The sequence below is a fragment of the Muntiacus reevesi genome, chromosome 1, assembly GCF_963930625.1.
Source record: "Muntiacus reevesi chromosome 1, mMunRee1.1, whole genome shotgun sequence".
NCBI lineage: Eukaryota > Metazoa > Chordata > Mammalia > Artiodactyla > Cervidae > Muntiacus > Muntiacus reevesi.
The window spans coordinates 53,548,369-53,688,211 of record NC_089249.1 but is presented as its reverse complement, the minus strand read 5'-3'; the positions used below and the strand labels follow the sequence as shown (position 1 = coordinate 53,688,211).

Genomic DNA, 139,843 nt, shown 5'->3' with positions numbered 1-139,843 from the left:
GTTCCTATGAGGTAGGGGTTTCATCCCCATTTTACAGATGAGGAAACTGAGGCTCAGAGAGGAGAAATGAGTTGTCTGCACTTACATACATAGCTAGATAGTAGTAGTATGTCTGCCTCCTGCCTCCCCCCACCCAGGCCCAGGTCTCCGCACAGTGAACTCAGTGATACTGACAGCACCTGGGGGCTAAGAGTTAGACACTCCTGGATTTGGACCCACTGACCCGCTGTGTGGCCTTGGATAGATCACTTTCCCTCTCTAAGCCCCCATTCCCTCACCTGTGATAGGAAATAGGGATGCTGACCTGGGAGTCAAAACTCAGAGCTCCCCTTCCCTCCATCTTGACTGCCACTCTGGAGTCTTCATCCACTGCAGCTCCCGACAAGTCTGGGGACAGGACAGGAACTGAGGTGGGGCTGTGGATCCCAGTGCTGCCCAACAGAACCTTCTGCCATGAGGGGACTGTCCTGAATCTGCTCTGTCCGGCATGATAGCCATTAGCCACATGTAGCTACTGAGCCCTTGAAATGTGGCTAGTGCAACTGGGGAACTGAAGCTGATGTTTTATTTAATTTTAACTGAACACAAGAGGCACAGGTGGCCAGTGGCTGCTGAACTGGACAGCACAGGGAATGTCCAGCCCTCGAGAGACCCAAAGGGCAGAGGCTGAACACAGGGAGGGGAGCGGGGCCCAGAGCATTCACAACAGCCTCTGTTCAGGGCCAGTGGGATGATCGGTGGGGCCGGTGCTGAGATGGGCATCAGGAAGCTTCTGGAAGGGAAGGGAAGAGCAATCAAAGGAGGTTCTGGTGGGGGGATGATGGGCAGAGGGGCTGGACTCGGACCTGAATCCCAGTGGCCTCAGCTCCTGGTCTGGCAGGCCCCAACCCTGGAGCTGGGCTGGCCACAGAGGCACTTCCTTGCTGTTGTCAGAACCATCTTCACATTCTGCCCGAGGGGTGGAGGAAGCCTTGGGTCCTAGTCCAGGCTTTTCCCCTCCTGGGCATCTTTGGGCAGGTTCCTTGCCACCCTGGAACCTGGGTCCCTGGGGGCAATTGGAGCGCCGTCCCCCACAGTACCCACTCGCTCCCTGGCACCTCACGTGTCTGGCTTCTCCCCCGCAGGCCCTGCGTCTTCCCAGGTGACCACGCCGGCTTCAGGACATGCACGGGCACAGCCGAAACGGGCAGGCCCACGTGCCCCGGCGGAAGCGCCGCAACCGCTTTGTCAAGAAGAACGGCCAATGCAACGTCTACTTCGCCAACCTGAGCAACAAGTCGCAGCGCTACATGGCAGACATCTTCACCACCTGCGTGGACACGCGCTGGCGCTACATGCTCATGATCTTCTCCGCGGCCTTCCTCGTCTCCTGGCTCTTTTTTGGCCTCCTCTTCTGGTGCATCGCCTTCTTCCATGGTGACCTGGAGGCCGGCCCGGCAGGGGCTGCGGCGGGGGCCCCGGCAGGAGGAGGCGGTGGGGCGGCACCGGTGGCCCCCAAGCCCTGCATCATGCACGTGAACGGCTTCCTGGGCGCCTTCCTCTTCTCGGTGGAGACGCAGACGACCATCGGCTACGGGTTCCGGTGCGTGACGGAGGAGTGCCCGCTGGCGGTCATCGCCGTGGTGGTCCAGTCCATCGTGGGCTGCGTCATCGACTCCTTCATGATTGGCACCATCATGGCCAAGATGGCCCGGCCCAAGAAGCGGGCGCAGACGTTGCTGTTCAGTCACCACGCCGTCATCTCGGTGCGCGACGGCAAGCTCTGCCTCATGTGGCGCGTGGGCAACCTACGCAAGAGCCACATCGTGGAGGCCCACGTGCGGGCCCAGCTCATCAAGCCCTACATGACCCAGGAGGGTGAGTACCTGCCGCTGGATCAGCGGGACCTCAACGTGGGCTACGACATCGGCCTGGACCGCATCTTCCTGGTCTCGCCCATCATCATTGTCCACGAGATCGACGAGGACAGCCCGCTCTACGGCATGGGCAAGGAGGAGCTGGAGTCGGAGGACTTCGAGATCGTGGTCATCCTGGAGGGTATGGTGGAGGCCACGGCCATGACCACCCAGGCCCGCAGCTCCTACCTGGCCAGCGAGATCCTGTGGGGCCACCGCTTCGAGCCCGTGGTCTTCGAGGAGAAGAGCCACTACAAGGTGGACTACTCGCGCTTCCACAAGACCTACGAGGTGGCCGGTACACCCTGCTGCTCCGCCCGGGAGCTGCAGGAAAGCAAGATCACCGTGCTGCCCGCCCCGCCGCCCCCGCCCAGTGCCTTCTGCTACGAGAACGAGCTGGCCCTCATGAGCCAGGAGGAAGAGGAGATGGAGGAGGAGGCTGCGGCCGCTGCTGCCGTGGCCGCGGGCCTGGGCCTGGAGGCGGGCTCCAAGGAGGAGGCGGGCATCATCCGGATGCTGGAGTTTGGCAGCCACCTGGATCTGGAGCGCATGCAAGCCACCCTCCCGCTGGACAACATCTCCTACCGCAGGGAGTCCGCCATCTGACCTCCGTGCCCGCCCTCTCGCTTCCCACAGGAGCCTCGCTGGGGGGTGGGCTGCCAGGACACCCCCCTCCACACTCAGGACAGAACTCACCCTGGCTCCGGACCTTCTGGAGGGACGTGGGGGCTTCAAAGACTGGGAGAGCCCTTCCTACTGACTCCAGAACCCAGGCCTGGGACAGGGCCAGGACACCCTTGGTCCGGTCGGCCCAATTCCCCAGCACCTACCCACTGGCGGGCTCAGGAACCTCAGACCCCCCACCCTTTCCCCACCGACCCTTCAAGGACATTCCCCCTTTGCTCTCAGAACCTTGGGGAAGGTGCCTGGACTGTTGGGGGGGTGGGCATCTCAGGGGTTCTGGGGTGGGCCGGTGGCTAGTTTGGGAGGGTGGGAGGGGGGTGCGTTTCTTCTGCATGACTGTGGTCTGTTGCTCATGACTTTCTTTTGTAAATATCTATAAATGGAAAGATGGAGGCACCGAATCCACCTTCTGCCACGTGTACCTGCAGGACCAGGCGGTGCAGGCCCTGTCCGGGCGCCCTGCCCCCTCCCCACCCAGCCGGCTGGTCCCTCGAGGCCCTTGGAGCCAGCTATCTTGGCCCTTGGATAGTGTTGGGTTTGGGTGCAGAAGTGGGACCCCAAGGAGCAGGATAAGGGCCATTCCTCCCTGTGGTCCCTCTGGGCCCGTCGGCCCAGCCCAGATTGACAATGGAGATTGTAACTATATATTTTTAATAAAGTATATGGTCCGTTAGGGGTGGGCTGGTTGAAGATGGAGGGTTGGGGAGAAGAGACAGAGAAAAAGAGGGACAGAGAGAGACCAACATGATGTGTGTCTGTGTGTGGTATGTATGTGCGTATGGGGTGTGTGTATGTATGTGTCATATATGTGTGTGTATTGTATATGTGTGTATGTAACCGTGGTATGTATGTGTGCATGTGGTGTGTGTGTATTTATGTGTCATATGTTAGTGTGTATGAAGTGTATGTAAGTGTGGTATGTATGTGTGTGCTGTATATGTGTGCACGTGTGTGTGATATGTATGTGTGTATGGTGTATATGTATGTGTGTTGTATACATGTGTGGTATGTGTGTGCGTATAGGTGTGTGCATGTATGTGTCATGTGTGTGAGTGGTGCGTGTGTTATGTATGTGTATATGGGGCCTATGTATGTGTGTGTTCTATGTATCTGTGTATTGTGTATGTGTGATACGTATGTGTGTATGGTGTGTATGTATGTGTGTGGTATGTATGTGTATATTATATATGTGTGGTATGTATGTGTATATGGGGTGTATGATTGTGTGTGTGTATGTGTGTATGTATGTGTGTCTGGTATGTATGTGTATATTATGTATGTGTGGTATGTATGTGTGTATTGTATATGTGTGGTATATATGCGTGTATGGTGTGTATGTATGTGTATATTACATATGTGTGGCATGTATGTGTATATGGTGTGTGTGTGTTGTATATGTGTGGTATGTATGTATGTATGGCGTGTATGTGTATATTATATATGTGTGGTATGTGTGTGTGTATTGTATATGTGCGGTATGTATGTATGTATGGTGTGTGTGTATATGTGTGGTATGTATGTGTGTATGGTGTACATGTATGTGTATATTATATATGTGTGGCATGTATGTGTATATGGTGTGTGTGTGTGTGTTGTATGTGTGTGGTGTGTATGTATATGTGTGTATGGTGTGTGTGTGTGTGTTGTATGTGTGTGGTGTGTATGTATGTATGTACGGTGTGTGTGTGTGTGTGTGTGGTATGTGTGTGCATATTGTATAGTTGTGCATGTGTGTGCCCTTCTCTGAGAGACTCACCCTTGGGAAGAACTCTTTACCCGCTGGTCTCCTTTCTGGGTCAGTGGAAAGGACCCTGAATGCGCGCAGGAGGCCTGAGTGGGTCCGAGTCAGACTTCTGCTGTTAACAGGCTGTGTGGCTGTCAGCCAGCCGCCCATCAACTCCCGGCCTCAGTTTCACTCTCTGTAGAATGGGATGAAGTTTACCTTCTTTCAAGGGACGATGACATCCTGTGTGGAGGTCAGCCAATCCTTTGTAACTCAGGGAGAATTGGCAAGGGCCTGCTTGGTTTACACACACACCACACACACGTACACACACACGGGGCCGGGGGATGAACTCGCCTGCAGGACCCCGCAGTGGGAAGGGATCTGGGGCAACTGGGAAACGCGGTCACAGCTGGACTTGGTCTCTGCCTCACTGTGGGTCCTTGGATGGGTCTCTTCCCTTCTGCCGGCTTCAGTTAGCTTGTGCTGTGTACCAGGCCACCCTAAACGTAGACAACACTGGTTTATTCTTTCTAGGGTTGTGTGGGTGGGCTGGCGGGAGCTCCCCGCCCGTTTCTCCGGGCTCACTCCAGCAGCCTTGCTAGCAGGGAGGTCAGCCAGGCCATAAGGGCCTACTCACTCACACGTCGGGCAGTAGGGCTCACTGCCGGCCCGGGGGCCTCAATTCTCTTCCACTGGGCTCTCTTCCTCCGACAGGCTGCACCAGGTCACTTCACGGTGTCTTGGGGCAGCAGTCGAAGAGGGTGAAGGCAGAAGCTGCAAGGTCTCTTGAGCCTAACCTTGAACTTGTATAATGTCACCTCCATGGCATTTTATTCGCTAATCCAGGTCACGATTCAAAGGGCAGGAAGTTGACTCCGTCCTCTGGGAGCATGGTCAAGTCCCTTGGCAAAGGGTAAACACACCAGGTGAGCCTGTGGCCATCCTTACTAGTCTGTCCCAGAGTCTTTGAGTTGGGATTTCCTTCCAGCTCTAAGTCTATTGTATGGGCCAACAGTGTACCCAACATTCAGGGTACAAGGAAGCAGAGGGCACCCTCCTTTTTCCCAGGAATCTGTTACACAGATGCCCATCCTCTCAGGAAACACAGGGAACCTGGAGGCAGGCTCAGCTGCTGTGAAGTGCCGTGGGCTGCTTTCTGAAGGTTCACAGTTCATATTGGCCTTTGGGTAAATCATGGTGCATCCCACATGCTCTAACAGTTTAAGAAAATAACCCAAGGCCTCTTTCCTGGAGAAAGGGGGCCAAGCGCCCAAGAACTCATCACAATGTCTCTTATTTGCATAACAGCTTTCAAGGTAGGTGGACAAGGATTTGGTCTCAGAGAGGAAATGGAGGCCCAGAGAACTAAGGGGTTGGCCTGAACCAAGGTGAGAACAGTCAGAGGTCCAGGGGCTGGCTTCCCCTTCACTCCATTCTCCCTGAGGTTGGGGCTAAGAAAGGGCGGAAGGGGCTTCCTCTCTTCCTCCTTTGTCCCTATCCAGATTTCCCAGAGTGCACCTGTGACCTTTGGGGGCCTTGAAGGGGCCTACAGGGGCCACTCAGCCAGACACAGTGCGGCTGCTCACCTGCCCATGTTCTCAGAAGGGCCTTGGGATGGGTGCACCCCAGGGTCTCATTCCCCCACCCCAGTGACATCCCTCCATCCAGCCCTGCAGGCCCCTGGGAGGACTCACTGACCTCATCCCCTCCTGCCTGCTTCATCTCAATGATGCTCTGGTACCCAGGGCAGCCAGCAGTAGCTAAAGAGGACCTCAGACTCGGGTACCTTCCACCTGGAACATATGGTAGAGGTTGTCTGGCCCTCCACCCGTAAGGACCAGGGGAACAGAGTGTGCAGTCCACCCTAAGTGGGCCTGCCATCCAGAGTGATACGGGGGCACTTCAAGATCCCTCCTAAACACCTTCCTCGTCACTGGTTGGCCACTTTGCTCAGACACTCGTGACAGTGGCTCCTTAAGAAAGGTCCCTGTCACTGTTGAGATGTGCATGTGATACAGGGTAGGTAAGTTTTGACAAGAGCCCTCAGCAAGGACTTTCTGGGGTGTCAGAGTGGAGGACACTGGGGTGGGGAGCACAGGGACTTGGCAGGGGGGGTGCACAGCGGAGCCAGCCCAGAGCTCAGAGGCGAGCACACAGCTGCAGGGAGGCTCCAAGGCTGCAAGCCTGCTGCTCCATCGCTGCTGACTCACCTTGGCTCTCCCACCTGCTCCCTTCACAGCCCTCCCACCTGCCTTCCCCTCCCCTGCTCCCCAGCAGGCAGCTCCTCTGATCTCTCACTTCACTCCTTCACTCCCGGCTCCTGGCGGCCCTGAAATGGGGGTGGGGGGTAGATCACTGAAACTGGGGGTGTAAGAACATTAGATATCACGAGCTTGTAGTCACAGAAGGGGCCTTGGAGGAACCGTCAAGCCCTTCCTCGGCTCCCACCCCTCTCTCTCTCTTGTGGGGCCAGGGAGTGGGGACCCTGCCTCTCCCCTCTCTACCCTCTTTCAGTCACAGCCCCGGCCGGACATCAAGTGGGAGAAAGGGGGACCAAGGTGGGGGCCGAGGTGTAAGGGGGTGCCACTCACGCAGCTGACGGCCGCCCGCATCCCAAATAAAAGCTCCAGCACTGGGGCCTTATTCTTGTAGGTTCATCTTTGCTTGCTTCCTTCCTGCCAGCTTCCAAAAAAAAAAAAAAACCCCAACTCATTTTCCTTATGAACTCACACTGCCTAAAGAGAAATAGAAAAGAATGTAGAAGGCATTCAGCTCAGCTGTTTCAACCCATCAAATCCTCACCCTATCTGTGTTAGGCCTTAGTGTGCTCCCGTGGCTGTGACCCTGGCCCCTTCTTCTTGGATCTGGCTTTTCTCACTGTAGCTTTTTGTGGTTTTTATTGGTATTGATGGATTCTACACATTTTCCTTCTTTTTTTTTTTTTTTAAATACAGAGTCCCTGTGGCCCAGCACTGCTGAGAAAACCCCTAACAGGGATGAGGGGGTAGCTGATGATACTGGTGGTTTTATTTCTTTATCTATTTATTTATTATTTTGACTGAGATATGCAATCTACAGGATCTTGGTTCCCTGACCAGGGATTGAACACTGGGCCTCAGCAACAAAAGTGCAGAATCCTAACCACAGGTTCTGTTGTTGTTCAGCCGCTCAGTCGTGTCCAAACCTTGGTGACCCCATGGACTGCAGCACACCAGGCCTCCCTGTCCATCACCAGCTCATGGAGCTTGCTCAAAGTCATGTCCATCGAGTTGGTGATGCCATCCAACCACCTCATCCTCTGTCGTCCCTATCTTCTGTCTTCAATCTTTCCCAGTCTCAGGGTCTTTTCCAATGAGTCAATTCTTCCCGTCAGGTAGCCAAAGTATTGGAGCTTCAGCTTCAGCATCAGTCCTTCCAATGTATATACAGGGTTGATTTCCTTTAGGAGTGACTGGTTTGATCTCCTTGCTGTCCAAGGGACTCTCAAGAATCTTCTCCAACACTGCAGTTCAAAAGCATCAATTCTTTGGTTCTCAGCCTTCTTTATGGTCCAACCCTCACATTCATACATGACTACCGGAAAAACCAGCTTTAACTATATGGACCTTTGTTGGCAAAGTGATGTCTCTGCTTTTTAATACTCTGTCTAGGTTTGTCAACAGCTTTTCTACCAAGGCTCCCTTTCCCTCCTGTACGTGGGTGAATTCCAGTATTTCTCCAAGATACACAATGCTGTGATCAACATCTTTCTGCCTTTTTTTGTTTGTTTTTTAACTTTTTTTCCCTTCTTTTGGCTGTTTGCTTAGGCTAAGCACTAACAGAATTCTGGACTGTGTTTGCCAGACTTTCTAAAAATGCAAACCCCCAGCACCTGAATCTTTCCACAAGGATAGAGTAGGGCTGGGGCTCCCAGGATTGGAAAGGGGAGAAGTTTCAAAACCAAGCCCCACCTCCACAAGCTCCTCAAGGGGCTCCCTGTGGACAGGCTGGGAGTAGATGAGGAAGACTGACAGGCAATGCATGCAGCGCTGGCACCAGGGCACAGAGCCAAGAGCAATGGCATTTATGCCAATATTTATGAAGACTGTGAGTATGAGGACTAGGGGGTCCTAGCTTCGAATTCTGTCTCTACCAGTTACCAGCTGTGTGACTTTGGTCAAGTTGATCTGTGTGTCTGAACCTGTTTCCTCATCTGTTAAAAAGGGCCATTCGTATCTATGTCACATGCTTTGCTGTTTGAATTAAATGAGATCTCATATGTGACCAGGCCCAGCGTGGTCTTGGGCATATTGTTGGATCCAAATCATGTGAATTACCTTCCAGTCAGGATTTTGATGGGCTGACCACACGAGACACAGTTTGCAAAACTGACCTCTGAGCTTCCTGGCAGCCATGACAAAAGGGAAGCCTGGAAGTTCACTTAGCTCTCAGTATATGAGGACTGGGAGGCTAGAGAAGGTATTTGGATTCTGAATTACTGTGTGAATCTGGCTCATCTCTTCCATTTTCTGAAACTCATTCCCCTCATCTTCACAGTTAAACACTGGACTTAATGGCCTCCAGGGCCCTGACACGTCTGACAACCTAGGGCTCTGTTCCGACATCCTTCAGAGCATCTGAAGTTCTTGGGGACACGGTGGGGAAGGACAGAACTGACACGTGGCAAAATTGGGAGGATGCCCAAGTCTAGCTTGGCCCCCTCCTCCAATGACTGGTAACCGCCAACGCCCCCCGCCCCCAAACTCACTCCACTCACTGCCTCAAATCTGTTATAAGATCCCTACATAAGTCCTCTGGGATCCCAACCAGAGGCATTTGCCCAGGTCCTGGCCATCAGCCCCACCCATTGCAGATTTCAGAGGGCTTCTGTGTCATTCATCCGTTTCTTCATGGAACAAACATTTGTTGAGCACCTGCTGCGAGAATGGAAGAGCCTGGTCTAGGAGAAGGGATTTAGCACTGAACCAAACAGGAAAGGTGGAGCTGGGGCCCGGGCCCGCTGCCCTTCAGCCTTGGGCTGTGGCACTTGAAAAGAGCTCCGGGCTGGGAATCCTGAGGCCCCTAGCCTTGGCCCTGCCACCAATGCCAAATGGGACTTTGGACAATTCCTGACACTCCATGCTCAAGCTTGGGACACCGGCCAGGGATGCTTGGTTACAGTCGCCATAGCTGTCCACTGCGCTGCAGGTACCATAGCAACAGGGCAGGTAGGCCAGAGCCCCTGCTGGCTGAGAGCTGGCTTCAGCTCTAACAGTGCCCACAATGGGGAGGAAGCCAAGAGGGACCCCTGGTCCCCAGGACGGGGGAAGACAGGCCCCGGGGGCGGGGGTTGAGATGTCATACAGAGAGGCAGGTGCAGAGCCCCAAATCCAGAATCAGACCCCTGACCCCCCACCTGTCACTAGGATTACCTCCTCCTGGGATGTGGCCTCCCTGGAATGAGGGTCTGGAGGCCAGCACCTGTGCCTCGTGCTTCCGGGACCTTCCTTGCCTGGCAGAGCAGAGATTCAGCTGGCTGTCTCCCCCCCTCAACTCTTTCCAGGCTGGACCTCCCTGCCAACACCTGGGCCAAGGGGCTAAAGGAGGGATCCAGGAACGTGGGAGAGGGCTCAGGGCGTGTGGACAGTTTGGAGGGCATATTATACAGAAATGTGGGAGCAGGTGACGCAGTCAGAGTGGCTCTGACAGCGGTGGGGGAGGTGGAGAGACAGACAGAGCCAGTGACAGTCAGAGACGGAGAAACACGGGGATGGCGGGCGAGGGAGGTGGCCTGCAGGAGGATGGGGGTTCTGAGCAAGCCCGAGGGAGGCAGAGGGCAACTCAGACAACCAAGCGGAGAGCCGCACGGAGTCCAGCTTGGCAGAGAGACCCTCACTCAGTCAGAGTGGAGGGCAGGGATGTGTTGGGGGTGGGGGGTACAGATATTGGGGGGGGGCGCAGACGGTGGCCTCCCCCACACATGAGGCCTGGTGTGTCTTCGGGGAAGGAGCTGGATGCTCTGGGGCCCCCAGATGGAGAAACCCCAGGCCTGCATCCAGCGAGGCAGAGAGGCCAGCGGAGACCCCCTCCCCGAGGGGCGTTCTCAAGGAGAATCCTCGGAGGGGCAGCTTCGTGGAAAAGACCGAGGCAGCCTGACCGACAGAGCAGCTGTTGAAGGGCCCTGTGCGCCGGTGAGGGGGCAGTTTGGGGTCCCCTGTATTGCTGGACTCCCTGATGAGGGCCTGCAGGGGCTGGACTATGAGGCCACTAAAACCCAAGCTGGAGATGAGAAGGCCAGGGGGGACAAAGAAACCCACTCCCAGCTGCTGTGCTGGGGACAGGCCTGGTGCCAACCCCCGCTTAGCAGCTGTGTGACCCCAGCCCCTTCCCTGACCGTCAAGACGGGGAACACAGATGCTGGTCCCTGAAGCCTGTGGGTAGGGTTGGGGCAACTCCGTTCCCAGCCGTGAATCTGCCCCTCATGCCCAGCACACACACCCCCTTCACAACTTGAAGTTAATCTCAACAACCTCTCACCATGAAATGCCTGTGCTTTATAGGTTACAGAGCCTCTTAACCTCTGATTTCTCATTTGACCGACACCACCCCCCATCAGCCCTGGAAGGGCAATGCTATTATTATCCCCATTTTACAGATAAAGAGGCTCAGGGAGGCCCCGTGTCTTACCCACGGTCACGCAGCAACTCAGGGCTCCACCCCAGGCTTTCTGGCCTTGCAGTTGACGGTATTTCAGGCCCTGAGCCGCACACGGTGAACATGGGCTGAGAGGAGGGCGAGATGGGGCAGGGGCGTGCACGTGGGGGGAGTCAGCTACTTTGGGGTTGGGGGGGCAGCTGGGCCAGGCGAGGAGGAGAGTTCAGCAGATGAAGGGGTCTCTCCCTACAGGAAATGGGGAGACCTGGGTGGTCCAGCAGCAGAGGAGTGAAAAAGATGGGAGAGGCCTTCGGAGGGCTGAACATGGATGCCAGTGGGCCCGGGGTGGGAAGTGGGCAGAGAGACGGCACCGCAGGCCAAGTCGGGCGGGCGGCAGCCCTGAGGGGATCCAGCCTCGGTGCAGCCTGTCAGCTTCTCCTCGGGCTGGCGAAGGAAGCTGGCCAGGGCACTGGGACCCGATGCAGCAGCTTTCTGGGCTCAGCAACGAGATGGGCAGGGACCCCGGGTGCTGCCGGAGAAGCATCAGCAAAGGATGGGGGGGTGGGGGTGGCAGGACAGGTGACTGATGGGGAGATGGGAGACACGGCGTGCGTGGCTCCGGCCCTCTCCCCGACAGGTGAGAGGGGAGAGGATACGCGCAATTGAGCACGGCAGGCGGCCAAGGTGGGAACCCGTGGCGAGGATGGACAGGGCTATTTCTGGCCGGGTCTCTGCAGGGGAGGTGGGGGTGAGAAGGGGCCCGCAAATGGCCTGGTTGCCACCCCCCTCCCCGGCAACCAAGAACCCTGGCTGGGGGCAGGCGGGGGCACAGCCTTTGGCTCAGGAAGGCCCTGGCTCTCAGTGGCATCATAAAGGAGCGGCAGAGAGGGCAGGGATGGGAGCCGGCAGGCTTGGCGAGGGGCCAGCGGTGCCCCTTCCTCTCTGGGTTGTCCTGGCCCATCTGCTCGCCCTCCCTGGGCTTCATCTGTAAGAGCGACCTGATAAAAACCATTCCGTGCATTCCTCTCTCCTCAGAGACAGGTGGGCCTGACTTGAAGGGCCGGAATTGGGTTTACGGGAAGTGGCAGAGGCTAGCAGAGGCTAGGCTTGGAAAACTCCCTCCAGCCCCCCAGCCCTGCTCCCTGTCAGCCTCCCTGGGAGACACAGACCTTGAGCCCATCTCTTCAAATGAACAGATGGGGAGACTGAGGCCAGGACAGGAGAGGGGATTGCCTGTGTTGTGTCGTGTCATGCAGTCATTCAGAGGCCCCAGCTGCGGCCGGGGCAGCCCAGGCCTGCTCCTGCTCCTCAGGTCTATCTGTGAAATGGGGGGTCACAGGCGCTTCCTTCCCAGGGGTGGCTCAGGGGGTCACCGAGCTAGCATGCGAAAGGGGTTGACGCCCAGTTGGTGCTCAGGACACGGTTTAGCCTTCTGCGTGTTGAGGTCATGCTCGGGCACACCGCTGAGGTTAGCACACAGCGTCGGGTGGCATCCGGGCCCCTGGCACTGCCGCTGAGTGACCTGGCACAAGCTACATGGCCTCTTTGAACCTCAGTCTGTTCTTCAGAGAAATGGGGAGCTCCCCAGCTCCCTCTCCCAAGCCAGCCAGGAGGACAGAGAGAGAAAATGAATGCTTCAGGCTCCGGAGCAGCACTGCCTTCTCCCTCTTCTCAGCCTGAGCCCCCCACCACCACCTTGCCACTCCTGCTGGGCAGAGAGCCTGGCCTCGGAGAGACTGCGGCAACCTCTCCCGTCTGGCAGGGAAGTGATTCCAGCTTGCCTCGGGCCCCCAAAATAGAGTCCTATTTTAGCTTCCAGCTCCTCCGTGGAGAGGCCCAGAGCGCCATGCGAGGGTGCTTGGCTGCCGAGGGCATGCACCAACCTCCCACCCCTCCCCCATCCTGCCAGACACAGCCAAGCTGTGCCCTTGGGCCTCTCCTGCCTCCTACTAACTTCCCCCTGTCCCAGGCACCCAAAGCCCTCCCCTGAGGCTGGGCTGCCTGCTCCCCCTGGCTCAGTTCCAATTATTCCAGTTCTAATTGAGGGTCTCAGTGCCACCTAGATGCCATTTCTCCCGGAGGCGCATCATGCAAATCAGGACCTCTCTGTTCTCCATTGCATTTTTCAAATGAGGCCCCCCAGGGCCCTCAGGCCGGTCCCTGTGTCCACAGTCCTAGGGGGATCAGAAGTTCTCATGCAGGCAAACGAGGGAGACGGGATGCTGGGTCAGCCATGCAGACACACAGCTTACTCTTGTGTGGGGCTGATATCCTGTGGGGCCACAGTTTCCTACCTCAGGGCCTTTGCGCCTGCAGTTCCCCTGACCAGAATGCCTTTCTCCTTCATCTTCAGATGGGACTGGGTGCCAGTTGGCCTGTGCCCAGAAGACACACTTTTAGCCCCACCATGGTCACTCTGGAAGGAGATCTAAGCAGAGGGATGACAGGAGCAAAGCATGGTCTCGTGAAAGAGGGGACTGTGGCCAACGGGCAAGGGTTTCTGGAGGCATGAAGGACCTTCACTGTTTCCGTCGTTTGGCAGACAACAGGCACAAAGAAGTGAATTGATTTGCTCAGGATCATTTTTAAGTGAGGAAGCTGGAATCTGAGCCTGGGGTGGGGGCGTGTGTGTGTGGAGTCTGTCCCCAGTGCCATACCCTGAACCCTCTTAACTGGCCTCTGAGCAGAGGCTCAGGAGGTTTGTTAGACCGGAAGAGAATGGAAGCCTTGATGGGATTCCAGCCCATGGCCCCCCTGCTCACCCCCTGTGCATCTTCGCATATCTCGCTCAGCACACCTGCCTCTCCTGTCAGTGTGGCCCTGAGAGCTTTCCCTGTGGAGGTTGGGGGTTGAGGGACCCACACCTCAGGTCCCAGGTCTGGTGAGTCGGTGGTGGGGAGGCGGTGGAGATAAGTGGGAGGTGGGGCGGGGTGGGGCGGGCAGAAGGCTGGAGACGGTGCAGCTGCATCCCAGTGCACGAGCCCACAGGTCAGTCGGCTCCTCGGGGTTAAAAGTAACATCAGAGGCTCAAGCAACTTCCAGAAGCCCAGGCTCACAACTGCCCAGCAGGCAAAGCATAGAGTCCCTCTTCCAATAGTTCCAGTCCTCCCAGAATCCAGCCTCACAGGCCAGGCTTGAGACACATGCCCACCTCTGAGCCCACCGCTGCGGCCAGGAGCATGGACCACTCTGATTGTGGACGTGAGCTGTGGGCACAGAGGGGCTCCTTGTTTTAGTCATGGGACTGGCAACCTGGGGCGGGGGAGGGGTAAGGCAAGGCCAGAGGCTGAGAAGGGAGGAAGGAAGCCAGGAGCCAGAGATGGAGGACAATAGCTGGGCAGGAAGAGGTCCCCCCTCTCCAGCCTCAGCTAATGTCTGGTCAGATGTGAGCCCAGAACCCAGGAGTCAGGGAACAGGTTCTGCTGGCTGTGTGACCCCAGACAAATCACACCTTGTCTCTGAGACTCAACTTTCTCATCTGTAACATGGGTACATAGTGGTACCGACCTCATGGGCTGTTACGAGAAAGGAAAGATTAAGCACTTCGCTCATGGCAGTTCTTTTTACCCTCATCCTTTGAAGTTCACCTTTTAATCCCTGTGTAGGTGTTGACCCTGGATCCCTACCAGAGAGTTGGCAGAGCCCCTTTCTAGCCATCACCTGCGGTGCCCCTGCTCCTCCGCTGGGAGGTACTGGCTTCACACCTGTATTGTCTTACAGGTGTTAAAACAGTCCTGGCAGCTCGAACAGCCGGCGATTCAAGGTTCCTCGAGGAGTCAGAGCCGGGACGTCGGCTTGAGACTGATACTCTCAAGCCCAAGTTCCTTCCATCACAGCAGCTGCTGGTTGACTTCCAAAGGTGAGGGAAGGAACTGGTCCTCGCCTCAGTTTCCCCTCCTGCTGCAGAGGGAACCAGAATGATCCCATCCTCCCCTCCCCGGGGAAGTGATTACTAATAACTTAGTTCTCGCCTCCTCTTCGCTGGCCGCATGCCAGCCCCAGGGGTCCCTGCGCCACCCCCAGGGTCCCTGTCCCACAGCGCCGCCCCGTGGTGGCCTCAGGGACTGCAGTCTGAGTGCACCCGACGAACTTGAACCCTCATTCCAATCCCCAGGGTGGGGGGGTCCCCGCCCATCGCTCCCTGGGTCTCTCCCTGGAGTCCTGCTCCGCCCTTTCTCCATCCCCAAACCTGTCCACATCCTTCACGCCTCCCTTTCACCAACACTGAGAGGGCGCCGCACACCGGCTGCTTACGCCCTCCTCCACCACCGCGAGGAAGGACTATTCGCCCATTCTGGGCTCAGAGATCTAAGCCCAGGGGGTGAAGCCACTGTCAAGGTCAAGCAGCGAGGAAGGGGCAGAAGGTTGGAGGCGGGATCTGAGCTCAGGTGTCTTTGTCCGCATATTTTGTTTGGGGCACCAGAATCTGCTAAGAGCTCTTCGCAGACACTATCCAGTCCAGCGTTGCTCCCCCTGTGGCCCCAGGCATCCAGCTTAGGTCACGACCGCCCTGTCCGGTGTAGTGGACGAGATCCACAGCGAGCCCTTGACACTTGGAGCTGAGAAGCGCTGTGAATGTGAAACATACACCCGCTTTCGAGGACTTAGTACCTAGAAAAAGAAAACAAAATATCTCATTTATAATTTTTTATGGTTGATTACATGTTAAGAATTATACTTTGGCTATATTGAGTTAGATAAAATATGTAATTAAAGTATTTTATTTCGATATTAAATATATTTTATGTATTAAAATAATTAAAATTTTCTGTAAGGAACATTTCACCTGTTTCTTTTCACCTTATTATATGATTAGTACTAGAAAATTTAAATTGACAAATGGGCTTGTATTTGTGGCTCCCATATACCCACTCCAGTATTCTTGCCTGGAGAGTTCCACGGACAGGGAAGCCTGGCGTGCTGCAGCCCATGGGGTCACAAAGAGTTGGACAGGACTGAGCAACGAATACTTTCACTTATTTCCATAGGATAGCACTTGACAAAAAGTGCCCATTCCTGTGTCCCATGTTAGGCCCCTGACACCCTGTCTGGGATGGGACCCAGGGACCTGCATGTTAACAAAGTCTCTTCAGGGGTTCTGCAGACCACCAAAGTTTTAGTTTAAGCTCCAGGCTTAGTTTCTGGCTTGTCCGTGGTTATATTTCTCAGAATCTGGCATAGGGCATGACATGGAGTTCAGTCAGTCCAGTCGCTCAGTCATGTCCCACTCTTTGTGACCCCATGGACTGCAGCACGCCAGGCTTCCCTGTCCATCGCCAACTCCCAGAGCTTGCTCAAACTCATGTCCATTGAGTTGGTGATGCCATTCAACCATCTCATCCCGCCGTCCTCTTCTCCTCTCGCCTTCAATCTTTCCCAGCATCAGGGTCTTTTCCAATGAGTAAGTTCTTCGCATCAGGTGGCCAAAGTATAGGAGTTTCAGCTTCAACATCAGTCCCTCCAATGAATATTCAGGACTGATTTTCTTTAGGGTTGACTGGTTTGATCTCCTCGCAGTCCAAGGGACTCTCAAGAGTCTTCTCCAACACCACAGTTCTAAAGCATCAGTTCTTCAGTGCTCAGCTTTCTTCATAGTCCAACTCTCACATCCATACATGACCACTGGAAAAACCATAGCTTTGACTAGACAGACCTTTGTTTGCAAAGTAATGTCTCTGCATTTTAATATGCTGTCTAGATTGGTCATAGCTTTTCTTCCAAGGAGGAAGTGTCTTTTAAGTCCATGGCTGCAGTCACCATCTGCAGTGATTTTGGAGCCCCAAAAATAAAGTTTGTCACTGTTTTCATTGTTTTCCCATCTATTTGCCATGAATTGATGGGACCAGATGCCATGATCTTAGTTTTCTGAATGTTGAGTTTTAAGCCAAGTTTTTCACTCTCATCAAGAGGCTCTTTAGTTCCTTTTCACTTTCTGCCATAAGGGTGGTATCATATGCATGTCTGAAGTTATTGATATTTCTCCTGGCAATCTTGATTCCAGCTTCTGCTTCATCCAGCCTGGTATTTCTCTTGATCTACTCTGCATATAAGTTAAATAAGAATGGTGACAATATACAGCCTTGACATACTCCTTTCCCGATTTGGGACCAGCCTGTTGTTCCACGTCCACTTCTAACTGTTGCTTCTTGACCTGCATACAGACTTCTCAGGAGGCAGGCCAGGTGGCCTGGTATTCCCATGTAGCAGGTGCTCATAAAATGTTTGTCATGTGCATTATCTCATCCGGTACACACAGTAGGTAAGGAGAGGAGATAAGACATTTTCAAAAAACAGTAACTATGGAGTTCTAAATATCAGTTAAAAACTCAAAATTGACTTACATAGTCTGAGAAAAAATACGGCCAATATATATTGCTAAAGAACATTATCCATATAACCCCATCAAACAAAATATTTTTATATAAAGGGTAGGTGGCCTGATTTCTTCAACAAACAAGTTGCAAGGAAAATAAAAGACAGTGGGAACCTGTACATTGAATGAGAGTTAGAGACATTGACCAATGACACACTCTCACAGTCCTTATTTAGGTCTTGACTGAAACAAGCTAAAAAATCATATTTGATGATTTTAGGAAATTATTGTTACAGGATGATAATGGGACTTGGGTTTTTTAAGGTCCTTTTCTTTTAAAGATATATATACAAATATTTAAGCACTAATTTATATGACATATGAGACTTGCTTCAAAATAACATGGGATGACAGAGCTGGTGGGGATAAATATTTATGTTGACTTGGTACATGTCTAAACCTATTGATGGCTACAGGAGAGGTCATTTTATAAATTCTGTGCTTTTGTATAAATATGTCAAATAGTTTCCGTAATACAAATATTTTCAAAATAAGAAGTCAAATCACCTCTCACTAAGAAGAAGTGATCTGACCCAGGTAAGAAGAAAAAGGGAAGTGACTAGGCCTTCTTTACCTGTAAAAAGATCAAAATCAAAAGATTTATTATTATTTAGACAGTTAAGACGAAAGCATTATTAGAAACAAGGAATATTTAACTCCAAGAAGATGTAACAATTCTAAATTCTTATGTACCTGATAACACACCTCAAAACGTATAAAACAAGGCAAAGAGAATTAAATGAATCCATTATCAAAATTAGAGATTTTTATCACAATTCTTTCAATGGCTGATATTTCAAGGAAATAAACACTAAGGATATGGAAGACATCTAAGAAGATATTAAATATCATTAGCAAACAGGGGTATTAAAGCCATAACAAGGTGGAATTTTACTCCCACTAGCTTGGCAAAAATTACAAAGTTGAACAGTTCCACATTTGGCAAGGATATGGCTCAGTGGGGACTCTCTTTCCCTCTGGGTGGGAGTAAAAATTGGTTCAGTCTCCTTGGAAAATAGTTTAGCCTTGCCTGATAAAGTTGAACATGTTGCACACACAATAATTGAACAGTTCTCATCCTAATTTTGTTATATAAGAGAACATATATATGTGACCAACCTGTAAGGAGAGTCAGAGGAGGAAGGCGTGTGCACCTGTAAGGAAGGGCACTGAGATGTGTTTCTAAGGTGCCGGAAATTTTTATGGGTGGTGAGTACATGGGTGTCTGGGCTTCCCTCATAGCTCAGTTGATAAAGAACTCGCCTGCAATGCAGGAGACCCAGTTCGATTCCTGGGTTGGGAAGATCCACTGGAGTAGGGATAGGCCACCCACTCCAGTAATCTGGCCTGGGGGATTCCATGGACTATACAGTCCATGGGCTCGCAAAGAGACGGACACGACTGACCGACTTTCGCTTTCACATGGGTGTCTGCATTGTTTTTCTTTAATTGTATGTCTTTCACACGTATATGTTACAATAAGAATGCACATCTGTGTGGAAATACATGAGAGTTGGAAGGAGATACCAGACTGTTCACAGCAGCTCAGTGTCATGCTGGGGTGGGGTAGGGGCGGATTCACACTTTATACAAATATTGCTTGGTTGTCTGCGTGGTTTTACACGTGTGTATGTATGACCCAGGTGATATTAAAGACCCAACGAAAAGCAACGGAAACAAGACAACACCCAAATGCAATTAACATGTGTGCTTAGTCACTCAGTTGTGTCCGACTCTTTGAGACCCCATGGATTGTAGCCTCACAGGCTCCTCTGTCCTCGGGGTTTCTCCAGGCTAGAATACTGGAGTGGGTTGCCATGCCATGAGAAGAGTGAATATGCCACAAGGGCATGTCAGGAGGCAGGTCCATGGAATGGGAGGAGTGGTCCCTTTCTGGTGGGTCATTCGATTTCCCTAAGGCTCAATTTCCTCATCTGTAAGATGGGCCTCATGGGGTCTGGTCTCATAGGATCTCAGGAGGACTGGGTGGGGATGAGACGGGTGAAGGGCCTGACCCAGGCCCGGGCCCACCATGAATGTTCGGTATGCAGAAACGCACATAAGGGAGGGATGAGTCTTTTGGATTCCAGAGGAGAGGGATAGAGAGTGTGGGGCTGGGAACACTCAGCTGGGGACGGGGAGGGCTCCTGGGGAATGTGTGTGTGCCAGGCCTTGGGGGACGGGGAGAATGTGGGGATGGGGTAAAAGAAGGACATATTTGACTAGTGAATAGGGGATGAAGAGGAAGGTGCCTGTCCAGGCTGGCCAGGTCTGAGGATGGGGGCAGCGAGGGGGGAACGAGGTGGGAAGGGAAGAGGCGTCCCTCAGAATGAAGGCTGACACAGGTTTCATTTGGAACCAGAGACATCATGCAAATAAATGCAAAAGACCATGCAAATTTTCCTGGCTGGTGGCCAGTGGAAGAAGACCCAGCTGGTGATTTTGTTCCCGTGGTGTGGCCCAGGGCCACCTGTAACAGAATCACCTGGGGAACTTATCCTAGTCCTCCATCACCCCCAGACCCACCACTTCAATCCTTTGGAGTTGCAGCCCAGGCGTCTAACATGTTTAAGGGGCTTCCCTGGTGATTATTTACTTCTGAACTCATGTATTAAACATGTGCATAGTGCATTATAATTATAACACATTATAATAGAGAAGATAAACATTCAAACAGAAAAGTAAATCTCCTTTCCTCATTCTCCACCCCCTTACCCAGAGGTAAGCACCAGAACCAGTTCCTCTGTGTCATTCTGGAAGCCAGTCCACACATTCTCAGGTGATTCCCTCTGACCTTTCAGATCCGCAGCATCTTGGAGTCTTAAGGTGATGTCTCTGGGTCATTCACAGACCAAACTGTCACTCATTCGCGTCTCTGTTCATGCACTCAAACTTCACTAAGAACCTGCAGGGCCCATGCCAGGCACCGCCCTGCCCCCAGGAGCTCAGACAAGATGGGGAGCCATTTGCCAAGGCAGCACTGCCCAATGGTTAGCTCCCATCTCGGGAGTTAAGATGTCTGTTTCAACAAGATCCTCCCTCCCTGAGCCTCCATATCCCCAACTGTATCAGATAGTAACGGTACCTGGCACTCAGGGCAGCAATGCTGTGTGTCAAGAGTAATGATGGGAGGGACTTCCCTGGTGGTCCAGGCATGAAGACACCACGCTTCCAATGCAGGGATGCGGGTTTGATTCCTGGTCGGGGAAATAGGATTCTATGTGCCATGTGGTGTGGCCAAAAGATTTAAAAAGGGGAAGAAAAAAAGAGTAATGATGGGGACAGAGCAGCCTCTTTAATAAATGCTCTTTTCCTTCCAGAAGACAAGTCCTTGCCGGGAGCAGACACAACGGGAACAGGGAGATTTTTCCAACATAGACAGACCGGGCTCCAGACCAATAGGAAGGAATTGAGGGTGCGAAGGGGGCTTTCTTATCTCTCTTCTGTCTCAGGCAGAGATCTCTCCAGGCTGGGGTTTGGGGTGCTCTGGGGCCTGGGAGAGCAGCTGTAAGTACAGCATTTTATGGTCTTGTGCTCAGGGACCCCTGGTGGTAAGGGAGCCAAGCAATTCACTCTGGATCTCTCTGAATCAGTCCTTACCTTCAAGATATGCCTCCTCCAGGCTGTTCCAATCAGAAGGGGAAAGGGAGGGGGTGCTCATTTCCTGCCAGGCTTACAAGCTGCCTGCCGCTTGGTCTGGCACTTTCATACCTCTTAAAATCTAAATCTTCCCAACCCTTCTAAAGGGAGCTATTTCATATCATTTCACAGATGAGCAGCTGAGATTGGGGCTTCCCAGGTGCACTAGTGGTCACGAAGTGACAGTGAAGATCGCTCAGCCATGTCCGACTCTTTGCGACCCCATGGACTATACAGTCCATGGAATTCTCCAGGCCAGAATACTAGAGTGGGTAGCCTTTACCTTCTCCAGGGGATCTTCCCAACCCCGGGATCCAACCCAGGTCTCCCACATTGCAGGTGGATGCTTTACCAGCTGAGCCACAAGGGAAGCCCAATACTGGAGTGGGTAGCCTATCCCTTCTCCAGTGGATCTTCCCGACCCAGGAATCAAACCGGGATCTCCTGCATTGCAGGCAGACTCTTTACCAACTGAGCTATGAGGGAAGCCCTACCCATCTGCAAGTGCAGGAGAAGTATGAGACACAGGTTTGATCCCTGGGTCGGGAAGATTCCCTGGAGGAGGGCATGGCAACCCACTCCAGTATTCTTACCTGGAGAGTCCCATGGACAGAGGAGCCTGGCAGGCCACAGTCCATGGGGTCACAGAGTCGGACACAACTGAGACACAGTTGAGACTTGGGGAGGTGAAGAGACATACTCAAGGCCACACAGGGAATCAGCAGCCGACTATTTGTCTCCATGGGGGCTCTTAGCCTCCCCTGTCCTCTCCCTGGGACTCTTCCCCAAGATCCTGAACCTCCTGAAAGTAAAGATCCAGGGACTATGGAGGGGCTGGGATGGCTGAGTGCCTGTAGCTCAGACAATCAGCATCCAGCAACCCTGGCTGATCTGACCTCTCTCCTCCTCACTCTAGGCCTCAGTGATCTCATCTGTCAAATGGGTAGATTACCTCACCTGTTACAGGAAGGATGTCTGTGATTACAGTCCATCCTGGGCTCCTCCCCCTGCCTTCCCAACTCCTCCAGCTCAGAAGGCCCCAACAAGCTCAGCACCCTCATCTGGCCTTCTCTCAGGCACCCAGTCCCACAACCCCCATCTCCTGGACCAGAATCCTGAGCTGCCCCTGGACGTTGCCCCTTCCTTGCCCTCAAACACAGTCACTAAATGCTATAGCTTCTCCCAGGAAACAGCTCAGGTGGCTTCCACTCTTGCAAAGTTGTAAGCTCTTCAAGAGTGTGCCCGCAGCCAGAGCCTTAGTCTGAGCCACTGAGCTCCGGGAACCCTCTCTTTCAGGTTGCAAAGCCTCACGATTTTCAGGCCAGCACATCATTCAGGCAGATTCTTGGTGGACCCCTCCAAGGCAGAGAAATGAGTCACCGGCCCTCGGCCACCGGTTCAAATGACATCGCCTCCCAGAAGCATCCCTAATTTCCCAGTTGTACGTGAACGCGTTCAGGGCACTTCTCGGGGTCGCAGTCTCAGGCCTGGGAGTTTCAGGGCGGTCAGGGCCTGATTGCTCTCTGCCCGTGGCCCTCGCGTCGCCCCAGGCTTGGCCCCAACGAGCACCTGCTCTCGGCCTGACCCAGACCCAGCGGCACCACCGCAACCCGCCTGCAGCGCCCGTGGTGGCCACTTGGGGGCAGCAGGTGAGCGCCCTCTGTACCGCGCTCCTACCCGCCGCCCGAGTTCTAGCGCGGGGAGGCAGCCTGGGATGAGGCGGGAGGAAAAGCTTCCGGGGGTGGGCGGGGGGAAAGGCGGGTCGCGGGGTGGAGGGGACCTGGACCTGGGTCTGGCCTGGCCCTAACTCCCCCCGCGGACCTAGGCGATCTACGGAGCCTCACTTTTCCCATCAAGCTAATGGACTATGCCATCTGCAAGGGCCTTAAAAAAAATGTGACTATATATTGTCTATTTATTTACTTATTTGCCCTGGGTCTTAGCTGCAGCATGAGGGCTTCTTAGTTGGTTTTCATTCAGGATCTAGTTCCCCGACCAGGGATCGGGGATCCCAGACCCCTGTACTGGGAGCAGAGTCTTACACCTTGTGCCACCTGGAAGTCCCTGCAAGGGCGCTTTTGACCCTGGTAATCCCTGAGCTCAGGGCTCCCCTGGTAGCTCAGCTGGTCAAGAATCCGCCTGCAATGCAGGAGACCTCGGTTTGATCCCTGGGTTGGGAAGATCCGCTGGAGAAGGGAAAGGCTACCCACTCCAGTATTCTTGGGCTTGCCTGATGGCTCAGCCGGTAAAGAATCTGCCCGCGATGTGGTAAACCTGGGTTGGATCAATGCGGTAGACCTGGGTTGGATCCCTGGGTTGGGACGATCCCCTGGAGAAGGGAAAGGCTACCCACTCCAGTATTCTGGAATTCTGTATTCTGGCCCAGGGGGTCGCAGAGTCAGACTGGACTGAGAGACTTTCACTTTCAATCCCTGAGCAAGGTTTAGTAACAAATGGAGAGTGACTTGTGCCTGGCATCCCTGCTCACAGAGCAGAGTCTTGCCTTGGTCCGACTGAAACTCCTCAGGCCCAGGTGGGGAAAAGGAGCCAGGAGAGGGAGGCGAGGGTCCTGAGGTCCCTCCTGACTCCAGGCGCGGCCCCCCCGCCCGTGGGGTCCCCGTGTGTGGTCAGTCCCCAGAGGGGAGGGGACCTGCCTGCTTTTTCGCCAGGACAGCGCAGCGCTGAGCCCCCCTCTCTGCCCAGAGCTCGCACCGCTGACTCCCTGGAGGCTTAAGAACTTAGAGGCCCCACTCCTACCCCTCACCTTGACTTGAAAAACATTAAACAGAACAAGAACCGGCAGCTCACTCCGTGTGTACGGCCAGAGAAGGGGAGGCTCCGTGGGAGATCCCGGACTCAGCGAACAGCCCCCACTCACTGCCTCCTGAGGGTCTGCCACCTAACCTGGCTGCCAGGACTTGTTTCCACTTGACCCTCTTCGAAATGTCGCTTCAGGGCCAACCCCACATAGCCCCTTCCATCTCCCTCAAGAGGGAGGAGGAAGCCAGGGGTGGTCTTCGCAGCCCCCAAGCATGGCCCTTCTCACGAGCACAGATAGCAGCCCGAACAGGCTGAAGAAGATACTGATGTTCAGAGTGGGTCAGAGGTGGGGCCAGGACTTGAACCTCCCTCTCTCTGGGCTGGCTATACCTCTGAGCTGCCCCCTGCCCCCCTCAGAATAGGAAAGGAGGACAGAGGGATATCTGCTGAGACTGCCTGGAGCCTGTCCTGGATCTTGCATCACTGGGTGTTCCAGCTGCTCTGAGAAATGGCGCCATAGCACCTCCTGGCTCACACAGGAGCCCAGAGCCCCGGACACCAGCAGGGAACACAGGCTGGGGTTTGAAGCCACTCAGCTTGGCTCCCACCCCTAGCGTGGAGGCTAGGGGCTGACCTGTCTCCTGCACAGGGGCCCTGCAAGCTGCTTCCGCATGTGACCCCAGAAACCAGCAAGGGGAACAGCTTCTTTTTTTTTTTTTAATTTTCATTTAAAAAAAAAAAAAGTGTAACTGAACTCAAGGAATCCTAGCATCTTATGGACCTCCCACCTCAGCTATCATACACAGCCATGCCCAGGTCGGTCTTCTTCTAAAAACCTCCTGGGACCCCCACAATCTGCAATATACTATCCAGAAGCTTTGGTCTGGCACTCGAGGCTCCCGGCTCCAGGAGACCTCTGCCATCACTCCTCGGGGTGATGCACCAGACCCTGTACCCACCCTGTGGGCCCCAGTGCCCACCTCCCGGAGTGGCCCCATAGGAGCCCCTGCTTCTGGAAGTCCTGCTCCATCCCTCATCCCGTGCCCTGGCACTCCTCCCCTGGGAACATCCTCCACTCATCCACCCGGGGTGACCTGGCTTCATCTTCCGAGTGCCTCCTGTCTGGCTCGCTGGGGAACCTTCCCTGGAGAGCCACAGGGCAGTGTTGAGTCTCCACCGACTCCAGGTCCTTCCTGGAGCCAGCGCACAGAAGTGGCTCAGGTGAAATGCGCTGAAGGATTGGTTTGAAGCAGCTCTCCTGTCCACCCTCTTAATTCAGTGGGAGCAAGCGGGACTGGTAGAGAGTCAAGTGTCAGGAGCCTTGGGTTCCTACCCTGAGATTTGTTTTGTGACTGCCAGGCAAGTGTGTCTCCTCTCTGGACTTTGGTTACAGCCTTTTAGGAAGTGTGGCCTCCTGGGAAGTCAGTCCCATGGAACTCGTTCCATCTAGAGCCATAAGGGCGGCGCAGGCAGAATCATCAAGGGCCATGACCTTATTGACAGGGCCAAGGCCATCACCCCCATGGCGGAGTTTTCTAGGTGCTCACACACCCCACCCCCGCCTGAGCTATGCCCAGCACTTAGCTGAACCCGCCCTGGGCTGTTAGAATGCCAGGGAGGGGCCAGAGCTCCATCACTGCCGCCATCATGCTCTTCATCACTACCGTCATCTTCATTACCACCATCATCCCCGTCATCATCAAGAAGTTGAAAGAATTTCCTCCTCTGGAGGGCCCATCTCTGGCTGGAGACAAGCCCGCTCTCTGTACACACAATGGGGTGGACCAGAAGGTCTCTTCAGACCCCTGGGAGGGGGGCTGGGGGGAAGTCCCCATGACTCTTTGTCCCTGACCTCCTCAGGGGTGCAAGGGAGGGAGGGGACCCCACTTTACTGAGGACCCGGTGTGTGCTCGGCACAGGGCTCTAGCTCCGTGAGCGTCAGGGTGGAATTCTTTCCCCGTCTGAAGCGGCGGCTCAGAGGTTGCACAGATGTGAGTGCACGAGGCGGGGTGTGCTCAGACTCGAGTCTTCTCACCTGCAGTTTGCTCATCCCCCGGCCCGGCGATCCCACGTGCTGCAAGGCCATGCACTGTGTTGGGAGCCAGGCTCAGGAGCCGTCCTGCCCCCGTTCAAAGCCAGCTCTGGCTCTTTCCAACCATGTGCCCTTAAGCAAGTCACTGCCCTCAACTCAATCAGAGTTCTCCAGCCATTAACCAGGGATGCTAATAGCGCCCGCTCCCAGGTTGGCATGAGGGCCGGGTCAGAGCCCGAGCTGGGTACTGATAAGCCAGGCCGGCTCCTCTTCCTCCTCCTCGCCAACTACCCTCCCAGGCCAAGCTGCTCTCTCCCTCCTTGGGAGCTTTCCTCACCCTCCAAGGTGAGGGACAGCTACCCCCCTGCACCTCCTCACGGCAGCCCGTGCCCCTCATGAGCTTGGTGGGGGGCAGTGACCTGCCAGGGCCCTCCCCGCCTCCCAGGCCCAGCCCAGAGCTAGCCTGGCAGGTCTGATGATAGAACGGGTGAGTCCACATCCATTTCCTCCTCCCACGACCGCCAGCCACCTCCTCACCTCCCAGGACTTTGTGGAATCTTCCCTGACCTTCTGCTGCCTCATCTCACAGCTCAGGCCTTGGGCTCTGCAGACCTCCCCAACCCTCCTCCCTCCACCCTTCAAGCACAGGAGGGGGACTGTCCCTACAGTCTCTCCTCTGCCCTGCACGCCTCCCAACCTCAGCACCGCCCTCCAGGGGCCTGGAGTCCTGACATCCCCTACCCGCTGGCTGTGTGATCTTAGGCAAGGCCCTGCCCCTCTCTGAGCCCCTGGGATGGCAGGTCTAAAGGGAGGAGAAGAACCCACATCTCCGTGCATTCCTCTGAGATTGAAAAGAGGGGGTGGGGAGCTCTTTGTAAACTGGAAAGGGTGGTGCACTTTAGAGATCTGTGTTAGCGGACATTAGATGCTGGCTGGAATGGGATTGGAGTGGTGGGGGGCTTTGGGATAGAACCCCATCGTAGGTTGGGTTAGAAAGCCCCCCCTTCTCTCAGGAGGCCTAAGTGGGAGGGAGGCTTGTGTCCCGTGGCCTTAAAGTCAGAAGACCTGGGGTCCCTTCCCTTGAGTCATCCATTCCTGATTGGCCTGAGGCCCTGCTTTGGGCAAAGACCGGTGCCAAGTACTGGGACCAGGTGAATCCACAGACTCTGTCCGCGAAGAGCTGAGAGCCTGATGGGCTAACAGTTCTAGAAACCCTTCCCCATCACCAGTGTGAACCAGGGAGCCAAACAAGGAGACATGACTGCTGTCAAGCGGGAGGGGGATGTAGAGGGGGTCCTAGGGGGGGTCTCAGAGTGAACCTGAAGTGGTCAGAGTCTCCATCTCCCCCAGAACTCCCTGCTAAGGTCTCAAAAAGCCGCAGAGAGGAGGCAAACCAAGTCTTGAAAGAAACTGCCATAATTCAATCAGAAAAAAGAATCCCATTAATTGAGTCAGAGAACCACTTAATTGAATTTCTTTCCAAATGCAGGCCTATTCAAAAAGTCAGTGAATCCAAATGCTGCTAAATTTAAAGTAAACTCTCAAATAATTTAATAAACAGGCCAGTCCAGTCAAATCCCTGATAAATCTAGCCCGGAGTCATTCCAGTCCTATGACTGCTCATGCAACCAGCTTATCCTTTTCTTTCTTTCCTTTTTTTTTTTTTTTTTCTTAAATAAAGTGTAATTCAGGCAAACAATAGTCCACTTTGGTCAAATAACCAGAAAGTTCAGGATGAAGATGGCCGGCGCCAGTTAAATGAGAGATTTGTCACGCCTACTGGCCAGCTGGGGTCAACATGGTGTTGGGACAGTCAGGGGGAGGGCAGGAGTCATAGATGTGAGCGGGATGTTGGCTGCCCCATGCACCCCAGCCTTCTGCTCTTAGGGAGTCTTTCTCCAGCTCTGAGCCTCAGTATTCACATCTGAAAAATGGGGAGGTAGCTGTGAGGATTCAAATAGGAAACCAAGACAAGAGCACCCTTCTTCCCTCATTCCCTTCTTCACCCGGGGCATCGTAGGAGAGGAACCTGCAAACTCTGTTGACCCATGGAGTTTCCCTTTCTGTAAAATGGACTCTTTAAGTTTTTAATTTAATGTAGTCTTTGGAATGGAAAATATTTTCACATGAATCAAAATTCCAAAGTTACCAAGGAGGATACAGTAAAAGTCTCCTTCCCATGACTTTTCCCACAGTCACCATTTCTTCCCCTGGAGAAGCCCCCAACAGCATCAGCCTCAAATATTGCCAGCCAGAGATACTCATATAATATACATAGAGGGACTTCCCTGACTGTCCAGAGGTTAAGACCCTGTGCTCCCACTGCAAGGGGGCATGGGTTCAATCCCTGGTCAAGGAACTAAGGCCCCAAACATCTCAAATCATGGCTAAAAAAAAGATGATGGATAGATAGATAGAAAAAGACAAATGCACATTCTTTCTCCTTGCTGTCTTTTTACATAATAACAAACTACATACTGTAATCGGAAACTTGTGTTTTTTTCCCCCTACTGAACAATACTTCATGTATTAATAGATCTTTCCCCATTTGTGCATAAAAATACTTCCTCATTCATTTATATGACCTCATTATGGTCCACTGGATGAATGTTCTACAATCTTTTTTTGTTGTTAGAGTTGCTAAGTCATGACTGACTCTCTTGCGACCCTATGGACTGCAGCCTGCCAGGCTCAGATCCTTATTGATGAACATAAATTTCCAACATACACACATTCACAGCTGTAAACAACTCCCCCCCCCCCTTTTTTTTTACTTTTTTTTTTTCACATGGACCATTTTTTTTTAAAAGTCTTTATTGAATTCTTTGGAAGGACTGATACAAAGTTGAAGCCACTTGATGCTAAGAACCAACTCATTGGAAAAGATCCTGATGCTGGGAAACATTGAAGGCAAAAGGAGAAGGAGGTGGCAGAGGGTCAGATGGCTAGATAACATCACTGACTCAAAGGACATGAATTTGAGTCAACCCTGGGAGATAGTGAAGGACAGGGGAGCCTGGTGTACTGCAGTTTACCGGGTCACAAAGAGTGAGGTTCAACTTAGCAACTGAACAACAATAACAATTGAATTTGTTACAATAGTGCTTCTGTTTTAGGTTTTGATTTTTTTGGCCTCCAAGTATATAGAATCTTAGCTCTCCAATCAGGGATGGAACCCACACCTCCTGCGCTGGAAGGTGAAGTTTTAACCATTGCACCACCAGGAAAGTCCCCTAACAACCCTTTTCATAAGCTAATTCCCTCCTGTGTGACAATAGTAAGATAAATATCTGGATTTGGAATTCTAAGGGCAAGGGAAATGTGCAGTCATCATTTTGATGAGTGTCATCATTGCTCTCCTCTAGAACTGTACTTGTTTACTCTCCTAGGGATGAAGGGGTCTGTTTCCCCAGAGCCTTGTCATCAGTGTGTTAACAAAATTCTGTATCTTTCCCAACCTGATAGGTGAGTGTGGAATCTCTGTGTAGATTTAATTTGCAATTTTCTTAGTTTGAATGAGGCCGCCATCTTTTCTAAGTTTCTGAAATCTTTGCATTTCCTTTTCCGTGAACAGTCTTTCCGTATTCTTAGTCATTTTTATGTTATATTGTTTGGTTTTTCCTTACTGATTTCTAGGTGTTCTTTGTATATTAAAGAAAGGATGATCATAAACATTTTTCTTCTGGAAACTTCCAGACATAGTCTATGCACATAGAAGCAAAGACATATATATTACAGTGAACACTTTGAACTAGAATTTGCTGGAGGTTCTTTTCACTCAGTGGCCCAGGGGTCTGAGCTGGGGGGCTGGGATCCCTCCAGTCAGAACCTTGGAGCTGGAGCTGAGGACGAGGTTAGACTTTCTCCTTTCTGGGATAGGAGTTAACGACCCCCTAGGTCAAGTTCCAGCAGGCTTCCTTAGGCCTTTGAGGGCAGGGGACACGACCTGGGAAGAGCAGCCAGGCTTCACGGTCCACGGGACACTCATCATCAGAATCCTGGTCCAGTGCTCTTTGCACTGTTCACTGTGTAATAACGTCAGCACACTCTCAGTGTGTGACGGGCCAAGCCACACCCTCCCTCTGTTGCCTCTTGCCCAGGGCAGACATTTGTGATCACATGTCCCCAGTGAGGGATGGGGTTGTAGGCCACAGCCCGAATCACACTGCAGGCCCCATTCATAATGGTGGGCTCCTTCCTCGGCCTGTACTCCCCACAGCAAACTCCTACACATGCTTAAAGGCCCAGCTTTAGTGATGCTTCCTCTGGGGAGACTCCATGGCTCTATGGTTCTTTTTGTTTTGTTTTGTGGGATCTCTGGTCCCTGAACCAGAATCGAACCCAGGCCCACAGCAGTGAAAGCATTGAGTCTTAACCACTGGACCGCCAGAGAAGTCCCATTGTTTGTTCTCTTTCTTCTTTCTTTAAAATTAAAAAAATTTTTTTTTCTCTATAGTTCTGATCACTTTGTCTATGCCTATATTTACCAGAGCAAGAAAACAGTGTTTTTTTAAAAATTTATGTATTTATTTATTTATGTTGAATTTTTTTTGAGGGGGAGCGCATGCCATATGGCATATGGGATCTTAGTTCCCAGAGCAGGGATCAAACCCATTTTCCCTGTGGTGGAAGCACGGAGTCCTAACCACTGAACCATCAGGGAAGTCCAACACTGTTTTTTTTCCCATTTCTCTGTCTTTTAGTATTTCCTCAGATGAAGTACCAAAGTTTACCAAGGGCACAGTTTTGGGCCTTAGTTTCTGGATTTGAAAGATCAGAATATAAAGCCAACAAAGGATTGCTGAGAGGATTAAATGAGTCAGTTCATGTAAAATGCTCAGCACAGTGCCAGGCACATAATAAGCGTCCAATATGTGGGAGCTATGGTTATCACTAACCCCGTGACCTGGGCATACCACTTTTCCCAGTCTAGTTTCTTTATCTATAAACTGTAGCATGAACTAACAGACTGAATTCATGGTCATCAATGGATGCTAAAACCACTGGGTAAAAGTTTGATGAGAACTCTAAAACAGAATGATGAGATTAATGACTCCTAAAGCCACTGATCAACCTCAGCATCGCTAAATGGTGGAACACCCTGACCTGTGGCTCCTTCTCTGATGCACTGGGAGGGATACAACATCATCCATGAAACATTCTTGAGAGGATCATTGAATCCAAATCAAATCAAGCTTCCAGGGACTTCCTTGGTGGTCCAGTGTTTAAGACTCTGCCTTCTGATGTGGGGGGCCTGGGTTCGATCCCTGGCTGGGGAACTAAGATCTCACATGCTACATGGCCAAAAACAAATAAATAAATAAAAATTAATTAATGAAAAAAATTAAGCCTTCAGTTTTTAGAATCTGCATCTAATTACCAGTTTATGAGAAACATAGAGGATAGTGGAACATGTTAAAAGACACCACAGGGATGCAGTCAACCCATTCTAGATGGTGGAAAACTTGGTCTGGACTATTATTCAGCCATGAAAAGGAATAAAATATTGATACATGTGGCCACATGGTGGAAACTTGAAAGCATGATGCCAAATGAAGCCAGACACAAAAGGTCGCATATCATGTGATCCCATTTATATAAAATAACCAAAGTAGGCAAACGACAAAAGTGTCTGAGTGGTCACCAGCAGCTGGAGGAAGGCAGAAATGGGGAGTGATTGCTGGTGGGTATGGGGTTTCTTTTTCTAGGATGATAAAAGTTTTAGGGGCTTAGATAGGGATAAAGTAGTAGTTTCAAAACCCTGTGAAGCTACTGAAAGTCATCAAATTGTACACCTTCTAAATGGTGAATTTTATGATGTGTGAGTTACATCTCAATGAAAGAAAGAGATTTAAAAGATTTATCAATCATATATAATATGTGGGTCTTGTGTGGATCCTGATTCAAGCAAACCAACTATAAAAAGATATTTTGAAGATAAATTAGGGAAATTTGGACATGAACTGCATATTAAATGATCTAACAAAATAAATGGTATTATTTTTGACAGATGTTATAATAGTTGTGTGTGGGCCTATGTTTTGTTTTTTAGCAAAGTCCTTATCTGTTAGAGATAATTACCATAGTATTTATAGGTAAAATATGATCTCTGTATTTTTCTGTTAAATAAGGTGTGTGCAGTTGGGATTGACACTTGCGTATTACTATATATAAAATAAGTAACTAATCAGTACCTACTGTATAGTAGAGGGACCTTCACTCAGGACCCTGTAATGGCATGTATGGGAAAATAATTTTTTAAGAGTGGCTATATCTATTTACACATAACTGATTCACTTTGCTGTACATCTGAAACTAACACAACATTGTAAATCAACTATAGGCCAAAAAATTTTTTAATGTGGGGGGTAGATAAAACAAGAATAAAAAATGTTGATATTTGTTGAAAATTAGTATTGGGTATATGGGTTGATTATACTATATCCCCTCTACTTTTTAGTATTATTTAAAGTTTCCATAATAAAAGATACGGCGGTGAAAGGATTGACTTTTCTTCTCTACATTTTGCTTACTCTCAATTTTCGGTAAAACATAGATGTTGCTTTTATAATCAGAAGAATACATTAAGGCTATAAAATGAACTGAGGAGGCTGAAATATCTGACCTGTCAACCTCAGAGCTTGGTCTCCCAGAAGTTTTGTCTGTGCCCCATCTCTCATCCCACCCCCTGGGTCCTACCTAGCCTTGAGGCTTCCTGGGTGGAAGGGAGACTACTAATTGCTTCTTCGGGACTATTGCAAGGATTGCATGAAAGGGGCTTATTCTAAATTATAGGAAGTGCTCAATTAATGGGAACTATTTAGGAGATAGAGGGACTTTATAAAAGTGAAATAATCCTATTAGATGAAAATACAGGAAACAAGGATAAAAAACAAGCTTCATAGTGCCCCTACCCAGAAATAACCACAGTGAACTTTTCCTTTAAAGGTTCTTTCCCATGCCAGAAATTGTGTTTCGCTTTAAAGGACAACTAAGCCTGCTGTCACCACTCACAGCCTGCTTTTATTCTCTTAATATTTTAACATATTTCCTTGTATGCTTAGCTGTTTGTAAACATAACTCTTAGACGGTTGCATAATATTCAGTTGGGTGTGTTTGTGCTCTTCACCTGACTCGGGTGTTCCAAGTTCACCACAATAAAGAACACCACGGGGGACATGTGTGCCTGAATGACTTCCTCAAGATAGATTTTCAGAATGAAATCCCGAAGCCCAAGGGCCAGCACCTTTTCAAAGGACTTGGAGAGGTGAACCTCTTGGTGCTCTTGATTTTTGCCACCATTTTGCTAGAATTTTCAACACTGAACTTTGCCAAATATAAACAAGCTCTGATCATACAAAGAAGATGGAAACAGTTCCTGACTATTGCTGTCAGATGCCAGGTAATTTTCCCTGACACCCAAGGGCTGGAATCACCCTTCTTGACCATTCACTCACACCCTTTAGCAGGAGGTAGGGTCAGAGGGTAGTACCGAGAGGGGGGTAGGAAATGAAAAAAATACTCGGGGGGGAATCACAGGCCACCCCCGGCCCTCCGATCATTCCTCACCCCAGCTGCTGTGAACCTGGAATCTGAGAACTCAGCAGTTCTGTGTAAGCAGAGGGATTGGGGGGTGGGGTGGGACCCCCGTCTCAGTCCGCCCACCCCCGAGGGTCGCGCTTTGGAGGCACCACTGATGGATGGCAGGGGGCCCAGTCCGAATGAGGTGTGCGTGTCGGGGGAAGTGTCCCCAGCACCTCACTCCGCAAACACGAGAATCGCGAATCCCCGCGGGCCTGGAAGGGGCAGTGGCCGGGAAGTCGGGGGCGGGACCGATCTGGGACGTCACGGCCCCGCCCCTGGCCGGCTCCCTCCTTCCTGCGCGCGGCGCCCTCGCGGAGTCCTCACCTGGAGGGACAGGTGTGCGCATCTCGCATCGGAGGCCAGCCCACGAGTGTCAGGTGAGTGTCCGCAGGAGCTCCAACCGTGGGGGCTGAGAGGAGGGTCTGGGGTGGGAATCCTCACTGGATGCAGAAAAGAGTCTGGTTAAAGAGCGAAGCTGGTCCGGCGTATGAGGAGGTACTGGTTTCTCCCCAAACTCCTACTCTATCTCTTGTTTATAGTCACGTTGTATTGAAAACGTAGAGGAGGGATTTGAAGGAGGGAAATCTGATGAAGAAACAGCAGATTTTCAAATATTTCAACCACAAATTATTTTTTTACACGATAACTTTTCTTTGTTGTAAAAGTAACAGACACTGATTGACTCTTTGGCAACTGAATAAAAGTAGGAAAGAAATCACCCATGGTACTAACACACAAGCAAAACAACTGTGGCTATTTTGATGTATTTCCTTTCAATCTTTTTTCAAGAGGCAATCACTGTAATGTAACTTTATCATCCTGTATGTACAGTTTTTATGTCTTCCCCTCTTAACATTGTGTCATATGCATTTTCTTGTGTTGTTATTAGTCATTCCAGTATGTATAATCATTATTTTTAATGGCTGCATAATGTTACATTTGAAGGATGGGCCATAGTTGCGTATCATTCTGAACACTTGGAGGAAGGATTAGAAGGGGAGACAGAGATGTATAATAGAAAGAACATGGGCTCTAGGTCAAGCAGGCCTTCAACAAGGGAATCTTGGGAAAGGTCTTTGCTCTCTCTAAGCATCAGTTTCCACATCTGGGAAACGGCTATATAAATCTGTTTCCCCAGGGTATTGTGAGGATTAAGTGAGCTAATTTATGTAGACAATCCCCATCTCCCACCCAGCTCCCATGGTTCTGGCAGAAAAAGGGTCCACATGTTTGTGAGTTTGGAGGAAGGATTTGGACTGCTCTATGAGTGGAGTAGAGGAAGAGCTGGGGAGGGAGGATGGGTTCTTGGGAAAAACTCCAGAATGCAGAGGCCTCTGGGTCTGGGAAAGATGGGCATGGCCATCCACTCTGTTTGGGTCAGGCACAGACAGGGCCCCCAAGGGCCCGGTGGCAACCTCCAACCTCACAATGGATTCATAGGTTCAACTCCTTGGGACGGCTTCTGGAAAGAGTTCAGAGTGAGCAGATTGAAAGAAAAGTAGAATGGGCAGAAGTGAAGCTTAGTAGTCAACCCCTTGTACAGATAAGGAAGTTGAGGCTCAAGCACAGGTGATTTGTTCAGGATCCACACAGGCAGCAGTAACAGAGCACGTGTGGAGTCCCAGGCTCCTAATACCCTCAGGGGCCTCCACACCAGAGGCTACTCAGTGTAGGAGGAGGAAGAGGTCAGGGCTGAGTCACCAGCTGCACTTATACCAGGCTAAGTTATGCTTAGAGAAAACAGACGTCTCTGTTCTGCGAGCCTCCATTTTCTCATCTGTCAAATGGGGAGAATAACTCCTCACCTACCTACTTAGTACCCACTGCTAGGCCTGCCTATCCACAGCTAGCCAGTGCCTCCTCCACTTTCAGGGACATAGTCTGTCTCTGGTCATACACCCTCACCCTGAGCCCCTCATCTTCTTGACCTCTAGCCACCTTCAGGGGGGCGGGGGCTGGGAACTTGTCAGCTGCGCTAGACTGTGGCCACACTTCAGTTAGAGTGGGAAATCCACACTCCCTTAATCATCTGGATGATTTCCTGACCTGGGATGTTCTGTTCTGTGTTTCTAATTTGGCTTTCCCGTAATGTACCCCGACAGCCTGCTCTCACTGGATGAGAAGGACTCTGAACCCTGGCAGGAACTCCTGAGGACTAAGAAAATCTTGTGCTGAGGGTCTACAATCCTCTGAGGCTCTCTCTTTTGTTTTTTCATCTTGGCCAAGCTGCGGAGCTTTCAGGATCTTAGTTCCCTGATCAGGAATCAAATCCCCCAGGTCCCCGGCAATGGAGACACAGAATCCTAACTACTGGACCATTAGGGGAATTCCCTTGAGACTGTCTGTTTCTGCCAGGCCTGTCACTCCAGGACAGTAATGAGGGTGTCAGGGTACCCATAGCAATTGGGTGTCTGGGATCACTGATGTTCTGAAACAGAATCGGGGAAGTCACCTTCCAATTCACAGATAAGAACTTGAGAACTAATACTTGTTGAGAGCCTCGTTTGCCAGCCTCTTGTTCTAAGTGCTTTTGAGCCATACTATGAAATTTTCACTTTATTGTTCCCATTTTACAGATGGTGAAACCGAGGCACAAAAAGTTAAATAAATTACCCACATGGAGCCAGGATTCAATCCTGGGCATGCTAACTTAACTGTCTGTTCCCATTACTGCTGCCTCTTTAGCCTACTATGGTGTCTGATTTGATGCACACCTGTTTTTCCAAATACATATCTGTTGTTATCTTCTGCCTGGACCATCAGGGCTTTCTGGGATGTTGCTATCCTGCTGACGTCCTGTTGATATCCTTAACCCTGGTCACACTGATTTCTAATGACTCATTCTGGGTTCTGAGTGTCCTGCAACTGACACACTCCATCGGAGGAGGGCCCATCACAAGGCCCAGAGCAGGCCTGGCTCTGCTTCCTGTAACTGAGTTGGTAATAGCTGCACATATCAATATGTGTCAGGCTCTGGCTACAGACTTTTGGTCCATCGCCCCTTTTAATCCACTTGAGTGCTATTACCACACCAATCCCTGAGATGATGAAATGAGGCTTAGGAAGGTTCTATAAACTCACCCTGCCACATAGCCCAGAAGTAGCTGATTGAGGACTTGAATCCAACTAGTTAAAGCAGGGTCTCTACCATCACTGCCTCTCAAGTGAGAACTCATTGCAGGGGTCCTAAACACTAATGCAGACTTTGGCTGAATACCCAGTCTGTACAGATAATTTTAAACATGCCTTTTGTATTTAAATGTACATCTGTAACAAACATAACTTAAGTGTGTGTGTGTATATATATATATATATATTCTCTGTGTTAATGAGTGTGTGTGTGCTGTGCGCACTGTCTCTTCAGTCATGTCTGACTCTTTGCAACCCTATGGACTGTAACTGGCCAGGCTCCTTTGTCCATGGGATTCTCCAGGCAAGAATACTGGAGTGGGTTGCCCTCCTCCAGGGGATCTTCCTGACCCAGGGATCAAACCCATGTCTCCTGAAGTTCCTGATTTGCAAGCAGATTCTTTACTGCTAAGCCACTGGGGAAGCCCCAATGTGCGCATTATAAAACAAACATTAAATTAGAATACTTAGGGAATTCCCTGGCGATCCAGTGGTTAGAACCCCGCACTTTCATTGTCAAGGGCTCAGGTTCAATCGCTGGGTCAGGGAACTAAGATCCCACAAGCCATCCAGCATAGCCAAAAATAAATAAATAAAAATAAAATAGAATGTTTAGAAGGCTAAGGTGAATAAGAATACAAATTCCATTTTTTCTCTTCTCACACCCCAGTGGGTCACTGCATGAACAGGTATCTACTCTGGACATAACCACCTTAATGGGCCCCAGAATCCCCTGGATGCTTCCAGAGTGGGTGAGCAGACTCATTCAGTGGGGGCCTGAGATATATGGGCAGGTCCAAGTTGGCCCGAGGAAGACAAAGGCAGACTGGGGCCCAGTCCCCGAGGATAGGGTGAGGCTCCAGGGTGGATCTGGGAGGGTAAATTGAGCCTTTCATAGCCTATATGAACATTAGGTCAGATTCTCCTGGGTGCTCTCAGAGTTTTGAGCTGTGAGACAGGTGGGGCCATCTCCAGCTCCCAGGATTGTAGAATTCAACGAGGTTCAATCATGAGTCCCCTAGTGCAGCCGCTGGCACGTTGTGTATGCAATAAATGTCAGTTTGCTAGTTCAACTCCTGTCTCTTCTTTTCACCCATGTGTAGAACTTGAAGCTGCTCTGAGCTAACAGTGGATAAATCCCCTATTTAGCTGTTTTCAATTGGAGACACTGCTGACCTCCACCTTCCTTTTCAACCTTCTCCCCAGAGGGAGAGGGATCCTGGGTGCCATTTGACTGGTCTCCCCACAGTGGCTCCCCAACCCCCAAATATCTGAGATTCCTTCTATAGGGCATTCACTTGGGCTATTCTTTTTTAGCTTCTGTCTCCTCGCCACCCTCAAATCCTACCCACTTTCAAGTCCCACCTCCCCCCACGCTCCCCAGGGGCGACTCCTGAGTCTCTGAAAGGGCTGGGGCTCAGTGCGCTTAGAAGGGGACTCAGGGACTTGTCTGGATGCTGTATGTGTGCCACACCTCACTTGAATTTAAGAAAACCCAGGTTGTACATCTCATAGAACACCCCAGTGGAGGGCGAGGGGGTGGCTGGCCCCCGTTTGGTGCCTCTGCCGACCGCAGGCCACGTGGATCTGTCTGGCATTGTTAGTCCATCTTTTTTCTTCAGTATACCTAGATTCCCCCCAGTGATTGTCAACTCCTGGTGAACAGGGTCCGGTGAGTACCTCTCAGGCCCTGCGAGAAGTTGGCATCAGGAAATGTTTGTGGCCAGGCATGTGACACGGTGAAGAGATGATGAGTCGCAGCAACTATGCTGAGTTGAGAAGTGTTGTGGGAATTGGGATTATTAGCCGTGGCAATCATCGTAATTCCCGTGGCCTGGCTAATGAGTGGTTGTGTATCCTGGGGACGGGATTCCTTGGATTCCCAGAGGCTGGAAGGTGCGAGTTTTGAAGAGAGTCAACAGGAGTGTGAACAAGGGAGATTGTGCCTTGTTCAGAGGGGCCAGGTGAGCCCAGAGGGGCGGCCAGGGGACAGGCTGAGTTGTCGGAAGGAAGTGGATGGGGGTGGGGGGCAGGGCTAGAGGCAGGGTGATGTGGTCCTTTGGTGATGCTGGGGCATTTTTAGTGCTCACTGTGCCTTTGGGACACGTGGCAGACATTCCTAACTCCTCTGGGAGTTAATTTCCCTTAAGAAGACAGCAGCATAGGAAATGCTGAGAGAGGGTGTGCCCCCGCCGAAGGGCGGGCAAGAGCCCACCACAAGAAGGCCGGGAGAGGGTGAGGAGAAACCACAGGCCTGTCCCTGAGGGGAGGCTGTCAGGCAACATCTGGCCCAGGGATGGAAAGTGCCCGGCCCCGCCTCCACCCCCACGACCACACACCCGGGCAGAGTTCGCTCATTGCACAAGTATTTATGGACACCCAATACCAACTGAGGGCCCACGGGGGCAGCTACCGGAGGGGTCCTTTCTCTAGGAGATTATGTTCACGAGCATTAAAAATAAACAAGCCTCTAGCAGTTCATAAAGACAATAAGTCAGGATGATCCAGCAAAGAGAGCCGGAGGACAAGGTGGCCTGCTTTAGATTGTGTGATCGAGGAAGGCCTCCGTGAGGAGGTGACTTTTGAGTTGGGTGTTGAACCACAAGTAGGAGGCAGTCATTGAAGACCTAGGTGGTGGAGATCATTGTAGGCAGAAGGAGCGGAGGGTGAGGGGACTTGAGGTGTGACGAAAGGAAAGACAAGGAGGAGAGAGGTTCAGGGTGAGACCTGAAAGGCAAGTCGGGGCCAGAACGTGGCAGGCCTGGGAGAGAACGTGGATTTCACGCCGCTAGAAGGAGCTGTGATGTATTTTCAGTAGCAGAGGGACACGACTTCAGCATTAACAGACCAGTGTAGTGTCCAAGTAATTCAAGCCAGGTTCAGAACACAGCTGGGAGGCAGAGCTGACAGGAAGTGCTCGTGTTTTGAATATGGGGGTGGTGATGGGAAGAGAACCCTTTCCCACTGGGCCCAGATGTGTGTGACCTCAGGTGTTTCTTAACAGAGTGCCCGAATGTAGAATGTTTATGCCATTCCCCATCCAGTCCAGCCTTGAGTTTATGGACAGGAAGACTGAAGAAAGAGCCTTACAGGTCTCCTTTTCCAGCCCTCTGGGTAGGGGCTGTGAATTCTCCAAGTTCCCACTGAAATTCAAGCCTCCTGGCCCCAGTCCAGGCCACTTGCTGCCCTGCCCTGCTGCCTCTTGGCTGAAGCTGGCAGAGGAGGGAGGAATCACTGCCGGAATGACCTGACTAGTCATGACGATGTGGTAAGGTCACCCAGAAGAAGCGTGGCAAAGCAGTGGAAACTGGAGAGGGCAGGCCAGGGCAGGGCAGCCCTGTAGGAGCAGCCGGGGGGTGAGGGGGACATCCTGGAAGGGTCTAGGGCAAAGGGCCAGGGTGAATGGAATAAGGCAGCATTTTCAGGCTAGCATGCCTGAGGACAACCTCTGAGAGCAGAGCCTATGTGGGCCACTGACCCTTGGGGGTCTCGGGAAAGACACAAGTAGGAAGACCCCAGATAAACTTCTCCTAGAACCAAAAACACAGGTGTAGACAGAGAGTGGGCAGGGCCAGTGGCTCACCTGGGCCCAGCTAGGCCTGCGTCCTTCCAGCCCACCCACCCCAAAGGGACTGGTGGTGGCTCCTCCAAGGGGAGGTAAGGTAAGAAAAGAAAAAGGAATCCAAGATAGGCCTGTGTTCGCTCCCTAACTGCTCCTTAGAGTAATCAATAGCATCAGCACCTTCCTCTTATTCGGGGCTTTTTCTGCACTAAGGTGTTCTGTGCATGCCCATGTGTATTATCCCCACTTTACAAATGAGGCTCAGAGAGGTGAAGTAATTTTCCTAGGGTCACACAGTTCGAAAGTACCAAAGTCAGCTTTTTAACCATTGTGGGCTACTGTCTCAGTCTTCCTCTGTGATCTTGAGCAAGACTCCCCGAGCCCCAGGCTCTCTGCCTGTGAAATGATGGAGTTGGAGTAAATGTGCCCCATGAGGCCCCCTGTCTCTCCACTGGGGTCCAGAACTGATTCTCCGGTAGAGGGGCTTGGCGGTCTGATGGAGGGGCCCAGGGTCCTGTCCTGGAGCTGTGTTCTTCACCAGCCTGGGCGAGGTAGTTAAGAGCATAGACTCTGCCAGGCCACTATCTCTGCGGAGGATACACGTTAAGGTTGAATGCAGGTAACAAGGCTCAGGGAGGGCCTGGCACACAGTAGGTGCTCAGTAAGTGATAGCTCTTAGTGTCGTCTCAGAGCTAGCGAAGGCTGTCCTTTCACAATCCAACCGTTCACTCCTTCAGCACGTATTTGTTAAATCCCTTCTGTGTGCTGGAAGAACATTAGTCTTGATACTGGTGACCTAGTGAAAAAAAAGCTTCCCCCAAAGAGCTTTAACTCCTTGCCTTCTGATATTCCAGTGGGAGAGGCAGACCCAAAAAAGAAAAATAAATACCGTATAGAATAAGGTGGATAGTGATAAGTGCCAGGACTCACTGGGAAAGATCCTGATGCTGGGAAAGATTGAGGGCAGGAGGAGAAGGGGAGGACAGAGGGTGAGATGGCTGGATGGCATCACCGACTCGATGGACGTGAGTTTGAGCAAGCTCTGGGAGATGGTGAAGGACAGGGAAGCCTGATGTGCTGCAGTCCGTGGGATCACAAAGAGCCAGATACGACTTATCGACTCAGCAACAAAGTGCCAGGAAACAAAACGAAGCAGAAAAGGAGAGGGAGAGGGAGGCAGTGTCTGGAGGAGGGTGGGGATTGGGGGGTGAATCTTACATCAGGCCTGGAAGGCCTCCCTGTGAAAGGGACTTGAAGGTCCAGACCTGAGTGAGGGAGGCTGATCCCTGTGGGAAACATGTCCTTGGCAGCCAGAGAGCCGGGCCTGAGATCCTGAGGCTTTGGGGCAGCCTTGGGGGACAGATCGTGTAGGGTCATTTTTTTTTTTAATTCATTAAAAAAATTTTTATTTATTTATTTATTGTTGGATGTGCTGGGTCTTCCTTGCTGTGCGGGCTTTTCTCTAGTTGCAGAGAGTGAGGGTTAGTCTCTAGTTGTGGTGTGCGGGCTTCTCATTGCAGTGACTTCTCTCGTAGAGCACGGGGATGCCTGGGCTTCAGTAGTTGCGGCTCCCCGGCTCTAGAACACAGGCTCAAAAGTTGTGCACAGGCCTAGTTGCTCTGCAGCATGTGGGATCTTCCCAGATCAGGGATCAAACTGTGTCCCCTTCATTGCCAGGTGTATTCTTTACCACTGAGCCACCAGGGAAGCCCCCCCTAATTCACTTTTTCAATATTTTCTTGGCCACACAGCACAGCATGTGGGATTTCAGTTCCCTGACCAGGGATCAAATCCTCATCCCTTGCATTGCAAGCTCTTAAGTCTTAACTACTGGACCACCAGGGAAGTCCTATGTAGGGTCATTTTAAGGACCCTCCCTGCTGCATGGTAAATCTACAGTGCCCTCCCCCTGCCCCAAGATTCAGGTTGCTGGTGCCTTGGGGGTGATACTGAAATCTTTTTTTTTTTTTTTTTTTCGATACTGAAATCTTTCTCCTCATCATTGGGCACCACAAGCTTCCCAGCCCAGGGCTCTGGGTTACCAGAAAAATCGGTTCAAGCTTTCAGGAATGGCTGCCCCTGACCCAGTAAAGAGGAACTGAAATCCAGAGCTGGACTCAGTGATTAGCTCTTCACTGACATCTTTTGTCCCAGGCCTGATTGCATTTTCTGGGTGGGTGGGTTGGTAAGGGTATATAGGGAGGGGGGCTAGGGGAACTCCAGCCTGACACATCTTTGGGCTTTAAAGTTGGGCGTTAAGTCCTGGGAGGAATCATTGAGAATCCAGTCTGGAACCCAGCCTCAGGCCCAGAGGCTGCTAGATAGAAGTTTTCCTTCCCTTTGAATCACCTGCCCACCTTGGCTGGGTTTTTCATCCCCTCAGTTTTCTCCTGAGAGCTGAGAGCCAAAGTTCTTTAAAAGGACCCATGGGTGGTGTCAGAGGGAAGAAGGAAGGGGAGAACTTGGGCCCACAGAAAAGCTAATCGGAAGGGGGTGTGGGGAGCATTCTTCTGAGGGGAGACTGGGTGGGGACGGAGGGGAGAGGCTGGGGGCAGGCCTCGAGGCAAGGAGAGGGTCTGAAGACTGGTGGACCGGATCAACAGTGGTGTGTGTGCGTGGAGGGGGGTCAGTTACAAGTTTTGGAATGGGAGGGGACATGTGACAAGACTGGGACGGGAAGCTGGGCCATCTGACTGTTATGTGTGTGGTGTTAGTTGCTCAGTCATGTCTGACTCTTGGCGACCCCATGGACCATAGCCCGCCAGGCTCCTCCGTCCATGGGATTCTCAGGCAAGAAAACTGGAGTAGATTTTCATTTCCTTCTCCATGGGCTCTTCCTGACCCAGGGATCAAACCCAGGTCTCCTGCATTACAGGCAGATGCTTCACTGTCTGAGCTACTAGGGAAGCCCCTAGTTAATGTGTACCTGGAAGCAAAGGTGGGGAGCCTCAGATTTCTCTCTGAACCAGGGAAAGGATAGACGAGGATTCCATCTCCTCTATTGAGAATTGAGAGGATTAAATGAGATAGTAGCTGCTGGTTGGGGAGCGGGGGATTATCTCCTTTCTTGGAGAGGGAGAGCTAGGAAACAGGGCCATGTAGGAAGCATGGGATGGTTGGCGGTGATGGAGAGGACAGTGGTGTATCCACCCTGCTTAGCAGTGCCAGAGGAGGCCCTCTGCCTGGGGACCCAGGCCTGGCACCATCTCTTACTCAGGAGAACCTGCAGTCACAGGCATGGTTGGCCTCCCTGGACTCTGGAGGCAGGATTCAGGGTTGATGAGATTGGGTTGGAAACAGATGACAACGGAAGGGCCTTGGTAGCCAAGCCTGGAGGCTGGCTTCTAGGACAGGTCACACTTGGGGGCCTCCAGGAGACGAAGGAGTCATCAAAATGGTCAAAACAAAGCTGAGATGAAGAAACCAGGGCCCTTGAGCTGTGACCAAGTGGGTGGCTGCCACCCAGGCCGGCTAAGTGTGGCCAGGGCCCAGGGTGAGTTTGGGCCCAGAGTGGCAGTTCTCCCAGTACTTCAAGAGAAGTAAGGAATGTCATCTAAAATCTTTCCTTTTTTAAGAAATTTATTCATTTATTTAGCTGTGCCAGGTCTTAGTTGCCATGTGTGGGAGCTTTCATTGCAGCATGTGGGATCTAGTTTCCCAGCCAGGGATTGAACCTGTGCCCCCTGCATTGGGAGCATGGAGTCTTAACCACTGGACCACCAGGGAAGTTCCAAATCTTTCCATTTTAAAACTCTTGGGATCAGTTAACAAAGCAAAAGAAGTAACAACAAAAAGCACCACGCAGGCCAAGCAAAGCCTGTGGCCGGTGACAGTCTCTGGCAAAAGTGGCACTGAGGGCAGGTCCCCGGCTGAATGCCCCAGACCTCTCCTGGAAGACTTGTCTTCACTCTCCTGCTCCTGGAAGCGAGATCATGACAGACTCAGTTTCCCAGGGCCCGATGGGAGAACAGAGACATCTTGGGCTGCGTGGCCCTGGGCCAACCCCTTCCCCTCTCTGGATTGCGGTTTCCTGGCTCTAAAAGAACCCAGTCTGTGGGGCTTCTGCCAGTTTGGAGACTGTGTGACTAAGTCCTCAGGCTCGAAGGAAGATGCGCTTATTATTGACGTGACTCTTCCCACCAACCATGCTTCTGGGATTGGATGCAGCGCACTCCGGCACTTGTGTGTCCGCAGCCATGAATGGATGTGTCATAATTTGGAGCTCTGCATGGTATAGTGTAAATATCATTGTGTTAATAACTCTGCCCTGGAACCTTTCATCCCCTGCTCTGGAAGCCAGTAGGAAGCCATAATTAATTCTTGGTGACCTGGGGAGGGGTGCAGGTGAGGAAACCTGAGCCCGGAGCTGGGAGGCAACTTGGCTAAATGTGCACCACTTGGGGGACCCTGACTCAAGTGTTGGTTCCAGGGCAGGGCAGGGAAGGCAGGAAGCAACCGGTGCCAGGCCCTTCCTGTGTGGGGTGGGTCATCAAACGTGTGAGGACAGGATTGGGTTTGAGGTCAGCTCTGGGCCCACGGGTTTGAGCTGCTGGAAGAGGAAGAAGGCAGAAGAGAAAGATCGCTTTTGATTTTTTCTCTGGAGGGGAGAAAGCAGCACAGCCTTGGCTACCTCTCTGGGCCTTTTGTCAGCGTCCCTCCGTCTCTTGCTGTCTTGTCAAATAGTTGGCCCCTGAGTCAACCTGGCCTGCGTGCTCAGCAGCACTGAGGCGGAGCAAGCCCTCAACTCTCTAAACAATCTCCTTTTGCAGTAACTCACATAAACACCGGCCTTCGGAGGGGCCCACTGCTAGGGTGTGAGAGGGGACAGAACCCGGCAGAGGGAGAGGACGGTCTGGGGCTAGAAGACCCCAGCTTTGGGGGCGCCTCCTCCTCCCCACCCCCAACCAGGTTTTTCCACCTGTGCCCCCCACTGGATCAGTGGCGTCCGTGTCTGTGTGCGCTTCCCGGCCCCACACAGAAGACCCCGATCCGGGAAGGCGCTCCTCGCGAGGCTGGGGCGGGGGACCGTGTTTCCCGGCTGCGGGCCCCCAGCGTCCCCGGGAGCAAGGGGGGGCGCGGGCCCTTTAAATCCTCCGAGGCGGCGGCGGCGGGTCGGGGATGACATCAGCGGGCGGGCCCGGGGCTCAATGGGAGCCGGCGGGCGCGCGCCGGGCGGGAGCGCGCGAGCCGGCGGCGGGGGCGGTCGGGCAGGAGGGCCCGGAGGAGGGAGGTGGCGGCTGCGGCGGCGGCGTTGAGAGCCAGATCCTGAACCCGGCCGGGGCGAGCGGAGCGGGGCGCGGCGGCGCGGCGGCGGCGGCGGCTGGGCCGGGAGAGGCTGGCGCGGCGGGCGGCTCTGCAAATCCTCCGGCATCCGCCCCGGCGGGTCGCCCCCGCCTGCGGCAGCCCCCCGAGCAGCGGCCCGGCACCGGCGCCTTCCCGGCGGGGTAAATATTGGGGGGCCGCGGGCCGGCGGAGGGGCGCAAACCTGGGGGGAAACGGGGCTCCCTCCGCCTCTTTGTTTTTGCGCGAGAGGGAGGGGGGAGAGGGCGGACACACGCGCGTTCGCACTCGGGTATGGGGGGGCTGCCCGGGCGCCGCCCGCTCGGCCCGGCGAGGACAAAGGCGCGGCTGGGGACGAGGAGGAGAGGAGGGTGACTATTTTGCAGGCTTGCCCCAGGGAGCCCCCCCACCCCCAGTCCGGCTCGTCTCTCTCTTCCCAGCTGGACCCTTCAAGGCCCCGGCCAGCCGAGGCGGCCACCCCTGGCTGCGATTTGAGGACGCTGACGGGGATGGGGGGGGGCGGTCCGGGACTGGGGTGCCGGGGACACCCGATTCTGTTGATTCGGGATTCTCGGCCAAACCCTGGGCTTCGTTAGGCTTCACCAGCCCATCAGCAGCGCCCCCCACTCCTCCGCTCCTGGCTCGGGTGCTCCAGACCTGGGGGTCAGCAGGGCTGCTCCCGCGTGTTGGATGGGGGCGCTTGGGGACCCTGGGGTGATGGGGTGTCTGGTCACCCAGCCACCGACTCTTGTTTTCCTTTGTGGAGAGAAAGAAAGGGGTGGGGGTTATTTATCAGATCGGATTCTCCCATTTCTGCCTGTGAGAAATCCATGTTTTGCAAGTCCCCGTGGAAGAGAAAACTATGTTTGTGCCTGGGTGTCTTTAGAGAGCGGATTCCCAAGCTCTTCACACCAAACTCAAAGTGGGGTGAGCCCCCTCCCCAACTTTTTCTCTTAGTTTTCTTGCATATATTCTTGGATCAGCCTTCCTCAGGAGAAGGATTTGGGGACAGGGCCAGGGGATCCCCAGTGTCTTAAGTTGCACCCGTTCAATAAACGCCTGTGTCTGGGGCTTCTTTGGCTGGCTGGCTGGGATGTCCCTCCAATTTTTATTTTAATGATCCAGGGAGGGAGGTGGGCAGGGAGTAAGAAAACTGCCCATGTGCCATTCAGTTTGGTAGTTTGTCTCATTTTTCTTAACCAGTTGAAACTCTGGAATCTTCACGTCCGCCTTTTTTATCCCCTTCATTTATTCCAGCGCCGCCCCCCCTTCCCCCCAAAAAGAAGCAGCAGAGAACTGGAAAGCCTCTCTCATTCCCGCCTCAAGTCTTTCTCCTCTCTGGGAGGCTTTTGGGAGGACAGCGCTGGGACAGTCTAGGCTCTCCTTGGGGCGCTGGCCCCTGGGGTGTAGGAGCAGCCCAGGGTGGGGGTAGGGGGTGGGTTGCCTGTGGGCTAGTGGTCTGCACCCCCTCTTCTCCCCTTCTCTGCCGACAGCCGGGTGAGTGGGGAGGGGCTGGGGGTCATGTGCAGTGTATTTATGTAAGACACCCAGACGGGAGGGCATGGGTATTTATATAACCCGGCGTGGGTATTTATGTAATATAGGATGCGGGTGTATTTATGTTCCTTTCTGAACCTGCGGCTTCCCCGGCTGCCATGTGTGGTCTCTGAATTGGCGTTGGCGGAAAACGGACCGGGGGGTTGGGGGGGGGGTGGCGGTGTTTGTGTGTGTACACACCCGCGTTCCCCCCCGCCCCCATCCCCCGCCCCGTGCCCTCCCCCCAGCGGGGCTCCCGGTACACGTCTGCGTTTCTTTCTTCCTTTGAAGTGTCCACACAGGATGGTGTGTGTGTGAGGTGTGTGGCGGGTGAGTTTCCCGCAAATGTGGAGTGGGTTCTCCTGGCCGCCCTGGCACCTCCGCTGAGACTGGCCGGGGCGTGTGGGCAGAGGCCCTTGGTGGAGAGCCCGGAGTTTGGCCGGCGCGGGGTGGAGGCTCCTTCCTTGTGACCACTGCTGAAGGGCTAGCGGCGGCTCCCTGGGAACTGGCGCTGGGGTGGACGTCTCTCCCGGGCAGGAGCTGTCGGCTCCTCGACTCCACCCCGGTGGGCAGAGACTGACCACGACCTCGTGGAAGAAAGCTCTCCTCCCACCTCGCCTCCCAGGTGGGTCTGGCTTTCCTGGTCGTCCTTGGTGTGGGGAAGGGGCCGAGACTCTGTGCTGTTTTCCCCCCTTCCTGCGCGGCCCCCTGGCCCTGGCATGAGCGGGTGGGTGGGAGGCTGCCAGGTAGGGCAGCAGGAGCCCTGTCTGAGCCTTAGGGGAGGAGACTTGCTGCTGGAGGGCAGGTGGGCAGGCGGCGTGACCTCCCTGGGCCTGAGTTCCCTGTCGGTAGAGAGTGGCCCGTCTTCCTAGTTGTCTACACTGGCTGTCTTGTAGACACTCTGTGATCTTAGTGGACTCCCCCACAACCCTCTCCTTATTTCATAGGCCCCCCAGAGCAAGGCCTCACCTTCCAGCCTTGGAGTTTCCTCCCCTGCTGGCCAGAACCTCGAATGTGCCCAGATCTTTGCCCCAGGCCAGAGCAGAGGGGTCCCTCCCAGGGTGGTCCCTGCCAGTTCAGAGAGCTTGAGAGAGCTTGGACACCCAGGGTGGGGCACAGCAGGGAGGGAAGTGCTCAGATCGGCACTTTCCCCCCAGATCTCCTCTCATCCCGGAGAAGCTGACGGGCACCTCAAAACTTGGCTTTGGTCCCCTTGGTTGCTCTGCAGGGCCTTCTTAGGAGACCCTCCAAGTCTTGAAGAAAGTCAGTCCGAAACTGTCTGTTTATCCATAGAAGGCCGTGCAGAGAGTCCTATTGCAGTTCTTGGTGTTGCGAGGTTGAGAGAGGGAGAAGACCGGAAGCTGGATGTTCTGGGGGCCCCTTTCCGACCTTCCCCCTGAGTTGGGGAGATCTCTCTTTGCGGGGCCCAGTGCAAACTTGCAGAGTCTACCTCGGGGAAGACCCGTGCAGGTTGTGGAGACCTGGCCTTTGGTTCTTGGTGGTGGAAGCCTGGGGTGGGAATGGGGCCATTGGGACCCCATCATTTCCAAGTCCTAAGGGGGCTGCGGAACTCCTTTGGGGACCCTCCATTCACTCTTTCCTCCTGTCCCTGGAGGGTGGAATTAGCTGGTGGTTGCCATGGCAGCAGCCCCAAGGTGATCAGCTTCTCCATCTGCCCTCTGCATCACCACCTCTGTCCTTGATTTTCTTTTCAGGGTCTTTGCCCATTGTGACTAGCCTGCCCTGAGAGGCTCCTACTGGAGGGTCCCCAAATGCATGTCCCCCGAGGAACTGCTTGCTTTGCTTTTTCCTCCTACACCCTGTCTCCAACCCCCTTCTTCTGACTGGTTACCCTGACACCTGTTCCGATAGCCTCACCACCTGTGGAGGCTGTTGGGCTACCTGACACATGGTTGCCCTTCAGGCAAAATGAGGCCAAATCCCTTCCAGGCCAGCCGGAGGGAGATTGCAGTGTCCCGAGTTTTTTTCTTGTGGCTTTGCGGGACCTTTTTGGTGGGGGAGGGGTGGGGTCTGGGGGCTCACCCCCTTCCCAGCTCCCCTCCTCTCTGACCCTGTGTTTCTGCTTCCCTCCACAGGAGTGAACCATGGAGCTACGTGTGGGGAACAAGTACCGCCTGGGCCGGAAGATCGGGAGCGGGTCCTTCGGAGACATCTACCTAGGTGAGTGTTTCTGGCTCCAGCTCAGTGGGGTCTGAAGCCCCTGGGACAGCCCTGGGGGCTCGGAGGAAAGATGCCAAGATTTCATGCTCTGAAGCTCGAGCGTGACTCCGTGTTTTGGTTGTTTTGTCCCAGAACCATCCCAGGTGGGGAGGGAAGCCGCAGGCTGGGGGTAAGGCAGGCCGAGGGACTCAGTCAGGGCAGGAGGGTGGGCGTCTGGGATGTCAGTGCTGCCGTCCCGGCTGCAGGAGGTATTTTTAACTCTGCGTTTCTAGCTGCAGATGATCTGGGTTTCCAGCTGGGCGTGGGAAAGCCCAGGCTGGGTTAGCACCCCTGTCTTGTCTCCTGGGAAGAAGGATGCTGGTGGACAGAAGTGGCCGAGGCCACTGTTGCTTCCCCCATTAGGCCCGCCCCCGCCCTGTGGTCTGGAATTCAGCCCAGGAAGACTTTGGAATGATGCAGGCTCCCCACTAACCGTGGGGGCAGGGGTGGTGGTCGTAACTTTTAGAACCTCTCTCCCCGGATGTGCTTCCTGTTGAAAGGCTGAGCGTGGTCTCCTGTTGTTGAGTAAATCACTGACATCTCACCCCTGTCCTTGACCCCAGAGAATGCCACTTTCTCAGCAGCCCTGGATCAGGGCCGGGGGTGGGGGGGGCACGAAGTCAGGAGGTGCAACCCTTCCTTGGCAGTTGTTGGTCCAGAGAGAGGCTGTGTTGGTCGATCGGGAGTGGGAGTTGTTAGAGCGAGGTTGCAGCCCCCCGGGCTTTTTCCCGTCACTGTCCCGGTGCTCTTGGCAGCATCTGTGCCTCTGTTTCCCTCCTGGAAAAAGAGTCGTTGGTCAGTTCTGTCCTGAGCGGAGGAAGCCGGCAGGTCATTGTGCCTGGCTTGTTGCTTCAGACCTCAGAGGGTTTCTCTTAGCCAGTGGTCTGGGTCCCTGCCCTCTTGGGGTGTGAGGGCTTCTCAGTGCCACTGCTCCCCCATCAAGGTCGGGGGAGACATGTATGCCCACGTTCTTCGGGAAGTACTTGTGTTGGGAGCCCTGTGCGAATGTGGTCTCTGCTCACAGCCGCCTCTGGGGACAATGACGAGCTGTCCCCGCTTTATAGATCGAGACAGGGTGGAATGGTCACGTTGGCCACCAGGACTTCTCTCCAAAACTAGAAAAGACAAGGCATTCCCTAGCGGTCCAGGGGTCAGGATTCTGTGCTTCATTATCGGGTGCAGTTTCGATCCCTGCTCAGGGCACTAAGATCCTGTGGGCCAAGTGGTGTGGCCAAAAAAGAAAAGGAAAAAAAAAAAAAAAAACTAGAAAAGGCAGACTTTCTACCCACAGCCCTCCAAGGAGTGAGAATGTAGAGGACGGGACGTGGGAGGGAGCCGGCAGACCTGGCTTGGTGCGGTCGGTGAGGTTTGTGCGATGCAGCAGGTTTGTGTGATGCTGCTGCCTGGCTGACCAAGGACTTCCAGGGGAAGTCTTCCATAGGGGAGAGCGTCTTGTAGGCTGGCAAGTGCCAGCCAGGCGTGCACGCTGTGGTCAGACACCTAGTAGACCACCCTCCTGGAAGCACCGCAGAGCCCAGGGCAGGGGGAGGGGACAGTGCAGGCCGATGGGAAGGTCTCCAGTGGGGGTGGGGGAGGGGCGCTGGCTTGCATCCATACTTTTGCCCCAGGGCTCAGCACGTGGGGGTTCAGTGAAAGCCTCTGAAAGGAAGGAATGAGGAAATGGGGGCTGTGACATGCAGAGGCCTGTGAAGTGGCCTCCTTCGTGGCAGGGGAGAAGAAAGTTGGGAGGTGGGGGGCAAGTTCAGGTCCCCCGTCTATTTCTCATGGGCTTTGTAACCTGGGATAAGTCATTTTCTCTCTCTGAGCCCCAGCATTCTCATCTGTGAAAGAGGGAGTACCCCATCACCTTCCTGTTTGTGAAATTGGGGTGGATATAAAGGATCCTCTTATCGTGGCAGCTTCAGGCTCAGGACTGAAGCCTGGAGCCGATGGTTTAAGGCAACTTTTGGCAGGTGCACACCTGCTTCTAGACAACACTGAACCCCAGGCCTTCTGTTTTGCAGAAGGGAAACTGAGGCCCCGAAATAGAGGGCAACCCAAGGTCATTCAGAAAGCCAGTGTTCCTGGTCCTCCCTGGGACAGGACTTCTGTTTATCCAGTAATCATCTGTGTGTGTGACTCACTCAGTCATGTCTGGCTCTCTGCGACCCCATAGACTGTAGCCCACCAGGCCCCTCTGTCCATGGGATTTTCAGGCAAGAATACTAAAGTGGGTTGCCATTTCCTTCTCTAGAGGATCTTCCCAACCCAGGGACCAAACCTGGGTCCCCCACATCGGAGGCAGATTCCTTACCATCTGAGCCACCAAAGGAAACCTTCATTCCCAGTAATCATCTAGTTCATTTTAAAATCTAGGTCCGAGTTCACTCCCCCAATTTACTTTGGAGTAAATTCTACCGGGCTCTGGGTACTGGCCTTTCTTTTCCTCGCTGTGTGCCCTTGGACAAGGGATGACCTCTGCCAGCCTTGGCTTCTCCATCTGCAGGGTGGGGTCGTGGGACCCCAGGGTGGTGAGAAGCAATGAGACCGCGGCGCACAGACCCTCCGCACGCGCTCGGCCCAGCAGTGTGCTTTCCTGTGGTGTCCCCCAGCCTTCAGCCTTGGCTAGGGTTTGCTGCTGTCAGAGGAGCTGGGTCCTCCTGGGCCTGGGCGGGGGGCCGGGAGCCAGTTCTCCACTGACTGTCCTGCCTTCACCAGTGCGCAGGCCACGGGGACCCTGGCCTGGTGCAGTGTCCTGCCAGCTCCTTCCGGGGCCCCTCTCGCTGGCATGGGGGTGGCAGGGATTGTAGGGCCTGCCCGGCTGGCCTCGCTGGCTCCCTTTGTTCAGAGCTCTGGCCGCATTCTCGTTGCTGGTGCTGGCGCCAGGGCCTGACTCCAGATGGCCTCCGCAGGTGGGGCTGGGCGCGGCCTCCAGGCCCTGCTTTCCAGGATCGGCCGAGGGCAAGCACATTCGTGGATGTGGCTTCCTGGCCTGTAGCAGTCCTCTTCAGGCTCCTCCTCCCTCGCCCTTGGCATTGCAAGGGGCTGGCCGGCAGGGGTGGCCTTCTTTGCTAGGGCCTCACCTTGGCTGTGTGGGGTCTGGAGGTGGCCAAGCTTATGCCACCTACTCTACCAGCTGCTGACCGGCTGCCCTCAGGAACTCTCTAGACCTCTCCTTAGTCTCTGGGCCTCAGTTCTAAATGGGGAGGGGATGGTGCGCCCTAGTGGGTGATTGTGGGGGGTGCTTCAGCCCCATCTTCCATCCAGCCAGGTCCCTGATTGTGCCGGTGTCTGAGGGAGCCCCCACATGAGGTTGGTCATCCCCCTCCCCACCTAGAACTTGCCAGGGTCCCAGACCCTCAAGGGCTAGCTGGGCCGAGCCCTTCTCCGTGTCCAAATTTGTTTTCCAGGCTGTCTCATCCCCGCTCCCCCGCAGAACTGCTGTATCCAACCGAGGGGCCACCTCTGCTGCCCTCGCCTGGCGCTTTGTACCTAGTCCAAATTATCCATTGTCATTGCCACAGAAGGTGAGCTGAGCTCCTCCAAGGTGGGGCCGGCTCAGGGCTCAGTGTGTGTCTGTTGAGTGATGAATGAGATGCTAGGGAATTGAAATTGAGAAAAAAGCAGCAGCTCCAGAGATGAAGTTTCAGATTCTGGCTCTGCCCCAGCCGGTTCTGTGTGACCTCAGGCCAGTTACTTAACCTGTCTGAGCCTCAGGTCCGCAGCTATGAGAAGTAAGGGAGGTCTGAGAGTGGACCTGGGACTTCCTGGTAAGAGTTCAGGGGCATTGCGGGGATCTGGTGGAGCTGGTGGGACCCGGAGGCAGCTTGGCAGCAGTAGGAGTCAGACGCCTTTGCCTGACAGCTTAGGTCGCTGCTCGTCTTTGGTGTCTCAGTTTCCACACACATCGAGTAGAGATACAAGCAGTAGTCCTTGCAGGGTGGTGTGTAAGAGCTCATGGGCCCGAAGACCCCTCCCCTTCACCACCCCTCCCCCACCTCGGGGAGGGGCATTCCCCCTACACCTCTGCTCTCTGCACAGTCTGCTGAATCGTAAGTGCTGAAGGCCCTGCGTCACCTGGTCCCTGGCCCCTGCCTGCACGGGGCCACCGTCGTCTGGACAGTTGCAGCAGCCTCCGTGCAGATTCCTCCCCCCCGCACCCTGACTTCAAGTTCTCTCCTGTCCTTCCGGATACACCAGTGGTCCCAACAAGGGGTGGGACTGCCAGATTTTGTCACACAGGGGACATTTGGCAAGGCCTGGAGGCAGGTTTGGTTGTCCGCTCAGGGTGGGCAGAGTTGGGGAGGCTGGAGAACACCCTGAAGTGCGCAGGATGGCCCCATCACGGAATCGCAGGGCCCTGTAACAAGGCAGCCAGGCCTGGTGCCCAGAGGCTCAGGCAGATGCCTAGGACTGTGGCACCTGAGACCCTTCCCATCTCCTCCGCCCTCGCCTCTTCAGCTGTCTGCTTCAGCCCCCTCGAGCACCAGCTGCACCAGAACCACCCAGAGCTCACTGCAGCCCGCTCCCGTCGGGCCTTTGCACGTGCTGTGACCCCTCTGGCCCGGTCCTCGCCACACCGCAGGAGCCCTCGCAGCCTTTCCTGCCACCGCTAGGCTGGTGGACTGCAGTGGGCCCCAGCCCCCCGCTGCCCGCATCCTCACTGTCCCCCCGGAAACATGCAAGGCTTTCCCCAGTAATGAGTGTTGATGTTTCAGAAGCACCTTAGAGTCTGCAAAGCGCTTTCTTTTCTCCCATTGGGCACTGAATTTGGGGATCTGCTTTATTTTCTTTTAATTTTAATTTTATGTGATTCAGAAATGAAAATACACACAACCGAAGTCCAGAATACAAAAGCATGCTAAGTGAAAGAAGCCGGTTACGAAAGATCGCACATTGTATGATTCCGTTTGTATGAAGTGGCAGGAGTAGGCATATTCATAGAGACAGATAGTGGCTCTGTGGGGGTGGATGCCTAGATTACGGGGGGTGCTGGGGGAGGTGGGGAGTGACTACTAAGAGAATAGGGTGTTTTGAGGATGGTGAAAGTATTCTAAAATTGATTGTGGTTTTGGTTGCATAACCTTGTGAATGTACAAAAAAAACACTCTGTGAATTTTAACAAAGGGTTTGAAAAAAAAAAGGGCAACGTATAACTTAGTATCAGAGAAATGTCCTTTCCCTCTCCTGCCCTGCAGCCTTGTGGATTTCTCATGTTTCTTTTCAGTGTTTCTTTATGTAGATACAAGGAAACACAGATACATATTGTGTCCTCCAGCATAGAATACATACTGTTCTGTACTTGCCTTTTCACTTCCTGTATCTTTGAGATCTTTCCACTTCTGCACCGAGAGAGCTTCCTCATTCTTTCTCCATTGTGTTCCGCTTTATGGATGGGCCTTTCTTTATTTAACCAGGCCCCGAGCTGGACATTTGGGTTGTTTCCAAGCTTTTACTGTTGCAAACAGCCTACAGCCCACAGCCTCATCCAGGCCTGTTTTGCCCTGTGTGTGCCTGTTGAGTAAACTCCCCCAAGTGGAAGCTGGAGGGAGCCAGGCGGCCCTGCAGCCCAGCTTCCCCCGTTTATACGGGGCCTGCCTGCTGGGGAGGGGAGCCCCCTGCCCACAGACGACGCAGGCCAGCTTACAGAGACTTGGTCTTTCAGGATAATATTAACTTAGATTTTCTCTTACGGGAGGTCGGCTCTTTTCATGAGTAAGCCATTTTATACCAATAATTTCTTTCTGTCTCCGTGAAGTGTGTGTTTCACTCCTTCAGCCTGTTTCCTGTGGAGTCGTTGGTCTCTTTCCTACTGATTTGTAGGTGCTCAGTGTATATTAGGCTTCCCTGGTGGCTCAGAGGTTAAAGCGTCTGCCTGCAATGTGGGAGACCTGAGTTCGATCCCTGGGTCGGGATCTCCAGGGAAGATCCTCTGGAGAAGGAAATGGCACCCACTCCAGTATTCTTGCCTGGAGAATCCCATCGACGGAGGAACCTGGTGGGCTACAGTCCAGGGGGTCGCAAAGAGCCGGACACGACTGAGCGACTTCACATCACTTCTGTAAAGTGTGTGTTTGACTCCTCAGCCTGTTTCCTGGGGAGTCATTGGTCTCTTTCCTACGGATTTGTAGGTGCTCAGTGTATATTAGTGTGATATTAGTTATTTGCCCTTGATAAAAGTTATGAGTATGTACTGTCAGTCTTTGGACTTTGTTTCTGGTGTTTTTGCCATGGGGAAGGAATTCCGCTTTTGGAGGGGAGGGAGACTTTTTTTTTTTTTTTTATGGCTTCTGGATTCTAAGTCAGGGATAAAAAACCTTTCAGTTCAGTTCAGTTGCTCAGTTGTATCCAACTCTTTGCGACCCCATGGACTGCAGCACACCAGGCTTCCCTGCCCATCACCAACTCCCAGAGCGTACTCAAACTCATGTCCATACAGTCGGTGATGCCATCCAGCCATCTCATCCTCTGTCGTCCCCTTCTCCTCCTGCTTTCAGTCTTTCCCATCATCAGGGTCTTTTCAAATGAGTCAGCTCTTCCCATCAGGTGGCCAAAGTATTGGAGTTTCAGCTTCGGCATAAGTCCTTCCAATGAATATTCAGAACTGATTTCCTTTAGGATGGACTGGTTGGATCTCCTTGCAGTCCAAGGAACTCTCAAGAGTCTTCTCCAACACCACAGTTTACACCACAGTTTAAAAGCATCAATTCTTTGGCACTCAGCTTTCTTTATAGTCCAACCCTCACATCCATATGTGACCACTGGAAAAACCATAGCTTTGACTAGATGGACCTTTGTTGGCAAAGTGATGTCTCTGCTTTTTAATATGCTGTCAGGTTAGTCATAACTTCTTCCAAGGAGCAAATATCTTAATTTCATGGTTGCAGTTACCATCAGAAGTGATTTTGGAGCCCAACCATTGTTTCCCCATCTATTTGCCATGAAGTGATGGGATCAGATGCCATGATCTTAGTTTTCTTTTCTTTTCTTTTTTTTTTTGATCTTAGTTTTCTGAATGTTGAGTTTTAACCCAACTTTTTCACTCTCCCTTTTCACTTTCATAAAGAGGCTCTTTAGTTTTTCTTCACTTTCTGTGGTAAGGGTCATGTCATCTGCATATCTGAGGTTATTGATATTTCTCCCGGTAATCTTGATTTCAGCTTGTGCTTCAACCAGCACGGCATTTCTCGTGATGTACTCTGCATATAAGTTAAATAAGTAGAGTGACAATATACAGCCTTGACGTACTCCTTTCCCAATTTGGAACCACTCTGTTGTTCCATGTACAGTTTTAACTGTTGCTTCTTGACCTGCATACAGATTTCTCAGGAGGCAGGTCAGGTGGTCTGGTATTCCCATCTCTTGAAGAATTTCCCACAGTTTGTTGTGATCCACACAGTCAAAGGCTTTGGCATAGTCAATAAAGCAGAAGTAGATGTTTCTTCTGAAACTCTCTTGCAAAAAATTTTCGATGATCCAAGGATGTTGGCAGTTGATCTCTGGTTCCTATGACTTTTCTAAATCCAGCTTGTACTTCTAGAAGTTCTTGGTTCACGTACTGTTAAAGCCTGGCTTGGAGAATATTGAGCATTACTTTGCTCCTTTGTGAGATGAGTGCAATTGTGCTGTAGTTTGAACATTCTTTTGCATTGCCTTTCTTTGGGAAACCTTGCTTACCCCCAAATTAAAAGCAATGCTCTCTTCTTGTAACATCTCATTGTTTTATTTTTTAAATTAAATGTATAAAACATGTGCACCGTTTAAGGCACTCTTCTCACCACTAGTTGGAGGAAGACAGCTCTGTCACCCTGAAAACCCCTAGTATTCCACCCCATCCCACCCTCTGCTTCCCCCACACAGAGGTGACTGTCTGAATCTTAAATTTTAAGTTATACCCTTTTATTGAGGAGTTTTATCACATTTATATCCCTAAACTATACATAATTCAGCGTGGAACCTTTTGAAATTGAAACAATCAGAACTGTGCTTTCATCTTTCTGTCTCTTCCTTCCTCTTTTTTTTTTCCCCCTGAAATTGAGGTGAAATTCACATGACTACAATTAACCATTTAAGAAGTGTACCATTTAGTGGCCTCTAGTACAATGCCAGGGGCTTCCCTGGTGGCTCAGACAGTGAAGTGTCTGCCTGCAGTGCAGACCTGGGTTCAATCCCTGGGTCGGGAAGATCCCTTGAAGAAGGAAATGGCAACCCACTCTGGTACTCTTGCCTGGAAAATTCCATAGATGAAGGAGCCTGGTAGGCTACAGTCCGTGGGATGGCAGAGTCGGACACTACTGAGCAACTTCACTGATTCACTAGTACAATCCCAGTGTGTGTGACCACCATCCCTATCTAGTTCCAAAACATTTTCATCACCCAGAAGAAAACCCTGCACCTGTTTAGTGGGGTAGCCTGCCCCGTAGCCTGTCCTACTTCCCCCTGTGCCCAGCCCCTGGCAGCCACCAGTCTAGTCTTTATCTGCATGGGTTCTCCTGTTCTGGGCATTTCATATAATGGAATCAGACAGTATCTGCCCTCTGGAGTGTGGCTTGTCCACTGCACACTGTATGTGTGAGGTTTGTCAATGTCGCAGCCTGTGTCAGTGCCCGGTTCATTTTTAGGGACAGGCAGGGTGGCTCTCCACGCCTGCGCTGATGGACTCTCGGGTGTCTCCCCCTTCTGGCCTTTGTAAGCAGTGCTACACCTTGCTCTCTGCTCAGAGAGGGTTCGGGTGCAGAGAGCCACCGCATAGCCGTCGTGCCTGTCTCCCCCTGCGTGGGGCGTCCCTGGGCACCTGCCCCACCTTTTGGCCATCTTCTGGGGCTGGATGTTGTGGTCCTTTGCTGCTGCGCAAAGGTCCTTGCTTGGCCTCCCAGCGCTCACGTTTCTGAAGGGTGTACCCTTGGGAGTGGCCTGGTTTGACCGAGGATCTGTGTGTGTTCAGCTTTACCAGACAGAGACCAACCTGGCTTCCAAAGTGGTTGAGCCAACTTACACTCCGATCTTTGCCCGCCGTGTGATCATCTGCTCCACTCGGGGCTTGTGGTGTGTGGCATGAGCTGTGTTGTCTTTCCTCAGATTGCCGGCTGTTCCAGGCACGTTTGTGGTGGAGCCCCATCTCGGGTGTCCCTGGGTTGAGGTCCTGGCTTTATCCTGCCCCCCTTCTTCCAGCGGCTGTCTCCCGCTCCGGACTTTCTGTGTTGTCTCTGTGCTGAGATCACACCGTTTAGTGATGGCAGCTATAGACCCCCTTGACTCCCAGCAGGAAACGGCCTCTCAGCTTAGCCCCCAACCTTCTAGCTCAGCCTACCCGTGACTGTAGCTGGGGAAATGGAGGCCTGGTGCAGCTTGGATTGGGATCTTTCTTGAGACAGCCCTGCCCCTCTGCCTGCTGTCTTCCTCGGCTCCATACCCCACTGACTGCGCCTCTCTCCAGCTCGGGAGTCCTCAGTGGCTCCTCTCTGCGGGACACACTCCCCTGAGTGGTCTGGGAACGTTTTTGGCCCTGCCCTGACCCCTCACATCCGGCCGCCTGCTGCCCCAGCCTCTGATTCTCTGCATGGCCCACAGCCTTCCCCTCCTTCCCCCAGCATGTGCTGCAGCTCTGGTTCTCCCTTCCTGCCCAGACTGGGTCAGGGGCCTGCTCTGTGCCCCTCAGTTCCTCTGCTTCCCGTGGATACAGCCTGGGGCCTCCGCCACCTTTCAGCCGCTTCCCAAGGGACACTGAGCTGCTCGGGCAGGCCCGGAGTGGTCTTGGCCTGGGGCTGCCTGACCAGCTGAGTGTGGCCTGGGTCCCCCTGTCCCCGCAGGTGCCAATATCGCCTCTGGTGAAGAAGTTGCCATCAAGCTGGAGTGTGTGAAGACGAAGCACCCCCAGCTGCACATCGAGAGCAAATTCTACAAGATGATGCAGGGGGGAGGTGAGGGCCGGGGGGGCGGTGGGCGTGGGGGTGGGAGCTCCGCGCCTGTGCCTTGGGCACTCACACGGGGAGGGGCCCGGGGACTGGTGGGCTGGGGAGTGACGGTGCCTGACTGCCCCGCCTCCCCGCAGTGGGGATCCCATCCATCAAGTGGTGCGGGGCCGAGGGGGACTACAACGTGATGGTCATGGAGCTGCTGGGGCCCAGCCTCGAGGACCTCTTCAACTTCTGCTCCCGCAAGTTCAGCCTCAAGACTGTGCTGCTCCTGGCCGACCAGATGGTGAGTCCCCCCACCTCCTCCATCGGGCCAGGGGGCACTGGGTACCCAGCCGGAGGATGCTGGAGCAGGAAGCCGTGATAGCGACGTGGGACCAGGACCAGGGGACCTTGACCATCAGCCATGGCTGGGGGAGGAGATATTAAAACATAGACTGCCAGTTTCCACTCCAGACCTGCTCAGCTGGGCTCCCGCGGAAGGCCTGGGACGCCGCCCTCGGGTGACTGTAAAGCCTGTGGTCACCCAGACCTCGGGCCTGTTCCCATGCAGCGGCCATAGGTGAGCTGCTGGGCCTTGTCCTCAGGAGTGGCTCCCCTTCGTGGAGTCATCTGGGATACCACCCAGTGCCATGCCCATGGACGAGCGTTGCTTGCGTCCTCAATCCTTTTATAAATTCAGGGGAGAAAAAAATTTTTAAAAAGTAAAGCACAGGATCCTGGCCCTGGGGGACTTTCCTGGTCTAGAGTTAAAGACTTTGCTTCCAACGCAGGTGGTGCATGTTCGATCCCTGGTCAGGGAACAAAGATCCACATACTGCATGGCACAGCAAAAAAAAAAAAAAACCAAAAATCCTGGCCCTGGAATGGTACATGGAGATCGTGTTCCCCAGGGTCTGTGTCTGCCCTGCAGAAAGTCCGCAGACATCCTGCAATTTTAGGCTAAATGTGTGTGCGCAGAGAAGGTTGTCAGATTCTCACAGGACATGAAACTCAAAGAAGTCTAGGTTTTTTGAGTTTAGGAAATATTCAGAAGCTTGAGGCCCAGGGAGGGGGCCAACCTGCCAGAAGACAGATTGTGTGCGTATTTATTAACATGTGTTTCTACACTTGATCTTAGCCAAAAGGCCGAGAAGCAATGAACATGTGTTTCTAACACATTATTGAAAGGAAGGTCCTCTGTGTCTCCCTGACTTTGGTATCCTCCAGAAGCCAGAGATTAATTCCTGCCTGTGCACTTCATCTCTGTCACCCCTGCCCACCAAGTTTAGGGTTCCACGTACTCCTGTTCCCCCAAGTCTGGTTGGCAGAACAACCTCCGAAATGCCTCTCTGGTTCCTTGAGGGCCTCTTCTGTACCCTGAGGGTATAGAGCCAGGCAGACGAGGCCTGAATGCCTTTCTGGGCTTCCTTTCTAGATTTTGCCTATCACTTTCCTGCATCACAATGAACCTGATGAATCCCTCCATCAGAGTTTCTCTCTACTGTCACTTCCTCCAGGAAGCCTTCCCTGACCTGCCCCTTTGAAATCATCATACGTGGTGGTTGCAGACTGATATTGCTCCCCTGCTTGTGACAGGGGTCTCCTTCCAGGGGTGTGTTTTCCATTTGTAGGGCCCCAGCCCCCACTCCAGGCCTGGCTCCGAGCATCTGGCAAAGCCTGCCCCCCCGCCTCAGCACTTGCTGAGTGACTTGCTCTCCCCTCCCCCAGATCAGCCGCATTGAGTACATCCACTCCAAGAACTTCATCCACCGGGACGTCAAGCCCGACAACTTCCTCATGGGGCTGGGGAAGAAGGGCAACTTGGTGTACATCATTGACTTCGGCCTGGCCAAGAAGTACCGGGACGCCCGCACCCACCAGCACATCCCCTACCGGGAAAACAAGAACTTGACTGGCACTGCCCGCTACGCCTCCATCAACACCCACCTGGGCATCGGTGAGTGTGCAAGGCCTGGAAGCAGAGGGTACCTGTGGGCTGCCCGCCAGGACCTTGGCTTCCTTCTGCAGCCTGGGTTGGTCACACAGGCAGGTCTTCTCCTTCCCAAAAAGCACTCTTAATCTCATGCCTCAGTCATCCCCACAGCAGCCTTGGTGGGCGAGGACGTGTCCCCATTTTTGCCGGGTGGGAACTGCAGGCTCACCGTGTGACACGGGCACTTTAGGCCATGCTGCTTAGCAAGTGTTAAAGCCGGGTCTGACCCAGCCTGGCTGATGCCTCTGCTTGTGCCTTATCTGCAGGGTGGGCTGGGCAGGGAGGCCCCGGGGTGCCTAGTGCATAGTGGCTAAATGGATGAGAGCCTGAGCTGGAGAACTAGGCCTAGGTTGGGTGAGCAAAGCCCAGCCTCAGGCCCCTGCCCTGTAGGAGGGGTAATAGCGTAGCAAGCCAGCATGTGGGGGTGGGGGTGGGCCCGTGCTGAGTGCACAGGTGGGGTGTTCACCTTAACCAAGGACCCCTGGAGAAAGGGGGTCCGTCAGCCAGGAGCCCGGGTGGACCCTGCCCCTCACCTTGTCCTTGATTCTGCAGAGCAAAGCCGTCGAGACGACCTGGAGAGTCTGGGCTACGTTCTCATGTACTTCAACCTGGGCTCCCTGCCCTGGCAGGGCCTCAAAGCGGCCACCAAGCGCCAGAAGTACGAGCGGATCAGCGAGAAGAAGATGTCCACGCCCATCGAGGTCCTCTGCAAAGGCTACCCCTGTGAGTAGCCCCTGGGGCAACGTGCTTAGCCTGCGGTCCCCAAGGCCCCTTCTGAGGGGCCAACGAGGCTGCACAGAGCCTGTTCTGGGCCACCACTGCCCGGCACCAGAGCATCCGTCACTCATAGCTCTGTCGTTGTTCAGGCTCAGCTCGTGTCCCCAGCCCGCACGCCTCGCAAGGGCTGAGTGTCAGGAACAACTCCAGGGTGTCCTACATTTTAACTCACTTCTGCCACTACCTCCCTGGAGGAAGCATCAAACCCTGCAGTTAAGGGCTCAATCCTACATGACTGTTCCCACCACACTTCAGATGCCAATCACGAGTCCAGGTTGCCACCTGATCAGTTGGCTATAAATCTGGGGTTTCCCTCTTCGGCCTCGATTAATTTGGCTCACTCAAGTCAGGGAAAGACATTTCACCAGTTTATGATAGGATGTGATAAAGGATACCGATGAGCAGCCAGTTGAAGAGAGACACGTAGGGTGAGGTCTGGGAGGGTCCCAAGTGCAGGAGCTTCTATCTTGAGTGGAGTTGGGGACGTGGTCACCAATCAGGAAGCCCTCCAGACCCCATGCTGTTGTGATATTTATGGAGGCTTCATCCCATCGGCATGGCGACCATTAACTCCATTCCCAGACCCCCTCCCTTTTCTAGGGAAGCTAGTAGGGGTGGGCCCCGGGAGTTCCAACCTTCTGATCATGGCTTGGTCTTTCTGCTGACCCGCTGCCATCGGGAGCCACCTGGAGTCTCCTCCATTGAGGACTGGACAGGATGCTCCTTGCGCCCTCACCACTTAGGAAATTACATGGCCCTTGGACGCCCCGGGAGAGGAACTAGTGTGTGTGTGTGTTCTCTTGTCTCACAAGGGTCCTCTCTCACCTCTGATGTTGAGGAGGAAACCCAAGTTTTTCTCCTGTGGCTTAGAATTTCCATCAGGTTCTCGACTGTTTTGGGGGTAGGGAGGACATCGTCCTGACCCATCTGAGGTCCGGGGCGGGGGCTGGGTAGGACAGCGCCATGGGGGGGCCCGGGGAGCGTGGGCCTCACGACGGCACCTTCTGTCCCCCCTGCCCCCCGCACCAGCCGAGTTCTCCACATACCTCAACTTCTGCCGTTCACTGCGGTTCGACGACAAGCCCGACTACTCCTACCTGCGCCAGCTCTTCCGCAACCTCTTCCACCGGCAGGGCTTCTCCTACGACTACGTCTTCGACTGGAACATGCTCAAATTCGTGAGTCTCCTGAAGGCCGAGGCGGGCTTGGGGGACTGGACCGGGAAGGCCAACGTGACCCTGTGGTGGGCGGGGCTCCCGGAAGCCAGGTGCTACGAGCTGGACGGCGCAGGTGACCCCCACTCCAGCCTCATCCGTGCGGACGGCCTGTGCCGCCGCCATCAGCCGGGCCCAGGTGGGGCACCGCCTCCCACTGGACCCAAGAGGGCCCGCCTGGGCCTCCCGTCCGTCCTGGGCGCCTGGGTGAGCGGGGCCCGGATGGCACTGGTGGGCCCCCCCACTGTCTTTATCCTGGCCTGCAGCGTCTTGCTCTTGGTGCCCTGCACGTGCCAGCTGGTGGCCTTCGCCGAGTTCCCCTTGGCCAGCCTTGATCCCTTCGTTGTGGCTTCCTTCTTCCTGGTTGTGGCACCCTGGGTCTTGCTAGGCACCTCTCTTCTCTCTCTCTCTCTTAAGAGTCGTGGGGGTGGGGTGGGGAGAAGTGTTCGTCCGCTGGGCCTGGGCCTCCGGAGTCTGTGACATCCTGTGTCTTGTTTCACGTCTCTTCTGGAGAAGGGGGCTTCCTCGAGCCAGGCTCAGCCCCGCGACAGCGAAGCTGTTGCACTGCCCAGCCCCCGCCCCTGTCCTTGTGTCGGGCCGGAGAACCCACCCATGTACTGGTAAGCGCCTCCAGGCTCTGACTTCTCCGAGACTTGCCGTCTGGCGGGGTGGGGGAGCCCAAGAGGCTGAGCCTCCGCTGTGCTCTCTCTGTCCCTTCCAGGTGCCCGGCGCCCCTGGGCACCCAGGGCCCTCCACATAGGCCCGTGGAGGAGGTGGAGGAGCTGCCCCCCCAAAACTACTGGCCTGTGGTCTGGACTGCAGGGCCCCAGTTCTGACATCACCAGGTGTGCCCAAGCCCATCGGGGCCAGGCCTGAGGAGACATCCCTTGACGTGGTGGGGGTACACTGGAGAGGGCCCTGCTCTGAGATTCTTGGGGACGAATCAGCTGCCTGGTGAACAGAGCCTGAAGGAGATCCGATGTTCCTTGCCCGGGAGGGCCTGGTGGCAGTGGACCCCAGGAACAGCCTTGGCCAGACTCCGCCGGCAGCCTCTGTATTGAACCTGAACTCATTAAATGCCCCTTCCTAGACCGCGTGTCCTCCTGACTGCCTCTTTTCTTGGCGGGCACCCTCCTGCCAGATGCTCAGGACCCTGGGATCGGCGCTTGGTCTCTGATCGGCGCTCTCTCTGACTCTCAGACAGCGGCCTAAGAAGCAAGGCAGACGTTGGGCGGAGGATGAAAGTGTCCTACAGGCTGGAGGACCCCAGGGGTGGGAGATGGGCAGTGGCACCCATCACCACAGATCTGGCTGGGAGCACAGCTCTCGCCCCAGGGTGCTGTGTAGGGTGCTGTACACACCCTCTCATCCGTGTAGAGAGGCATTCGTGAGTTCGGGGCCGAGTTTGGCCCTTCCTCTCGGTACAGCTCCAAGAATGGATTTTGCAAAATCTGGACCTGTGCCTGCCAATGTGGTAGCCACTGGCTACATGTGGCTGATTTTTCATTAAAGTTAATTAAAGCTGAAAACATACTTCTTCTGTTGCGTTTGCCATATTTAAAGTTTTCAGGAGCCACAGGTGGCCAGCTAGTGGCTGCCACACCAGTCAAGGTGGATATGAACACATCCATCATTGCAGAAAGTCCAGGGGCACCTGCATTTCGAGAAGGCTCCTCACAGAGCCTCTCATGGGACCATCCAGCCCACAAGATCTCGCCTCAAACCAGGCCAGGAGCACTCTCTCCACCCATTGCTGGCACCCTAATCCCTTCCTGGAGTTCCTGTTGAGGCAGGCCCTGGAGCCAAAAGCTGGACAGAGGTGCCAACCTTCCGCACCAATCTCTGACTTGAGGGCCATCGGACTGGATAACTGGGCACCTTTGACCCCGTCCCCGCTATGGTGAGCTTGACCGCCTCCAGCTGCCCCTGGCAGAAGTATCTGTGGACACGCCCTGGGGACCTCCCACGTTTTCACCTCTAGACCAAGCTCCTCCCACTTCACCCCTCCTGCCCTGCCTGCAAGAAGCCTTCACCAGCACCTACCAGCAGACCAGACGCCATGCTGGGCACCGAGGGCTGCAGACTCTTCCATGGGAAGGATCCTGTCCTTGACTGAGAACTTCCCTCCTTGGAGGGGCCACGCCGTATCGTTCAGCATCAGGGCTCCGAAGTCCCCGGATACCTGGAACCTGGGATGCTGCTCAGAGCCACTGTATTCTGAAGTCCAACCAGCCGGCCAGGTGGAAACTCGACACTGCCAAGGACAGGGGTCTGCACGACACAGGGGAAGGCTGGTGTGACTTGGACGCTGACCTTTTGTGTCTTCTCGTGAGCAAATAAAAGCTGAGAGACCTCCCTGGTGTGCGTTTCTTGAGGCATCACTTGGGTTGGGTGAAAACGAGCTGAGTGACTCAGCTCCTTCTGCCACTGGGCTACTGTGGGCCCAAGCCTGCGGAGGGCGAGGGCTCCAGCCCTCTGCTCAGCCACAGCCCCTGGGCTGGGCACCTCTGGGGGAGTCACTTGACTTCCCTGAGCCTCAGTGTCCCCCCACCAGAGAGTGAGTTTGGACCTGCCTTGCAGGGTGGATGCTCCCCCTCCCTGAGGGATGTTTAATGAGCGGGCATGGCAGCACTTGTCACAGGTTTGGCCCTGCTTCTGGCTCAGTCGTTCTCTCCCCCCATCTGTTAACCGAGTGGGTGGGAGTCTGGGGTGAGGACCAGGGGTCAGGCAGTGACGCCCTGGTGCTTCCCAGCCTGCCTGGACAGGCTTGAAGGTGGGAGGGCGGAGAACGTACATTTCTAGGATGTTCCACTGAGTCCTTTGGGAGCACGGAGAATGAAGCAAGACTGGGACATAGCCCAGCTCTGCCCTGAGTTATGCGGCCCTAGGCCTCCTGAGGCCTCTCTGGGCCCTGGTTCTTCCTGTAGGATCCAAGGATCCTCTGATCCCCCAGGCACAAACTCCTGGAGTTGCTTTTAAGTCCAAAGCCAGCCCCCATCTCATCTCCGAAGGACAGTCAGGGCTTCTCTGCCGGTTCTCTGGGAGAGGCAGGGTTATAGGAGCCTGTGACCCATGAGCAGGCCGCCCCTCCCCCCCACTCAGCCTGCAGCTCTCTCCTCCACAGATGCGGCCCCCCTCATGCCAGCCCCCCGCCCTTCCCTGTGGACGACCCCAGGACCAACTAGGTAACGCGGCCGCTGCCGCCCCCATGCCGCGCTCCTCTCTCTGGGCCTTTCTCCTTTCCTCCTGCACTGGGGGTGGCAGTGGCTAGAGGGCAGAGCCCCCCAGGGGCTCACACACCTCTTCCGCCCCTGTCTACCCGCTGGGCCTCTTTCTTCCATGGGGCATCTAGCCCATGCCTTCTCCAGCTCCCATCCCAAGCAAGGCAGCATCTGTGTGGGTCCCTTGGGCCTCTTAGTTATGAAACCATTGCCAGGTCCAGGGGAAGAACAGCCCTTTGAAAAAATCCCCCTAACTGGACCCTGAGAGGCCTGGTTTGAGTCCTGGCCCCACCTTCAGCTTGCTTTGTAACTTTTTTCTCTGCCTCTGAGCACCTGCCCTGCTGTGTTTGGAAGCGTCAAGGAGCCAAGGGCCCTCTGTACATGGGGGCGGCGGGGGACCTAGGTCCGTTGGCCATCCTGGGGCATCAGTCCTCCCAGCTCTGACTCTAGGCCCCACGAGACCAGGACAGAGTGACCTCCCTCTGCTCCCCAGGTCGAGCTTCCTCCTGGGCAGTCTTGTGGCTTTGTTTTTTCTCTGTGCGGTGTGATCAGGGGGCATCTCCGGGTCTCTCAGGCTGCCTGCTTTGTGGGGAGGTGGTGGGACCAGAGGGTTTCTGAGACACCCCCCGCCCCTGGCCTGCCTCCCCTGCTCTGACCCCGATGGAGTACCGGACCCCGGAGCTCCCCAACCCTGCAGGGCTGACCAGGGTTCTCGTCTCATGTCTGCAGGGTGCAGCCCGAAACCCCGAGGACGTGGACCGGGAGCGGCGAGAACACGAGCGAGAGGAGAGGATGGGGCAGCTCCGGGGGTCGGCGACCCGGGCCCTGCCCCCTGGCCCGCCCACGGGGGCCACCGCCAACCGACTCCGCAGTGCAGCCGAGCCTGTGGCTTCCACCCCTGCCTCCCGCATCCAGCAAGCTGGTGAGTGTGCACTTTGGGCAGTGGGCTGGGGGCGCAGGGCAGCCAGGGCCCTGGGTGCTGAGGGCAGCTTCCCTCTCCCCCCGCCCCTCCACACCCGCCTCGCCTTCCAGGCAATACTTCTCCCAGAGCGATCTCACGGGTCGACAGAGAGAGGAAGGTGAGCATGAGGCTACACAGGGGCGCGCCTGCCAACGTCTCATCCTCCGACCTCACTGGGCGGCAAGAGGTCTCCCGGATTTCAGCCTCACAGGTGAGCTGCCCTTGCCCCCAGCCCCTTCTGGGCCTCACTGCTTCCCCAGCAAGGCAGTGGGAGTCGGGACCCAGCCCTCTGGCAGGGGGCCCAGGCCGGGTGGGTGGCAGGGAGCTCACAGCGGAGGGGCTTGTGGTCCCTGCCTTCAGCACGCCCCCGCCATCCCTAGTCAGCACAGGATGGAGGGGTGGTCGGACCCCATCGGGTGGCCCCCACGTAGGGGCTGTGTGTGGACTAGGAAAGTGGGGAAGGGAGGATCTGGGGTCCGCCCGGGAAGGGGTCCAGCAGAGGTGGGAGGGGGAGCCGCTCTGGGCCTCCAGAGGTGGTGGCGGCACCCCAGCAGGACAGATCGAGAGCTGGGAAGCCCATGGCCTTGAGCAGCTGCTGGGCCTCCCGGGGCCATGTGCTTGTCTACAAAATGCGAACATCTGGGGTGCTTGAGATCACACACCCACTCCTTTCCTTGCGCGAGGGGCTTGGTGGGGTAGAACACTGCAGTGGGGAGAGACTCGCGCAGTTATCCTGCCAGCAGCTCAGCCCCTCCCATCCTTCTGCCTCCCTTCCTCCCAGACAAGCGTGCCATTTGACCACCTCGGAAAGTGAGGAGGAGCCCCCATCGGACCAGTATTTGCTTAGGTGAGTGAGTCGACGTCTACTGTAGTCACAGCCCAGCCAGGTCTGGACCCCCACGGCCCCCAGAGGAACCCATGGTTGTGCTCTGAGCAGGCCCAGCACACACCAGCTAATTTCTGCCGGAAAGCCCCGTTTGTATGGGGCCGGCCTTCCATCCCCACGCTGCCCTAACTGTTCTGGGAAGTTGGTAGCAGGGACGGAACGCGAGGGCCCACCCTGTGACCTTCCCCAGGGCTCTAGCCCGGGTCTCAGCCTCTGGGCTGTTACGCTTCATTCATGCAAACCACTTAGTGTAGAGCTTTGAAGTCAGGAGTTTACCTGTTCTCTGAGAAAGCCCTTGGTGACCTCCCCAGCCCCCGTGGCGGGAGGAGTGGGGGGCGCCCTCTGGTCAGTATGAGCCTTGATGGGACCTGTGGTTGCATGAGGCTTTGAGGCGGGGTGTTAGAGCTCAGCTCTCTGGGGCCCCATCTGGAAGGTGGATGTGGCAGGGACTAATTTGGGGGTGTGTGTGTGTGTGTTGGGGAGGGGTAGCCTGAGCTCCCTGGGGAATATGCACGTGGCTGGTAGCAGCTGACGGGCTTGACCTCACATCAGCTGCGTATGACCAGCTTTGTGGACATGTATTCCACAGGTAGCTCTGGGCCAGCATTCGGGGTTCACCTTTGTCAGCCTCACGCCCAGGAACCAGCCCCGTTCATGGCAGGGTGGGGTGTTTGTGTAGCTGGGGGGTTCACCAAAAAAGAGAAGAGAAAGTGATCCTGTGTCTTTTCTGTGAAAATGGAGCACCTACTGTGACTCAGATGGTAAAGAATCCCGCCTGCAGTGCAGGAGACCTGGGGTTCGATCCCTGGGTTGGGAAGATCCTCTGGAGGAGGGCATGGCTACCCACCCCAGTGTCTTGCCTGGAGAATCCCCACGGACGGAGGAGCCTGGTGGGCTCCAGTCCATGGGTCGCAGACAGTCGGACACGACTGAGCGACTAAGCACAGAGCCTTGGGGCCGGGGAGACCGGAGCAGAAGGCGGCTGGTGGATGGGTGACCGGGGCGGATGCCCACCTGATCTGTCTTCTCTCTCCCCCTTGCTAGTGTCTTCACTGTATTTTCTTTAAAAACAACAACAACAACAACAAAAAGATGGGGAAAAGAAACCACTCAAAAGAACAAAAAGAAAAAAACCCAGCACAAAACCAACGATGGATTGTTTCGATTTTTTTTTTTTTTAATTTTTTTTATTTGCCGATGGCAAGAAGATGGGATACCCTCGGCACAGAGAATCCTGTCCCTTCACGTTCCCCGCCGCCCACAACCTTCAGGCTGCCAGAGGCTCCTGATACCAGGCTACACTCACCGGATGCCACGGCCCCGCCCAGCCACCGCCTGACTTGGCCGGGAGAGACATTCCCGCACTGGAGCTGCAGCGGGTTCTCACGGGCCCTCGGGAGGTGGCCCGAGGCGCTGGGGGAATGGATCGGCTGGTCAGAGGCAGGTCCTGCTGGGTGTCCGTGAGCCTGGGGGCCTTAGGAGACCAGTGCAGGCCCCACCACCCCCTGAGATGAAGGTCACCAACTTTCTGTGTTGGGTGTTCGCCAGTGCCTCCGTGAGCGTAAGGGTCCCTTCTCTGCCTCCCCACAGAGACCTGGAGGAGTGGGGTGGTGAGGCGGCGGGGCCGAGAGTCCTTGTGGGCGTGTGTATGTATCTGACCTCTGTCTCCCAGGACAGCAGGTGTCCCGCCCGCCTGCCAGGCCGACTTTTCTTACGCCCCTGACAAGGACATGGGGGTGGGTGGTGACCTCCATGTCCCTCAAGAAGGGCACAGACGGTCCTTGGCACCACCGACTCCTGCGACTGTCCTCGGCCCGTGGTCCCGCTTTTTTGGTGTTGGGGCAGAATCCGTGGAGACTACTTCCAGAAAGCATCTGGCTCCTGGGTTAAGAATTAATTCCCTGGTTCTGACGCTCACCTGGGTTCCCCCTTCCCAGCGTTCTGTCTCTGTCAGGAGGAGCCTGGGGTTCAGGGCTGGGCACTGGATTTATCCATCCCACCTAGTTAACCCTTTTTTACTTTATTTTTGTTTTTTTTTTTTCCGTGTGTGTATTTCCTAATTTATTTACCTCCGTTTCCCCTTTTATTCTTTCTTCTTTTTTTTAATTAAAGAGCAAAGCTTTTTATTACTTTGTAATTTAAAAAACTGAAAAAAAAAATACCGAAGAACTTTGGGGGGAATTTTGTACTTTTTTCCTGTGTAAATATTGGACTTTTTTGAGCTTTATTGTGGTTGTTAATTTGAAGTAATAAAGTAGAAAAGGATAAAGTGACCTGGGAAGCCCTTGGTCCACCTCTTTGCTCTGGGGGCTTCTCCCCAGCAGACCTGGCAAACCGGGTGTGGCTGGGGGCACTCGAGCAGTGCTCGCTACCTCCTCGGGGCTTTCAACCCTTTGCTTCAAAATCAACACAACAGGGATGTTCCTGGTGGTGCAGTGGTTAGACTCTGCCTTGCATGGGCTTCCGTGGTGGCTTAGTGATCAAGAGTCAGCCTGCCAATGCATGAAGCACAGGTTTGACCCCTGGTTCCGGTAAGATCTCACATACCAGAGGAGCGACTTTAACCTGGGAGCCGCAGTTATTGGGCCTGTGCTCTAGAGCCCAGGGCTGCCACTCCTGAAGCCTGCACACCTATAGAGCCCGTGCACTGCAGCAAGAGAAGCCACGGCGATGAGAACCCTACGAGGGAAAAGCCTGAGCAGCAGTGAAAACCCAGCACAGCCAATACGTGAATAAATAAAATCCGCCTGGCAATGCAGGGGACACGGGATCAATCCCTGGCTAGGGAACTATGATCCCGCATGCCACGGAGCCGAAAATACTGAAACCCATGTGCTCTGGATCCTGTATGCCACAACTTGAGAGTTCATGCACTGCGTGAAAGATCCTGCGTACTGCAACTAAGCCCCGACACAGCCGGTCAAGTCAGTTCAGTCGCTCAGTCGTGTCCAACTCTTTGCAATCCCATGGACTGCAGCACGCCAGCCTTCCCTGTCCATCACCAACTCCCGGAGCTTGCTCGAACTCATGTCCATTGAGTCAGTGATGCCATCCAACCATCTCATCCTTTATCGTCCCCTTTTCATTGTGCCTTCAGCCTTTCCCAGCATCAGGGTCTTTTCCAGAGAGTCAGTTCTTCACATCAGGTGGCCAAAGTATTGGAGCCTCAGCTTCAGCATCAGTCCTTCCAATGAATATTTGGGACTGATTTCCTTTAGGATGGACTGGTTGGATCTCCTTGCAGTCCAAGGGACTCTCAAGAGTCTTCTCCAATACCACAGTTCAAAACCATAAATTCTTCGGCACTCAGCTTTCTTTATAGTCCAACTCTGACATCCATACATGACTACAGGAAAAACCATAGCTTTGACTACATGGACCTTTGTTGGCAAAGTGATGTCTCTGCTTTTCAATATGCTGTCTAGGTTGGTCATAGCTTTTCTTCCAAGAAGCAAGCGTCTTTTAATTTCATGGCTACGGTTAACCATCTGCAGTGATTTTGGAACCCCCCCAAAATAAAATCTGTCACCGTTTCCATTGTTTCCCCATCTATTTACCATGAAGTGATGGGACAGGACGCCATGATGTTAGTTTTCTGAATGTTCAGTTTTAAGCCAACTTTTTCACTCCTCTCATCAAGAGGCTCTTTAGTTTCTCTTCGCTGTCTGCCATGAGGGTGGTGTCATCTGCATATCTGAGGTTATTGGTATTTCTCCCAGCAATCTTGGTTCCAGCTTGTGCTTCATCCAGCCTGGCATTTCTCATGATGTACTCTGCATATATGTTAAACAGGCAGGGTGACAATATACAGCCTTGATGTACTCCTTTCCCGATTTGGAGCCAGTCTGTTGTTCCATGTCCAGTTCTAACTGTTGCTTCTTGACCTGCATACAGATTTCTCAGGAGGCACGTACGGTGGTCTGGTAATCCCATCTCTTGAAGAATTTTCCACAGTTTGTTGTGATCCACACAGGTAAAGGCTTTGGCATAGTCAATAAAGCAGAAGTAGATGTTTTTCTGAAACTCTTGCTTTTTTGATGATCCAGCGGATGTTGGCAATTTGATGTCTGGTTCTTCTGAGTTTTCTAAATCCAGCTTGGACATCTGGAAGTTCTTGGTTCATGTACTGTTAAAGCCTAGCTTGGAGAATTTTGAGCATTACTTTGCTAGCTTGTGAGATGAGTGCAATTGTACAGTAGTTTGAACATTCTTTGGCATTGCCTTTCTTTGGGATTGGAATGAAAACTGACCTTTTCCAGTCCTGTGGCCTCTGCTGAGTTTTCCAAACTTGTGGCATATTGTGTGGCATCATCCAACACAGCCAGATGAATATTAAAAAAGAAAAAAACTACACGCACAAACCACCTGGCGACGTTGTTACAATGCAGCTTCTGACTCAGGAAGGCTGGAGTGGGCCTGAGGGTCCACATCCTAACACGTTCCAGGTAATGCCGGGACCTGCTGAGTAGGGAGAGTTCAAAGCACTCTTCACAGCATTATTTTATCCACAGTTCTGAGTTATCTTAGCCATTAATCCAGAGTTAAGTATTAACCTCCCTGCCTTCAGATGAAGGAACGCCGTGAAGACAGTTGGGCCATAGATGACCCTGGACAGCCTCTTCAGCAAAGCCCAAGCTCCGATAAAGAAAGAGCCCTCAGCCTTAGCGGCCTTTGTCTGACCCAGCTTGTCCAAGCATTGGTCTAGCAGTCCATGTTTATCCAGCACACATTACCGTCCTCCTTCTCATTCATTAACCCAAGAGCCACTATTACCATGATCTCTGCCCACACGCAAGAACTCAACTTGGGGAGGGGATGGAGGGCGCTGAGAGGCCCCTTGTAAGTCTTGGGCACTGCTCAAAATCCCCATAATTAAAGTCTCTTCCAGTGAGGCATTCCACAATCTGGCTCAGCTCTAGTAAAGGGTCTCCTGCTGGCCCTTCCTGTGAGACTGAGGAAAAGGTGGGTCCTTACTGCCTGTGTGTGTGTTACTCAGTCATGTATTGACTGTGTGACCCCATAGCCTGTAGCCCACCAGGCTTCTCTGCCCATGGCATTTCCCAGGCAAGAATACTGGAGTGGGTTGCCATTTCCTTCTCCAGGGGATTTTCCCAACACAGGGATGGAACCGGGTCTCCTGCATTGCAGGCAGATTCCTTACTATCTGAGACACCAGGGGAATCTTAATTCCTCAGTTTCCAGTTCAGTTGCTCAGTTTTGTTGGACTCTGTGACCCCATGGACTGCAGCACGCTAGCCTACCTTATCCATCACCAACTCCCGGAGCTTGCTGAAACTCATGTCATTATCGGGTTGGTGATGCCATCCAACCATCTCACCCTCTGTCATCTCCTGCCTTCAATCTTTCCTAGCATCAAGGTCTTTTCTAATGAGTCAGTTCTTTGCATCAGGTGGCCAAAGTATTAGAGCTTCAGCTTCAACATCAGTCCTTTCAATGAATATTCAGGACTGATTTCTTTTAGGATTGACTGGTTTGATTTCCTTGCAGTCCAAGGAACTCTCAAGAGTCTTCTCCAACACCACAGTTCAAAAGCATCAATTCTTCAGTGCTCAGCTTTCTTTGTGGTCCAACTCTTAAATCCATGGGCTTCCCTTGGCTCAACTGGTAAAGAATCTGCAATGTGGGAGACCTGGGTTCCATCCCTGGGTTGGGATCCTCTGGGGAAGAGAAAGGCTACCCACTCCAGTATTCTAGTATTCTGGCCTGGAGAATTCCATGGACTGTATAGTCCAGGGGGTTGCAAAGAGTCAGACGCAACTGAGACACTTTCACTTTCTCATATCCATACATGACTACTGGAAAAACCATAGCTTTGACTATACAAACCCACCAGAAAAGGCCAGAGGTTCCTGCTTTGCAGGCAGTGAACCACATGGAGACCTGCCTTGGAGCAGGGTCACTCTCAACCCCTCCCAGCTGGCTTCAAACAGTAGGTGTGAAGTTAGCAACTGTGGGCCCTGAGGGGAAATACAAGGAGCTAATCTTTTTTTAAAAAGATCTTTTTATTTATATATCTTTTGCAGTGAAGGTTTTAGTTCCTGCTAATACGAATGTGCTTATTTGCTGTACCCTACAATATATGTAAGTTTTGGTTTCCCTGGTGGCTCAGGTGGTAAGGAATCTGCCAGCAATGTGGGAGACACGGGTTCGATCCCTGGGTAGGGAGGATCCCCTGGAGAAGGAGATGGCAACCCTCTCCTTGCCATTTTTGTTACCAGTTTTCTTGCCTGGCAAATCCCATGGACAGAGGAGCCTGGTGGGCTACAGTCTGTGGGGTCTCAAAGAGTCAGACACAACAGCGAGTGCCACTTGCTCACACTAAAAGCATATGATGTCTTAGTTGTTAAGTCTGATTCTGTGACCCCATGGACGGTAGCCCACTAGGCTCCTCTGTCCATGGGATTCTCCAGGCAGGAATACTGGAATGCGTTGCCATTTCCTTTTCCAGGGGATCTTCCCCACCCAGAGATTGAACCTGAGTCTTCTGCATTAGCAGGCAGATTCTTTACCACTGAGCCACTAGTTCAGTCGCTCAGTCGTGTCCGACTCTTTGCGACCCCATGGACTGCAGCACACCAGGCTTCCCTGTCCATCACCAACTCCCAGAGCTTACTCAAACTCACATCCATTGCGTCAGTGATGTCATCCAACCATCTCATCCTCTGCTGTCCCCTTCTCCCGCCTTCAATCTTTCCCAGCATCAGGGTCTTGTCCAACGAGTCAATTCTTCACATCAGTTGGCCAAAGTATTGGAGTTTCAGCTTCAGCATCAGTCCTTCCATTGAATATTCAGGACTGATTTTGGAAGCCCAATACCAATGGGATAAAGAGTTTTTTACAGACATTTTTTTCCGCCTTAGATTATATTCTGAGGAAATGTGGTCAGAGCACAGTGCCTGGATGTAACTTAAAATCATTCTTTTTTCTGTGTTCTGTGTGGTTATTAATTTTAATAATGAGTTAGTGTCCCCCCTTTATTTTGGTTTAAATTTTTTTTTTTTTGGAGATATTACATATATGAACATCATGCTGTTTAAGTCAAGTTATGGGACTTCCCCGGCAGTCCAGTGGTTAAAACTGCCTTCCAATGCAGGGGGCATAGGTTCAATCCCTGATCTGGGAGCTAAGGTCCCACATGCCATAGAGTGCAGCCAAAAATAAAAAATAAATAAAAGTCGAATTGTAGAGTCATAATGCCATCCCTGCCCCCTCCACTGTGTTCCTACCCACGATCATCACTGGTGTCTGGTTTCTCTTTCCTGTGTTTCTTATTCAGGGAGCTAATGTATATGAGAGGGGGCGGTGGCTGACAGCCTCTGAGGAAGTGATATTTAAGCTGAAGCCAGGGAGTGACCAGGATGCGTCAACCAGGCAAACAGTTTATTTTTATAAAGTACGCCAAACAATTACCCGGAAATTTTGCCCAGATTGGAGGGGGCAAGCATGCCACTTAGTGAATCATTTTTGTTCATGCAACAAATATTGGGGCTTGTGGGTGCCAGTGCTGGGCTGAGGGGGAGTGGAGTCCAGGGGGTAAGGGGTGGAGAGCACAGTGTGAAACCCAGAGGGCTGGCTTGGTCCCTCTGTGACCTGGGGCATTGTCTGGGTCTCGGTTTCCTCTCCTGTAAAGTGGAGGTGCTATTACCTGCTTCAGAGGTTGTGAGATTAAATAAAACCACAGATGCTCATAAGGGCTGCGGAGGCTCCTGGTGCCAAGCCCTGTTCCCACCCTCTCTGCTCACAAGCATCCTAGGAGGCTGGTGTATTCTGATGCTCGTTGAATGCATGAGGACATGGAGACACAGTGGCCCATGCTCCTAACCTTCACTCTAGCCCAGTGTTGCGTTAAGTGCTCAGTAATGGTTACTGCATATTGCAAACATGAGGTGTGACTTTGGCTTCCAAGGGCCCAAGTCAGGGGAAAGACTCAAGTTAACCAATGACTTAACCCAATCCCAAATCCAGTGTGAGATACGCAGTGTGAACCAGGGACAAAGGAGGGAGGGATTGTATCAGGAAGGTGTTCAAAGATACCTGATCTGAGCCTTGAAATGTGAGTAACTTACTGGTGGTGGTGGCCTGGTGGGTGGGGAGGAGGGATGAGGTGCGGACAGTCATTCCCACCAGAGGAAACAGCATGTGCAAAGGCCCAGAGGTATGAACTAGCTTGATATATACTCAGAGATCCAAGCACAAAGAGGGAGGGAGGAGATACACAGCGGCCAAGGATGGAGGAGGCAGAGGCCAGAACCCACTGGCCTGACTTCCATCCACCAGCGTCTGCACTGTGGGGAACCACCGATTAGAGAAGAGCACACGACGGATGTGAACTTGAGGGATATGAATTTGGCAACAGTGGGCAGGGAGACTGAAGGATGGAGAAAGGAGGCAGGGAGAGGAGTTAGGGAGCTACGGTTACAATCCAGGCAGGAGACATCCAGAAGGCAAGGATGACTGAACCGTTTTTAGAACCGGTCTGTTCTTAGCCGACCGAGAGAGAGAGGGAGGAGTCGGAGGCTCTGCGGTGACCTACGTGGGAGCCTGGGAGCATCGCAGGACCCCACTGACAGAAGCAAGAACGCAGATAGGGCAGACCTTCGAGGCTTAGAAACCTTCGCAGCTTGGAAATCAAGGAGGCGGGGCCAGGGAGAGAGGAGCCCGGCTGGGGGCGGGGCATCGGGGAAGAGGGCGGGGTCAGCGAGCTCAAAGCAAAAGGAGCAGAGGAAAGGGGGCTTGCAAAACACAAGCTTCCCACCGACCATTTCCCACAAGATCGTCTTCTTTTTCTTTTCTAAGAATTGAAGTATAATTTATGCACAGAAAAACGCACACAGCTTAAGTGTACAGGGACCCATAGCTTTTTACCTGTTTCCATGTGCCTGTGTAATCAGTACCTGAAATAGATGTATGCAGTGTCAACCCGCCTGCAAGCTCCCTCACGCCCCTCCCCACCCGTGCAACCTTGCCCCCTCGTGCACACACAGGAACCGCTCCAAAGTCAGCAGGCGACCTTTTGTCTGAGGGGGTGTGGGGGGGAGGGGAGGGAAAAGGCAACTGGGGTTGAGACGTGGAAGGAGGTGGTTTTGAGGATCCAGGAGGCCTGCTCTTGTTTGGCGGCCAAAGCTCACTGGAGGAAGGGGATTGAAGACTGAATGGCAGAAGGTCTGGAGGAGGAAGTCGGGGAGGAGACCGAGGAGAAAATGGTCTGGGACCAAAGGAAGGACTTGGCTTCCTCTGAACTTGGTTCAGTCACTTCCCGCGTAAAACACAAGCTGCTGGCGTCACGGGGCTGCTCCGCGGCAGCCTCTCTCCTCCCCTTTCCCACCTACCTTCTGATGCCCCCCACACCCCCCTACACCCCCCTCTGCCGAAAGCCAGGGCCTCTCTTGGGGGAGTGGACCGGGCAGACCCCTGCCATCAGCTCCAGTAGGAGTCACTCCAGCGTGACTTTAGCCAAGGAGAGAGCCTTCCCCTCCATTCTCTCTCATTCCCTTGCCTCCACCTCCCCCATCCCTGCTCTATTTTAGAAACGAAGATGGGAATAGTTACAGCTAAGAAGGCTGAGGCCCCCACGTCACATCCTCGTTCCCAAAGCCTGCAACACAGGCGCCCACAGGAACCCATCTAATCGTTCAGAGGAGTAAACACATTCCAAGCTCCAGCCTCCAGCTGCCCAATCACTAGACATCTCCTCTGTCGCTCAAGCCACACTTGTCTGGGGCCAGCTCTTGGGCGGTGCGTGGCTGGGTGACAGAGAAGGGGTCTGATGAGCCGGGGGAAGTGTTGCCATGGTGATGGAGAGCCACCTTCCCCTCTGCCTCTTCCTCTGGCCTGCTCCCCCTATTCTTCCCTCCACCCTAGCCCTGAGACGCCAACAGCATCTTCCTGTCTGTCCTCCCAACTGTTCCATGTGAGGCTGGGTCCTGTTGCCTTTTGAGGGGCAGGAAGCTGCAGGGCTGGAAGGTGGCTTCGCAGAGGCTGCCCTGCCTGTGCAGGGGACGCTGATGGGATGGAAGAGCCATCCAGCCAGCAGCTGGAGTGAAGGGAGCAGAGAGCCCAGCCCTGGGGTACTGCCCCTTTAAGAAGGCCCCACTGGGGACCCCCACAACAGATCTCTGCAGATGGTGACTTGGGCCCCTGCAGGCCCCTGAGAGAATGGCATCTCCTGTAATTATACCTCCCAAGGCCTTTCATCCCTGCATCTTCAAAGCACCTATGATTAAGGTGCCGCCCCTCTGAAGTCATCCCCTCCAGGTTTACTGAGTCACAGCAGATCTGAGACTGGGCTATCAAGCCTATTCTGGTCCCTCCCCTCTTATTATTAAAGGCTTTCCCAGGAAACCCTGGACCCAGCTTCCCCAGCTCCTGCACGTCCCTGACCTGTGGCAGAACCTCGGGGTAGCTGGCAGCAACCTGGGATTTTGTAGAGAACCTGAAACAAGTTCCTAGTGATTCCAAGGAAACTGGCAGTAAATCCTTCTCTTTGTTTTCATCTGCTTGTTGGTTTTGGCTAGGTAAGCTTGAAGTGGGACTCATCTCACCTTTGTTGGAGGCCCAGGTGTGTAAGTCTGTGTGTGTGCGTGTGACAGACAGGCATAAAGAGGAAGCTCCTCTGTGTCTCCAACTCAGGCTCTTTTCACAGCAACCCATAAATCCATCACCAGCCACATTTCTGATTCACACACACACACACACACACACACACACGCACGCATGCCCACACACACAACTTGGATGGCAGAAATGGCCTTGTTCTGCTTGCTGATGGTCACCATCCCAACAGGAAAGTCTTTGTGAAGTCAGAAGCATTTTGTCTTGCCGGCTGATTTTTCCTAGTTCCCTGTGGGACTGGTGTGGGTCCCATGTTCAATTAATAAACCCAGGACCAGTAGGGCTCCCTATGTGCTGGGCGGCTCAGGTGTGACCTTGGCCAGGTAATGATGCGTCTCTGTGCCTCAGTTTCCTCATCAGCCAAATGGCAGTCACCACTGCTGCTTGTTGAGATAATGAAGAGCTTAGTACATTGCCTGCCACACAGCAACTGCTCAGTGCGTAGTAGTCGTGATGAATATGATGGCCCTGTGTGTCGGGTTCTGAGCAAAGATGACTAAGACCCAGTCCTTGTTTGCCCTCTGTTCAGGGGAGGGCCCATTCTTCTGCATTCCAGAAAATGACTATGCATTTTATTTATTTTTAGTCATTTTATATTTTTAGCTACACTGCACAGCTTGAAGGATCTTAGTTCCCCAGCCAGGGATTGAACACACACCCTCTGCAGTGAAAGCCCCAGAGTCCCTAACGACTGGGCTGCCAGGGCATTCCCTGTTTTTTTATGTATTTTTTTTTCAAAGCATTTATTTTTGGCTGTGCTGGGTCTTTGTTGCTGTGTGTGGGCTTCTCACTGTGGTGGCTTCTCTTGATGGGGAGCTCTGGCTCTAGAGCACGCTGCCTTCAGTAGCTGCCATGTGCAGGTTCAGTAATTGCGGTTCAGGGGCTGTAGAGGACAGCTTCAGTAACTATGCATTTTAAACCACATACAAATAGATGTACACACATATATTTGCATAAATGATATATTTAATACTGTTCTGCACAGTATTTTCTTTTCTCTACTTAATGACATAAATGACATATCCAGGGGAACTGACATTTTATCAGGGACCTGAGGGAGGGGCAGAAATTAACTAGGGAAAGAAAAGGGTGTGAGAAGAAGTGTGGTCCAGGTGATGGGAACAACACAAGGTGGTTGCTGTGGACAGAATCACTGGTGCCAGAGTTTGAAGCAGGGTCATCAAAACTGACCCAGTTGGGCTTGTTTATGTTTTCAGTTGCAAACAGGAGTTTCAGGAAAGGCCTTCTTGCTAGTTATATTTATAGATATTAAAAATAGCACCTTCGGTCTTCCCTTGTGGCTCAGCTGGTAAAGAATCTGCCTGCAATGCAGGAGACCTGGGTTCGAATCCTGGGTTGGGAAGATCCCCTGGAGAAGGGAAAGGCTATGCACTCCAGTCTTCTGGCCTAGAGAATTCCATGGATTATATAGTCCATGGGGTTTCAAAGAGTCAAATGTAACTAAAAAAAAAAACAAAAACACAACACTTTCTTGAGGACTTCCCCAGCAGTCCAGAGGTTAAGACTACTCATGGCCAATGCAGAGGCTAGGGTTCAATCCCTGGTCAGGGAACTAAGGTCTCACTTGTTGGCTTAAGTGAAAAGTGAAAGTGAAAGTCGCTCAGTTGTATCCGACTCTTTTCAACTTCCTGGACTATACAGTACATGAAATTCTCCAGGCCAGAATACATGAATGGGGAGCCTTTTCCTTCTCCAGGGGATCTTCCCAACCCAGGGATTGAACCCAGGTCTCCCGCATTGCAGGCAGATTCTTTATCAGCTGAGCCACAAGCTTGGCATGGCCTAAAAATAGATAAGTAAATATATACAATACTTCCTGAGTCCTTACAGCATGTCAAGCCCCATGCTAGTAACCTTTCTTGTGTTATTTCATTTTCACATCAGCCCTGAAATGACGGTATGGTTGTTGTTGCTCAATTGCCAAATCATGTCTGACTCTTTTGCAATCCCATGAACTGCAACACACCAGGCTTCCCTGTCCTTCATCCTCTCCCAGAGTTTGCTCAAACTCATGTCCATTGAATGATGATGCCATTCAACCATCTCATCCTCTGTTGCTCCCTTCTCCTCTTGCCCTCAATCTTTCTTAGTATCAGAGTATTTTCCAATGAGTCAGCTATTCACATCAGGTAGCCAAAGTGCTGGAGCTTCAGCTTCAGTATCAGTGCTTCCAATGAATATTCAGGGTTGATTTCCTTTAAGAATGACTGACTTGATCTCCTTGCTTTTCAAGGGACTCTCAAGAGTCTTCTCCAGCATCACAGTTCAAAAGCATCAATTCTGTGGCACTCAGCCTTCTTTACGGTCCAACTCTCACATCTGAACATGACTACTGGAAGGACCACAGCCTTAACTATACGGACTTTTGTCAGCAAAGTGATGTCTTTGCTCTTTAACACACCATCTAGGTTTGTCATAGCTTTCCTGCCAAGAAGCAATCGTCTTCTAATTTCATGGCTGTAGTCACCATCTGCAGTGATTTTAGAGCCTAAAAAGAGTAAATCTGTCACTGCTTCCTCCTTTTCCTTTTCTATTTGCCATGAAGTGATGGGACCAGATGCCATGATCTTAGTTTTTTTAATATTGAGTTTTAAGCCAGCTTTTACACTCTCTTCCTTCACCCTTAACAAGAGGCTCTTTAGTTCCTCCTAGCTTTCTGCCATTAGAATGGTATCATCTGCATATCTGAGGTTGTCGCTATCTCACCTGGCAATCTTGATTCCAGCTTGTAACTCATCCAGCCCGGCATTTCATATGATGTGCTCTGCATATAAGCTAAATAAACAGGGTGACAACAAACAGCCTTGTCGTACTCCTGTCTCAATTCTGAATCAGTCAGTTGTTCCAAATAGGGTTTAAACTGTTGCTTAACCAATGAAAGAGTCCAAAATGCAGTACTTGGGTGCAAACTTAAAATTGACAGAATGATCTCAATTCGTTTCCAAGGCAAACCATTCAATATCACAGTAATCCAAGTCTATGCCCCAACCACTTATGTCAAAGAAGCTAAAGTTGATCAGTTCCATGAAGACCTAGAAGACCTCCTGGAACTAACACCCAAAAATGATGTCCTGTTCACTATAGGGGATTGTAACGCAAAAGTAGGAGTAACGTGCAAGTTTGGCTTTGAAGTACAAAATGAAGCAGGGCAAAGGCTAACAGAATTCTGCCAAGAGAATGCACTGGTCATAGCAAACACCCTTTTTCAACAACACAAGAGATGACTTTACACTTGGACATCACCAAACGGCCATTGACCTAGGCCTGGCCAGTTGGAGCACTGCAGCTCCTGGCTCCAGTGACTGGCTCAGAGATGGGAAAGTGACCCAAGATGGGCCAATCAGAGGCAATTATGGAACAGAATTTTTGGAATTCTTGGGAAAGGTATTATGGTTTTTCCAGTAGTCATGTATGGACATGAGAGTTGGACCATAAAGAAGGCTGAATGCTGAAGAAGATGCTGTGGTGCTGGAAGAAGACCCTTGAGAGTCCCTTGGACAGCAAGGAGAACAAACCAGTCAATCCCAAAGGAAATCAACCCTGAATATTCATCGGAAGGATTGATGCTGAAGCTGAAACTTCAATACTTTGGCCACCTGATGGGAAGAACCAACTCATTAGAAAATACTCCGATGCTGGGAAAGATTGAGGACAGGAGGAGAAGGGGACAACAGAGGACGAGATGGTTGGATGGCATTACCGACTCAAGGGACATGAGTTTGAGCAAGCTCTGGAAGATAGTAAAGGACAGGGAAGCCTGGCGTGCTGCAGTCCATGGGGTCACAAAGAGTCGGACACGACTGAGCGACTGAACAACAGCCACAAAAGGAAAGGTATTCTGTTTGTTGTAGAGGGAAAGACCACCTGGGAACAAGCCCCTCACACCCCCCCCCCCAAGAGAATGAGAGAAATAGTGAGCTAATGAAGGTGTGTGAAGCCTCACATCCAGCTGTGCCTCACACGTTCTAATTAAGTGAGCACTTAAATTCTCTTTCTTTTTTTTAAAAAGTTAGTTTGAATTGGCTTTTAATCTGCTGCAACCAACGGATCCAATTTGGGTAATAAGTTGGTTGGGCCTTCGGCAGCCCCATGCCATAGACTATAGCATTCTTGTCAGCCGTGTGCAAAATTCTGTGTCAACACTTTGTATGATGGGGAAACTGAGCCTCAGAGAGGCAAAGCCACCTGCCTAAAACCATACTGCTAGGAAGTAAGTGGAGCTGGCCCTGTGCTCTGCTTGCCACACCACACTGCCTCTCCAGGGCACCTGGCCAGAGCTCCCACAGCATCCTTGGGGGCAAGTGGGAGATGCAGAGACTGCAGATAAGTGTATCTGAAGTGCTCTGGGCTCTAGGTCACTCATCAGTAGCACCGTTGAGGCCCTGGTTCTTTCCTCTGTACTCTACTACAGATGCTAGGAGTGGATTTGGGATCAGAGATAATCCAACCTGGTCCCCATTATCCATGAGAGGCCCTTAGTCTGGGGGTGGGGTGGGGCGGAGAGCCAGGTGCATTCAGCTGAAATGATGCAAACAGAAGGGAACAACAAATCATTTCTTTAAACAACCTGTTTTCTTACTTTGAAAACATTGCACACTTTTTGCAAACACATTTTGGAAAATGCAAACAAAAATTAAACAAGTAAAAGAGAGAGAAGGAGGTGGGGAGAGAAGATAACTAATATTCATAATCCTGCTACTTAGGAGAACCCACTATTAACATTTTGTTATATTTCCTTCCAATCTTTCTTCTAAAACTTTTTTTCTTTTTTTTACTGCAGAGTTCAGATCAGGCTGCCATGCAAATTTATTACTTTTTATTACAAATTTATTACCTTTTCCGATGAGTAGTCTTCCTAATCATTGTCCCCTTGTTATTTGTAATGCGTAGAGGCTGTTCTGATATCTACACGATATATATCATTGTGTGTGTGTCTGCGTGCTAAGTTGCTTCAGCTGTCTCTGACTGTCTCCTTGCAAACCCATGGACTATAGCCTACCAGGTCCCTCTGCCCTTCTGCTCATGGGATTCTCCAGACAAAAATACTGGAATAGGTTGCCATGCCCTTCTTCAGGGGATCTTCCCGACCCAGGGATTAAACTCCAGTCTTTTACATCTCCTACATTGGCAGGCAGGTTGTTTTCCACTAGGGCCATGGATCTACCATAATTACTTAACTATTCTGTGATGAGTTTCAAATCATTTGTGAGTTTTTTTTGTTGGGAGAAGCTAATTAAAACAGAATGGGGGAAGGGAGGGTGGGGGAGGTGGGGATCTAGAAAGAACCAAAGGATGACATCTGAATTGGCCTTTGAAGGAAGAGTAGCTGGTTGCTGGAAATGGAAAAAGGCTCCTCCTATAGCCAGTGAGCAGGGGTAAAGGTGCCTGGTGGGCTGGGGAACTGTTATTATTGTCCAGAACTAAGGGGATCCTGCTAGAGAAGTAAATGGCAACCCACTCCAGGATTGTTGCCTGGAGAATTCCACGGACAGAGGAGCCTGGCAGACTGCAGTCCAGGGGGTCACAGAGAGTCAGACATGACTGAGCAACTAACACACACCAAGGGGACCTGAACCAGGACAGTGGCCTTGGGCATAAAGGGAGAGGGGACTGATGTGAGTGACATCTTTGAGCCAGGGTGGCTGAGAATCTGCAAGGAGTGAGGAGGCGACAGAGCAGGGAAACATGTATCTTCTAAATTAGACAGCCTGGGGAGAGGATGAGGAAAGACAAGGAGGAAACAATGAGGGCTCCCAGTGCCACCTGCTGCCAACCTGCCATGTCACTCAGGCCAGGTGACTTTCTGTGTGTGAGCCCCTTTCTGAACAACCCAAACCTAAAAATACTCACCACCTGCCTCTGCTCCTGCCAGCCTGAGGCCTCTGTAAATTGAAACTCAAAGATTGAGCTCGGTGAACAGGGACTAAGAACTTGAATAAGGGTGTGGTTTGGTCTGATGCCAGATGTGTCTGTTTTCTAGGTTTCTATGCTAAGCATAAGATATGGTGATAACTGAGACAAGGACTTGCCCTGGAGGGGTTCACGTGTAGGGAGAGAGAATCAGGAAGTCAAGAGCAAGTGAAGATGATGCAACTGATGATAAATGTTGTTTGTGTGCTGGGAAAGCCCTGAGCAACTTCCTACCTGGGGGCTGGGAAGGAATTTGCCTAGAAGACTTTCTCTAGAAGATCTTTGTTCATGCTACAAATACTCTTTGAGCCTGTTGTCTATACCAGCCCTTGTACTAAGTACTGGGATTCTATCAGGAAACAACAAGGACAAAATCTTTGTTCTTCTAGAGTTTATGTCTTACGGGTTGAAGACAAACAGTAAAATAGGCGAATTATGTTATGATAGAAATTAAGTGATGTGGGGAAAACTGGAGCCTGGAAAGGGGGAATCAGGAGTTGCAGGTAAGGAGTTTGGCAATTTCACTAGCGTGGTCAAGGCAGGCTTCCTGAGTGGGGAATGTGTCAGTAAACCCTAGGAGGAAGTGGAGGAGGGGGCACTCAGGTATCTCTGTGTGTGTTCCGTCACTAAGTCGTGTCTGACTCTTTTGCAACCCCATGGACTATAACCCGCCAGGCTCCTCTGTCCATGGGATTCTCCAGCCAAGAACACCAGAGTGGGTTGCCATTTCCTTCTCCAGGGCATCTTTCTGCCCCAGGAATCAAACCTGGCACATCTTCTGCATTGCAGGCGGATTCTTTACTGTTGAGCCACTGGGGAATGGCAGTAGGTATCTGAGGGAACAGCAGTCCCAGCAGGCTGGAACAGCCAGTGCAAAGGATTTGAGGCCAAGGCTTCCTTTGTTCTAGAAACAGCAAGGGGTCAGCATGGAGGGAAAGAAACAGGAGATGAGGTCAGACATGGCTGGGTGGGTGGAATGTTAGATGAAGCAAGGGAAGACTCAGCAGGGATCTGTAAGGTCTTTGGCTTTTACTCAGAGTGAACTGGGCAGCCAGTGGAAGGCTTTGAGCAAACAAGTGCTATGTTCTGAGTTAAATTTTAAAAGAATCCCTCTGAGGACTTCCCTGGTGGTCCAGGGGTTAGGACTTCCCCTTCCAATGCAGGAGGTAGGCTTGATCCCTGGTTGGGGAGCTAGTCTCCCACATGCCTCATGGCCATACAACAGAAACAATATTGTAACAAATTCAATAAAGACTTTAAAATGGTCCACGTCAAAAAAAAAAAAACAACAACAAAAAAAACCCATACCTTAAAGAATAAATAAAAGAATCCTCTGGCTCCTGCACTGAAGTAGACTGGGGCACCAGGAAAGCCTGGAGAAAGGGAAACAGATTAGGAAAATATCACAATCATCCTCACCAGCTTTGGTTCAGTTCAGCTGCTCAGTCATGTCTGACTCTTTGTGACCCCATGAACTGCAGTACACCAGGCTTCCATGTCCATTACCAATTCTCTGAGCTTGGTCAAACTCATGTCCATCGAGTCACTGATGCCATCCAACCATCTCCTCCTCTGTCGTTCCCTTCTCCTCCTGCCTTCAATCTTTCCCAGCATCAGGGTCTTTTCCAATGAGTCAGTTCTTCACATTAGGTGGCCAACGTATTGGAATTTCAGCTTCAGCATCAGTTCTTCCAATGAATATTCAGGATTGATTTCCTTTAGGATGGATTGGTTTGATTTCCTTGCAGTCCAGGGGACTCTCAAGAATCTTCTCAACACCGCAGTTCAAAAGCATCAATTCTTTGGCGCTCAGCTTTCTTTATGGTCCAACACTCACTTCCATGGGCTTCCCTTGTGGCTCAACTGGTAAAGACTACTGGAGAAACCATAACTTTGACTAGATGGACCTTTGTTGGCAAAGTAATGTCTCTGCTTTTTAATATGCTGTCTAGGTTGGTCATAGCGTTTCTTCCAAGCAGCAAGTGTCTTTTAATTTCATGGTTGCAGTCACCATCTGCAGTGATTTTAGAACCCCCCAAAATAAAGTTTGTCACTGTTTCCATTGTTTCCCCACCTATTTTCCATGAGTGATGGGACTGGATGTCATGATCTTAGTTTTCTGAATGTTGAGTTTTAAGCCAACTTTTTGACCTCTTTCACTTCCATCAAGAGGCTCTTTAGCTCTTTAGTTCTTCTTCAATTTCTGCCATTAAGGGTGGTGTCATCTGCGTATCTGAGGTTATTGATATTTCTCCCGGCAATCTTGATTCCAGCTTGTGCTTTACCCAGCCCGGCATTTCTCGTGATGTACTCTGCATATAAGTTAAATAAGCAGGGTGACAATAGGCAGCCTTGACATACTCCTTTCCCAATTTGGAACCAGTCTGTTGTTCCATGTCCAGTTCTAACTGTTGCTTCTTGACCTGCAAACAGATTTCTCAGGAGGTAGGTAAGGTGGTCTGGTATTCCCAACTCTTTAAGAATTTCCCAGTTTGTTGTGATTCAAACAGTCAAAGGCTTTGGCTCTGCATACAAATGGGTATATCTTTCCTTTTCTTCTTTGCCTTTAGCTTCTCTTATTTTCTCAGCTATTTGTAAGGCCTCCTCAGACAACCGTTTTGCCTTTTTGTATTTCTTTTTCTTGGGGATGGTCTTGATCACTGCCTCCTGTACAATATCACATACCATAGTCATGTCCATAGTTCTTTAGGCACTCTATCAAATCTAATCTCTTGATTCTATTTGTCACTTCCACTGTATAATTGTAAAGGATATGATTTAGGTCATATCTGGATGGTCTAGTGACTTTCCCTACTTTCTTCAATTTTAAGTCTGAGTTTGGCAATCAGGAGTTCATGATCTGAGCCACAGTCAGCTCCTGGTCTTGTTTTTGCTGACTGTAGAGAGTTTCTCCATCTTTGACTGCAAAAAATATAATCAATTTGATTTCAGTGTTGACCATCTGGTGATGTCCATGTGTAGAGTCTTCTCTTGTGTTGTTGGAAGAGGGTGTTTGCTATGACCAGTGCGTTCTCTTGGCAAAACTCTGTTAGCCTTTGCCCTGCTTCATTTTGTACTCCAAGGCCAAATCTGCCCCCAGGTATCTCTTGACTTCCTACTTTTGCATTCCAGTCCCCTATAATGAAAAGTACATCTTTTTTGGGAGTTATTTCTAGAAGGTCTTGTAGGTCTTCATAGAACCATTCAACTGGTCAGCTTGGGTTGCTATAACAGATTACTGTAGACTGAGTGGCTTATCAACAAGAGACACTTACTTCTCATAGTTCTGGAAGCTGGAAGTTCAAGATCGGGCTGCCTTCCAGCATGATAGGTTCTGCTGAGGACCCTTTTTTGGGTTATAGACTGCCAACTTCTTTCTGTATTCTCAGAAGGCAGAAAGCAGGCTACAGAGTTCTCTGGGGTCTCTTTTTAAATCCTATTTAAGTTTGCTCCAAAAGTTGCTCTGCTCCACCTAGATGAGCTAATCACCTTCCATCCCCAACTCCTAACACCATCACGTTTGGAGGTTAGGATTTCAGCATATGAATCTGGGGGGGATACAAACATTCATTCCCTAACAAGAATATTGCAATAATTATGGACAGAAAGTAAGCAAAGTGGTTGGTAGCAATGGAGATGGGGTGGAAGAGGTCTGAGTCTAGTTGGTGCCAGTGGTAAAGAATTCAGCTGCCAATGCAGGAGACGTAAGAGACGCAGGTTCAGTCCCTGAGTGGGGAAGATCCTCTGGAGGAGGGCATGGCAACACATTCCAGTATTCTTGCCTGGAAAATCTCACCTACAGAGGAACCTGGTGGGCTACAGTCCATGGGGTCGCAAATAGTTGACACGACAGAAGTGACTTAGCACGAAGACAACATAATTTCCTGGTCTAGTGGGTAAGGAGGTGAGAGGAAGGATCTTAGGGTAACTCCAGGAGTTCTGGGCTGGTGTTGGAAGGGTGGAGCTGTTAACTGCTGTTGTGGATAGGCTATGAGAGTGCAGGTCTCTGCAGTTTGAGAGGAGATGGTTCTGTTGTGGGCCTGTTGACTTTGAGCTCCTATTGGACCTCAAGGATGAGGTGTTGAGTACACAGTTCAGGGGAGGAGTCAGGGCTGAGGATAGAAATAACTGTGGGGATCTTGAACACACCAAAGCCAAAACTTGATTGGATTTTCTGTTTTTCAGTTAAACTGCTGTTTGGTGTGGACCTGGCACATAGAAATGAGGTGGGCGGTTTGAATGATATCTGAAGAATTTGCTAGTTATGCTACCTAGAGTAAGGTGGGGCAAGACAGAAGCTCTGCTAAGTGGAGTGGGAAGAAAAACCTCTTCCTCTCCTTTGCAATTTCATTTCGATTGCACACAGCACTTCAGTAGACATTCATTCCACAAACACCTGCATCCTTCCCTCGATTAAAAAACCGTTACTGTTTCATTTTCAAACAGGCCCAAATGGAGGGAGTTAGGGTTAAAAGAAGTGACGTTCCATAAAGACTTAGAGTGCCAGGACAGAGCTTGGAGCCCACTACTCTGTCCCTGCACCCCAAGAAGCTCAGTAGTGGGCGGGGTTGGTGGGGGTCGGATGGAGTCGGGGGAGGCGACTCGACTGGTTTGCTAGAGCCTGGAGAGCCGAGATCGCTCCCACCACCAGGGGTTTGGGGCCGCGGCCCCTTTAAGGCCGGGCGGGTGATCTCAGCCTCGCGTTCGCCGCCCCGCCCTCCCCGGCGGCGCGCTCAGTGCGCAGGCGCGCCGCGGCGGCACTCGGCTGGGCCCGGGACGCGCCGGCCAGCGGCGAGACTTCGGGGCCGCTGTGCTGTCCGCCTGCCTCGTTCTCCCAGTCCGGCTGCCGCGCGTCGCCCGCACACGCCGCCGCCATGGGCTCCTGAGGTACCCTGCCCACCGGCCCTGCGCTGGAGGCCCCGAGGCGGGGGGAGGTAGCCGAGGGTTCTCGGGGACCTAGGAGCTGCTCCGATCTGGAGGGGCCCGCTTGGGGGGTCGTCCCCGCGGGTCGCCTTGGCCGCAGGTCCTCAGGCGGGAAAGGGGACGAAGGCGGCTGTCTTGGCAGCAGAGGGAGGGGGCGTCTGCGGCCCCGCCGGCCTAGCCCTGCGCCTTCTCCCCGCCCTGCGAGGTCGCGGGGCCGCCCGTGGGTGTGCCCTGGCCCCCTCCTCGCCAACGTGGCGGGGCCCGCGCCTGGAGTGTAATCGGACCTGCCCCTGGGGGTGGCTGGGGGAAGAGGGGAGGCGGGCTGGACAGGCCGTTTGCAAGTGGGATTGTGTGCGCCTGGTGGGTGTGCTGGCGCCTGGCACGACCGAGTGAGTGGGGGAGCTCCTGTGCGGGGGGGAGCTGTGATCTGGGATGGTGGCTGGCCTGGCAAGGCCTCCCGGGGATGCGTGCATGAAGGTGTACACGGCTTGCATACAGGTCTGCAATCTGGAGGGGCACTGGCAGGGACCTGGGGCTCCAAGGATGTTTTCTGGGGAAGGGACCCCCCGAGACTGGTTTAGGGTGTGTGCATGCCTCCCCTCGGTTTCCTCCCTGGACACGCTAATGGGGTCCAGCGCTGATGGACTCCAGGCCGTGGCTAGAGGATAGGGTTGAGAGGTGGGCATGAGTATCAGTTCCCAACTTATATATGCCCTCTGGAGTTGTGTAAGGTCAGGCATTACACACACACACACACACAAACACCCAGGGCACTGTGGGACTAAGCAGGTGTTTGCACGTCTGATACTTGCGAGTGAGGCAAAGGCCATGTATTATTTATCTGACTGCCTGGTGCTTTATGTAAGGAAAGAAGCAGCAATCAGTGCCCTGGAGGCCCTTGTGCCGCGGAGGCAGCCAGGCAAACAAGCTCACACACCTGCTGAGGAGGCGCAGGTCTCAGAGGTGTGACTCTTTCACAGGTTACGTGTGCAACATCCCTTCCTATCGCCCTTCCTTTTCGGTGTGCTGGAGGATACTGTGCGTGTGTGTGTGTGTATCAGAGCTTGGACTGTGGGTGGGAGGGGCCCTGCAGTCAGGCCTGTGTGCCCATTTTATCAGGCTTTGAACACGAACACATGGTGCCTCTGGGATTCAGGACCTCTCCGGTCGGTGGGGGAGTCGAACTTAAAACCAAGTAGTCACAATGATGTGAAAGATATAAAACAACAGAGGCAATGCAGAGTAGGTTCAGTGCTGGGGGAGGGGGCACATGGCCAGCAGAAAAGGCTCCAGCATGAGGTGGGAAGGTGCAGAGAGAGCTGAACTGAAATGGAAGGGTAACTAGCATTCCTCTGATGCTATGGTTCTTTCCATGTGTGTTTCCCCAGTTCGTTCTCTCTGAGGCTGTGTGAATACAGAACGGTTTGTTATCCCTCTTTACAAATGTGGAAAGTGGGACCCAGAGGGAGCACATGACTCCTTGTCTGTGCATGTGGGAGGCCCGGATGGAGTGGTCCAGGAACCAGCACCTGTCTCTTGCTGCCAGGTTTTGCTGCCTTGTATCTTACCCAACAGGACTTCCTAGGTGGCTCAGTGGTAAAGAATCCGCCTGCTAATATAGGAGATGCGGGTTTGATCTCTGGGTCAGGAGGAGCCCCTGGAGTATGAAATGGCAACCCGCTGCAGTATTCTTTTTTTTTTTTTTTGCAGTATTCTTCCTTGGGAAAATCCCATGGATGGAGGGGCCTGGTGGGCTACAGTCCATAGGGTCGCAAAGAGTCGGACAGGACTTAGCAGCTGAGCATGCACAGCTTACTGAGCATCTACTACGTGCCAGGCACTATGCTAGGGGCACAGGGGTTTAAAGATGAATGGGACCTGGTGCCTGGCCTCTGAGGGCTTCTGGTCTGCTGGGAGATGGACGTAGATAGTGACCTCAATCCAGACCCTGATAACTAGTGAGCGTGGAGAAGGTGTCGTTAGCTCCCTCCAGGAACCCCAGGCAACCTGGTTCCTTTGTGCAGCCTTGGGGGGATGTGTTGTCAGTTGCTCCCACGTGGTAGTGGGTTATACCAGGAACCCCATCTAAAGGTCACCAAGAGGGTGGGAGGAAGAGCTTCTAGGCGAAATGGGTGCAAGTGATCTTGTCCTACTTCGCTGGGGTTGGCCGAGTTCTGTGGAGCTCGGGCTTCGGTCTGGAGGCTGTTTTCTCCTCTGCCTTTGAGGTTTTGCTCCTGGCTCCGGGCGGGCCAGCCGTGCTCTCTTCCCCGAGAGGGGCTCCGTGCTATTTCCAGTCCCTGCTGTGCTCATTTCTCCCTGTGAATTCCCTGGAGTGGAAGCAGCCTGGGAAGGCAGAGGACAGCCCTTCATTGTTTTGAAACCAAGTAACTGTGAATGCTCTTCTCACTCTGCTGGGCCTGGAGACGGGATTTGGTGTGTGAGCTGTGGAAGGCCAGCAGCTGGGCCCTGGAAGAGCTCTGGGGGGAGTCTGCCGTTGGACCCTCACAGGTGGTGAGCGCTTGTTGAAGACCTACTGTGTGGGTAGGTTGAAGACCTACTGTGCCGAGTCGTGGGTTGTGTCTCCTGCAAGGCAGTGATTGGCTGAGCCTGTCCACCGGGTAACAGATATGTGACAGACAGTGCTCTGCTTGTGGTGAAAACAGAGGGCCCTAGCGGGGCCAGAGGACAATAGGAACAACAGCTCGTTTATTAAGCACTTACTGTGTGCCAGGCACAGTTCTAAGCACTTTCGTGAATTACTGCGTTTCATCCCCCACCACCCAGTGAGGTGGGGACAGTTTTCTCCATGTTTTTCAGAGGAGGCAGCCTAGGAGGGTAAAGCTGCACTGGTTGGGAAGCTGACCTTGGAGTCCATGCTCTTCCCCACTAACCCCGGCCAGGTCTGGAAGGATGGGGATGCTCTGCCCAAGGAGAGGGATAGGGCCTTGTAGGCAGAGGGAGCCCCCGGGAAGAAGTGCAAAGGCTTGAAATACCTCGCCTCCCAGACATGGCTGCAAGGTCCCAGGGCCTGAAAACCTTTGAAGGCTCTTCTAAGGAGTTCAAACTTGACCCCAGAGTGGCCAGCAGGGAGTCCTGAAGGTGTCAAAAAGCAAGCGACATCCTCAGCTTCATATATCAGTGCAGTATGTTGGAGTGTCTCCCCCTTCCTTCCTTCCTTCAGGTAACTCCAAGGAGACGGGGCTTTTCTTCCTTTTACTTTCCCTCAGGTCAGTGGCATCCTTTTGGTCCCTGTAGCCTTTCCCTTCTGTTCTTCCAGCAGCTTCTGGTGTTGACAGCCCTGTGTGACGCAGGACGGGCTTCTGGAGCCCACTGCTGTCATGGTGGTTCTGGCCTGGCCTCTGTGGCTGGTGGTGGGGGTGGTTCTCTGAGCTGGAAATTCAGTTCTTTCTGGCTGTTCTGGGCCTGGCAGGTCCTCCCTGACTTCTCACCCTGTGGATCTGAACTGAGTGGGCAGCCCCCTTCCCCATCTTGTATCCTCCAGGCCCCCATGCTCATGAGTGCTATAAATACAGGCGTGAGTGGGGTTAGGGACTTAGGGGGAAGTGGGCACAGAGAGCTGGGCTTAACTGCCCAATCTCACTTGTGGGTTCACAGAGGGTATGCCCTCCCTAGCCACCTGCTTTGCTGGGTGTTGAGTAGCCAGCTGAGTGCCCCAGCTTGTCCTGCCCTGCAGGGCTGAAAGACTAGGGGTCTTTGCACAGGACGTCCGCTGAAGCCCTGCAGAGGGGGTCCACGTCAGCTATGGGAACCCATGGGTGTAGGTCGTGGGGGGAGGAGTCAGGGATGACTTTTGAATGCAGTGCCTTAGGAGAGGAGGCTGAGGATTCAGAAAGGGGACAGAAATGGTCACTGGGAGCACAGGGCCAAGAAGCACCCCTTTGGGTTCCAGGGAGAGAGGGAAGTCAGCCGAGCCTTCTGGAGAGCGAATTAAGAGCTGAGGTTCAGTCTTCACTCTCATTAGCTGCGTGGCCTTGGACAAGTTGCTGACTGGGTTCTAATTCCCATTCTTTAAAAATAGGGGGAGATGATGCAATTTCCTTCATCTGTGAAAGGGTAGTAGTAGTAGTGCAGCCGTCATACGGGACGGTGATGTTCTGATGTCTGCGTGGAGCTCCGCACAGCCCTCGGCCCGGAGTGTGTGCTCAGTAAACAGTGGCTTTTATTATTCCCTTCCAAGCTGTTCAGTTTATTCAGGAAAGAGGTGTTGCACACCTGTGTGTCAGTGCAGGGAGCCGAGTATCTGTCTGGGGAGAGAACCGTTGCAGGTGTGATGGGTGCTCTGAGGGAACACTGGGCATTCCTGCCTGGGCGGGCACTTCTCTGACCAGGTGACATGTAAACTGTCACCGGGTATACATGGAAGCAGGTTCCAGGCAGAGGGCATAGCACATGCAGAGCAAAGGTCTGAGTTTTCTTTGTCTGCAAAGCTATTTGGCATCAGGGCTCAGCACATAGTAGGCCCTTAATTAATGTTAACGGAATGTGATCTTCTTGGCTCGAAGAGGACAGGAAGGGGAAGAAGTACAGTGTGAGAGGCCCAGGAGAGAAGATTTGGATGGTCCCCAAGTTTCGGGTTATCTCATGTTCCCTCCCCGTCTTGTTCTACCTCTGCTGAGTGGCCTGCAGTTCAGATACCTTAATTCAGTGCAGTTAAGCTCCTGGGTTGTCATCAGGGACTCAGGCTTGGCCCCCACTTTGCCCAAGTCCTGGGAGGGGCAGCACTGGAATTAGGCAGCACTTGTTCACATTCCTGTTTGGTGCATCTGAAACCCTATGCTTGGGCAGAACTTAGAAGGGTGACACGGGGCCTGCCTCTGTCTAGCTGGTCGTTTTTCCAGTCTGGGGTTAATGGTGGCTCAGTGTCTGGCATGATGCCTTGCACAGAGTAGGTGCTGAAATAGTTTTTGACCAAACAAGCCAATACTTGGATGGCTTAATATCATTGCCACTCAGGATAAAGCTAGAATTATCTTGAGAAGTGACAGGTCAGACCAACATTGTTTATTAGGACTGAGCTTGTATCAGGAGCCGACAGGTACATTAAACAGCCTTGGGTCTGCCCAAGGGCAGGCTCTATCTGATGGCCTGGAGGCTCAGACCTGGGCTGGGAGGCAGGAAGCCTCACAGTCCCCCCCTTTTCCTTCTCTTCTGGAGCGGAAACCAGAGAGGGAAGATCCCACCCAGAAAGCCTTTGTGCCTAACCTGCGTCACTTCCAGCTTTACTGTATTTTTAAAAAATCACACATGATGAAATGAGCATTTCACGGAAAGCTTGCGATGTTTCAGCCTATGGAAAACAATAGGCATCTCTGCTTTTTAAAATAGTACTTGTTGGTTATAGTAAATTTGGAGCAAGAGAGTGGAGGGTAAGAATAAAAGTCACCCCGGATTTCCAATAACCAAGAAATAGTCACTGTTGAAAAGTGGCATAATCCTCCTAGGCATAATCCTGTGTTATCTCATTGTTGATATCACATCGGGTCCCAGGCCTTTACCCACGCCGTGAAAAAGTTAGCCATCGATGTGAGAGAATTGGAGAGGGGCCAAAGCAGCGCCTCCTAGTGCTTTGTTTCAAGGTTTCTGTGGGAAAGACGAGGTCTCCACCCTGTTTGCAGGATGGCCCTACGGTGTGGGGAGCAGGCGGAACACTCCCCAGAGTCAGAGAACTGGTGATGATCTTGGTTCAGTCACTTGCCCTCCAGTGGGGCTGCTCGTGGGGGGGGGGGGAAGGTGTGTGTGTGTGTGTGTGTGTGTGCGCGCGCGCGCGTGCGTGCGTCTTCTTTTCCAACCTGAAGTCTGTTTGGCAATCTTCCAGAAGGCTTCAGTCTCCTGGTTGGGGAGCCATGATCTGTGGGCCTTGTACCTTCTAGCCAAAGGTGGTCTCAGGATGGCTGTCCTCCACCCTCACCTCAAGGCAGGGGGTGGCGTGAGACCTGTAGAAGTTACCGCATCTGTCACCCTGAAAGGGATTTTCAGATCCGAGGGCCTCGGCATCCTGAGCGAATGTGTGTGTGGTTTGGTACCTTTGTTTTCCCCCTGCTGCAGCCCCGCAGGGCAGCCTGCACCTAGGGATGCCCTGTCCTGCTGGCAGGTGGCTGGGCACCTCCACCCTGCTGGACAGGACTGTTCACCAAAGCCCTCTGGGTCGTCACTTACAGGAAAGCTCCAGGCGAAAATAACTAACCCCATGGCGGCGGCTGCTGTAGCTGCTGGCAGCGGCTCTTGGTCTCTATGTTTCTAGCAATTGCGTATTTTATGTCCATCTAGAATGAACAGAGAACCTGAGATTCCACGAGCAATCATTTTGGGTGCCTGCAGGCACAATGATAGGTGTTGGTAAAGGGATGTGTGTGAAGAAATGAATATTAATCATTGTTCTTATATTAATTAGTACTAATATTCCTAATCCTCACTGGGATTGGTATAAGGCCTTGCAGTTTGCAAATGACTTTTCACAAATAACATTTCATGTAATCCTCCCAAAGATCCTGGCATCTTGGAAATTTTGCGCCCATTTTGTAGACGGACAGACTGACGCTCAGAAGGGTGAATTTGCCTAAGAAACTGTGGAAGGAAGCACCCAGGTTTTCAATTTCAAATCCTGTGCCCTCACTGCTCTGAGTGGCCCCTCCAGCACAGCCACGGGCCCCAGAGAGCCTGCGGTCCCACTGGGAAGCCTGGCAGGTGGAATTGCTTCTCAGACTTGGAAAGCGTGCTAGTAGAGGATCTGGTTGAAGCTGTGGGGGCCCCAGGAGGCAGCCCTCTGCTCTGCCTGCCAGTGGGCTGAGGAGCTGAGACTCCCCAGGAGAAGGGCAGCTGAGCTGGGGCTCTGATGGACAGTGGTAGTGGGCAGGTGGAGAAGCTGAAGAAGGCTTTGTAGGTAGGGGGGCCACCCGGAGCACAGGCCCAGGCTGGTAAGTGGAGGAGCCGAGGGAGTGAGCTTGTCTGGAACAGTAGGTATCAAGGCCTCGCTTCCAGGAAGAGAAGTGTGTCTCCCCATGAGTTAGTCGGTGGGTTTTAAACAAATAGTATGTATGAAAGTCTGGACTTGGCAAGGCAGTACGTGTTTGCTTTACAAAGAAAGGTTGGCGCATGGGGCAGTGGTTAGAAAAGTGTTAACAGCCGTAACCTCAGTGCATCTGAGAATGATTTGATTTACAGGAGGCCCTGGCCATCCAGTCTGCTGGAGCAGAGCACGGGCTGGGAACAGGGAAGGCTGGGGAGCCTTCTGCCTCTCAAATGCTACCTTTGGTTTGACAAGAGGTGTTTCTCACTCGGCTGGGGCAGAAGACCACTTCTTCCATTTGCAGTTCTGGGTCGTTGAGCCGGACTTGTGGGGGTGGGAGGAAGCCCCACCCTGCCCGCTGCATTTACCCAGCTGTCCTATCTCACAGGGAGGTCGCGAGGCATCCAGAGGCCCGCCTCCATCCTCTGCCAGCCGCCGCTTGATGAGCGAGGGTTGGGTGGCTGTGGCTGTTACGTAACAGGTCTGATGGACACAGCAGTGAATGGAATGGAGCCTGAGTGTGTCATGCAGGGCTGCGGTGTCCCTCCAGCTCATGCAGGTGCGTGTCACTGGATCAGGATGGCCAGACAGAAAGCACCCCACCTTCTCGGGCTCTGCACTCCCACCCCTCCCCACCAGGCCTTCTTCGTGGTCTGCCCGCCCCTCCCCTGGCACCTTTGCCCAGAGAGACCAATTAAAGCCGGGTGTCGTGGTGACGCCAGTCTTCGTCCACACTCCTGCTGGCCCTGGAACCAAAGCTTGTCTGTGCCAGGAAGGGCCGAGGGGTAGAGCAGGTCCGGCCCTTCACAGGTGAGGTGAGGAATGCGAGTTTGTGGACCAGGGCACTGGCAAGCCAGGGCTGCTCCGGGTCTGGAGCCACCTCCTGACCCAGTGCTCTCTATCTGCTGAAAATGGGACTTTCTTCATCTGGGTGTCCGTGGGTGTTGTCAGTATTTTCCTCAATAATTAGGCTTCTTTATTGGATGAGCGATTAAAATGTATCCTGCGTCTCCAGCAACATTTTTAAAATTACAGATGCTTGAGGCTCTCACCCAGCCGTTGCACTTCTAGGAATTTACCCTACAGAGGAAATGCCACATGTACAAAGTGACTGTGCAGTTAGTCACGGCTGCCTCTTTTTTAATAGCACAAGGTTGGAAGCAACCTGAAAGTCCATCCGCAGAGGGCCGGGAACAAATTATGGTCCATCCAAACTATGGACCACTGTGCAGCCATGAAAAGTAAGATGGAGGCTCCTGGCCATCCACGGACACAGAGCAATCACCAAGTAGATTTCTGTGAACAAGGCAGGTGCAGGACATGTGTGTCTGCTGTGCCTCCATCTGTGTGAAAATGAAGGGAAGTGGGAAGTGCATTTGCTTCTGTGTGTGCTCAGGGTCTCTGGGGGTTCACACGAAGTTGGTGACTGGGGTGCCTCTGGGGTTGGGGTGGTGCCTGGAAGCTGTTCACTGGAGACCCCTCATACCTTCTGAGTGCCGATTCATGTGACTATGTGACTTTTCCAAAAACTTAAAATGAGTACAATTAAATAAACAAGAAGCACAGGAAAGGTATTCTCAGCTCTTGCCCATTGCAGGAAGGCCAAGGCTGCCCTGTCAAGGAGCAGCGTCCTCACTCAGGCCCCTGTAGTTGTTGTAGTCGTGTCCAACTCTTTGCAACCCCATGGAATGCAGCACGCCAGGCTTCCTTGTCCTTCACTGTCTCCCGGAGTTTGTTCAGACTCATGTCCATTGAATTGGTGATGCCATCCAACCATCTCCTCCTCTGTCCCCCCTTTTTCCTCCTGCCCTCAATTTTTCCCAGCATCAGGGTCTTTTCCAATGAGTTGGCTCTTTGCAACAGGTGGCTAAAGTATTGGAACTTCAGCTTCAGCATCACCTTCCCAGTGAATATTCAGGGTTGATTTCCTTTAGGATTTTGACTGGTTTGTTCTCCTTGCTGTCCCAGGGACCCCCTGACCATCAGTTAATCAAGAATGCAAGCTTGGGTCTCACGAAGGGGGCCAGATGTGAAAGTTGGGGTGTTTCTTGGGAAGTCTGGCCCCTTGCCCCAGCCCTGGAGAAATGGACCCCCTCCGTCTGGTCCCTCTGAAGCCCCACTGTTGTCTAGCTTGGTATTTCAATCCCTGCTCTGTTTATTTTCTGACCCCTGAAACCTTCAGGGGCTCCCCCTCTGACACATGAATGAAGTCCCTTCCCCAGGCCCTGCTTACTGAGCCCCTGGTTGAGCACTTGACTGGGCGCCCTTTCCTCTACGTGCCTCCTCGCCTCCCCACCTCCATGGTGTTGCTCACGCCATTCCCTCTGCCTGCCTGCCTCTCCCTCCCAGGCGGTCTCTGTGCCCAAATCCTATCTACCTCTGAAGGCCCAGCTCGGTTTCCACCGCCCTCTGCCCTCTGCCCTCCCCCGTTTCTTTATCTCTTCCCCTCCGCTGGCACTTAAGCCTTTTACATCGTGTCCTAGGTGTCTGATTCCCCACTGGGATGCCGGCTCCTTTAGGGCCAAGTCCACATCACAGCCCCTGTTTTGTTAGATGTTTGCTGAGTGGGTGAGTGGTGGCTGCCCTCTTCGTGGTGGGATCAGGAGCCGAGGGGGGGCAGGGCCCGTTTCACATCTGTGAACCATGGTGCCTGGCACAGGGCGGGCCCAGCCTCGTGGCAGGAATAACAAATCTCACGGCCCAGTGCTCTGTGTGCATTCTTTCCCTGACCCTCACAAGGACCCAGGAAATGCTGTGTTTGCCACTGTGGTTCCCCCATAGGCTGAAGAAGCAGAGCAAATGGGTCCAGGTCACACGGTGAGAAGTAGGATCGGACACAGGTCTGGCTGCCTCCAAAACTCTGCATTGGATCAGTTTATTCTACCCCTCCCCTGACTCAGCAGTGTTGCCAGCAATGACTTGGCCAACTCTCATCACCTGCCGCACTGGTCACGGGCAACCTTGTATTGTTATTTGAGTGTATTAATATTTTCTTCCCTACTGGACTGTGAGCCCTTAAGGGCTAGAGCCTTGCTTGAGATACCCTTTGGACTTAGCACATTGAAGGTGCTTGAAGGTGTATGTTCATTAACCTGCTACGGTAAAGTACACAGGTAGGTGTACCGTGCGATGATTTTTACATCTGTAAATACCCATGTAAACCACTGTACAGCTCAAGCTGCAGAACATTCCCAAGCTCTCCCTGGGGGCTCCTCTGGGTCACAAACCTCTGAGGGAACCACTACTCATACCTCACTACTATTGACTGGATCTGGCCTACTCTTCAGAAGAGTCACCCAGGTTGTGTAGACCAGTCCTTGCTCACTGCGGCATGGAAGTCCATGCTGTTTCAATATGCCGTTGGTCCTTGAACATGGCTTTGAACTATGTGGGTCCACTTATCCATGGATTGTTTTTTTCAATAAACGCACTCACAGTGTTGCCTGATCCATGGTTGGTTGAATCTGCAGGTGTGGATGCAAAGGGCTGACTGTAAGTTATGTGTGAATTTTTCACCCCCGAGGGCTAGAGCCCTTCACTCACTGTTTGTGGATCCACCATCTCTGTTTATTCACTCTGAGGATGGGCATTTGGTTTGTGTCCAGGTTTTGGGTGTTTTAAGCAGGGCTGCTATGAAATGTTCTTATCTGTGGGGCACATGTGGATGGATTCCTGTGGGGTGTGCACCCAGGGTGGAATGCTGGCTCAGCCCACTCAGTACATACATATTTTCATGAGTCATGTTCAGGCTGGGGTTTCTCACTGGGTACCCAAGGCTGGAGCTGGACTTCTTGCCAGAGGAGTCCCAGGGGTCGGGGCAGGTTCAGGGGGTCTCAGCTTCCGCAGTCTGTTCTTCCGGGCCAGTGCGACTATTGAGGTTCAGGGTTTCTTATCCAAAGGGAACTTGTTTGCTTATGGCTGGTTGGGTTTAGCTGGTTGAAAAGGTGGTTTCATTAGAGGGACACAGAGTCTAGTTAGAGAGGCTGAGCACTGGCCCATCTGTTCTCAGTTTGGGAGAATACTGTAAGGGTCAAAATTTGGCCTGGTATGTATTGGAAAAACAAAACAAAACAAAACTTAATTACAAGGCTGAATTAAGTAAGCTCTTGCTGAAGGATTTTGGATTACTTTGTTCTCTTTCATTTCTGCACCTACCCACCCCCGAGTCCCTACCACCAAGTGAAGGATAGATACACAATTGGATGGTTTTTCTTTCCTGTTGAGAGATTCGTGGGAACTTGGCCCCAGGAGAAGAGGGGCAGATGGAGAGCCGCTGGCGTGGCTTGGCTTGTCTGTGTTGATCCCAGGGGAGTGGGACCAAGAGACAGGACCCTGCCCCCTCAGGAGGGCATGTGATCCTCTTTCCAGAGGCTAACCAGGCAGAACCGCTCAGCCCCTGGCTGCTCTTTCCCTCTAATCCCCGCTGGAGAAGGGCCAGGCTGAGGGCTGCTGACCTGCTCTGATGTGGGTCAGCCTACCCCAAAAGGCAGCCACCCAGAAGTCCCCCGGAGACCGGAGGGCCCGTCATCCCCCCAGTGGCTGAAGTGGGAGCAGTGGCCAGTTCAGATTAACCGTACTCAAATCAAGTGCTGCCTAGTGAGTCTGCGAAGGTGAAAGTTTCTCCATGGATCTTAAATAAAAGAACTGAAATCCCTCCTGGGCTGTGTTAATATTCCAGAGATGTGCGGGTGAGCATGTTGCCAGCCCAGCTTGGCTCATGGGTGTGTAGCAACCCTCCAAGCAAGCACTTCGTGGCTGCAGCTCAAAAGGCTTTGGATCGGAACCTGATGAATGAAAATATGACCTCGGAAGGGTTAAAAAAGAGCCGACCACCGGAGACAGGACTGGCCCAGGTCTCAGAGACTGTTGGGTGGGTGCCCTCCCACCCTGGCCGAAGGAGGGAATGACTGTGAAACAGGAGGGAATTGTCACAGATAACACCATGCCCTCCTGACCCTGTCGCCAGTGCTGTCTGTGTAGTAACTTGTTTATTCCCTGTAACTCTCGAACCTAAGCGTGGCTGCAGCCCCATCGTACCGCTGAGGAAGCTGCAGCAGGGGGAGGTGGTGTAACTTGCCCACAGACACAGAGTGAGTCAGTGATGGGGCTTGAAGTCAAGTCCTGCTGTCTGACTCCAGAGCGCGCGGCTCTTTAACAGCCCTTGAAAACCCGGGGGCCTGACAGGACGGCACGGGCAGCGTGAGGAGCCCTTTTCCAGGATTCTGTGGGCAGATGACCTTAGCCCTTCAGACCTCTGTTCCCCTCATCTGTAAACTAGGTGTATTAGTTTCCACTGCGGCTGACACAAACTGCCAGCAACTTAGTGACTTAAAAGATAAATTTATTATCTTCTGGTTTTGCAGTCAGAAGTCTGAAATGTATTTCATGGCTCTGAAGTCAAGGCGTTGGCAGGGCCCCGTTCCTTCTGAAGGCTCGACGGGGGAGAATCTGTTTCCTTGCCTTTTCCAGCTTCTATAGGCCACTTGCATTCTTTGGCTCAGGGCCCTTCCTCCAACTTCAAAGCCTCTCTTTTCCCCTCTTGTAAGGACCCTTGTGATTCTGTCTGACCTACTCAGATAATCTGGGATAATCTCTTCATCTCAAGAGCCTTAATCACACCTGCAAGGTTCCTTTGGCCATTTAAGGTAAAATATTCACAGGTTTAGGTGAATATCTTTGGGAGGCCATTCTTCAGCCTTCCACACAGAAAATCTGTAGGGGACACGAAATGGCAAGGTATTGCCCAAGCATGAAGTGAAATGATAGAATAAAATAGAATAAAATCTTGGTGAGATGGTGAGAGTCTCTGAAATACCTAAGTTCCAAGGCAGGTGGCTGAGTCTGGGGACTATATACATAGCTCTGTAGCTTTTCTGGAAAAGGTGGGTGTTTTCAAAACAGGAGTCAGTCAGAAGATGTCTTTCCCAGAGAAGGACGGGGTGGGGCTCTATTAGCGGCTGTGAGTGTTTGCATCACTCTGAGTTGTTTGCTAAGCTGTGGCATGGTTCATCAAACCTCGCCAGGACCTGGTTGAATTTTACTTGAGATGCCCCCATCTCCCTGTACTCTGATCCTGTGATCACAGGTGCCCTTCCGGTGACTGATAGGAGCTGCAGAGGACATTCATAAACCAGGACATTCATACTGCTCCCTTGCATGCTGGGTTGGCCTGACCCTGTTCCCCCAGGCCCCTGAAGCCTGGCTTTCTGCACCTGCCAGGCGAACTTTATCCAGCCTTGTGGCTTGCTGCTCCCCGAGGCCCTCCCAGAAGACCCTGTTACCCTGCCAGGATGCTGCGACTCCAATAAAACCCACTCCACACGGCTGTCAGGAGTGCTTTGTCAACTGTAGAGTGCCACAGGCCATCTGTCAGTCACGACACGATGCCCCTCACCTGACAGTGTCCTGCTCTGGGTGCACCCCGGCTGAGTGTCCTCGTCACCATGTCCCCACAGCAATCATTCAGCAAGTACATTTCATCATGGTACTTAGTCCCTGCCCTCATGGAGCCCGACTCACAGGATGTTAAGGGAACAGACTTAATCCCAGTTGTGGTAAATAATGGGAAAGGCCAGGGAGGACATGCCACGTGCAAACTAATAGTCCATAGAAGGTGACAGCTGCAAAGGCAGGGAGGAGGGGGTGGTGGTAAAGATCTGGGAGCAGGTGGCACAGGAGAAGGTGGTGTTCTTGGGGGTTGGTACAGGGCTGGTGGGAGGTGTTGTGGAGTGTTGGAGCTGGAAGGAGTTGCAGAGCCCAAACAGTCATTTGGTTTCCCCCGCCCTTATCCAGCCAAAGCCTGTTGAGTGCTGACCACATCGAGGCCCTGAGGTAGGTGCTAGAGATCAGAGCTGCACATGAAACATGACCTCTGACCTCCACAAGCTTGCAGACTGATTGGGGGGAAGACAAGAAAGAGTAAACCACCCTCCAGAGGTTCCTCAATCAGTGTCCCTGCACCAGGAGACCTCTCACCCCGTTTGATTGGGAGCTTCCTTCTTCTGGAAGCAGCCAGACATTCTGCTGTCTTGTACAAGTTGGTTCAGACATCCCTGTCTTGGCAGGTTCTCACCTTCTTGTTGCTCACACCAGGTGGACTAAGTTCTGATGGAGTACTTGGGACAAATCCCTTTGCCCTCAGTGGCGTGGCCTCTCCACATTGGAAGATGTGTGTGAGACAGCGTGACTCAGCCTCCATCCTTTGCCCTGGCCTATCCTTTCCTCCAGCCAAACATCGAGGTCCTTCAGCAGAACTGTGGATGACGAGGAAGGGACCAAGTGACTGAAAGCCAGCTGCCTGCATTACGTGGCTTAATGCCTGGCATTCATCAGTCATCTGATTGATCCTTCTCTTCCAGGTCCCCGCTGTGTGTCTGGTGCTATGCCAGGCTGAGAGATCGATGACTCAGGTGTAGGGAGATAGGAACACTGTCAGAACAAACCTCATGGAGACAGCTGGGAGGGAGTGGGCCGGCCCTCACGGAGGCTGTGATGCTGAGGATGGCTTGTGAGTGAAGGTGGTCACTTGCCACAAGGACCAGGGCCGAGAGGAGGGTGCGTTGGGACAGGGGCCAGGGCACATGTGGAGGGACCCTGTGTTGCCAGCACTCACGGAGGAGGCAGGGAGGGAGGCTGGGGCCTGGCTGCCAAGGGCTCTGGACCTTTGCATCCCACCGTCAAAGCCTAACGTGTTCTTACAGAGTTTCAGATCAGGAGGAGGGATGTGGGCATGTTTGAAGATAAGTGAAAAAATAAACTGCACTTGATTCCTGCTTCCTGGAGCATCACCTCCCCAAAGTGTTGGAGGATGGTCCAGGCCCGTGTCCCTTCTCCTCCTTTCTGGAATCCAGAACGCTTGAAATCCCAAAGGTTCTTCCTAAGTCTGCAGCAAACTAATTTTGTGGCAAAAATCTGACCTGAATTGATGCAAGACTAATTATGGTCTTTAAAAATATCTCACCTTTCTCTGTGGAAATACTATGCGTGTGATTTGGGGGTGCCACCCAGACCCTTCTAGGGGTGTTACCACATAAGCACTATATACAGCACCATGCATGCGTGCTAAAGTCACTCCACTTGTGTCCAGAGGGTTGCGAAGAGTTGGACACGACTAGAGCGACTTCACTTTCACATTTCACTTTCATGTATTGGAGAAGGAAATGGCAACCCACTCCAGTGGGCTGCTGTCTATGGGGTTGCACAGGGTCAGACACGATGGAAGCGATTTAGCGGCAGACTGTAGCCCACCAGGCTCCTCTGTCCATGGGATTCTCCAGGCAAGAATACTGGAGTGGACTGCCCTTTTCCTCTTCCAGGTGATATTCCCAACCCAAGGATTGAACCCGAGTCTCTTCTGTCTCCTGCACTGGCAGGTGGGTTGTTTACTATTAGTGCCACCTAGGAAACCCATAGAAAGAAAAAGAAAGTGAAGTCTGACTCTGCGACCTCATGGACTATAGCCCACCAGGCTCCTCTGTCCATGGAATTTTCCAGGCAAGGGTACTGCAGTGGGTTGCCATTTCCTTCTCCAGGGGATCTTCCCAACCCAGGGATCAAACCTGGGTCTCCCGCATTGCGGGCAGATGCTTTACCATCTGAGCCACTAGGGAGGCCCGTACAGCACCACAATCCTTCCTTAAATCTGAGCAGCTCTGAGTTGGTAGACTCCTTTGGCCCACGGGTCCTGCTTACAGCGTGGTGCACCCAGAAAACCAGTTCGGTCACCTGCCCAGTCACTGCTGGGTGGGAGCACCAAGATTCCAGCTCGGCTTCCCTGACTCGGCCTCCGAACAAGTGCAGCGGGGGCAGGCGAATAAGGCCCACGTTTGGAGCCACCTCGCTGGTAGCTGGGCCGCTGGAAGAGGCAGGACCAGGCCTTGACAGTGCTTTCATTCTGCTTCAGCCTGGGACTGAGGGAGGCGGGAGGACAGAGGCAGAGATATTGCAGAGAAAGTTAGGAACCATGTCAGTCACTGGCTTTTCCCACTGCTTCCAGCATCACTCGAGACTTTCTTTATTCATACGTCCCCATCAGTAAAAGAACTTTGGGGGCATGTGCCCCCATTATATGGATAGTGTTGTAGTTATCATATACTTTTATTTTCTTATTGTTACATTGTGAACTTTGGAGAAGGAAATGGCAACCCACTCCAGTATTCTTGCCTGGAGAATTCCATGGACAGAGGAGCCTGGTGGGCTATAGTCCATGGGGTCGCAAAGAGCCGGACACGACTGAACAAATAACACACACACACATTGCAAGCTTAGTCACTCAGTTGAGTGCCATTTCCTCTTGCAGGGGATCTTCCCAACCCAGGAATGGAACCCAGGTCTCCTGCATCTCCTGCGTTGGCAGGCAGATTCTTTACTGCTGAGCCACTGGAGAAACCAGTGTTTACACAAAAACTGTAAAGATACACTGTTACAATACATGTATCATCAAACCTACACTAAAACTGGAATTCAGAAGATGAGTTAAAGATGTAATGATTTTTAAAAATTAAAAATTGTTGGTAGTTCAAAAACCTTCTGGCTTCATGTACTTATTTTTGGAAACTGTGCTCTGATGCTGTGGGAGAGAGCAGTTTGTTTAGATACTTCATTTTAATGGCTGCCCTCCCTGAAAAAGATCCCTGCCTGGGACACATAGCTGCACACAGAGGAAACGCATCACTGGCTTGTTTTCTAAATCGGGTTACTCATTTTTCCATCCATGCACGCGTATGCAGAGGATTTGTTGAAATTTGGCTAGTACATTTCCATCCTCCCTGAGGCCAATCAGATGTTCCTGTAAACTAAATGGAAGGTATTTTAAAGTTCTTAACGCATGAGTCCAAAACCCACTCAGATGCTTTGGAAATTTTTAAACAGATTAGAAAATTCTGTTACGTAGGCTTTTAGGAGCTCAGATATGAGCATTTTTTTTTTTTTTAAGTTTCAGCATATTGTTTTGGGTGGCATACTCTTGTAACAGGAGAAGTGTTTTTATATATAGTTTTCTGGAAACCTCTGCACTAACTGAGGTTTCTTTCAAAGAGCAGTTCCTAAAAAAAAAAAAACAAAAAAACACACCAAAGAGCAGCTTCTTTCTCACTGACTGTGATAACAAGCCTTTCCTGTGAGGGACATGTTAAACACGCTTAGAGATGTTGTTAGGCTTCCCTGGTGACTCAAGGGTAAAGAACCCGCCTGCTAATGCAGGAGATGTGGGTTTGATCCCTGGGTCAAGAAGATCCCCAGGAGAAGGAAATGGCAATTCACTCCAGTATTCTTGCCTGGGAAATCTCATGGACAGAGGAGCCAGGCAAGCTACAGTCCATGGGGTCACAAGAGTCGGACATGACTTAGGCACTAAAATAACACCAAAAGATGTTTTTGAAACATGCTTGGGATGCACATCTCTGACAGCCAATGGTCACAGGGGGAAATGGGCAAGTAGAACTTTTCTTTTTTTTTTTTTGGTTAAAGAAAGATGTGTTGAGGTCAGTGATTAGGTTTGACAGATCATTTTGATTGTGTTTCTACGAGATAACCGGTAAGTCTCTGATAGAGATGATTTCCTGAGTCAGTATCCATCTCATTACAAGTCTGGTGGGAAATTCTCCTGTTCTGTGGTCGAAAACTTTATTATGAAAAGTTGTCTAACACAGGGAAGTAGAGCGCCTAGTAGACTATGTTTCTACCTGCCGGTCACTCAGCAGCAAGTTAGTGACATCTGGCAGTCTTGTTGGCATCTGTCTCTCTCCCCATTTTCAAAGAGCAAAATCCCAGCTGTCATGTTCCTTTTCACCCTTAAGTACTTCAGTATGCATCTCTACTTGATAAGGACCTTTTGAAACCTTTTAAATTTTGAAACAATTACAGGCTCATGTAGTGAAGTGAAAAAATGAAGTTGCTCAGTCGTATCCAACTCTTTGCGACCCATGGACTGTAGCCTGCCAGGTTCCTCCATCCATGGGATTTTCCAGGCAAGAATACTGGAGTGGGTTGCCATTTCTCATAGGAAGTTGCAAAAATAGTACATAAAATCCCATGTAGCTTTCCTCCCCCAAGGCTAACAACTCAAAATTGCTGTAGGCCAATATCAAAACCAGGATGTGGACATTAGTACAGTTTTTTGAAAATATTTATTGGCTGTGCCGGGTCTTAGTTGCGGCATGTGAGACCCTTAGTTGAGCCATGAAAACTCTTAGCTGCTTCATGTGAGACCTAGTGCCCTGACCGGGAGATTGAACCTGGGGCCCCTGCCTTGGGAGCATGGAGTCTTAGCCACTGGACCACCAGGGAAGCCCCTATGGTACTGCTAACTAGGCAACAGTTGTTGGTTAGGCTCTAAATCGTGTCTGACTCTACAGTCCATGGGCTGTAGCCCACCAGGCTCCTCTGTCCATGGGATTTTCCAGGCAAGAATACTGGAGTGGGTTGCCTTTTCCTCCTCCGGGAGATCTTCCCAACCCAGGGATCAAACCCGCATCTCCTGCACTGAGGCGGACTCTTGACTGCCGAGCTACCAGGGAAGCCCAACTAGACAACAGACGACAGACCTTGTGCCGTTTTCCCTGTTTGCTTGTCTGTGTCCTTTTTTGCAGTTTTGTCTCCTATAGTCTCATGTAGCCACCACCACTTCAAGATACAAAGTATGTCTCTGCCTGGAGGGAACTCCCGTGTTTCCCTCTGTGTATTTGTGCACCCACTTTCCTTGCTGCCTCGGCCAGCCACTGATCTGTTCTCCATCTTTATAGATCTGTTGTCTTGAGTATGTTATATAAACGGAACCAGGCAGTATGTGATATTTTAAGACTGACAGTTTTCACTAAACAATACCTGGAGATCCGTTTAGACTGCCGCCTGTATCAATAGTTTGTTCCTCTTTGTTGCTGAGTAGTGGTCCATGGTCTGGATGTACCAAAAGTGTAACCTTTCACCTGTAGCAGGACGTTTGGATTGTTTCCATGTTTCCATGACAGTTAACACACGCAACTGCTGTGAACATTTTGTGTATAGGTTTTTGTGTGAATGTACATTTTCATTTCCCCAGGATAAATGTCTAAGAGTGATTACGGAGTTGTATGGTAAGTGCCTGTTAGTTTTATAAGAAACTGCCAGACTCTCTTCCAGAGTGGCTCTACCATCTCATACTGCCTCCAGGAATGTATGTGTGAGACAGTTTCTCTGCATCCTCACCTACGTTTGATGTCACTATTTCGTGTTTATATGTGGGTAGTGATACTTAATTGTGGTTTTAGTTTGCATTTTCCTAATTGCTAATGTTGAATAGCCGTTTACATGTTGACCATGCAACTTCTTGTGTGAAATGTCTGTTTGTATCTTTTGCAAATTTTTTGACTGAATTGTTTGGGTTTTCTTTTTTTTTTTTTTTTTTACTGTTGAGCTTTGAGCATTTTATAAGCTATATTTTATATTTTATATTCCAGATGCTGGTTATTTGTTGGATATGTGACTCAAAGATATTTTCTTCTGCTCTGTGGCTTGTCTTTTCATGCTGTTCACATAATCACAGCATGAAAGTTTTTACTTTTGGTGACGTCCACTCAGTTTTTCCTTTTAGAGGGTCATACTTTTGGTGGTAAGTCTAAGAACGCTGCACCTAGCTCTGTGTTTCAAAGATTTTCTTCTATGTCTTCTAAAAGGTTTGTAGTCTTATATTTTGCATTTTAAAAAATGATTTATTATTTTATTTTTGACTGTGCTGAATTTTTGTTGCTCCTGACACGGGCTTTCTCTAGTCACAGTGAGTGAGGGCTACTATTTGTTGAGGTGCCGGGCTTCTCCTTGTGGTGGTTTTTCTGTTGTGGAGCACGAGCTCTAGGGTGCACACGCTTCAGTAGTTGCAAGTCTCGGTCCCTAGAGTAAAGCTAGTTGTGGTGTGTGGGCTTAATTGCTCTGTGGCATATGGGATCTTCCTGGACAAGGGATTGAACCCATGCCCCCTGCATTGGCAGGCAGATACCTATCCACTGAGACACCAGGGAAGTCCCTATATTTTGCATTTAAAAAAAAATTATTTATTTATTTTTTGCATTTAAATCCATGATCCATTTTGAATTAATTTTTGTGTATGGTGTAGGGTTTAGGTTCAGTTCAGTTAGTCAGTTCAGTCAGTCGTGTCTGACTCTTTGCGACACCATGAACTGCAGCATGCCAGGCCTCCCTGTCCATCACCAACTCCCAGAGTCCACCCAAACCCATGTCCATTGAGTTGGTGATGCCATCCACCCATCTCATCCTGCGTCGTCCCCTTCTCCTCCTGCCTTCAGTCTTTCCCAGCATCAGGGTCTTTTCCAATGAGTCAGCTCTTCATATCAGGTGGCCATATTAGCTTCAGCATCAGTCCTTCCAATGAACACCCAGGACTAATCTCCTTTAGGATGGACTGGTTGGATCTCCTTGCTGTCCAAGGGACTCTCAAGAGTCTTCTCCAACGCCACAGTTAGGTTAAGGTTCTTTTTTTGGTTGGTCTCTAGATATCCAGTTGTTCTAGCTAGTACTATTTATTGAAATGATTATTCTTCCTCCATTGATAAACACATTTATTTTTGCATACCTACCATGCACCTAATGTGGGCTTCCCAAGTGGCTCATCAGTGAAGAACCCACCTGCCAATACAGAAGATGTGGGTTCGAGCCCTGGGTTGGGAAGATCCCCTGGAGGAGGAAATGGCAACCCACTCCAGTATTCTTGCCTGGAGAATCCCATGGACAGAGGAGCCTGGTGGGCTATGGTCCATAGGGTCACAAAGAGTTGGACATGACTGAAGCGACTTAGCACATGTACCTAACAAAATTGGCAGGAATTCTCATGTGCTATCTATTTCAAAGGTGTCTTCTTCTATTTTTAATTTATTTTTTATTTTCTTTAACTTCTTGTTTTATATTGGAGTATAACCAGTTATACTCCAATGGGGTCGCTAAGAGTTGGACACAACTGAGCGACTTCACTTTCACTTTTCACTTTCATGCATTGGAGAAGGAAATGGCAACCCACTCCAGTATTCTTGCCTGGAGAATCCCAGGGACGGGGGAGCTTGGTGGGCTGCCGTCTCTGGGGTCGCACAGAGTCGGACACGACTAGAGTGACGTAGGAGCAGCAACAGCTAGCATAGAGACTCAACCAGGTCCACACGTTGCATTTAGTTGTAATGTCTCCTTAGCCTCTTGTTCTGTTACTGCCCCTCAGCCACCTTTGTTTATAAGCCTTTGATTCCTGGGAGAAACCAGGTCCTTTGTCCTATAGAACGGTCCCATGGTCTGGCTTTGCTGCTGCTTCCTCATGGTATCATTTCATCTGTTGTGCTACCCTCTGCATTTCCTGGATACTGGTGGTTGGTTCTAGGGACTTGCTTTGATTCCAGTTCACTTTTGGGATGAGGGTCCTTCCTAGATGATGTCGTGTGTGTTCTATGTACCCCATGCCCCTCTTCTGTGATGTTGACCTTGACTGTGGCCTGTTTCATACCTTATCAGATTCCCCAGCAGCCTCACCCAGTGGTTTTATCATCCACTGATGATCCATATCTATGTTCATTGTTTGTATTAGGAGTTGCAAAATGATCATTTTTGGGTTGCATTTTGTCTTCATTTACTAATGGGACTTGTGTAAAGTGGAAACTCCCCTGATAATGATGTTGTTACCTTCAAATATTATAGATGAAGCAACTGAAGCTCTGAGACATGAAGTCAAGCTTGCAGGTGGTGGAGTCCAGTAGGAACTCGGCTTGGTGACCTCACAGCTGGAGCTTGGGTATGCTCCTTGGAGCTCTGCCCAAAGCCGCTGCCACTTTGAAGCCTTCCCCGACCCCTCTCCCCAGCCTTGGCCAAGGCGGTTGGTGCTTCCTCGGGGCTGCCTGGGTAGTGGGCATTCCCTTGTGCAATGTGGTGGGGGTGAGGCCTCCAGGTTCCCCAGTCACGTAGAGCAGGCGTGTAGAGGAGCTGTGAGTCCTTAAACCTGGTCTTCATGCCCAGCACAGTGTCCAGAGGCCTCAGGTAGTGTTTGCTGGAAAGATGACTCCAGTGTCTCCCCTCAGGCTCTCTACCACGACCCTGGCAGTTTAACTTCAGTTGATTAAGAACATACAGGCGACCTGCTAGAGCTGAGGTTCTGAGCTTCATCTGTGAGTCCGCCCCCTCTGGTGTGTGTGGGTTGCGTGGAAAAAACGCAACTATGGAGGTCCTTTCCCCTGGGGAGCAAAACCCCCTACTTCTCCCAAGTCTGAGGTGTCACCAGGCCAGCGTCCTGCTCGCTCTTGGGACCCAGGCAGGCAGAGCTTCTTTCCAGGAAGGTGCCTGTCCCAAGTGTGAAAGGATGGGAGCCCGTGCCCACCCCCTGCCGCCAGCGCCCACACTCTGTGAAGTTTGCGGGGTTTAGTGCCATGAGCTGCCCAGGGTCCCGGAAACAGGGCAAGCCCTTGAGAGCCGCCTTCACCTGCCTCTCTGGGTGCCGGGGACCCTGCGCCTGTAAGTCGGAACACTGCCTGAAGTGTTTGGGAGGTTACTATGAAAATCCTAGAGTTATTTGGTGGTACCCCCAGAAGTATTTTGGGGGTTATTGTGAAAGTTCTTGAGTCATTTGGTGGAACCCCCAGAAGTATTTTGAGGGTTATTGTGAAAGCCCTCGAGTCATTTGGTGGTACCCTGGAAGCTGTAAACACCCAGTTTCACTTTGTTCTCCTCATCTCTAAGATGCAGACAGTCCTACTTACTTCAGAGTGGCTGTGAAAAAAGGCATGAGATCATGTGGGGGGAAATGGTTTGTAAACAGCGAGGGCCGCCTGAGAATGAGGTCAATGGTCTGTAAATCACGGGGCCCCAGCACGAGACACGGTCAGAAACGTGGCTGGTGTGGGCCAGGCTGCAGGAGCGCCCGCCGAAGCCGCGGCTTCCCCTCCTGGGAAGTACCTCCCTCCGCTTCGGGCTAGGAGTCAGGGCCCTGGTGAGACAGCTGTGACCCCCGTCCTGGAAGGGGGCTCTGAAACCCAGGGGGGCAGCTCATCCACAGCCCCCGTTGGTAGACAGTAGGCACCTGGAACATGTTCTAGGACCCGGGTTGAAGTCCTGGGTCTGATTTGGAGGCAAGTCACCCGCCCTCTGAGTGGACTTCTTGGGAACCAGATGACCGACATAAGGAGAGCACTCGAGGGAGAGGAAGCAAAGCCCAGCAGGAAACCAGCCTCACTGAATAATGCCCTAGCGGGTCACCCCTTGGCGGGGCCAGAGCTCAGCGGTTACCCCGTCTCGGGAAGTCTGTACAGTCTCGTCGGCCCTGCTGTTGGTCGAGGACAAAACAGCCTTTGACACACCCAGTCCTTGCTCAGAAGGAGAAGATGGAAGCATGTCTGTACTTCCTGAAGCCCCCCCCCCCCCATTTCCTTGTGTTTATTCATTTAATTTGGGATGACAGACAAAGATGATGATTTACAACCCAAATCTTCTCTTTTAGGAAATATTTCTGGCACTGGTTTTCAGTGTTGCAACCATACTTACAGGAGCTATTCTTAGACTTGTCACTGTGTCTCTTTTTCAAAGCGCCACCAGTCTTTATATAGACACCTCCAGTTTTGAGTTTCTTTATATAGATGCCCTCTCCAGTTTTGAGTTTTTAATCGAGATTCTTCTCTTGGTCGGCGCGTTAGAGATAGTTTATTTTTACAGGAAAATAGAAACACAGGGGGCTCTTCCAGGGTAAAAACATATAGCTAAGAGCTGACATGACTCAGATGGGGGCAGAGGGGTGGGGAAGTGTGGGAACAATCCTCTTCTTCGTCTCGGGTTCAGGATGCACCTCGGGAAGACCCCAGGAAACCTCCTGTTGGTGTCGGTATCTTGTAACTCAGACGGGGAGGGCACTTCGAGAGGTCATCTGGGCTGACTGCAGGGTTCAGGCTGGGGTGGTTGGGTGTGGGGGGTTGGCTGTTTTCTGGGTCAGGCAGTGGAGACCCTCTGGGGTCCACTGAGCCTGTGCAGACACACAGCTGGTCGTGGTGGAGCTGAGGCTTGAGCCTCAGCCAGGGCTCTTTCTTGTCTCACCTTCGCATCTGTTTGCATCAGTGGTTGGACGGTCACCTGGTCCATTGCAGGTTAGTCTAGGGCCTTTGCTGCATGGATGCTCCGTGACCCCAGGATAGCATTGTCCAACCTGTCAACAGGTGGCAACACTGAAAAGGACTTCCGTCAGGGCCATGGGTCTTGGCAAGTCTTTGCGGGGGAGTGACCGGTTCTGCTAGAGCTTTCCAGGTGCTTCTGATGGAATGGCTTCACTGTTTGAGAGTGATGCCAGCCCCCAGCCTGCCATTGGCCCTTGTTTGTAAACTTGCCAGGAGAGCCATAACAACAGTTCTTCTGTAATATATGGTTTCCTTCCAATGTTAAACTATTAATTTGTTACCCCAGATACTGAAGTTGCTACCAGGAAGTGTGGGGCCAACGTGACAGTCCACGTGGGGTAACTGCCCGGGACGCTGGAGTGCCATCCTGTGTCCCGCCCACTCCCATCTTTACTTTCCCCACCCAGAATCTTCCTTTATGTCAGCTGCCTCAACCCTGTTCTTTGCTTCTCTCTGATGTACGTCAAATTCCTTTTGAAATGAGGATTGGAAATCGATGGATGATAAAATAAACATTATAAGTGGTCTTGGTGCTAAGCTTGCTGCAGGGGATTCCAAGATGGAAAAGTGGTCTTGCCTTGAAGAGTGGGCAGACTTAGGAGGATAAATGCAAGCAAATGACAGCGGCACGTGTCATGTAGGACAACAGAGGCGGGTGACATGCATGGAAGTACCTAAATGGGCAAAGTGAACAGGGCAGGCTTTTAGGAAGAGCGGTCCGTGAGCTAAATTAAAAGGTGAGCAGTTTGGAGGTGGGGAAGGGCCACAAAATGTTCAGCACGACACAGCAGGATGGTGAGGACCTAGTGTCAGCTGTTAGGAAAACTGGGGAGAAATATCAGAGAAAAGATACCTGCCACTAGAGGGGGTGCCTCGGCGCTAAAGTGACCCTGCTAGACTTTAAAAGAGGTGTAAAGATGGTTGGAGACCACAGACAATCACTGAACGCCCGCTCTGTCCTGTGCCCGCACTGACCAAGTGCCGGAGATCCAGTCCTGAGCAGAACAGGGCCCCTGCCGTCAGGGAGCTAGTATCTGGTGCGGGAGACAGACAACGAACACGTGAGTGATGTACGGTTTGTCAGCTGGAGTCAGGTGGTAATGAGTGCTCTGGAGAGAAATAGAGAGGTCAGAGTGCCTTGGGTGAGGGTGGTCATATTTGAATGGGTGGTCAGGGCAGAGGCCTAAAGTGTGTGTGGGAGGTGCTGTGTGGTGGGGCAGAGGCCGTGCAAAGGCCCTGTGGTAGGAGCAGGCGTGGCTTGTTGGAGCCACAGCTGGAATGGAGGATTATGATGGGAATGGACTTGAGATCAGAGAGTGTAGAGGGCCCATCAGGCAGTCTGTGGGCCTCTGTAAGGACAACAGCTTGTAGTCTGATGGAGACAGGAGCCATTGGAGGGTTTTGAGGAGAGGAAGGGCTCAATCTGACCGATGTCTTAGAAGGTTCACTTGCTGCTCTGTGTGGATGGTGGGGCCAAGGAAGAAGCAGAGAGATCGGTCAGGAGCCTGTTCCATTAATCCAGGGGCTGGAGTGAGGCATGGTCAGGGTCTGGTCACATTTTGAAGAGAGATGTAAAGCCTAGAATATTCTTTCCAGTACCGCTGCTGACACTGGAAGGAGGCTAACACTGTGGTTCTCTTTTTCTAGGCCAGCTCGTCGTTAACTCTGAGGCTTTCTCTCAGGAAGCCCCCTGCTGCTGGGCACCATGACCGTGAGGGGGGCTGTGCTGGCCCCAGATCCAGCGTCGCCCACCACGGCAGCAGCCTCACCCAGCGTCTCCGTGATCCCTGAGGGTAGCCCCACGGCCATGGAGCAGCCCGTGTTCCTGATGACAACCGCTGCTCAGGCCATCTCTGGCTTCTTCGTTTGGACAGCTCTGCTCATCACCTGCCACCAGGTACCCAGGCCAGGCGAGCCAGCAAGCCCCAGCCCTCCGGGGAAGGTGGTCCTGAGAAGTTTCTCATCCAACATAGTATTAGTTAGGCCAGGCCAGGCTACACTGCAGTAATAAATAAGCCCTGAATCTCAGGGGCTTCCCCGGGGGAGTCGGGTTCTTGCTCAGCCAGCCCAGTGCCGGTCAGTTTCCATTCTGTGGCTCCAGCATCTTACAGTTGCAAGACACCATCTGTCTGACAACTGCAGGGAGGGGTGTGTGTACAAAGTATTTTGAATATTTCACTTTCTCAACCAGAAATGGTCCACCTCCCATGGGCCAAAACTGGTCACGTGTCCAGCCCAAGCTATAGGGGACCCTGGGAACTGTGTACAGGGTGGCAGTGCCCCCTGTGCAGATGAGAAAATTGAGACCCAGAGAGGAAGGAGGGAGGAGACACTAGCCTAGTCACATACAAGTTGGTGGAAGAGCTGGGACAGAAGTCAAGTTTCCCATCCCCCTGGGCTTGCCTTCCCAGGGGAGGCTGCCGTGGGCTGGGATGTTCCTTGGCTGCCCAAAGAAGAAGGTTTGAAGGCTGCTCCGTGAGGAGGGAGGCTGATCCCATTCCGGTCCCAGGGTTCCCCATCCCTCCTAGAACCCGATTGCCTCCCAGGCGGCTGGCTCACAGCAGATGGGAAATGCTTCGTCTTCCTCCTCCCGAGCACAGGGCTTGGCTGGGCCAAGCATGAAGTCATGGGAGCTGGTACGAGGGAGACTCTGGCTGCTGGGACTGTTGCATCGTGGTTAGAGCCGTTCTTGGCATTTGTGTGCAGCTTTTATTTTTTCCCCTGCTTTCTAAAAACTGCATTGCATTCTCCCAACTTGCCAGCGAGGCAGGCAGCGCTGCCCCTGTTCAACAGATGGGAAAGTGAGACCAAGAATGAGGCTGTTGCTGCAGCCACTCAGCCAGAAAGGACTTCCACCTTCTGTGGAAGCGAGGGTCCTGTCTGTCCCGCCCTCTGCACCATAAGTTAGTTAAGGGACAGGGCAGGGTGGGCCACCACCTGAACACCTGTGTTTTAGCTCCATGCCCCAGGGGCAGGTGTTTAGAAAGTCTTGGAAGTGGAGGGACAGTACATGCATGTTAATCTACTCCTGCATCAGGCACCTGGTTCCCAAACCCAGCCATGCACACATCCTGGTCCCCAGGGAGCGTGTCATCGCTGTGGACCCCAGCTCATCCCTGACTGATTTGCATAATCTTGGGGGTGACCTCATGGCCCTGGGTCTGTGAGGCAGCCTGGCACCACCGCACTCAGCCTGTGGGCTTCACGCACCCCTTGGTCGGATGCTTACAACAGCCTCACCTGGGAAGTGTATGTCATCACAGTGGAGAGAGGAGGACGCAGAGGCTCAAGGCTGAGTTAATGTGGTGGTCCCCGTGCTAGTTGAGGGCAGAGCCGGACCCGGGCGAGCTCCTCCTCCTGTGGAGCGGGCGGGCCGTGGTCTCTGGGGCTCCGGCTGACCGGCCCCCTCCGCCCCCAGATCTACATGCACCTGCGCTGCTACAGCTGCCCCAACGAGCAGCGCTACATCGTCCGCATCCTCTTCATTGTGCCCATCTACGCCTTCGACTCCTGGCTCAGCCTCCTTTTCTTCACCAACGACCAGTACTACGTGTACTTCGGCACCGTGCGTGACTGCTACGAGGGTGAGGATGGCTCAGGCGGCAGCCAGAGGGCTGTGGGGGAGGTGGCTGGGAGCTGTGCACCCCCACTTTGGGAGCTAGAAGACCCTCTTCCCGGCTTCCTCCTGGAGGGGCCACCTGTCCCTTCTTGACCCCCTTCAGGGTTTTCTACCCAGATACCAGCACACATGTAACCAGGTGTCACCTGCTGAGATGCTTTGTGACGTGGCCCCCAAACTTCTCCGCAGACACCGGGGATCAGGGCTCCTTTCTCTGCTGGCATCTCTGGTGAGGGTGGGGGTAGCAGATAAGTGACTCATTGGTAGATAGAAAGGGCTTCTCTTCTGTGGAAGGGAGGGTCCCGTCTGTCCCACCCTCTACACCATAAGTTAGTTAAGGGACAGGGCAGGGTGGGCCACTGCCTGTTCACCTGTGTTTTAGCTCCACGCCCCAGGGGCAGGTGTTTAGAAAGTCCTGGAGGTGGAGGGACAGTACATGCATGTTAATCGACTCCTGCATCATTCACCTGGTTCTCAAACCCAGCCATGTACACATCCTGGTCCCCAGGGAGCGTGTTATCGCTGTGGATCCCAGCTCATCCCTGACTGATTTGCATAATCTTGGGGGTGACCTCATGGCCCTCGGTCTGTGAGGCAGCCTGGCACACACCGCACGCAACCTGTGGGCTTCACACACACTACATACAGGTGGGTAAGGGGCTTGTCTCATGTGTGGTGTGGACACATCACTTGCTCCTGTGCTGAGCTCCAAGTACCCGGCCAGGCCCCGTGCTGGGCTCCGGGCAAGACAACCCTCACCCCGCCTGCCGTCTGGGAATCTGTGTGGCCTAAACAGCACAAGGAGACAGGGATGCTCTCTCCCAGTGGCCCTGCCTGGGGATGGGGGTGGGATGGGGCAGGGATCAGGGTCTTAGAGATGAGTTGGCATCTGCCAGGCAGTGGCATGGATGAGCATTCATTCTGGGCAGAGAGGAATCTCAGTGTGCCGGTTTGGGGGTGTTGGGAGCTGTTGTGGGGGGCAGCCACGGCCAGGGGAGAGGCCAGTGGCTAAAGGCGATGGGCCTGGGAGGCAGGGATGGGGACGTACACAGCCTTGGGGGCATAGAAGGAAACGGAAGTTTTGTTTTACTGGTGATACACAGGAATTTGACATGACTGGAAATTGCAGTTTAGAAAATCTCCAGGTGCTGAGTGGGTGAAGGAAGGGGAGGCCAGAGACCCCAGGACAGGTCGCAGTCCAGCGATGCTTCGGCCTGTCCCCAGGCAGGCCAGCAGGGAGAGGAAGGAGGACCCCTGAACTCAAGATCCCTGCTCTGACGCCCACCCTCCTCAATAGTTCTATGCTTTCCTGTCTCCTGCCCGTACCTGCGCTGATGGTTTCGGGTAGAATGACCAAACATGGTTTTCCTTATACTGAGGCTCTGACCACGACTGATTATCTGCTTCTCAGACCCCGGAGAAGGAGGGGGCGGCGCTTTGTCCTGGCCCTGGATATTGGAGTGCAGCTTGCTTGGCCCCAAAGAAGCTAGAGTCTCTCCTCTCATCTCACTTTGAACATGTGTATCCCTGAAGACTCGCAGGGCACAGGAAGTGGCCTTTGAACTTGAGGAGATAATGCAGGCACCCGGTGGGCCCCCCTGGCCCTGCAGCCATGCCGGCCTCCTTTCCCACCCAGCCCAGCACATCCGTTTTCCCAGTGTCTGCAGAGCTCTTTCATCTTGACTCCAGCATCTCCTCAGAAAGGCCTGCCCCTGGCTCCGGCTCCCAGCCCCTGTTTGCAGTTAAGCATGGGTAGCGTGTGAGCCTGATTTGCTCCGTCTCCCTCGTGGACGGTCAGTTCCATGAGAGCAGACATGGGCAGAGAGCACAGGCAACAGAGCCAGCAGGTGAGAGGTGCTCGCGCCCTCTGTATGTTTGGAACGGATAAAGGAAAACTCTGAGCTTCCACTGCAGGGGGTGCAGGTTCAATCCCTGGGTGGGGAACTAATAAGAGCGTGTATGCGGCTTGGCACAGCCAAAACAAGAAAAGACTTTATTAAACACCTGCTACGTGCCTTGCAGTCACCCACGTGGGGCCTCGCTGAATCCCCAGGGCTGGAGTCCCTGCCTGGCTCTGTCAGGTGAGAACGTGGCAGCTGGGCGGGGCCCCTAGAGCCTGATGTTCCTGGAAGCGCTGGAATCCCCCGGGAAACCACTGGGCACCTAGGGAGTGGTAAAGCCTGAGGATGGGGACGGTGGGGCTCCCTTTTCTGTTCAGCTGCCATTCTCGCCACGGTGCCCAGGAGCAGCCTCTGCCCACCGGTTTCTTTGGAAGCAAAAAGCACTTCCCTCCTGGGGCCCGGGGTGGGGCTATCCTGTGTGATGATGGGGGGACAAGTATAGACTCCCTTCTCTCCAGGGCCCTGAAGACTGGGGCTCACGGCAGAAGTGGGGACCACCCGGGGCCCCCAGACCATCTCACTCTGGGCCCCAGAGGCAGCAGCAGATGGTCGGCGGCTACTCCATCTCAGAACCCTTTTGTTCAGGTCCAGCCCGGCCTATCCTTCCAGCCACACGAAGGTCCTCACAGGAAGCCGGCTGCCCTGCGAAGCACATCTCCTAGCAACGCTATTATCTGCTTGGCCTCTCCGAAGGAGTTTACAAACAGTGCAGCAGCTGCCGTGGAGTTCAGGCTGCCCTCCGAGTCCACCAGCCCGCAGTGTCTGAGTTGGTGGGCTGGGCCCTGGCCTGGCCTTTTCCGCACCTCCTGCTTGGTGCTCTTATCTGCAGCTGCCCGCGGGAGCCGCCCCCACAGAGTTGATGATGGGGTGTGTCCCTTAAAAGTCAAAAAGAACCCTCCTCCCACCCTTCCTCCTCATGTCCCAAAACTCGGGAAGGGACACACAAATTGACTGGGCTGGGGGCCTCTTATTTCAGATAGAACCAACCTGTTGTGTAGCCCGGCTCAGAGCCAGACTCTCTGTCGGGCCTCTTAGAGACATTTGCTTTCTTTTTTTTTTTTTTTTTAAACAAAATTTAAACAACTAAGATTTTACTTTTATGGAAGTAATATGTGCCCTTGGTTGAAACACAAAACTGCCCCAACTCCTCCTCACTCTCAAAGTCATCCCACTTTCAACTCTTGAAACTGGTTTCATTTGTTCCAGTGACCTAAAAATAGGCTTTTACTGTTATTTCTTAGCTTTTCAGTTTTATGTAGTGTTACATAGTGACTTCCTGCTGCGGAAGGCTTTTTGTTTTGGTTTTGGGGTTTTGTTTTTGGTCACGCTATGCAGCATGTGGGATCTTACTTGGTTACCCAACCAGGGATTGAACCCATTCCCCCTGCAGTGGAAGTGCAGCGTTTTAACCACTGGATTGCCAGGGAAGTCCAAGGAAGGCTTTGAGTTAGGCATCTTATCTCCAACTACAGTGCACACACACACGCACACACACGTTTTCTTTCCTTCCTCTTTTTAATGTGATCGTATCCTGATTTTTCTTAGTCTGTGTTCAGTGTGTGGATTAAACATCTGTAACTGTTGTTCAGGGCTCAGCCTGACAATGACCCAAGACGACACTTCCTTGTTCCGCTTTGTTTTCCCTCTGGTTACTACTTGTCTACCCCTTTGGCTTGCTGTTTTCTGTCTCTTATCATTAATTTATCCCCCGAGCACTTCAGTTGAATAAAAAAAGAAGCCCTCCTGTCAGTCTCCTAGTTCCGGGTTTTCCAGGTGGCGATCCTCCTGGAGCCCTGCCCTCCTTACCCCCATCTGGACTGGTTGTCCTCGAGGCCTCTTACTTTTCAGCTGTTGTCCTGGGTCTTGCCTTCACCGTCAGTCCAGGAATCCTGCCTTCTTTCCGGTCCTGAACCGCCTGTCCCCTGGGTGCCATCTTTTCCACATTTGAGGTCTGTTCTTTTTGGTGAGCACACATATTCAAGGGGCTTCCTGAGAAGATAGGTTGCATGGGAGTTCTGTTTTTTTGAAATCTGAACATTATCTGCAGATATCTTTATTATCATGTTTAAGTTTGTTGGTGTTCAGTGGGGATATGATATCTGAATTGAAAATCATTCTCCCTCTGAATTTTGAAGGTGTGTTTTTAACTGTCTCTTAGCTTCCAGTGTTGTTTTTGGAAAGTCTGCTGAATCCTTAAAGCTTGTATGTAACTTTTTTTTTTTTTTTCTCCTATCTTTTAGGATCTTGTCTTTATCCCCGTTGTTCTGAAATCTCACGAGAGATGGGGTGTTCATCGTGCAGGGCATCTGGTGGGCTTTTTCAGGGTGGACACAACTCATATCCTAAGGTTCTGGGAAATTTTCCTGAATGTTTCTTTGATAATTCCTTCCCTTCCATTTTATCATCCCTTTCTGGAATAAGTTAAGTAAGATGTTGCACTTTTGGATTGAGCCTCAAATTTCCTTTACAGTTTCTTGACATTTTCCATCTCTTTCTTTGTTCCGCTTTCCAAGAATTTTTCTGATTATGTTTCAAATCTTTACCTTTGAGCTTTCTGTTGAAGGTATTATTTCCTTTATCATGTTGTAAAATGTCAGGCGCTCTTCCCTGCTCTTTTCCCCTTGTTCCTGGTTTTGTTCTTCTCTCTCTGGGGATGCTAAGTACATTTTTCTTCTACTCCCCACATTATATCTGTCTTTTGAGTTTCTTCCATTTGTTTGCTTACTTTGCTCTTTGACCTTTGAGTAAGAAGCTTTCCTCAAATGTCTGGTTATCTTGGCTAATTTTTTTTTTTTAATATATTTGAGAATGGGGCTTGGGCTTTTCAGGTGGCACAGTGATATAGAATCTGCCTCCCAGTGTGGGAGATGAAAGAGATGCGGGTTCAAACCCTGAGTCAGGAAGATTCCCTGGAGGAGGAAATGGCAACCCAGTATTCTTTCTTGGGAAATCCCAGGGACAGAGGAGCCTGGCAGGCTACAGCCTGTAGGGTTGCAAAGAGTCAGACATGACTGAGCACACACACATAAGTAAAGGAAATACCAATTACATGTTGGAGCCCAAAATAAGAAATCTAAAACAGTGGAAAAGAAGAATGGGTCTTAAAACTGCTGGGCCTCATCCCAGTTGGGTGGAGAACGTGGATAGGACCTGGAACATTTCCTCTGCCTTTTATTTACTTATTTATTTATTTATTTTTTACTGCAGCATATGGGATCTTATTTCCCTGACCAGGGATTGAATCTGCACCTCCAATAGTGGCAGTGGGGTGTCTTAACCACTGGACCACCAGGGAGGTTGCTCCTCTGCTGTTCGCATGCAGTGGTGGGGTAGACAGTACATGAAGGCTCTTTGATTCTGGGCCTGTTCCCCCAGAGAATAATGTTCTTGTCGCCTTCTAGGAGGAGGACGCTGAGGGGCTGATCTATAGCTGGGAAAGGGCCCTGGGCATCTTCCTGTCTGTATGTTCTGCAAGTCTCTGCATCGCTGCCCTTAGCTGGGCCAAGTTCTGTGAGGGCAGAACCATCTCAACTGTCTCGAAAGGAAAAAGCCAAGAGCGCCACATGGAGACTGGTGGCCGGTGTTTGCATCTGCACCCACAGCCATCAGAGCTGCCTGGCGCGCCCGGTTACACAGGTTCCTGGGGTTCTGTGGCTCCCTCCTGTCCCCAGGTCAGCGACCATGCCGCACCTTCCAGAGCTTTTGTGACATCCCTCTGCCTCATGGCACCTGCTGCCTCTGGGGCCATGTCCTTGCCTTTGAAGGTTTGTACCTTTGCCCCCAATTCCTTCTCACTCAGGGCCATTTCAGGGGAGGATGGAGGTGAACCCTGTGAATTGGAGGTCGTGATTCCACTATTGAGGGAGAAATGGATGCTTGCCCAGTTCCCCTAATAGAAGTGTTAGTTGCTCAGTCGTGTCTGACTCTGTGACCCCATGGACTGTAGTCCACCAGGCTCCTCTGTCCATGGGATTCTCCAGGCAAGAACACTGGAGTGGGTTACCATTCCCTTTTCCAAGGGATCTTCCCGACCCAAGGATCAAACCTGGGTCTTTTACATCGCCACTAGATTCTCTACCACTGAGCGTCTACTACCTCGTGAGGGCCAGAATTCTCAGAGCTGGGGCTGGACCGCCAGGGTGTGCAGGGCAGGCAGACGGTGAAGGGGTGGAATTCGGCCCCCTTGCCTGCATTTAGTGTTTGATTGGGGTAGGGGGTCACCCCTAAAGATGACTCTGAGACAACCTGGGGAGCACGGTGGTCAGAGAGGTGCAGATGGCTGGAGCTTAGATGGGGGAGACCCTTCCTCAGCTACTTCATGCGGGCACTGTCTTGTTAATAAGGTTTGTGTGGCACTTCAGTTCAGCACATGTGTTTTCATTACTGTTAGCTCATTCTCACATCTCAGTTACCTGGTAGAGTATCTGTCATCATCCCCATGTTTCAAATGTGAAAAAAAACTCACATAGGCTAAAAAATTTTCCCAAATTGTTACCTAGAGAGTAACTGCCAAAGGCCAGACTCTGGTCTGGGTCTCTGAGGTCCAGGAATTGCTCTGTGGCCAAGCTTGGGGAAGGAATACAGGACAAGGTTCTTCCCTGCAAAAGTGTGAGCTCTTGTTAAGGGAAGAGGTTTTAAATGTATGAGAGAAACAAAGAATGATGCTTTTTCCACCCACTTTCCAATTTGGGACGAACTTGGATTCCCGGATTCTGGTCCAAAGTGAAACTTCTTCCCAGGTGGGGAGAGTGCAGTTGAGGACCACCAGCTTGAAGATCACCAAATACAGCTTGAGGACCACCAAAGACTCAACGACCGGTGTGCTGCCAGCAGGACTCATGGGGCTGGTAGTGGCCCTTGCTGGTCACGGCTCTGAGAGAGCCAGGAATCAGAAGAGCTCAACCCATCAGGATAAAGACAGGCAACCAGAAGAAACCAATGAAGACAGGGATCGGAGTCAGCTTTTCTGGTGGCAGGGAGCAGCAGTGAGCAGGAACAGTAAAGGGCAGAAAAGCCACGAGGGAGGAGGAGCTAGGACCATCGCAGTGGCTCAGAATCTGGGGGCAGGTGCTGAGTGAGGACCCTGCCCGCCGGGCTGTATCATATTGCGTCTGTTATTGTCCATGATGACCACCAGTCCACTCAAAAAATGGGAAAGAATGTTCGGGTGCCCCCTGTTTGCTCAGCAGTTGAATCTGGTCTTTTGCCTCTGATTGTGTGCATTTGTCTCTAGTTCATTTAAGATTTGGTGTCTAGAATGGAGATGGAAGTTCCAGGTACCTGACTGTCCAGGGTGAGAGAAAGAGAAAGAGCCCATTCTTTCTCTTATGCTGGATGCTCCTTGTGGGCCCCTCTGGGTCACTTGTGTGTCTGGGGTCTCTCCAGGGAACCAGAATGGGAGCCGTGATCAGAAGCGTGGTCAGGTGAGAACCCCCACTGTTAATCTTTTTTGCTCTTCTGACATTCAGGGCCAGCTTATCTCTGTGTTTGTTCCCTGGCTGTGTGTTGAGCTGTCCATTTTAAACACACATGCTGGAGTGTGGGGGTGGTATTTTGCATGGCTCTGTCATTTCCTAGGAAGGGCATTGATTTTTCCAGATGGTCAGTGGGTCTTGGTGTGGGCTGGTTGAGTCATCTCCAGGAGATTCTGTCTTGTTTCCTTTCTCCAAGATGCATTATCAACTCACTAATGATTCTTTTAACAGAAACCATCAGCAAATCGGGATTTTGCAGACTGTCTGGCCCCAGAGCACTGATCAAAGGTCAAAAATCCGGAATTGGGAGAGATGGATGAAGTTTGGTGATCTCACCAGTTGAATGCAGAGCTGCATATGGACAGAGAACTGGACCACATAATTCAGGAGCGGGCTGACATATGTTGCGACACAGGAAAGGATGTGAGCTCAGGCACCAAGCTCTTCCCAGAAGTGGATTGCAAGATAGCCTAGTTTGTTGGTTCTGAACGGAGGGGCAGAGGAACCTTGGGCCCCTGTGGCCTCTCCCTTGGACTTTGTCTTTGGTGACCGGAAGTCGGATTACCTTGGGGAAGGTGCAGCTTCCCAGCCCGTGAGAGAGAGCACCTTGAGCGCAGGACTGAATGGGGGCCACACCCACAGTCCTCCTCTCTGAGGCTCACCTGGAGCTGTGACCTGTGTCCATCCATTCGTTTCTTCCATGCTGATTGAGTGTGGAAGTGCCAAGCCCTTTGATCGCTGTTAGGGGTGGGCCTCGGGTCCTGCCTGCAAGATGCTCACAAAAGACAGTGGGTAACACTGTACAGTATTTACTGTAAGCCCAGCCTCGTAGATAAGGCATCACACTTTCAGCCCTGAGCCCCATCCTCGCTGCAGCCCCCACCCAGAAGGAGCTGTTAGCCCCGGCTTAGAGATGAGGAAACCGAAGCCCAGAGCACGGAAGAAATTTGCCACACAGCTCCCAAGTGGTGGAACCTAAGTGGTGGAACACACAGGCAGTCTGGCTCCAGGGTCCACGGCTTGCTGGCCGCTTTATGCTGCCTCTTGTACTCGAAGGAGCAGGCAGATCCACAGAGATTGTGGGGTGTGATGTCAGCATGGCGATAAGACGGGACCAGCCAAGGACAAGGTGGCGTCGCAGCTGGGTCTGCCTCTGGGATTTAGCAGAGCGACCTGAATGTATCCCCAAGGGAAGACCTGAGAGATCATGGCATGACGTGGGGATTCCAGAAGAGGTTTTATGTGCATTCCACTCACTTGGCTGTGTATGTAACTACCCAAAATCAGGCTCGTGTAAAACAGCCGTTTATTTTGTCCATGAATACTGCAGGTCAGGAATTTGGACAGGGCACGCTGGGGACAGTTTGGCCCTGCTCCGTGGTACCTGGGCCTGAGCTGGAGAACTTGAAGGCTCAGGGATGGATCATCTGATGTCTGGTTTCCTCGCGTTGCTGGCAGTTGATGCTGGTATCAGCTGGGGGCCTGGGTTCCTGCCACGTGAGCCTGTTCATGTGGACCTTTCACATGGACCAGTGTGGGCTTCCTTTCGGCATGATGGCTGGGTCTAAGGGCAACCATCTCAAAAGAGGATAAACCAGAAGAAGGAGGCCTTTTCTGGGCTTACCTGGTGGCTCAGTGTTAACGATCTGTCTTCCAGTGCAGAGGACGTGGGTTTGATCCCTGATCTGAGAAGATCCCACATGCTTTGGGCAGCTAAACCCACACACCACAACTGTTGAGCCTGTGCTCCAGAGCCTGTGTGCTGCAACAGCTGAAGCCCATGCACCCTAGAGCCCACGCTCCCCAACAAGAGAAGCCACTGCAATGAGAAGCCCACGCGCCGCAACTGGAGAATAGCCCCCCATGCTCGCCGCAACTAGAGAAAAGCGTGCACAACAATGAAGACCCAGCACAGCCGAGAAATAAATTTAAAAAAAATTTATAAGTTGCTGTTTCTAACCACAACATCAGATGTCAAAAAGCTTTGCTTCTGCTATGGTCTCCCCGGTTCACCCAGATTCTAGAAGAGGGAAGAAAACCCCCCCATCTCTCAGCAGAGGAGTGTCAATGTCAGGGGATGTGGCTGCCTTTGGAAAAATACCATTGACTACAGTATAGCTGGACCGATTGGAAGAGACACATTCACTCCTCTTGGCCTTATATGGTTTTGGATAAAACCATATTAGTAGACTGACATCAGATTTGGCTTGATGCTCCTCACCTCCTGCCTTCAGATGCCCAAAGTTCCTGTCCGTGGAAAGGGATCTGGAGGCCAGTCAGTGGAGATTCCCGCCACATGCAGGGCACTGAGCCTTGTCAGGGGACAGTGGGCCCCCAGGGAAGGCAGACAGATAAAGAGCTGTGACCGCCGACGCTGAGAGTGCCAGCCACTCTCATGAGCATCTTGCATATGCACAGAAACCCCACCACCTCCTAACTTGATAGGGGCTCTTTTTGCCCCTATTTAACAGATGAGAAAACTGAGCTACAGAGAGGTACCCAGCAGAGCCGCGCTGTGAACCCTCTGCTGTGTGTCTCTAGGGGGATAGTCACAGCACAGGCGGCCAGTGCTGTGGGTCCTGTTTATACAGGGCGCCACCTGGGCCCCTGTTTCTCAGCCCCAGACATGAACCCCTAGTAGTTAGACCAACCAACTACTGTTAGTTAGCCGTTAGACCAACAGCCCTTTGCAAGTTGCTAAAGGCCAACTTTTACCTACAGTCGTATGGCCAGGATCTGCTGTGCTCCAATTCCAGGTAGTCAAGCGTCTACGTTAGTCTATGGGCAAGGGCTGGGCCCATGCTGATCCCAGTTGGTGATCACACTCCAGGGGGGAACGACTGCCTGGTATCGGCGAATCAGCAGGTTCCATGGATGTGGGATGCACAGGACCCCGTGGTGGTGGCCAGGGACTTCTCAGGGAGGGTGATGTCTGACGGGTTGACAGTTCCAGGAGTGCAGAGGGCAGGGCGCAGGCAGTGGGACCCTTGAGGGCAGAAGCACGAAGGGCATAAGACCCTGCTGAGGGGAAGGGGGCACCTTGTGTTGCTGGGAAGGAAGTGTGAGGGGTGGGCAGGAACCAGGCCACCTGTTGAGAGACCTTGAACTGAGCCTGGGGCCTGCTCTGGGAGCCTTGAAGGCCTTTCTGCTGCACGCAGATGGCGGGTCAGATGAGAAGGGGCCTGCTGGCTGCAGGGCCCGTGGTGCGTCTTCCTAGATCTTCTTATCCCCTGACCCCGCCTTGACCCTCCCCTTGGCCTCACTCCTCTGCCGGACGCCTGTCCTGTTCCCCTGCCCCGGGCCCCTGGTCTGCCTCCTGCACCTTTCCTCCCTGCGTCCTCCTCTCTGTGCCATGGCTTCCAGCATGTCCTGGTACTTCTAGCACCCTGCAGGCAGCAGCCTTCATTTGCTGACCTCTCAGAAGTCCTCTGACCAGGAGACCAATTACAACGTAGTGCCGTATTTATAGCACTCATAGCATACTTCTGCTGTGCCCCCGTTGGTGGCTGTTGCAGATTTTATATCTTTGTGGGCGATGTCAAGCTGTGTCCTGATTCAGAACGCGCTGGCCCAGCTTCCCGAAACATTTGCACTGTATTTTGGGCACCTCATACGTTTCGTTGTAGCTTACCATGCTATAGGCTAAGATGCTGCTACATGCTGATGAATGCATAAGGGTTCTTTCTGTCTCATTCTTGCTGAGAATTTCTCCTGAGATCCTTCTGGGGAATGTTTAATTGCTGCTTGGTCATAAAACTGTGATCCGTAACACAGAAACAGAAAAGTACATAAAACTAGTAAACAATTATAAGACCAAAACCCAGAATGTATACCCTTCCAGCTCTCCAAACCCCCAGCCTGCCTGTCCAACTCGGCCCTCACAATCCTGCATTTGTTGGTAATCACGTTCTTGCCTTTCTTTATGGTATGACGAGCAGCGTCTGTGAACAGCATGGTTTAGCTGGGCCTGAGTTTGATTATACATGTGGAATATCCACTGTGGGTTCTTACATTCCTGAGGTCCCCCCCCACCCACTTCCAGTCCTCCCCACCTCCAGTCTCTGCCTGTGACTGTGGTTCATTCACTTTCGTTGCTGTTTAGAATTCCACCATCTGTTTATCCGTTCTGTTGATCTGAGTGGTTTTCTCTGGACTTTGTTTTCACAGCCTTGGTCATCTATAATTTCTTGAGCCTGTGCTATGAATACCTCGGGGGGGAAAGTTCCATCATGTCAGAGATCAGAGGGAAGCCCATCGAGTGAGTATGAAGTACCCCGGAGCCCTCCACACCACCCTGTTTCCTGGGCCTGACGTTCTCTGAGCCGTCCTAGCATCAGCCAGTCACACAGACCATCTCTGCCTGTGACCTTGACCTACTCTGCCTCTCTTGCACCTCCTGAGCAAGGTCATTCATTGGGACTCTGGGGAGGGCCTGCCTGGCTCTTTCTCCTTCTCTCTCTTCCTGTCCTTTGCTGTTTGCCCATTTTTTCCCTCTTGCAGTTTTCACATTCAATGCCTTTCAGGTTGATTTGTCATCCCAAGGGTTCCTGCTGCATATGCTGTGTCTCCCCCAGTGCTTGGCCTCAGGCTCAAAGACTGCCCAGGATCTGAGCCTGATCCCCGCCCTGCCCCGCTCTACCCGGCTTGTCAGGGTGTGAAGGAGAGTGAGGGTGGCCTGCCCCGCCCTGCTTTCCTGAGTCCCGGCTCTTTCTTTGCTCACCAGCCCTTCTCCGCTCGTCTCTTCCAGGTCCAGCTGTATGTATGGCACCTGCTGCCTCTGGGGAAAGACTTACTCCATCGGGTTCCTACGGTTCTGCAAGCAGGTGGGTACCCCCTACAACTGCCCTGGTCACGAGTTGCAGGCCGGGGACCAGGAGCCTGGGTCTGTGCCCTGGAGCGGCAACTGCAGGAACCAGGCTGCCCCTGGATGACCGGGCGGCAGAGGCAGGTGTCAGGCCAGGAGGACCCTGCTCCAGGCCACCAGTGGGGTTCCCATTTCCTGCGAGGCAGCCACTCCCCGACCTGTTAGGGATGCGCGAGCACTGGCGGGTTGTCCTCAGAGGAACATTAGCAGGTGCCCCAGGGGTGTCTGATGCAGCCCCTGAGCAGGAAGTGGTCCCAGATGCTTGCTCACTTCATCCAAGTTTCAGGGTGTGTGTGAGAGTCCGAGGAAGTGCATGGCGATTCTAGAATCTCAGTGTGAAAATTTATCAGCTGTGGCTAGAGCCAGGAGGGTTTCTGCATTGAGGAACATGATAGAACAGACCTGCGCAGCCTCTGGTTCTTTCCCTAATTTCCCACTTGGCAGGTGGCCCCGCAGCTTCCAGTTTCCAGATCCGCCCTCCCAGTGGTCTCCAGTGGCCTGGGAGGAGGCAGAGTGGTGTTGTGCTCAAGTGCCTGATCTGGGTCTCTGACCGTCTGAGTTTGAATTCTGGCTTCTCCTCTTGACTTTGTGACTTTGGCTAAATTATGAAACCTCTCTGAACCTTGGTTTCCTCTTCTCTGAAATGAGCATAATGATACTTAACCTCAAGGAATGGTTTGAGGAACAGATGAAGGAAAGCCCTGGCTCTGAGCCTGCCATCCCATGCTCAGGAGGGTCTCAGGCACTGTGTCCCGCTGTCAGGACCCTGGCTTCATCTCCACAGGGCCCGTCAGCCCATCCAGCATCGTGCAGCGTCATCTTGGGAGATGAAACCCGGGTCTTGGGAAGTGAAACCCACAGCCCATCCCCAGACCTGCTGGAGGCTGGCTTCTCTGCTCCCTCCTGGGCGCGGCCACGCCCCGTGCACAGCCCTGCCCACAAAGCCCTGCTTGGACAGCCAGTCTCCAGTTCTTCCAGATCTTCCTTCCCTCGGGTGTTTCTAAATTCAAAACCTCCCCACGGGACCTGCAGGGAAAGAGTTCACACTGTCCCGGCTTCAGGGTGGGGCCTCTCAGAGCCTTTGTTTACTGGTGCCGGCCCAGCTGTGACTCTCTGCCTTCTTCTTGGAGTGTACGAAGTGTTGACCCCAGATCACTAGCTTGGTTGCCTTGTTGGAAATTACTCCCCAGCCTTTGGGCTCGGGTGTTCCGCTGCTGGTCCTGGAGGTGGCGGGGACAGGTTGTCAAAGAGAACTAAAGAAACTGCTCCCCCTTTCCCCTTGGAGAGAGGACACCGCGGCTTTGTCATCAGGGCCCCCGTCTGGGTCTGAGTCTTTTGCCGCTTCAGTCAATCCCCCCATGCCTTAGTTTCCTTATCTGTACCCTGGGGGTGATGACAGACTTACATCATGGGGCTGTCCTGAGCACTGCGTGAGCTGAGCCAGGGCAGCACCAGCGCTTATTTGAGACACGCTGCTGACCCTCTCCAAAGGTGCTGGTCCCGCCTCCTCGAGGGGGTGGGAGCAGGGGGGTTTGTGGGCATCACCCATCTAACCCTATCATGCGCGCCTCTGCTCTTGGCAGCCATGCAGCTCAACTCACTCTGGGCTCCCCTGCAAACCTTACTCGAGCCACTTTCAGGTCAGAAACTTCGGGTTCCATAGATTACTTTCTCTGCACTGGGGCCTTGCCCCATTTGGAACCACACTAGCTTAGCCTTTCAAAGCTAATCCTACCTCCCCAAGTAGGACCTTGTGGCAGACATTTATTGGGTTTCTAGAGAGTGGTGAAGTGAAAGTTGCTCCATTGTGTCCAACTCTTTGCGACCCTGTGGACTGTACCATCCATGGGATTCTTCTGGCCAGGATACTGAAGTGGGTAGTCTTTCCCTTCTCCAGGGCATCTTCCCAACCCAGGGATCGAACCCAGGTCTCCCGCATTGAAGGCAGATTCTTTACCAACTTCTTGGTGCTTCTCATGATTACATGAGCACCGCAGTTCCCTTGGCATTTACCGGGGCCTCTGGAGGGACTTGTGGAAACCCAGCTGAGGGCTCCTTTTGGTGGCAGAGGCCTCTGCTGAGTGCTCAGAGGCGGGAGACCTCCAAGGGCAGCCTGTGTGGCCTTGTGCTTCAGACCCTGCACAGCTGCAGTGGGCTGGTCACAACCATCCTTCACGCACAGCCACTCAGAGGCTGAGTGACTGCCCCCTCGAGCTTCCACAGCAGGTAGTTGATGAGGCCAGAATTCAGACTCATGTCGGGACTCCAGGCCTTTCTTGGGCTTTGGGCTACTTCCTATTTTGGGGTCATCTCCATCGCCAGTAAAACCCCAGCTCAACATAAATCCTAGACCCAGTCCTAGAGCATGGGACCAAGGGCCAGACCTGGAGTGGACAAGGAGGCCCTCACCCACCCAGGGTGGGAGGCCTGCTCCCCACGGCCACCCGCACACCAGCACTTAACCCATCGCCCTTGTCTGCTGTCTGCCCCTGTGCTGAGCTCATGCCCCTGGCTGCCCCCTCTGCCAGTCCTCTCGTCTCTAGCGTGTTCAGTGGTCTCTCCTATGGAATCTGTCTCTGTGTCGCCTCCATTCTTCCTGCACATCCTCCCATCTTCGCGTGCAGCCGCATCGCCCTATTACTGTCTCATGTTCTCTGCAGACAGCAGTTCTCCTGGGGGCAGAACAGTGGGCCTCTCCCATCCCTGGCTTCTGGCACCAGCCCAGCTGGCCTGAGGAGGTGCTTCTTCCCTGGGCTCTGTGCTCAGCCTTGACTCTTGCCTTCTCCCCAATAGGCCACCCTGCAGTTCTGCGTGGTGAAGCCGCTCATGGCCGTCAGCACCGTGGTCCTCCAGGCCTTCGGCAAGTACCGGGATGGTGACTTTGAGTAAGTGGCGGGTCCCCCGCTCCGAGGTGCGTATGGGGAGGAGTGGGCGGCTCTGCCCAGAGGCTCAGGCTCTGGCTGAGAGAAGGGGTGGCTGCAGACTGGCCCCATGCCTGTGTCTGTCATCCAAGTGGAGGGCAAGCCTGACCCCATCCGTCCTCATGCCTCCCTGCACCCCTGAGTTCAGGGCCGGAGCCTGGTAGTGGCGCCATCACACTTGGCCCTGCCTCTGACAGAGGCGCGTCTGTCACCTTCAGGCCACAGAGTGGGGCCCCTGGGGGAAGGGGGGCAAGAAGGGACAGTGACCATTCCCAGGGAGGGGACGAGAGAGCCAGATCCCTGAGAGCCCTGGCTCAAGTCTCTTCTGCATGGATTGACACACACCCCACTTGAGGGTTTCGTGAGCATGACCGTGTGTCTAGGCCCTGAGCTTGCACACACACCCCCTGTAGCCCCGCACGACCCTGTAGTCCCCGGGGGTAGATGAGCAAACAGGCTCAGAGGGAACGTAACGTGGCTCAAGTGAAAAGAGCCAAGCCAGGTTTTGTCCCTTGGACTATCAGGCTGAGGCCCTGCCCCCGAGGCCGCCTGGAGACCTCTGCCAGGAGCGTGGGCACTGGAGCTGCAGGTGGCAAGGCTCACTGGTGCCCTGCCCCCAGTGTTCTGACCACTTCTATTAGTGGCTTGGGGAGCACAGCTCAGGGAGCCTTCTGAGAGCTGTGCAGAGGGGCATGCGGGCAGGGCCAAGGGGGACGGAGGCCCCTTGTCGCTCAGAAGGGTCTGTTCAAGCCCGAGAATGTCCCCGGTTCCCGCAGCGTCACCAGCGGCTACCTCTACGTGACCATCATCTACAACATCTCCGTCAGCCTGGCCCTCTATGCCCTCTTCCTCTTCTACTTTGCCACCCGAGAGCTGCTCAGCCCTTACAGCCCTGTCCTCAAGTTCTTCATGGTCAAGTCTGTCATCTTTCTTTCCTTCTGGCAAGGTGAGCCTCCTCCCGGTCCCTGTGAGGCCAGCCTGTGCCTCCCTGTCCCCTCAGCCTCATCCTCTGCCACCTGCTCACCATCCCCAGTGCCCCAAGGGTCCAGGCCGCCGGGTGTCCGTGGGTGATCCTGGCCGGAGCTCAAAGGAACCTCTGTCCATTGAGCACCTATGGGTCATGAAGTCTGGGCCCCCAAGGGCCTTTCACTGGAGCCAGCTTTGGCGGGATTGCTTCCTGGACAGGGGGATCTCAGGGTGGGTGTTCAGCCAGGACTTTGGGGGTAGTTTCCTCAAGGCTCTGGCTTGTGTCAGCACCCCCACCCAATAGGAGCATCCGTGCACCCTGCTTTCATCCTCCCGGGGGAGTGTGGCACCGGGGCGCTATGTGGAAGGAAAAGGAGAAGGGGATCCTGTTTTGGGCTCAACAGCCATGGCACTCCTTCCACACCTCTCTTTCCAGGCATGCTCCTGGCCATCCTGGAGAAGTGTGGGGCCATCCCCAAGATCCACTCGGCCCGCGTGTCGGTGGGTGAGGGCACCGTGGCTGCTGGCTACCAGGACTTCATCATCTGCGTGGAGATGTTCTTTGCAGCTCTGGCCCTGCGGCATGCCTTCACCTACAAGGTCTATGCTGACAAGAGGCTGGATGCACAAGGTATGAGCCAGGGTCCTAGAGTTAACCCCCAACCCCCTACCAGCCGGAAGAGTGCTTCCCTGCCCTGCGCCTCGGCCCCTCCTGCCTCCCAGGGTCCTTTTGGTATTGACGGATCAGGAGGTCAGGAGGGGACCCTCAGTGTAGGAAAGGGGCCACCGAGGTCCAGGCACCCCTGCCCCCAGTTACAAGGGGTCGGTGGGGGTGGGGACTGGTCCTGGAAGCTAGACACCCCCCCTGCCCCCACCCTGGTCTCTTGCATCAGGTCTGGAGTATGGAGACCCTGAGATGATAAAGCACAATATCCCCATGGGAAGGTCAGGACAGAGACCCTGGGATAAATAGTTTCCTTCGGTTCCTGGTATCGAACAGCGTTATACATTTTGTCCTGTAATTTCCTTGTCTCTAAAACTTTCTTTTTTCAACCTGATTACTTCCAAGAAAAAGAGTCAGATGGTAATAGCTTTTAACAGCTTTCTTTTTACACCTGCTAATCTTCTCTTTGTTAGAATAGCGGTTGGCAACCCCAGTTGTATATTAAGATGCCCTGGAGACTCTTAAAATGCTGTCCAGGCCCCACCCGCAGAGATTCTGCAGTAGTTAGCCTCAGTTTGGGCCCGGCAGGATGTGCCAACAGCTCCCCAGGCAATTCTAACATGCTCTCAGGAGAAGCAGGGGCTGGGAGCTGCCTCTGGCTGCTACTGGGCAGAGAGGGGAGGCTCAGGGTGACGAGGAAGAAGAGGCTGCCAATTCCTCAACCAACTCGCCCCTCAAGGAGGTGGGAGGGCTTGGGGAGGAGGAAGCTGCCTGGTCTAACACATCTACCCACGGGGTTGGTTGCTGCCAGCTCCTTGCATGTGTGGCTGAAGACCCAGGGCCCACTTGCCCAGGCCCACCACCTGTGCCCGCCGTAGGCTCCCTGGACATGCTGAACTGAGTGCAGAAGCACTGGCCTGGCCTGTGCAGGGCTCCTCAGGGGCCCCCCTCCCACCCTACTTGTCTTGTGCTTTCCCTGGTTGAGAAAGGGCCTTAAAAACCTGGGGCTGCTGTAGGTGTGTGGACTGAATCGCCTCCAGGCCTCTCAATTCCTGGGCATCTGACCACGTTCACCCAACACACTTGCTGCCTGGGCACTCTCCATCTTTTTTCCGGTTTGGATTCTACACTTCGTGCCAGGGGGGCTGTGCTGGCCAGGGCTCACCACTGCTGGCTGGCGTCCCACCCACCTCACACCAGTTGGAAGAGATGTGGCCAGCACCCTCCCAGTGTCGAGGGCGATGTCCCTGGGACCTGGTCATCCTGGTGCCTGGAGCCTGAGGCCGTGGCCGAGGACCCTTTCTAGACCATTAAGGTCTAACATGGTTTAAGGCTCCGCTTCTGCAGTGGTGGCCCTCCCCACAGAGGCTGTCCGCAGTCACCTGGGCTGTCTTTTCGCCCACTGCCCCAAGACACATCCACCCCCAGCCAGAAACAGCGTGGCCAGGCATCCGGCTCTAGCAAGGACCCCGGCCCAGCCCGGGGAAGCTGCCACATGCCCTTGCCCACCACTGTGCGGATCCTTGGCCGGTTGTCCACCTGTTAACCACAGCGCCTGGCCTCTCTCAGCCCCCATCAGAGTTGGGTGCAAAGCCGACTCTGCGGTGTGGTCTGTACCTGTCAAGCGCCCCCTCCTCCACGCCCCGTCTATGAAGTGTTGCAAAGTTGGCAATGCATGTAACACAGGCTCAGGATTTCTAGCCAAGCGTGAAGAGAAGTGGGGTGGGTGGGTCCCTCCTTAGGTGCTGAGGTTGAACTCTGACCAGCATCCTGGGTGTCCACTCTTTGTCCCCCAGCAGAAGAAAGCCTGAGCCCTGAAGGAGGAGTCTCCTAGATGGACAGAACTGCCCCCTGCCCAGGCCTGGAGGGGCAGTGGGGCCACCTGAGTGCCAGCTGGGGGCAGGGGACGGGACCTGGGGTGGGGTGGGCAGCGTACGCGGTGAGGTGCCAGCCTCGGTGGTGGGCATGAGGTGTTCACTCAGCTGTCTCTTGTCTTCTGTTTCTCTGGCTCCCCTCCCTCTCCCCCTGCCCTGCTTTTGCCCCGGGTTTGGCCTCGGGCAGTGCCGACATACGGCCCTTACGGTAGGTTCCACTGTCAGTCTGTACGTCTGTCCTGCACGCCGGTCCTGGTCCCCGTCACCAGCATGAGTCTCCCTGGCTCCTTCTCTGTGTCCCCGTCTCCTCCCGCACAAGCACCCCTGGGCACAGAGAGCGCCTGCCAAGGGCTGCCCTCCGTAGAGCTTGCCTGCTTCATCCTGTCTCTCATTGTTCTGGAACATGCCCTGTGCATTCTGGGGGCACAGCGCTTGTTGATGGGAAACTGGGGCATTTAGTTCTGTTCTGTGGCAGAGAACGCCAAGGGGGAAAGGGCACGAGAATTTGGGACTGGGGTCAGAGTGGGGCTCGCCCCTTACGTCTCAGTGTGGGGGCCTGGGCCATCTCTGCCCCCGCTCCCTCCCTGAGCCCTTGAGGACAGTGTTAGGGAATTAGGAGGAAGGAATATAGAACCCGCCTGCCAATGCAGGAGACATAAGAGATGCAGATTCGATCCCTGGTCAGGAAGATCCCCTGGAGAAGGAAATGGCCACCCACTCCAGTAATCTTGCCTGGGAAATCCCATGGACAGAGGAGCTTGGCGGGCTATAGTCCATGGGGTCGCAAAGAGTCAGACACGACTGAGCGATCGAGCACCTCAGGACAGGGGCCGTGCCGTGTCAGAGTGAAGATGTCTGCTCTGCTGTGGGTCCAGGCCCCTGTCCGCTTGTTCGGATGGAGCAGGCCCCTGGTCTGCTCTCCAGAGTGAAGGAGAGCATCCCACAGGCCTGGGCCCTCTCCCCCCACTCCCTGGGGTCCTTGGGCTCATGCCTGAAGCACCCCAGTCTCCACCCCAGCTCCCTTCCCTGCTCCCAGACCCCCCCTGCCCCCCGTGGCTCTTGACTATCTCCCTTTGGGGTGCACTGCAGCCAAAGGAGCCGTCCCTTTGCTTGTCCCTTCTCATGTCGGGGACCCTGTTCTCCGTCCCAAGAGGGGTTGGTTGGATGACACACACTTGGGACCAGGGGCGGAGGCCCAGCTGCCTTGCACCCCACTGCCTGGACCCCTCACCCCGCCTCCCGCCTCCTCCCCGCAGGCCGCTGTGCCCCCATGAAGAGCATCTCCAGCAGCCTCAAGGAGACCATGAACCCCCATGACATCGTGCAGGACGCCATCCACAACTTCTCGCCTGCCTACCAGCAGTACACGCAGCAGTCCACCCTGGAGCCTGGGCCGACCTGGCGCGGGGCCGCCCATGGCCTCTCCCGCTCCCACAGCCTCAGCGGCGGCCGCGACAACGAGAAGACGCTCCTGCTCAGCTCTGACGACGAGTTCTAGGGGCAGCTGCTGCTGGCAGGGGGACGGACCGGCCCCTTGACCCAGGGCAGGGTGTGCCCCGCCTCCGGCCTCACCTCCAGGCAGGGAGGCCGGCTGGCACAGCCTTGGCATCGCCCTTTAATTTATTGGACCAGAAACACTCACATATCGCTTCAAGAGGAACAGCCCGACACCGCCGTCTGCCCAGGGAACAGCCCAGGCTCACCCAGGAGCCTTCAGGAATATTTATACAAGGCCACGGCTCTGCCGCCTGGACCACGGGGAGAGGATGGTGGGAGCAACTCCCCGTGCCCCTGCGGCTTGTCCTGTGAGGACCAGCCGTGCCCAGGCCCCGATGCCTGTGTTGTGGACCAGCGGCTGCCGTCTTCTCAGCCCCTCACCTCCCCCCCCCCCGCCCCCCGCCACCAGACGTAAATCCCTCCCCCAAACACCGTGCAATACTCTCCCCCCAGGGCTCCCACCTGCTCCCAACCCTGCTCCCCTGGTCCCATGCTAGATTAGCCTCACCTGGGTGGGAGGAGGGGGCATGGATGCTCTCTGCGGATCCTCCTCCCGACCCAGGCCTGCCTGGCATGCTGCAGGGATCAGAGCCAGACACCAAGAGCCATGGGTCCCACCTCGGAGGGCGCCTGGGCGTCCTCCGGGGCTGCCCCTTCTGCCTGCCTCACACCCCTTTCCGTGGGCCTGCTGAGGAGCCAGCAGTGCACACTGCCCTCCCACGAGGGGTCCTTCTTGAGAGCATCTTGAGCAGAGCCCTTGCATCCCAGCTACTCAAAGGGTCGGGGGCTCCCAGCCCTCCTTCCTCTGCTGGATCCTCGTCTCTCCCTGGGGCTCCTCCCTCCTGTTTCACGGGGAGGGCCTGGCCTCTGCATTGCAGACCAGCTTCCGGAGGAGGAGCACAGGCGGGAGGGATGGGGCGTGCGGTGGGGAGCCCAGAGTTGGGGGACTCCTCTCTCTGGCCCCATATCCACACAGGGCCTGGTGTCCTGCCTCATCTGGCCCCACGGCCCATCTCTTCTGTGCCTTAGTCACATATGAAAGCCCCCCACCGCCCCTGCCCCCGGCTATCAGTCTGACCCAGACACTCCGTGGGGGGCTCCCTGTTAAGCTGCTGGCACTCCCTGGATCCTGTAGTGCAGGGCCAAGTACCCTTGGACAGGCCTCAGGGGTGGCCAGAACCACCAGTCCCCTCCCTTCCCCCACCTCCACGCCCACATGCATGGAGCCTCCCAGGGCTGGAGCCCCCAGGCAGGCCAGGCTTCCACTGGCCACTGTCTTTGGAGGAGCCTCGTGATAATGGGACACAATGCATGTTCATTCAGGCAGAGCGTTCCCGTCACATGAAACCCAGAGAGCAAGTGGGTGTGGGCTGCACCAGCCTGGAGGAGGGGAAGGGGAAGGGGGCCCGACCCTGAGGGACCTTGGCATCTCTTAACCTTTTGGCCACTCCTGGACTGAACCGCGCCAAGGTCGGGCAAGGGGCTCCATCCCAGGAGTCTTCCCCTGCCTCCTTTGGCGACCAAGCCAGCACTGGGGTTGGGGGGCACAGAGGCTGGCTCGTGGGCCCCATTGGATGGGCCTGGCCAGCTGGTACCGAGCTGTGCAGGAAGGGGCGGGCTGTCCATGGAGAATCTCTGGGCTGCCCCTGTCATTTGCTTTCATGAATTTGATTCTCCTTCCAGGCCAAAGTGTGCTGCTGACCCCCTGTCCCCCACCCCTGTCTTTGCCTGTTCTGGCCCCTGGCCACTTGCACGGTGGACGGGAGGTGCTCCGTGGCAGGGAGCTAGCAGTCCTCGGGGAGATGGGGGCTGGGAATGTGTGCCCAACCACTCCACCCCTCCTTCCTAGGATGTGTAACCTACCTTGTCTTTTAATTTTTTTTTTAATTTTTTTTTTCCCAATAGAGTAGCTCTTTGTACATAAAAAATACTTGAAAAATTAATTGTATGATGTATGAGAAGACAGAGTCCCCTAGTTTTGTATCTCGTGTATGACTGCCATGAGTTCCACCAGAAAGCCGCTCTATTTTGGTCTCTGTGACATTTTAAATGCGTGACAGAAGTGAGCAAATACAGTGAGAAAGAAATATATATATGAGATAATATAGATTGTATTGAAATCTCTTCTGCCGGTGGGTGAGGTTTTTTTCCCCCAGCTCGTGTGTGTGTGTTTGGGGGTGGGTTTAGTGGTTGTGGGTTCAAAGGTGTCCTAGGAAACCCTCTTCTCTCCGGGTTGTAGGTATAAGTGATGGGGGGTTCACATTGCCAGACTGAAATTGGGGCCCAGGTCCCCGTTGGACAGAGTGTCTCCCCCTCTTCTGGCCAGTGGGACATTGATCACTAGGGGTCCACCCACCTCGACACCCAGCAGTGGGTTGATGCCTCGTGCTGGCTTCAGTCAACCAGCAAATGGGGTGCACCCTCCAGCA

The 139,843-nt window shown here is 52.9% G+C and overlaps 3 protein-coding genes across 11 annotated transcripts; all 3 read left to right on the top strand.

Moving 5' to 3' along the window:
• The first annotated feature begins 1,163 nt into the window (after positions 1 to 1,163).
• Positions 1,164 to 2,551, top strand: KCNJ4 (potassium inwardly rectifying channel subfamily J member 4). Its single transcript, XM_065923760.1, has one exon. It carries the CDS (start codon positions 1,164 to 1,166, stop codon positions 2,499 to 2,501), a length of 1,338 nt encoding a protein of 445 aa, XP_065779832.1. The 3' UTR covers positions 2,502 to 2,551.
• Positions 2,552 to 45,195: 42,644 nt separating this feature from the next.
• Positions 45,196 to 70,274, top strand: CSNK1E (casein kinase 1 epsilon). Of its 8 annotated transcripts, XM_065943788.1 has the most exons (12): positions 45,203 to 45,461; positions 48,930 to 49,014; positions 58,863 to 58,973; positions 59,105 to 59,253; positions 60,678 to 60,906; positions 61,495 to 61,665; positions 62,749 to 62,897; positions 66,058 to 66,118; positions 66,884 to 67,076; positions 67,187 to 67,326; positions 67,897 to 67,962; positions 69,046 to 70,274. In XM_065943788.1, exons 2-11 carry the CDS (start codon positions 48,939 to 48,941, stop codon positions 67,911 to 67,913), a joined length of 1,296 nt encoding a protein of 431 aa, XP_065799860.1. In that variant the 5' UTR covers positions 45,203 to 45,461; positions 48,930 to 48,938; the 3' UTR covers positions 67,914 to 67,962; positions 69,046 to 70,274. The 8 variants fall into 8 exon arrangements, with proteins under 8 accessions (XP_065799849.1, XP_065799885.1, XP_065799876.1 ...); XM_065943795.1 differs by lacking the exon at positions 66,058 to 66,118 and having other exon boundaries at positions 45,207 to 45,461; XM_065943813.1 differs by lacking the exons at positions 66,058 to 66,118; positions 66,884 to 67,076; positions 67,187 to 67,326; positions 67,897 to 67,962; positions 69,046 to 70,274 and adding exons at positions 63,450 to 63,553; positions 63,655 to 65,288 and having other exon boundaries at positions 45,202 to 45,461.
• Positions 70,275 to 89,315: 19,041 nt separating this feature from the next.
• Positions 89,316 to 139,538, top strand: TMEM184B (transmembrane protein 184B). Of its 2 annotated transcripts, XM_065943754.1 has the most exons (10): positions 89,316 to 89,451; positions 115,282 to 115,531; positions 117,053 to 117,218; positions 128,796 to 128,886; positions 129,376 to 129,451; positions 132,286 to 132,377; positions 133,190 to 133,359; positions 133,816 to 134,010; positions 136,105 to 136,125; positions 137,174 to 139,538. In XM_065943754.1, exons 2-10 carry the CDS (start codon positions 115,340 to 115,342, stop codon positions 137,413 to 137,415), a joined length of 1,245 nt encoding a protein of 414 aa, XP_065799826.1. In that variant the 5' UTR covers positions 89,316 to 89,451; positions 115,282 to 115,339; the 3' UTR covers positions 137,416 to 139,538. The 2 variants fall into 2 exon arrangements, with proteins under 2 accessions (XP_065799826.1, XP_065799836.1); XM_065943764.1 differs by lacking the exon at positions 136,105 to 136,125.
• The last annotated feature ends 305 nt before the right edge of the window (positions 139,539 to 139,843 follow it).

Excerpts from the sequence above, each read along its gene's own strand:
- KCNJ4 (XM_065923760.1), top strand. The coding sequence starts at position 1,164 with ATGCACGGGCACAGCCGAAACGGGCAGGCCCACGTGCCCCGGCGGAAG.
- CSNK1E (XM_065943777.1), top strand. The coding sequence starts at position 48,939 with ATGGAGCTACGTGTGGGGAACAAGTACCGCCTGGGCCGGAAGATCGGG. Across the intron at positions 58,974-59,104 it reads CAAGATGATGCAGGGGGGAG|TGGGGATCCCATCCATCAAG; the intron begins GTGAGGGCCGGG and ends GCCTCCCCGCAG. Across the intron at positions 59,254-60,677 it reads TGCTCCTGGCCGACCAGATG|ATCAGCCGCATTGAGTACAT; the intron begins GTGAGTCCCCCC and ends CCCCTCCCCCAG.
- TMEM184B (XM_065943754.1), top strand. The coding sequence starts at position 115,340 with ATGACCGTGAGGGGGGCTGTGCTGGCCCCAGATCCAGCGTCGCCCACC. Across the intron at positions 128,887-129,375 it reads ATCAGAGGGAAGCCCATCGA|GTCCAGCTGTATGTATGGCA; the intron begins GTGAGTATGAAG and ends CGTCTCTTCCAG. Across the intron at positions 134,011-136,104 it reads CAAGAGGCTGGATGCACAAG|TGCCGACATACGGCCCTTAC; the intron begins GTATGAGCCAGG and ends GGCCTCGGGCAG.